This window comes from Globicephala melas, chromosome 20 (genome assembly GCF_963455315.2).
Source record: "Globicephala melas chromosome 20, mGloMel1.2, whole genome shotgun sequence".
In the NCBI taxonomy this organism is placed as follows: Eukaryota; Metazoa; Chordata; class Mammalia; order Artiodactyla; family Delphinidae; genus Globicephala; species Globicephala melas.
In genome coordinates this window covers 6,226,678-6,370,856 of record NC_083333.1, presented here as the reverse complement: position 1 = coordinate 6,370,856, position 144,179 = coordinate 6,226,678, and the positions used below count along the sequence as shown (strand labels likewise).

At 38.4% G+C, this 144,179-nt stretch overlaps 2 protein-coding genes across 5 annotated transcripts; both read right to left on the bottom strand.

The window, feature by feature from the left end:
- Positions 1–21,461: 21,461 nt before the first annotated feature.
- GOSR1 (golgi SNAP receptor complex member 1) lies at positions 21,462–69,663 on the bottom strand. Of its 4 annotated transcripts, none has more exons than XM_060290690.1 (9): positions 69,568–69,663; positions 67,109–67,229; positions 61,355–61,442; positions 60,885–60,992; positions 56,851–56,942; positions 53,508–53,582; positions 34,333–34,362; positions 26,797–26,879; positions 21,462–23,931 (listed from the first exon to the last, which is right to left on the bottom strand). In XM_060290690.1, exons 1-9 carry the CDS (start codon positions 69,596–69,598, stop codon positions 23,903–23,905), a joined length of 657 nt encoding a protein of 218 aa, XP_060146673.1. In that variant the 5' UTR covers positions 69,599–69,663; the 3' UTR covers positions 21,462–23,902. The 4 variants fall into 4 exon arrangements, with proteins under 4 accessions (XP_060146673.1, XP_030717770.1, XP_030717771.1 ...); XM_030861910.2 differs by having other exon boundaries at positions 21,462–23,920; XM_030861911.2 differs by having other exon boundaries at positions 21,462–23,920; positions 67,115–67,229.
- A 6,222-nt stretch (positions 69,664–75,885) lies between these two features.
- Positions 75,886–143,498, bottom strand: CPD (carboxypeptidase D). Its single transcript, XM_030861912.2, has 21 exons — positions 142,697–143,498; positions 136,866–137,113; positions 117,603–117,745; positions 116,757–116,926; positions 114,947–115,296; positions 114,268–114,459; positions 112,036–112,203; positions 106,857–106,966; positions 97,172–97,274; positions 96,542–96,684; positions 95,254–95,423; positions 93,579–93,902; positions 91,388–91,583; positions 88,986–89,121; positions 87,930–88,061; positions 87,035–87,130; positions 86,866–86,930; positions 82,800–82,931; positions 82,068–82,253; positions 81,668–81,767; positions 75,886–80,019 (listed from the first exon to the last, which is right to left on the bottom strand). The coding sequence occupies exons 1-21, from the start codon at positions 143,428–143,430 to the stop codon at positions 79,793–79,795; spliced, it is 4,125 nt and encodes a 1,374-aa protein (XP_030717772.1). The 5' UTR covers positions 143,431–143,498; the 3' UTR covers positions 75,886–79,792.
- Positions 143,499–144,179: the final 681 nt, after the last annotated feature.

The window sequence follows — 144,179 nt, the reverse complement described above, 5'->3', positions numbered from 1 at the left end:
TGGAAGCCGCTCATTGAAGACAGCAGAGATGCTGTCACCCTGGGTCCCTGGATGACTACATGGAACAGAGCCCCCCTCCTCAATCCCAAGCTACTCATTGGACTTATACATGTTATGCCACCTAAGATTTCAGGGTTTATCTGTACCTAATTCAATTTCCTTCCTTTTTTCTACCCATTTTACAGATGGGAAAGTAAGGCAAGCTAATTTAAGACGTGAAATATCAAGGTATTGGCTAAGTAATTTAAGTAAAGTAATGTCAAGTTATAGTTCATTCGCTGAACAAGTATTTGTTGGCCTACTATGTGCCAGACACTGTGCTGAGTGTTGGGTATACTATGCTGAACAAAACCCAACTGGGTGCCTACGCTCAAGGATTTTATGGCCTAGTGTCTGGAGAGATTAAACAAATGAATACATAATCACAATCTGTGATGGGTGGTAGAAAGTGTCTATGAAAGTACGTGATGGAGGGAACTAACACAGATGATGGAATCGGGGAAGCACTCCCTAATGAAATGACATTTACACCGAGTCCCGAAGGAGTTGCCCAGGTGTGGAAGTGGGGAGGGCATTGAGACAGAGCCAGGCCAACGGCTGGCATGGGCCAAGGTCCAGGTGGGAAAGTGCTGGGCTTATCACATGGCAATATTAGGAAGCCCAGTTAGTGCACCTGCCTCCTGGCCCATCGGTGATTAATCCCTTATTGTAGGTAGATTAATGACAGTGCTGGGGCTGACTGATTGTTCATTTCCCACGATAAACACCATTTAAAGAGGAACAAACGAAAAGTCAGATCATCAGTATCTAAACTGGAAGCAAACATGGACTGTAATTCAGTCCAATCCAAAAGCTCTTACTGCAAACTCCCAAGTGCCAGGCCATGGGTGGGAATCAGGGGCAGGGAGAGGAGATAGGAAATACAGTTCCCATGTCCAGGAGATCTGGGGGCCTCCGAGGAGGTGTGGGAAACCCACCAGGTGCCGGAGACACAGTGACCACCCAACAGGGAGACAGGGAGGCTGAGGGCAACATGCCTCGGCCCTGTGGTCGAGAAGGGGTCTCCACAGATAAGGGATCTGTCGTCAAATAGATCCGGAAAACACTGAGTTAAATAAAGTTAAATACAGTTGCTTGACTGTGACACTCCTCAGAGCCTTGAACACATCGACGTGCAACATGAATCTGTGAGAGAGGCTAGGGACATGGTATTTCCTAAATTTAATGCACCTCCAAGCCCTTTCTTGAGGTGCATTTTCTTGCGAACCTACTGTAGATTTGCTAAGCCAAGCATTTCCCTATGTTATTAAAGACTCTTTGTAAACATCTTTTTTTAGTGGCTGTATAATAGGTATAAACCATCACTCATGTATTTACCTATCTTTTCTCCCATTGCGGGGCATGTAGGTATTCAGTTTTTCTCTCTCCATTTTTTTTTCCTGCCTATAATTTAAAAACAGGGCTTAAGCACTAGGGGAGGAAATTCTGAAAGCGCTCCAGGAGCATCTCTTGCTACTCGGGCCTCACTGGGTTCTGTTGCTCTCAGGAACCAGGGAGAAGAGCAAGGCCTGGGGGCTGACTCGTCGCCATGGCAACCACAGAGTCAGGAAGAGGGAAGATGCTGGCAGGTGGGACTACACAAGGAAGCTCCCAGGGTCTGGTGGCTGGGACCCTGAGCCCTGAGGCTGACCAGGTCTGACTGTTGGGGGACCCCCCTGGGAATGATGGATGGGCCTCTAAACTGCTTTTACTTTCTTCATGGCTACTGGCAGTGCCAGGCTACCAGCCAGAAGCCTCCTTCTCCACAGGAATTTGCCTGCTGGGGCAAAGTGGGAGGCAGGGGTCAGGAGCTGGGAAAGAAGGGTGGCTGGGAGTAGATGAGCCCACATTCCTGCCTTCTCACTGGATGAAGAATTTTCCCGTACACATTTCTTAACCGGGTTTGAATTCTAGGATCCTCAAGGAAGTTTTAACAAGGATCCCCTTGTGCACAGTTGCCTGTCAGGGGAAGAGGTTTCTGGGTGAGAGGAGACTTGGTCTCCTTGGGACTGTCCCAGTAATGCAGTGGGCAGGAGGGCAGTGGTGCAAGCACCAGTGTCCCAGACACCTCTGTCTGCTGCTGCAATGCTCGCCTGACTCTCAGGCCCCTCAGACGTGGTCAACAACCCTCCTCCATGAGAACTTTCTGTGCTCCCAGGCCCATGCAATATGCATTCTTTAAACTTTTTTTTAAACATAAAAACTATACAAGTAATAGACACCACACTGATATCAGCAGTCACACATGGGGTGGGGGAGTGGCACTGGGGCAGTGATCAAGTTTTTATTCCATATACCTCGTATCCATGGAATCTTACAGCAAGCATTTATATCTGTATTACTTGGACAATTTATAATTTAATTTAAAAAATCTTCCCCATAATCCATTAGTTGAAGCAATCAATGTGAATATCTGAGTATATTTCTTTTAGGCTTTTAAAAAGGAATTTGTTTTTAATATGCAGCGAGTTGCCTTATAATAAAAGGGCTCATCTAAGTGCTCTTAGCATTGTAGCTGGACTTTGCAGCACTTTTAATTAACAGGCCCCTTACATTCCCTCAAGCCCGCCTCCTTACATGTGCCAGTCTCAGCACTACAACACGGGCGCCACAGGGGCAGGATGGAGTGGGTGCTGTCAGAGGGGCTGGAAGCCCCCAGAAGCTCTTCCCCTCCTTGGACTGACCGACTGGCCAGATGGGTCTCCAGAAAAGCTCTGTCCATCATCCGTCAGCATGGCCTCCAGGACCTCCCCAGGGCTCACTTCTGACCTTTGCTTTGGAGTCAGTGCTTGCCCTTGGTCCCTGCCCTAGAACTGGATGCTTCTGTCTGGCTCTTGTCTGGAGTTTCCTCTCAGCCCCAGCCCCAGGCCTCCTGGCTGGAACCCTGCCCTCCCATGACCCCAGCTGGAGGCAGATGCCCCTGGTACCTCCTTCCCCTCCTGAAGTCGGAGCTCCTTTCTCTTTGCTCACCTTTCTGAGGGGCTGTAGTTGTAGCACTCCGTCCATTTAAGGGACAACTCGGATGCTGGGAAGTCTACTGTAGTGGGATTAAACCTGGATGGATTTTTCTCTTTTACCCCTCAAACCAGACCCCACAGGCCTCCCCAAACCCATCCGTCTGTTGGGAAGCTGAGGGAGGTCCCAGGTCTGGCGTCCTCTGGCTGGTTGGCCGGGAGAGACGCTCTGGAGCCTCAGGACATTCCCCAGAGAGGGGGACCCACAGTTCCAGGCAGGGCCAGGCTGCCCTCCCAGGGGAACCAAGCGCGGTGAACTCATGTTTTGATCGCGGCCCGTGGGAGCTGCTCTGGCGCTGGTTGAACAGGCAGGAGGAAAACAGGCACCGAGGAGACCGGCGCCTGCTCCCTGTGCAGCGGGTCGCATTGCAAATGCAACATAACGACGACAGGGTAGAAAGTGGGGGACACAGAGGGAAAATCTCTCACCAGCCACCTCCCCCCACTTTTCCACTGTCTGGTGTGTACACTCTCCCTCCTGGGTGACTTCCACCAGAGTGTGGAGTGGTTTTTTCCTTCCTTAATTTCATTCTGATTACAAAATTAATACAACTTCATTGTGGCAAACTTGGAAAATGCAAAAAGCGTAACAAACAAAACAAAAATGTCTCCAGATTGTGTCCGTCAGCTCCTCTCACACTAAGCAGCCTTATTTTTAGCATCTCACTTGCCACCATCACCTGAATTCATCTTATTGACTTCTTTGTTTGTTTGTTTACTATTTCTCCCACCACAACCTTAATTTTATCCTTTTTTTTTTTTTTTTTTTTTTGGCCACACCATGCAGCTTGCGGGATCTTAGCTCCCCAACCAGGGATTGAACCCAGGTCCTTGGCAGTGAAAGCGCCGAGTCCTAACCACTGGACCACCAGGGAATCCCCGGTGCCTTTTTTTTTTTTTTTAATAAACTTACTTTATTTAGTTTTATTTTTGGCTGTGTTGGGTCTTCATTGCTGTGTGCGGGCTTTCTCTAGTTGCGGCGAGCAGGGGCTACTCTTTGTTGCGGGGCACGGGGTTCTCATCGCGGTGGCTTCTCTTGTTGTGGAGCATGGGCTCTAGGTGCGCGGGCTTCAGTAGTTGTGGCACACGGGCTGTAGAGCTCAGGCTCAGTAGTTGTGGCGCACGGGCTTAGTCGCTCTGTGGCATGTGGGATCTTCCCTGACCAGGGCTCGAGCCCGTGTCCCCTGCATTGGTAGGCGGATTCTTAACCACTGCGCCACCAGGGAAGCCCCCCCACTTTTTTTTAAGTGTCTGCTGTTGGGTTTTCTCTTGGTTGGTTGCGTGTACACAGTGTATACAAGTTGAGTTATACAGAAGCACAAGAAAGAGTCTGTCTTAAGTCTGCCTTGTACACAGCTAATGCCCAAGAAAGGGCCAGGCACATAGTAGGTACTTTGTTGCATGTTTGATGAATGAATGAATTCAGAGTGATGTGTATGTTTTCACTCAGTTGTGATGACCCAGTTCATGCTATTTTGTATACTGATCTCTTCATGTTCTTCATGCCAGTTGGGGTGGCATTGGGGAGGGAGGGCTGGTGGCTCTGGGCCCAGGCTTAGGCACAGGCAGGACAGGGAAAGGCACAGAGAAGGTGGTCTAATGACGCTGATGTCAGAGTCCCACGTCTGCCCCGTGTGGGGACTATATCTCATAACTCTTTGGGGTTGTTTGTTCAGAAATCTGAGAACTTAACTGAACTTGCTCAAGGCTTCAGAGCTGGTCGGCAGTGGAGTTAGACTTGGAACTCCAGATACAATAATAAAAGCTTCATCTTTTAGAAAAAAAAAATCAAATCAGAAATATGGGTTACATATAAAAGTGGCTTTTAATTAAAAGGAAGCTCTGAAGCCCATCTCAGGGACCCAGATGCCCTTTTCATCTGGACACTGTTATATCAAAAACCTTAGTCTCTGCTGATAAGAAAATGTGTTTCACAAGATTAAATTCAACAAAGAGGTTTGATTAGCTGATTAATTAACCGAGGCAAAGTTCTCACAGGAATTTAAATTGGGCGACCCTGGTCTTGTTCAACACAGGAAGATAAAGATTCTCTTGCTGTCAGATTGGTTTAATGTATGAGTTTGCCTTTATCCATCTGAAATGTAAAGCTCTATGTTTGTAAAATATATTTTAGATAATTGTGAAAAAATTGTGGTTCAGTCAGGAGATGGTAATAGTTCAACTGTTATATATTCATATATATTTACAGTTGAATATATACCAACTGTATATACTCACCACTTCAAATGAAATACATCAATTGCACTTGCTAATTAAAAATAAATCGGGGGGACTTCCCTGGTGGTACAGTGGTTAAGAATCCGCCTGCCTATGCAGGGGACATGGGTTTGATCCCTGCTCTGGGAAGATCCCACATGCCACAGAGCAAGTAAGCCCATGAGTCACAATTACTGAAGCCCATGCACTCTAGGGCCTGCCTGCTGCAACTACTGAGACCGTGTGCTGCAAGTACTGAAGCCCATGCGCCTAGAGCTCGTGCTCCGCAACAAGAGAAGCCACTGCAATGAGAGGTCCGTATACCCCAACGAAGAGTAGCCCCCGCTCGCCGCAACTAGAGAAAGCCCGCACACAACGAAGACCCAACACAACCAAAAAAAAAAAAAAAAAAAAAAAAATCACCCCACTTTTCTGGGTCTTTGTTCTTTCAAAATCAAAAAGTATCTCAGAGAGGCTTTTGAGAAGACTGTTGCAATCTGCTGTCTCCCACCAGCAACAGATTACAAGTGTGATCCAACAAAAGAGCTTCTGACAGTTTCTAGTTTAAAATCAAGCACAGGTCTATCTGTCCCCCAAATCCAGTCCCTTTCCCAGCTGCCTCCTCCGATGCTGTCAGTCTTCTTTCTGGTCACCTCCAGCCATCAACACTTACCCAGCCAGAACTATATCTGGTATGGATTGAACTTCATAGACCAAATCATTTTAACAAGAGGTCTTCGGGTTCTCATCTCTGGATAACCACTCATGTCTCTGGGAAGTCTGTTCCTGAAATTTTCCTGCAACTCAGTCCCGGCCCCAACAGTAGCCCTGCAGGGTCCAACCACACCAAAGGCAAAGTCCTGCCTGCCCAAGGAGCCTCCTTGAGAAACCCACGGCCCAGCAGGCTGGAGTCCCCAGAGAGCCCTGTGCCCCAGGACACCTCCCTAGCTCAGAGGCGTCTCCCCAGGGCAGATCGGGGTGCGGGGAGGTGCGGGATTTGCTGGTGGGGGGCTGAGCCCTGGAGGCTCATTCTCAGGAGGACACTGGGTCCTGCAGAGAAGGAAAACCACCTCCCTTAAGACTTCTCCCTGCTTAAGGAGGGATTCACTGATGCAGAAATTAAGAAAATCTTCCCTCTGGGGACAAGGGCATGTGACTGGAGAGCAAAGAGACATGAAAAAGTCACCCCTTTTAGAGATGGCTAATAGTGGGCAGCTAGATGGAGCGCAGGTGAATTAAATCCATAGTAAATTGCAGATTTTCATTTTCACCAAAAACTTCAGTCTCATTCTTAAGGCTAATTACCTGGGGAAAAATCATGAGATACTCCATTCCACTCTCAGAAGCTCTATTTTAGACTAACAAATTCACATTCAACTAACATTTATTAAACATCTACTATGTGCCACTTACTTTCACATACACTATCTCATTAGATCCTCATGACAACCTATTTTAAACGGGGATTAGTCTTCCTATTTTTTTTTTTTTTTTTTTCCTGCGGTACGCAGGCCTCTCACTGTTGTGGCCTCTCCCGTTGCAGAGTACAGGCTCCAGACGCGCAGGCTCAGCGGCCATGGCTCACAGGCCCAGCCGCTCCGCGGCATGTGGGATCTTCCCGGATCGGGGCACGAACCCATGTCCCCTGCATCGGCAGGCGGACTCTCAACCACTGCGCCACCAGGGAGGCCCTAGTCTTCCTATTTTACAGATGAGAAAACAAAGGTTTATAAATATTTTAGTTATTATGCAAGGACACGCAGTCAACTGGAGAACAAAAATTAACATCTTTGCCTTCTACCCTTGACAGCGAAGAATCTCTCCTAAATCAGTTTTAAGCCCACAATTTCTTTTCTTTGTTTTTTTTTTTTTTTTTTTTGCGGTACGCGGGCCTCTCACTGCTGTGGCCTCTCCCGTTGCGGAGCACAGGCTCCGGACGCGCAGGCTCAGGGGTCATGGCTCACAGGCCCAGCCGCTCCGCAGCATGTGGGATCTTCCCGGACCGGGGCACGAACCCGTGTCCCCTGCATCGGCAGGTGGACTCTCAACCACTGCGGCACCAGGGAAGCCCCATCTTACTCATTTTTAAGCGTATGATTCAGTAATGTCAAGTGCATTCATATTGTTATGTAACCATCACCACCATCCATCTGCAGAACTCTTTTCGTCTTGCAAACCTCAAACTTTATACCCATTAGACACTAACTTCCTATTTCCTCTTTCCCCGTGTCCCTGGCTACCACCATTCTACTTTGTCTCTAAGAGTCTGACTGTTCTAGGTATCTCACGTAAGTTGAATTATACAGTATTTGTCTTTTTGTGACTGGCTTCTTTCACTTAACATAATGTCCTCAAGGTTCATCCATGTAGTAGCGTATGTCAGAATTTCCTTACTTTAGGGCCGAATAATGTTCCATTGTACATACATACCACATTTTGTTGATCCATTCATCCATCAATAGATACCTGGGTTGCTTCCACCTTTCAGCTATTGTGAATGCTGCTGCAATAAACCTGGGTGTACAAATATATCTTAGACACTCTGATTTCAATTCTTTTGGGTATATACCCAGAAATGGACTTGCTGGATCATATGATAATTCTATTTTTAATTTTTTGAGGAACTGCCATTCTGTTTTCCATAGCAGCTCCACCATTTTACATTCCTACTAACAGTGCACAAGGGATCCAGTTTCTCCAAATCCTCACTGATACTTTTCTTTTTCTTTTCTTTTTTTTTGGTAGTAACCATCCTAATGGGTGTGAGAGGTAAGCCCACAGTTTTATATCCTGCACATCGTCCCTAATAACAGGGAAGATATAAAATGAAAAGGGCTCTGTTCATAGGGACAGTGATCAGAGAGACATCAGAATCTGCCAGTAAAAGGCACTGAAATAGGGCTTTCCTGGTGGTGCAGTGGTTGAGAGTCCGCCTGCCGATGCAGGGGACGCGGGTTCGTGCCCCGGTCTGGGAAGGATTCCACATGCCGCAGAGCGGCTGGGCCCGTAAGCCATGGCCGCTGAGCCTGCACGTCCGGAGCCTGTGCTCTGCAACAGGAGAGGCCACAACAGTGAGAGGCCCATGTACAGCAAAAAAAAAAGGCACTGAAATATTAAAAAGGCCTAAATAAATGGAGGAAAACACCATGTGCTTGGATAGGAAGTTTCAGTATTATAAAGATGTTAATTCTCTTCCAACTGATCTATGTATTCAGTGTAATCTCAAAGTCCAGCAGACATTTTGTGGAAGCTGACAACGTGATTCTGAAATTTATATAAATTACAAAGGACCAAGAATAGCCAAAATGATCTTGAGGAAAAGAACAAGTCTGCAGGATTTTTACTATCAGACATAACATCGAGTGGTTGGTATTGACTCAGGATAGAAAAACAGGCCAGTGGAAAAGAATGAAGGATCCACACATACACGGTTTCTTGATTTATGACAAAGCTGACAAACAAGTGCAGTGAGGAAAGGATGGCCTTTTCCAATTAATGATGCTGGATCAACCGCATATCTGCAAGGAAAAATGAATCTTGACCTCTACCTCATATTGCACACAGAAATCAACTGCAGAATAATTATTACATTAAATACAAAAAGTAAAACAACACAGCTTCAAGAAGGAAGTACTGGAGAATGTATTCCTGGCCTTCGGAGTAGGTAAAGATTTCTCAACAGGATATAAAAAATACCAGCCATAAATGAAAAAAAATGATAAATTGAGTTATATTAAAATGAAGAACTTCTATTCATCAAAACCATCATTAAGAAAGTGAAAAGAGGGTTTCCCTGGTGGCACAGTGGTTAAGAATCTGCCTGCTAAGACAGGGTACATGGTTCGAGCCCTGGTCCGGGAAGATCCTACATGCTGTGGAGCAACTAAGCCCGTGCGCCACAACTACTGAGCCTGCGCTCTAGATCCCACGAGCCACAACTACTGAGCCCACGTGCCACAACTACTGAGCCCACGTGCCACAACTACTGAAGCCCACGTGCCTAGAGCCCATGCTCTACACAAGAGAAGCCACTGCAATGAGAAGCCCGCGCACCACAACGAAGAGTAGCCCCCACTCGCCACAACTAGAGAAAAGCCCGTGCACAGCAACGAAGACCCAACACAGCCAAAAATAAATAAATAAAATAAATTTATATTAAAAAAAAGTGAAAAGACAAGCCACAGAATGGGAGGGTATGTTTGCAATATATTTATCCAATGGCAAATTTAATTGGAAAAAGATAATTCAATGAATACATGTGCAAAAACTTGACGGACACTATACAAAGGATATCTCCTCAATAGTGACAGCATATAAAAATGTTCAACCTCATCAGGCATCAGGGAATGCAAGTTCAGACTGGCAGCACCAAGGTGAGGATGTGGAGGAACTGGAATATTCATACGTTGCTGGTGGGAATGGAAACTGGCACATTCACCTTGGAACACTGTATGATGGTGTATCATAAAACTGAGTGTATGCACAACCTGGAATCCAACAATACTACTCCTAGGGATATAGAAACAACAGAAAAGTGCACATGTGTGTCCCCAAACCCACATTCAAGAATGTTCAGAGCAGCACAATTTGTGACAGTTCCAAACTTAAAATAAAAATTATCCACCTACAATAGAACAGCTAAATAGAATGTAGATATTCATACAATGGAATACTCTAGAGCAGTGGTAGACATTTGTGTGCATCAGAATCACCCGGAGGGCTTGTTAAACTACTGGTTGCTGGGCTCCACCTGCCCGTCCTCTGGCACCACAGAGAACACAGCTCACATTTCTTCTTTCCCTTAGCTGTCCTTATCAGAGTTGAAGATGGCTCCCAGCCCCACCTTGAATGTTCTCTCCTTCCCTGTATCTGCAAAACAGGGGACTCAGGAGGCATAAGTGGCCTGGTTTCTGACCATTGGTGCATACACAAAAATCTCTCTTCTGTCAGGTCAGCTCTGAACCCCTGCCTTTGTTGATATACTTATGAGCATTTCCTCACGTAATCCTCACAACATACTTAGAGCATAATTTTGACATAATTATGGCAGCCATCTTTATCTCCATTTTATAGAGAAGGAATTGATCATTAGCTGGATTAACTGCAAGGTCATGCTGCTAGGCAAAAGTAGAGATGAGATTCAAACCCGTATCCTCTGACTCTGGATTAATGCTCCCTCCTCCATAGCTGGCTGCATCCCCAGAATCCCAGGCACGTTTCTCCCTCTTCTCCATCCATCTGGGTACCATCACGTTCCAGGTCTAAGGCGAGGCCCTCTTTCTCCAGGAAACAAGTACTGTGACTCAAAGCAAGATGTTTTTGCCTGATATGAATATAGTATTGTTTAGCTACATAATGTGCTTCTGGGCATTAAAAGTTCATCCCCGAAAGAGCTCGTTTAGGCAGTGTCTGCTGAGTCTGTGGCTAATTGGCTGTCTGGGGAGGTGGATGCAGCTGCAGCGAAATGCTGATCTTCCAGCCTAATCGCTTGGAGTGAGCTGGGAGACCATTTCCTCCATGCATCAGCATTTTTCAAACAGCTGCTTATGACTTTGGCAGAGCCCAATGGGAAGTAGGAACTCCTCAAGAGCAGCCTGCGACCTGAAGAGATTCAGCACCCAGGCCAGTGATTCCAGCCCCACTGGAAGACAAGAAGCCATAAAGCAGAGGTTCTCGGCCCTGGCTGCAAGTTGAAATCACCTAGAGAGCTTATAAAAAATTCCGATGTCTGGGCTCCACCCAGTGCAATTGGATTGAAACTTCTTGGGGGTAGAACTGGAATATATATATATTTAAACCGCTCTTTCCCAGGTGATTCTAATATGCAGCAAGGATTGAGAATGATCATAGTAATGAATCAACAAATAGGAGGTGGAGTGTTCCAAAGCATGGACCATGAGACAGGGTTTTAAAAGGAAACTTTCAGGGATTTCCCTGGCTGCCCAGTGATTAAGACTTCGCCTTCCAATGCAGAGGGTGCAGGTTCGACCCCTGGTTGGGGAGATAAGATCCCACATGCCTCGTGGCCAAAAGAACAAAACATAAAACAGAAGCAATATTGCAACAAATTCAATAAAGACTTTAAAAACGGTCCACATCAAAAAAAAAAAAATCTAAAAAAAAAAAGGAACCTTTCAGGGGAGGTCATTTAGTACCCCTCCCTCACTAACCCTGCTTCCATAAAACCATTCCTGGTCCACTCTAAGTGGATGAGTGCTACTCTCTCTACCCTGGCACTATCCTCCTTGGACTCCCTTCTTCTTATATCGACAATAGCCTAGAGCTTTCTTCACGGCAAACTGGAGAGCTCAACTGGGTCCAATTTAAAAAAAAAAAAAAAAAAAAAAAAAGCAAGCGGGCTTCCCTGGTGGTGCAGTGGTCTGCCTGCCGATGCAGGGCACACGGGTTCATGCCCCAGTCTGGGAGGATCCCACATGCCGTGGAGCAGCTGGGCCCGTGAGCCATGGCCGCTGAGCCTGCGCGTCCGGAGCCTGTGCTCCGCAACGGGAGAGGCCACAACAGTGAGGGGCCCGCGTACTGCCAAAAAAAAAAAAAAAAAAAGCAAACAAATACATACATACACACACCCAGAAGGAAACGAGGCTGCAGACATAACAGTAGTCTGGGAGTTGGCAGAATGTATCCTGCTTGTAAGATTTTTAAAAAGAAAAACCAAGTGTTGCTCAGTTATTTACAATGGGATAAAAATGGGAAACCACTTTATAGTTAAAAAAAATAGTGTTATAGCCATACAATGAAACAATCAGAAGTTGGGCATCTGCATAATGAAATTCAGTGCAGCCATTGCAAAGAATGCTGCATATGAAAATTTAATGACACGGGAGGCTGTGTATGCTGTATTACATGAAAAAAACCTGTTCGCAAGATAATATATACCAGAGGATCCCAATTTAAAAATATACGCATGTTTAAGTGTTTAGATATTTGAAAAATGAAAAACATTCCAAGGGTTAACAGCCATTATCACAGAATGTTGGGGAAATAGGTAGTTTTTATTTCTATTTTTCTATTTGATCCTTATTTCTATAATAAACACATCAATTTTGTCAGAAAAAAAGTAATAAAAAAGCTTAGATGCTGAGCCAGTGAATTGATCCATAAAATTCTGCTGTCTTCAACAGAGGGATGCACAGAGTTTTAGGCTGAAACAGAGTTTCACAGCATAATCAATGACATTCAAATAATGACAACAATATAGATCCTTCCCTGGAATAAAGAACTTTACGGCAAATGTCCACATTTCCTTGGAGTCAAATGTTAATCTGATAGAACGCAGCCCCGACTAGGAGATAGAATTTAATTTATGTGAAATTTTTATGAACTAATTAGTGGGTTGGATCAAAGAGCAGGACCAGTATAGTCACAAAGAGGTCTTAGAACACAAAGCATTTCTTGTCAATTCACTACTGCTTTCTTAAAAGGACATGAACTTGGATGAGGCACTTACTTACCCAGGGTCTGCAAAACAACACCTACAAGCCTAAGTCACGTCCCAAGGTGGGAAGCAGGGCTGGAAGCAGAAAGCAGGCTGTGAAAAGGAAAACTTTACCAAATCATTTACCACAGACAGGCTGGGAAAGCCACTCTTGGCTTCTCTTTTCACAGGTCACCTTTTGCAGGGAAGGGGGAGGAAATTAAAAAGCTGGAACAGTATTCACTTAAATATAAATACTAAGTCGGCTTGATGGGGTCTTAGAGGAGCCATAGCCCAGACATCACCACCGTAAATGATTAAATACAAAACACTGTAAAATGCTCAATGTCTCATTAATAGTTCAGAGCTCCAGTTTCCTACCAGTGTGGAGTTTCTGAAGTGCTCGTGGCTAAACAGAACAGTCTCCATCCATCCATTAAAAAACATGCTTTCAATACTGCCCTTTTTCAGAGCAACCTACTTCTCTTTTTAAAATATAATTTAGGGACTTCCCTGGTGGCGCAGTGGTTAAGAATCCACGTGCCAATGCAGGGGACACAGATTCGATCCCTGGTCCGGGAAGATCCCACAGGCCGCAGAGCAACTAAGCCCGTGCACCACAACTACTGAGCCTGCGCTCTAGAGCCCGCGAGCCACAACTACTGAGCCTGAGCCACAACTACTGAAGCCCACACGCCTAGAGCCTGTGCTCTGCAACAGGAGAAGCCACTGCAATGAGAAGCCCATGCACCGCAATGAAGAGTAGTCCCTGCTCGCCACAACTAGAGAAAGCCTGTGCACAGCAATGAAGACGCAACACAGCCAAACAAACAAATAAATAAAATATAATTTAAACAAAAAATGCGGTATATGCAGGGTGAGACATTGAGTCCTTCTCATCTGTGCCTTCCAGTCTGCTCATTCTGTTTCCCAGGGGCAACTGCTCATACCATCTTCTTGAATATCTTCCCTCAAATTCTGCACATAAAATAAACAACCCATAAAAACAGGGAAAAATTTGAACAGACATTTCACCAAAAAAGATACACAGGTGACAGATAAAGACCTGAAAGATGCTCAACATCATTAGTTATTAGGGAAATGCAAGTTAAAACCACAATGAGACATCACTACACACCTATGAGAACGGCTAAAACATAAAGGCGTTGTACCAAGTGTTGGTGAAGATGTGGATGAACTGGAACTCTCAGACTGAATTGTAAAATGGTATACTTTGGAAAACCATTTGACAGTTACTTAAAAAAAGAATGATCTATTGGTACACTCACCAACATGGATAAATCTCAAAATAATTATGGTAAGTGAAAGACGCCAGACCCATACCAGAAGGGTACATATTGTATGATGCCACTTACATAAAACTTTAGAAAGTGCAAACTAATTGATAGTGACAGAAAGCAGAGCAGTGGTTGCTTGGGGAACCCCCCAGGGAAGGGGTTGGAGGAAGGGATTTACAAAGGGGCACAGGAAACTATTGGGGATGATGGATACATTCATTGTCTTGATTAGGGTGATCAAATTGTTTAAACATATGGAGTTTATTATATGCCAGTTATACCCAATAAATCTGTTTAAAAAAAACCCATATGTATGTGTCTTTGACACATGCATATCATTTCCCCACTTAACATATCCTGGAGATCATTCCATGTCAGTACATAGCAAGTTACCTTTTCTCTTTAACAGCTGAAGAGTATTCCGTGGTATAGATTTACAGAATTTAATTAGCCATCCTTCTTCTGATGGACATTAGGTTACTTACTATGTTTCTTTTACAGTCAACGCTGCCATGAACATCTTTATATATACATCTTTTTGCCCCTGTAGGATAAATTCTTAGAAGTGGACTTTCTTATTAGTCAAAGGTTTAATGTACGATTTTGAAAGACAGTATGAAATGGCCCCATTTCTCTCACAGGCTCAAGTCCTGCCTTGTTCTGAAATGGAAGGGATGGTCCTCACACGGATTAAAGAAACTGCCATGCAGCTTTCTGAGATCCACAAAGTGGGATTTCCTTGGCAATTACGCTCCTGTGAGCTGATAGTGCAGTCCTGATTTGCAGTCACTCTTTGATTCCAAGCTTTCTTTGGCAACAGGATTGTCTTGGAACAGTTGTGGGAAATCAGGTGCCCCGTACCAAGGTGCCTAATTTATCTGACTGAACCCAGGGAAAGGAACCTGAAGGGCTGGGCTGCTGTAAAGCAGTGAGGCGGCAGTTAGTGGGGAAGCCACAGCATCTCATGACATTCATTTCCAGCGTTACAGCCACTACTTTAATGCAGGGCAACCAGATCCTTCCATTTATCTTTCTTTCTCTCTTTCTCTTTCTCAATAATTACTGAGCACCTACTATGTTGATCGATAGGGACTGTGGGATCACAGAGGAAAACAGGAGGCACAGAGGAGGGGAAGGTCAGAAAGTCTTCCCAGAGGAAAGACCATTTAAGTGGAAAATCGAGGTGAAATTCACACAACATAAAATTAATCATTTTAAAGTGTACAGTTCAGTGGCATTTAGTACATTCACATCATTGTGCAGACATTACCTCTGTGTAGTTTCCATTTTGTCCCCCCAAAAGGAAACGCCATACCCATTAAGCAGTTACTCCCCATAAACAGGGTTTAGAAACAAGGAGGAAGCATTGCACAGGCAGGCTTGGAAAGGAGGCCATTCCAAGAGAGGAACTTTACAAAGGCCTTGGGACATCAAGTCACTTGGGATGGTGCAAATGTGTGTGTTGCGGGGGTGAAGAAGTGATGAGATGAGGCAGGAAGGAAAGGCTAGAGGGTCAGGGAAGATCACACTTGCCACCTTTGTCCCGGAAGCAGCTCACAGGAGGAATCGGTGGTTCCGGAACCCATTTGAGTAATCTTCATGCCTGGGGGGGATACTGTCAACTTTAATACGAATTCAGTTTCAGCCAGGGTTTCTCAACTTTGGCACCACTGACGTTTTGGGGCCTGATAATTCTTTGCTGTCCTTTGCACTGTAAATTTTTTTAGCAGCACCTCTGGCCTCTATCCACTACCAGTAGCATCTGCCCTACTCCACCCCAGCCCAGTTAAGACAACCAAAGACGTCTCCAGACATTGCTAAATGCCCCCTGGGGGGGCATTATCATTTCCCCACTTAACATATCCTGGATATCATTCCGTATCAGTACATAGCAAGTTACCTTTCTTTTTAACAGCTAATAAGTATTCCAGGGTATAGATTTACACAATTTATTTAGCCATCCTTCTTCTGATGGACATTTAGGTTACTTACCATCTTTCTTTTACAGTCAATGCTGCCATGAACATCTTTATATATACATCTCCCGAATATATATACGTATTTATATATAAAGAAAAAATGTTTTTTCTTTATGTGTAAATCTCTCCAAGTTGAGACCACTGGAAGAACTCTGACCCCATACTTCACCATTCTAGGAGCGGGCAAACCACATGGTGCTGTGAGAGGCACCCCTTCCAGCTGTATGGAGAGCAGGACACAACACAGAGCAGGACCATCTCTGGGAACTGGTCAAACACAAGCAAATCAGCGTTAAAACTTTGTGGCATTTTAAAAATTCCTTCCTTCATTTATTCAACAACTTAATGCCTACTATGTGCCAGGGAGGCTGAACCTCCTGGCCCAGGAGCTCCTTGGCAAAGATCCCTGTGTTCAAGGGTGACACAGAAGCAGAGCAGCTGGTGGCTTCAAGGAGGACTACACAGACTCAGATGGCAAGCGTTATCAGCAGGGTCCGGTGCGGATTAGAGTACCTGCCCCAAGTGTTCCGGACTGTGAAAGACTCTTGGGAGCTTTGCATAGCCCAAGAGGCAAAGGGAAGGAGATTCAATTATGAGCAGGATTATTATTTTTTTTTGCTAAGCCCAGTAGGATGGGAGCTCTGAGTCAGATTTAATTGAACTTAGTTCTGTGACAGTTTCTGCATAAGGTTCATAAACATGACATTAAGATGAACAGACCACTGCCCTGGCTCTCCAGGGATTTGCAGCCTCATGGAAAACTCTCTGCCTCCACATTAGTTCTTGAGAACATTCTGAGGAATTTTGTCCCACTGTTATCCTTGATCTCTACAACTGCATCAAGTTACTGGAGTCCATTCTGCAGATAAGAAAACTGAACTTAGAGTGGTTTAGTGACTTGCCCTTGGCCTAAAAGGATCAGACCCAGTGCCAGGATATAGTCAGAAACTCCAAGCCTCGTTCTTTCGATCGCACCAGGCGGCTCTGCTCATTCACGAGAGATGAGGAAACTCTGGTTAGGCAAAGGGCAGCAGATAGCTATCAGGAGTACTCTGATCACTTGGGCTTGTTTCTTTATCTGTAAAAGGAGAATACTGCCTCACTAAGTGAACAGCATTTTTTATGTGTGATGTATGTAGGCACGCAGGTATGTACGTACAAAGCAAAGTGCTGCTATAACACACTGGCAGAGATAGAAGGAAGCTGCCAAATATTCTTTTTTCTTTTAATTAATTAATTAGGCTGTGTTGTGTTGTAGTTGCAGCACGAGGGATCTTTGTGGCGGCATGCGGGTTCTTTTTGTTGCAGCGTACGGCTGTTCATTGCGGTGCGCGGGCTCCTCTCTGGTTGTGGTGCACGGGCTCCAGGGCGCACGGGCTCCAGAGTGCGCGGGCTCACTAGTTGCGGCATGTGGGCTTAGTTGCCCTGCTGCATGTGGGATCTTAGTTCCCAACCAGGGATCGAACCTCCGTCCCCTGCACTGGAAGGTGGATTCTTTACCACCAGGGAAGGCCATGCCAAATATTCTTGAACAGAGTGATGACAGATTAGAAGTTGTTTAGGAACATAAACTAGGCAGCTAAGTGCAGAGCGGGTAGAGGGGTTAGATGGGAGACAGCGCAGTCAGCCCAGAGGGCTGTTTGCCACAGGGAGAACTGATTGAGAACTGATTCCAGGGCGAAAATCCCCCAAATGCCATATTCTCGGCATGTTATCCTTAATGAGAGGGAGAACTGTAAAAAAAAAAAGCAAATGCCACATTCGTTTAGGGATAACTTGTCACTTTGGGGGAAATAATTATGGTTAAACCATACTTTTTTGGCACTGAGTTAAAAGTAGTTACCAACCATATTTGCCTGCTCTCTCAAGCTGTAAGCAATTTCATCAGTAAAAGACTAATTGAATGTTTGAGAGTATCTAAAAGAAATGTACCAATTAAGACAAAGTGACTGTTTCCTAAGAGCTTTATACCTCAAAGGAGAGAAAATGAATACCACAGATCGGGATAACAAATTAGAAGGCAATTTTACAAGGGTGAGGAGAACATTGTCAATGATCTCTGGGATTCCTCTAAGCAAAAAGTTACAACAGACTTTCAGCTTCCTATCTTCTTAGCTTTTAAGTGTCTTCCGAGAGTTAGTAATAAAGAGCTTTGCAAGCTGATCATCTCTGCCAAGGTGAGAAATCTTAGTTGAGTGGAGCTGAAGGCATCAGGCTGAAGTGCATTCCTCTTTGGTCCAACTCGGCCGGCAAATCTTTATCTTAGGAAGGAGGAATACACTTGTTTTTCTCATGGCTCTTGCTTTATAGAAACAAGAGAAAATGTCCTAATAGAAAACACCTTCAGTGAGATTCCCCAGCCGCCTTTGTTTTTTTTTTGTTTTTTTTACTTTTAGGCGCCTCTGGCAGCAGACAAGGCATGTTGGGGCAGAGCCTCGGATCCTAAGGAAAGGCCAGGTTAGGTAGGAGCTGGCAGCCCTTCAAAGCCATGCCACCTGAAGGGAAATGTACCACGACACGGTCGGGGTGGCACTGACTGAGGATCTGTGCTGAGGTGCTTTGTCAGGCTTGGCCTCAGCCATCTCTAGGAAGACCTCCAAGGTTCTAAACTAGAAGAAATGGGCAGGAAGTTTGGTCCAAATTAAACCCATTAAAAAAAAAATTTCCTACAACTTCAATGCATTATTTCTTGTAAAGAAATAGTGATTTACAAATGAGAACTCTTTATTAAGCCCTTGGCTAGTAGCTAGCATTCCTTGAAAATAATCAAGCCACAGGGCTTTAAATATTCTAAATGTATTGCCTCTAAAATCAGGCGAAATTGGTGGTTCTTCTATAGCTTCTTTCCTAATCATGCAGCATGAGTTACAATATATTTTGTGGAACTAGGACAAGGTTTGGCACCAAAGAGCCCTCAAGATTCAAATCTTTAAACTGTTCACTCTGATTTTGAGCAAATTAGTCCTCTGCACTAGTTTGTTAATCTGTAAAAAGGTCAAGATCCCGAGGAATAGGTGGCTTTAGAAGCCATGTGAGTGGATGGGCGGGAAAAGCTGGGGGTGGCCCACAAAGGAAGAACAGCATGGTCAGATAAAAAGGATGAACAGGGGGTGGGGAATCATTACCAATGGGGACAGGGTTTCCTTTTGGGATGACAAAAATGTTCTAAAGTTAGACAGTGGTGCTGGTTGCACAACTAACATACTAAAATCCATCGGTACACTTTGAAAGGGTGAATTTTGTGAATTGAATTGTATCTCAATTATACTGTTATTTTAAAAAATACTTACTATTAATTATTTACTTCGGTTGCACCAGGTCTTAGTTGCGGAACGTGGAATCTTCGTTGCGGCATGTTTAATTGCAGCATGCGGACTCAGTTGTGGCATGCATGTGCGATCTAGTTCCCCGACTGCATTGGGAGTGTGGAGTCTTACCCACTTGACAACCAGGGCAAGTCCCTATGCTGTTATTTTTTAAAAAGGATGCAGAATACATGAATGAGAACATTTGGAGAGGTAATGGGAAGTGAGGGATTTTCAAACTCTTTTGCAGGGTGGGGGTCCTCAGATCTATACAATTAAATGTCATTATTTAGGGAGGGCAAGAACTTGTTTTTATTGCTAAATTCTACTATTTTACATTTCCATCATACTTCCTGAAGTTTCATTTTGCTAAGAGATTCTCCTTCACTTCTTGGGCTAAATTATTAGTGGAATATTCCTATGATGTTTTTGAATGATAGGTGATAGCTTTTCAGTGCCTGTACTGTTTCACCCTGGGTTTTAGGACACCATGAAAAATACTTATTAATACCAAAGATTTCATAACACTACCCCAAACTGCCTTGATGGCACTATTCCAATACAAACAACAGACACACCATTCATATTTCTAATTTATTATTAAATTACATAACAAAGCTTCTTCTATACAGTCAGAAAATGCACATTTAGATGAGAACAAAAAATTAAGTACAAATACAATAAACCTGGTTCCAAGAAGCCATTTTAAAAGCAAAAAATTAGAAAGTGCATTTGGAATAGATTTTTTAAAACCTGTATTGGCATTTTTCATGAGGAAACATCTTCCATCATGGTAAAGTGTGATTGGAATTGATTTCCCTCCCTAAGAGCTAAATAGGATAGGAATAGATGCAAATACTTTGATACTAAAGTAATACTTCTGATACTTTGTACTAGGCACAAAGAAAATGAGAAAGATCCCTTAGGACATGGCTCAGCTGTCTCAGCTTCTTATCCAATAAACATCCTCAAGAGTCACTTGTTCCTCATTTTCTTTTGCCCTATAAAACTTACGGGTGTGCAGATTTATAAAGGAATAACAAGATTAGTTTGTAAAGATCATGATGAAAAGCTCTGTATCTTTTTGGAGACCAGGCTAAACAACCCCTACCCCAAAAGGAGAATAGAACACAATCATTTTAATTCCCAGCAGAATCCATTTACTCTTTACATTTGCCACAAAATTCAGTGTAACACTAGACATGGCCATTTATCCTCAATAGCTTAATATTGCAAGTTAGAAAATGCAATCAATTTCCAAGAAATCATATCTGGCTAGTGATCAAACATGAGGTATTAGAAAACCAAAAAGGCTAGTCCAGTTCTTTAAAGTCCTCTTCCTCAGGTTGAGATCATTAACAATGAAATAGAAAATTAATGGTGGGAATGCAAGTCCAAGGTGCCTCAATTCCATAGAGGCCAAAAGTCATTGCATCAAAAAGCTCCGTAAGTACATTTTTGTATTCAGCGTCCAACAGGAAAGAACTAAAATCAATATTAATTGGTTCCAGATACAAAAAGTGCCCTCATGATGACTCCTCTCACTGCTCATCTCCACTCTCAGGATTGTACTCCCATGTCTGATCTGAGTACTCGGCAGTATGGAAAAAGGCATTCTCTATAAAAGTGAATTTTGGTAAGCAGGAGAAATGAATAATGGAGAAGAAAAGCCCATATTTTTCTAACATTAGAAAAATATGGGTATGCAATGCTGCAAATTACAGGGACTCCTTCAGCATCGTTATTAATAACAGTAAGAAGAATATAGAAATAGCCAGGAGAGATCAACTGAAGCACTTGAATATCTGGGCTTGAACTTGAGTAATAGATTCATTAAGCATTTTAAACTAAAGTTATCAGCGCACAGTAAAACAAACTCTCAGAAGTATACCTTTTGGAATTTTCTGCCCTTTTTGTTGTCATGGTTTTTCATACTTTTAAGTGAAACGGAAAGTTTTGAGTGGTTATTAAGAAGATCCCAAAAGGAAAGATCCATCATATAAGACAATAGCTGAGAGAGAATAACTTCCTGTAAGAGGTAACCTTTGGGACAAGGAATAGAAAATTCCTTGGACCTGGCTCTGATTGGCTCTCATAAGCAATTTACTGTTGGCCCCTGAGCCTAGTAACTGGTTTGTAAGGACAGCAAAAAAGTTAAGAAAACCAAGCTGCTGAAAAAAAAAAAAAAAAAGCTAAATGGCACGAAACTGAAAGAGTTCAAATCAGCTATCACGGGATCCAAAATAAGCCTCTACTTGTAAATGGCACACTTCTATCCTCGCTCTAGGGCCTCCTTCTGCAAAAGAAGGAACCATAAAGGACAGAGGAGCACAGCCCTAGCGCTCTACGTTTGGCCCTGGGTTACCTCACTATGGGCTACAGCACTGGGAGGTTAGTCAGACCTACCTGACACCAACATCTACACCACGCTTTTTCAACTTCCTCAGAAGAACTAGTTTCTTTATTTTCATAAAGAAAATAATCAACATAATTCTATTACTTCATTTAAGCACAACCCTAATGGAAAGGCTTCCCAACCATCAAAAGTGTTTGTTTGCTCAGCTGCAGCAAAAGCTAGATTAGCTTGGGTCCTAGTTTTAGTCTCACACCACCACCCATTAATGAACACACCAAACACACCAGTAAAAAAGACTGGTAGTATAATTAAATAAATAACTTTATTTATACTTCAGATTTTCTAAATGCCGACTATACAGCAACCAAAGTCCCATAAATTCTAGCTGAGGCACAACCACTGATCAAGACCCTTTGAAAAATCAAAGATAATAAAGTGTCAGGGGAGAGAAGTTTTGTTCTCCCAACAGAGAATTAAATAAATGAACTTATTTCTCTGATCTTTTAAGGTTCACACTGGGAAAACTTAAACTTTCTTTTAAGGGCATCCCCAATCAACTGACTGATCAATCAACCCATATTTAGAAAAATAAACCCCATAGTTAAAAAAAAGTATCAAACACTCTTCCTACCCAGAACATAGTAAAACTTTGACACCAGCATGAAAAAACCTCTCCGTTTCTGCACCAGACCAGAGGTTAGTCTACCCATCAGCCTGTAATCAAATTCATCTGAATATCACCATCAACACTCTGTGATGTAGTTAAGAACTACATACTAATATCCTTTTATTCCCCATGGCATGGTCTTAAGCCAGTACTATAAATACCATAGTACATTCCAAAGGTGAAGAGTAGCCTTCTTTCTTGGTGAGGAATACAGCTGTTGGAAGTCTTCGGCCTATTTGTGGTAGTTCAGTTAGAGAAGTAATAGATTTACAGAAACTGAGAAATGGTTAAACTTGAAAAGATTTCTGGTGGGTGGTTTAAAATTTTGTCACTGTCCAGGGTGGTAATAGAAAACAGGTGCAGACAGAGATAGATTCTGTTATATGCACCTTCAATAATAAAGCCATTCTCTGGATGTTTGAAAAAGCTTAAGAGATTTGGAATGAATAGGTTTTCACAGAACACAGAATTCCTGGTACATCAGACAGTGGTTCTTAAACTTTTGCTCATAAATGTGGAACACTTACAAATGGAATTATCTGATGGTGACCCCTCACTCAGTGTCTTTTTACATGTGGCCTGTTAAAGAGATCTCACTGAAAACCAAGCGTTCCCCTCACTCAGTTGCCGGTGTTAATCCTGACATGATGAAGAATAGTTGCAATGACAGACACTGGCTTTTTGTCATGGTAGAACTGAGATTTCATTTTCTTACAGTAGTAAATATTAACCCAATGGAAGAGATTAACAAAAAACAGTGACTGACCAAAAAAAAGCCTGTCATTCTTGATGATTTTCCAGGAATACAGTTAACCCCAGAGTGTGCACTATTAAAAAATAAAATAAAGAAAAAAGCTTTTTTGCAGTACTTGTCTTCTATTTCAGACAACCTCAACTGTGTTGAAGTTGGTCTGTGAGCATCTCAAAGATTCTTTGAAAAATGTAATTTTTCTTGAATACCGAAAGAGTTGGGGACAAAGTAGAAATTTATAGCACAGATTATCAAGAAATGACTTGTGATTTACACTCATGATGAGTGTAAAATAAAAGGACAAAAACTATTTTTATTCACAACCCCATCTGGTGGCTGAAAGGAAAGCAGTCTTTGGATATAGAGAAACCTGGTTTTCTGAAGAATCCAGCTGTAAGACCGGGCTTGTCATCAGCCTTCAACACTTTCACCGAGGCACGGAAACTCTGTTTCTGATGGGTTTACTTACCTCTTCGGGAGACAAAAGCAACTGAAAACATTTATTATTTTTTTAAAACTAAAAACAGAAGGAAACGTGTGTTAGAAAAGATAGCACAGAAAACCTGTGACTTCAGCTCAACCTGACCACGTCACAGAGTCCGTCACTATCAGTCTTGAATTAATCCTGCCGGTCAAGCTAATTATCAGGTCAGTCAACTTCTCCTTCCTACTTTTTCTTATTCCGGATCAGGGTGTAAAAGTGGTGGCTGTCAAGAGTCCCTGGAGATGTCTCATCAATGGAAAGCATACAGCAGCAATAGGATGGTACAGACACCAATAACACCGCCCAGGATGAGTGAGTCTCGCCGCTTCCTAAGGTTGATCCTCTGGATAAGGCTGTTCACAGCAGGAAAACGATCTTTGGGAAATCTTTATTAAGGTCATATTTGGAAGAAGCCTCTTTAGTGAAAACTCACAGGAATCACAAAAACAGAGATCAGTGGAGTCCAGAAACGATAAATGATGAGAAGAAATAGAGGGGGAAAAAGTCACACTGAGGGAGCTACAGCAAACACAAATGCCCTACTGCTCAAGGGCAATTTCAAGTCTCCTAGTAAACTGCAGTACACAAGAACCATGAAAAGAAAAAAATTAACAGCGAGAGAAGGAACAATGATGACTGCTACCATGTACCAAGGGATTGCTATCAGGGTGGGAGCCCGTGTGGTCGGGAGAGAGGAACCCTGCAGGGCACGGAGGTACAGGTGCAGCCAGCTACCACCACCATTATCCTGAGGTTCCTGTCTTTCCTTTTTTTCCTTCTCTTTCTCTCTCCCTCTCTTTCTTAAACCCCTTTTCTCAGGAGACTGGGAAGTTTTGCCAGAAAGGTTTTGGGGAATATGTGATCTTCTCCCCAAGGTGATAAGCCTCCTTGGATTCAGGTAATTGGTGGGAACAAACTCTTAAGTGTCTCTATAATCAAGTACTGGTTAATTATTTAAAATTTTAAATTTACTTTACAGCAGTAGGCAGGATACCGTAAGAAAGTGGGTTAAACTGCTCTGGCTGTCCTATTTGGGGAACATAAAGAAAGGAAAGAAAATTTTCAATTTTAGGAGTTTTATAGCAGTCACAACTGCATTTTACTTAGTACTGTAAAATATCTTCATATCTTACTTGTTGGTATGTTGCAATCAAAGCACACGCTTCTGCATCCTACATTGTTTTGCATTTCTAGCACTGGTTTCTGACTACACACCTGCAGGTGCATCCTCTTTGTTAATAGAGGTATTGTATCAAGGTCAAGAAAAGCAACAACAAAATCACCTAGGTTACTAGAGACTGGAATAATCCCTACTCCCGGTGAATCCTCACTGCATTTTCCTGTAAATAAATGACTCTCAGCAGGGACTGTATTGTGTATTTATATACTCTACATATTGTATGTAGAGGTTATGTTTTTTTCTAATCTTGAATTTTCCTGTGCCTAATGAAGAGAACTTTACACATTGTAGGCATTAATGTGTTTTTCAAATTAATCAACAAAAAAAGGGGACAATTTGCAGAAACAACTTTTAAAATGCAGAACAGAAAGCATGAAGTAATGTGCAAAAACTTATACAGTGTAAGGTACAAATCTCTTTTAAAGCAAATGCTTAATCTTTTCTTGCTTGGTAAAAGAAGGGTCAACAACCCCGTGAGAGAAAGTAAGAAAACTTTTGACATTAGGAAACCCTGTCTATAGTGGACATATTTCTATCTAGTTTATTACCTTAGGGGAACCACCCCCCTCCTTCTATAATAATCCAGTTCAGTTCATGTAACAGGGTGGGGCTGACCTTGTCCTCTGACATCAGGTGTACATACGCACTCAGGATTGGCCAGAGAGAATACTCACTCCCCTTGGCCAATGGCTGGGTTAGGAATAGCTTGAGGTAACTCAAGCTAGGGCAACCACAGTCCTCTTGGGACATGTGCCAGAGCTGTCAGAAAAGACGCCCTTTTTCCATGAGAATTTTTGAACTGGTAGGAGGTGACTCTTGTAGCCATCTCTATCGGCACGAGGAGGAATCTGCCTGAGAATGAGGCCAACACACAAGAAAATAGAAATAAGAGATGGAGTAGGGGAACAGAGAGGAAAGGCAGATTCTTGATAATAAAATCTGAGCCCCTGCTTCCAGCTACACCTTAAGCCAAATTCTACCCCTGAATTTTACAGATATATGAACAAATTAATTCCCTCCTTTTCCTCCTTAAGTCAGTATGAATTACGTTTCTATTACTATCTCTCTATGGAGTCCTGACTCACACCCATTTTATTTGATTTTTTTAAACATAATTTTGGGAATGATTCTAATTTATGGTACTGGTAAAATGAGATAATGTATATAACAGTACTCTGTTAACTGTAGAGCCCTATATAAAATATAAATGATTTTGGAGGTGTGGTTTTATACTTAGGGTGACAAAGCAAGAACAAAATTCACCAAAAACTGGAAAATACCAACAGGCTTCAGGATATTCCTTTCCTTAGGCAAATAAGGTATGAAACTAAAAGTGACCTTTAATTATCTAGGACCAGAAGATACTCAACTTTTGAAAATTAAAGGTCCTTTCCCCCTTAGTAATTGGGGGAGGAAACTTTTTTCTCTAAGAAGGCTTGACTTCTCAGAGTAAACAAAATGTTTTAGCTTAGCAGGCTTATCAGTTTCCCTGCTGGGTTTCTCAGAAGTAGCAGTAATCCTACTTTAAATTGGGAAACTGAAGAATTAAAAAGGTAGAGGTCACAATAAACAAGCAGCAAATCTATCCTAGAGTTTAGCTTGTGCAAAATGAAACTACGCCACCAGCAGTGACAACTCATTTACATGTATGGCTGTCTACCTCCCTCTCTTTCTAAGCATGTGCCACTGACTTATTCTCCAAACTGAATAAAGAAAGAAGAAAAAGCACATAATTTATGATGTTTAGGTAAAAACTATGTACACTGTGGAGTTCTAAAAGTTTAAAAGTTCAAGAGCTTTTAAAATGTAAAATAATTCTATGAATTTGAAAATTCACATAATTATTTTCTAGATCTACTAGTATTAACCCTCTGGTGTGCAATCTTTTACATATGGCATTAAACAGTATGATCTTTCAGGAGTGCAGGGCATATCATAATACAGAATTACTGATGGCCTCTACTGTTATTGATGATGGCAACCTGTCCAGAAGAGGGGGAGAGTGGTGAAGCACATACACAGATTTTTTTCCCCCCAAAACCCCCAGATTTCAAGCTTTCAAAAAGGATACTGGCCAAAGTGTTCATTTTGCTCTGAATTGACTTCAACATTCCTCTCTGTGAAGTCATATTTTCTTTTGTTGCCATAGCAATGCTGCAAGGGAGGAAAAGAGAAGCTCAATAAACTGATGTTTCAAGATGATCCTGCATGCATCCATCATACTCTTAAAAGTAAACAGAAAACTAAGGTGAGCACATCACCTTTGAAAAGCACTGGGCAGGAACATGGAAGAAAAAAAAAAATCACCTCCCAAGTCATCTTCCCATTGTCCTTTTTCTGAATGACCACTTCATCCCCAATGCTATTCTCTGATATTCTTTTGGACAAAGCAGTGGACTGTTTCTTGTGGGTTGCTTTTTTTTTCCCAAAGTAACAAATGAAATAAGACAACTGACAAATCACCCATTACAAAAGCTTCTTAAAATGGTTTTAAAAGGGGCCAGGTACTAAAATATCCTTAATCAGGAAAAACCCTTGAGAGGGAAGTAGGGAATTACAATTATAAAAATAGAACCAAAGGTGCAACATATCACAAAATATTTATATACAACCAGCCCTTAACTTATGGAAAGATCACGTTCCAGGGGCTTCCCTGGTGGTGCAGTGGTTGAGAATCTGCCTGCCAATGCAGAGGACATGGGTTTGATCCCTGGTCTGGGAACATCCCACATGCCGCGGAGCAACTAAGCCCGTGAGCCACAACTACTGAGCCTGCGCTCTAGAGCCCGTGAGCCACAACTACTGAGTTTGCGTGCTGCAACTACTGAAACCCGTGCGCCTAGAGCCCGTGATTCGCAACAAGAGAAGCCACCGCAATGAGAAGCCCACACAGCACAACGAAGAGCAGCCCCCGCTCACCGACCGCAACTAGAGAAAGCCCACGCACAGCAACGAAGACCCAACTCAGCCAAAAAAAAAAAAAAAAAAAGAAAGAAAGAAATTTATTTAAAAAAAGAAATTATGTTCCAAAACTCTATTTGAGACCCAATCAAGTAGATTTTAGGACACACATGCAACATTAAGCTAGTTTCCAAGCCAGGTGACAAAGGTCACAGATTCATTAAGCAAATGAGAAAGAAGGGAAGTCACTTTTTCACTCTTTGTAGAGTACAGTTTCTTTCATGTAACTACTTTGATGTGCTTTTTAAAGAAATTTCAGTTAATATCTTTTTGCTATCGCTGCCAGGATTATTAACTTTCAATAGTCTTTTCTTCTTGGACATTAGTATCCTAGAAGGCAGGGTCAGTATACACTTTCATACGTAACACACAGGGAGCGTTTTAGATACTGATATTATAAAAAGCAGTAGGAAATAGGAAGTTCTTCAGTAATTCTGAAAATATGTGAAACATTAAAAAAACCGAAAAGCAACAGAAATGAAGATATTCTGGAAGATGGTAGAGCACAAATTCTTGACCTTATCTCTGGCCCAGTTTCCTCTATGGAAGAACACAAGACAAAGGCAGACATGCCGGGGAGGGTCCATCTGAGGTCCCAAGTTCTCTTGAGATCTCGAGGGAAGAAAGCCAGGGAGGGCTACACTCTCTCAAGCAAGGGAAGAACCAAAGAACTGATGGCAGGGAAGACTATATTTTTCTTCAAGCCTGGGGCAAAGAGTAGGTTTCACTGCATCTTGAGAAGCCCAGACAGTGGAAGGTAAGGGTCTGCATGCACAGGGGCTGCAGTGATGTACTGAACTGCTCAGTCCCTACAGCTGTGAAAGGCCTGCTACACACAGCCAGAGAGACCTATAAGCAGACAGCTGACATCTACAAGCTGGTGTGACAACGAGCCCCTAAGAGGGAAAACTGCTGGGCCATCTACTGCCACCTGTATGTACCTGCTTTAGGGTCTCTAACAGCCTGACCTACCAGAGGGCTAACTGAACACATTTTTGGACAGGCCAAGACCAGGTATACTTCTGGAGGAAAATGCTAGAGGGAGTACTTGGAGCAAATGACAAATGAGTCAACTGAAATTTCAAGATCTGAGAAGGCAAAGAAGAAACAAAAGTGTGTAGGGAGATCTATAAAAGGATAAGCATTGTTTGGAATAGTGAAAGACAAATGAAAAAATACTCCCCACCATCACCCCCTCCCCACAAAACCTGGTAACAACATTGGAATGGTTTAGTAGATTATGGTATACCTATACTATGAAATAATATTTTCTTATTAAAAGAATGAGTCAGAATTATTTCCATTAACCTGGAGGGATGTTTATGATATACTGAATGATTTAAGTGAGCCACAGAATGTGTATAGTATTAGTCCTTTTTTATTTTAAGAAACACTCAAAACATCTTTGTGTATGTTTGTATGACAGTGAGAAAGCTATCAGAAAGATACATAACTGTCAGCTAATACAAGTTACTTCGGGGGGTAGGAATGGCGGGGCACCACCAGGAGACAAACTTTTTCTTTATACATTTTAGAATTTTCTAAATTGTTATAGTAAGAACATTGTACTTTTATAATACATAAACATCTAATAAAGAAAATCAAAAAGAAAATTAGAGGAATTCCACCTGAGTGATTAAGAAATGTTAATAACATTACTAGCACCAAATCCCCTACTGTTATTCACCTCAGTACCATTATGAGTCAAGTAATGATTTATAAAGGTTTCCCCAGATCCTAGAAAATCTAAAGAATTGAAGGAATCAGGTATATCAGAAGACAGAATGAACATTTGTGGAAATTTGTAAAAGGAGTTGTCAGACCCCTAAATTACCTGCTCCAAACCATGCAGGCAGGTGACTGCCCTCAGTTCAGCAGAAAATCTAACCAAGAAGAGACCTACAGATACTGACATTTTAAAGCCCCCAATGAAACAGACAGGCCCCTTCCTGATCACCCATGGTGAAGCCTCCCACTCAACAAATCCTACCACCCACGCACACAGAATGAGCATCCAATCACTAGATTTGGAGCCTCACCCTTAAATATGAACAAAGAGCCAAGGTTCACCAGACATTTGAGGAGAGCCTCTAACATAAAACGCAGAGATCCAAACAAACCAACCAGCAAACAGAAGAGTGATTCTGAGGAAACAGAGGCAAAAAAGGAGGCTCATGAAACTCTAAAATGTAATTATATTTAATGCCCTCCGAGATAAAGTATCACATCCATGAAACATACAAACATAAACGTGTGTGTGTGTCTATCCCTTTAGAGAGCTCGTGTAAATTACAAAAAGGAGAGTGGAAATAAAAACATAACAGAAGCGTTAGAAGGAAAAATTGAGTAAACTTCCCAGAAAGTAGGAAAAAAAAAAAAAAAAAGCAAGACAGAGAAAAGGTAAGAAAGGATCAAGAAAAGGTAGGGAAGTAAGAGGTACAAACTATTAGGTATAAAATAAGCTACAAGGATATATTGCCCAACACAGGGAATATAGCCAATATTTTATAATAACTAATAAATGGAGTAAAAACCTTTAAAAATTGTGAATCACTATATTGTACATGCATATCTTATAGAGTATTGTATAGCAACTATACTTCAATTAAAAAATAAGAAAAAAGGGGGGGACACTTCCCTGGCAGTCCAGTGGTTAAGACTCCGCGCTGCCACTGCAGGAGGTGCAGGTTCGGTCCCTTGTCAGGGAGCTAAGATCCCACATGCCACATGGCGCGGCCTTACAAAAATAAAAAGGAACTAGGAAAAATGCATGTTGTGGTTCCACCATTCAGGGGTTGGTTACAGTAGGGCAGCTCCCTAGACCATCATGGACTTCCACTGCCCAAGATTATCCTTGGTCAAGAATAGGAACCCCATTTCCAGTGTCCATAACCAGTGTTCTACAAGCAACCACCCTTCCCTTTACAGGGATTAACACTTACCCATATGGCCCTCTCACAACTTACTGATTTAAGTCATGGACAAGTTAGGTGATGGCACATACTAACCTGCTATGGTTAATATCATTCCACTTTTTCTAAATGCCCAATTACACATGTGTCTGCCTATATGAATATGTTCATATTTTTATTATTTTTACACAGATACAAAGAGAGACATAGAGAAAAATATGGAAGAATACATACCAAATTAACCAATCTAGTGGCTGTGTTTTAGGTGAATTCTTTTTTTCCCATTTTATTTAGATATATTTGACAAATATAGAGTGTATATTAAAAAGAAAAAAGGATCAAGAAGAACGAGGGAAGAAAATGGTAAACATAAGAAAATTTCTCAGATCTGAAGATAAGTTTCCAGACTGTAAGAGCCCACCAAATGCCTAATTCAATGGACTAAAAAAGATGCATGTCAAGCTCATATGGTGAGATTAAAAACAAACAAAAACATAAGGGAAAAGGGATGATCTTAAAAGCTTCCAGAGGAAAAAAAAATGCTTAACAAATATAAAGGACCAGAAATTTTAATTGGCATTGGACTTAAAAAGCAGCACTGGAAACAATGCTTTCAAAAATTTCAAAATTATTTTCAATCTAGAATTCTATATCTTAGCTAAACAATGAATCAAGAATATGGGTAGAAAAAAAAAAAAAAGAATATGGGTAGAATAAAGACTTTTTTTGATGTGTAAAGTCCAAAAATTTTACCTCCTATTCTTTCTGAGGAAGCTACTAAAGAACACGGTCCAACATAATGAGGGAATAAACTAAGACAGTTGAAGACTTTTATTTTTTAGAAATAAGTGATCCAATAGAGGAGGTCATTGTAGGATAATGGTGAAATGACATCCCAGGACCAGCACAGTGAATGCACCAGGTCTAGAGCAAAACCAGTCAAGATTAGAGCAGAAAGAGGCGGGCAATGTCAACTTTATAGCACACTGAATTTTAGATCCAAAAAGTAAAAAGATCACAAGAATAAGAGTCAAACTAACAACATCCTTTGCACCATTAGTTCTTATTCATAATTTTTCAGGTTAAGTGTATATATATCTATGATAGAATACGATACATTTAAAATTGGTTGTTTTATAATAAATTTACTTTACCAGGTATTTTTAAACAGGTATTATGGCCTTGTAAAAAGTTACAATTCAAACCTGGGCTGAGATATCTGAGGCCAATCTCTGAATCATATATGCCTCTGTTTTCTTAAACTGGGACTATCACCATCTCCTATGCACTCTGACTCAGAAGCAGATAGGGAAAATTAAAAAATAATTTCCGCAAAGCACTTTGTGTTCCTTGGAGAACGGATATTATCATCATACATTATGTTATTATCTTGTTGAATATGCATGATTTCCAGTACCACACCAAGTATATCTAGATATACTTTGCCATCTTATTCCATCATCTGGAGTCAAGCTGAGTGAATCTAGGCTGTTGTTATTTCAAGGGTCAAATATGCAGAGGCAAAACATAAGCTCCAAATAATATATAATGCTTTTAAAATGATAAATTATTGATGTGTTTACTGGAACTTCAACTTTCTCACACGTTCTGTGAACTAAACTCAGACACTTATTTTTTCAACAACAGACAATACTAGTTATACATTTAAAGCTTAAGAATACATTTACAAATATTAAAAATATTCGTTCTTTTCAATAAACTGGTGTCCGCTTATATTCATTTGTGTACATATTCTAAAAATACAGCTCTAAAAGGAAAAGGTAAAATTTTACATGTAAATATGTAAAAATAATTATTTGACACTTTAATTTTATATTATCCATAAGTAATCATAACTAGCTTTATATTCAATAAAATTTCACTTGTGATACCTATCATATTTTGAAACAAAGTGAAATAGTGAAATAAAAGGTCTTCTAATTACATGTTTTTTTGCTTCTTAACTAGCAAAATAATAATATCAGTGACTTGATAGTTCTCAAATGTTCCTATCCTATGAGGTACTCCAAATTTTTATACTCATATCACCTGCCCTTAAAAAGGCCAGCTTGGAATCGAAAAGCTTAAGGCAGCCTGGTGCTAGAAGATAAGGTATAAAGGAAGAAATAAAAGGATGAAAAAAAGGAAAAGGGTTATAAGGAAACCTTAAGTAAAGAATCCTTTGCAAAATGTGACCCAACTTTATGTGCTGATGAAAGGTAAGGAGTCACAAGGGAGATATTTCAGTTGATAATTAGACAATTTTGTGAAAACGTTGGTCAGATGGAAGACCCAGTGCATGCAATTCAAACAAAATTCCAAGATGTGATAACTGCGTATTATTATAAAAGATAATTTATTAAGATTATTAAATAATGATAGGATCCATTTAATAAAATAAGAATCCATGAGGCCATTTCAACATAAATATTTAGGATATGAACGCTGAAATATTTAGAGGTTAAGAGGCAACAGGTCTGCAACTTATTTTCAAGTAGTTCAGAAAAAAAATTGCAAAAAAGCAAATGTGGCAAAATGATAACATTTGGGGCATCTCGGTAAAAGGTATAAGGGAATTCTTTGTACCATTGGAACTTTTCTGAAATCCGAAATGAAATCAAAATAAAAAGTTAAAAAAAAAAGTATAAATAATACAGCTTCCATTTTCAAATTACCTAGTATCAGCCAGGCATTGTATTAGGCATTTTACTCATATTATCTTTAATTTTCAAAACAATCTTCTAGAGTAGGTATTATCATCAATCCCATGTTTTTAAACACATAAGAAAATGAAGAAACTTATCCAAGACACAGATCTAATTAAGTAGCACAGCCAGGTTTCAAACCAAATAACACTCCAAAGCTTGTCCTCTTTCTGTAAGGTAGTAAATATAGTAGTGGTTTAGATAGAGCTCTTATTCTACAGTTAGAGGCTCAGATTTGAGGATTTGAATCCTCAATACTATTTGTTAGTCATGTGACCATGGGCAAATTACTTACCTTAACTTCTTTTTTGTTTTGGAGATAGTATCTAGTGATCAGTGCCTATCTCATGAGTTATTGAGGAGATTAAATAACATACAGCATGTAAAACACTTGAACACAATACCAAAGCCTATGGTAAGAATACAAATGTTTGTTGTTTTTCCCACGTACTTCGTTCTACCTTTCCTGAAAAACAGTGCTGTAGACATTGCTGAATTTTAAAGAACGGAGACCGTTCCTAGTTAACTTACTTTTTTACTGTCTTAAAATAGGTACTTAAAAATTCACCAAACCTAGAGACTTAAGCAGTTCAAACCAACATATTTCCCTTACCTTAAGCAAGAAACTACTTTAATGTTATTACAGATAATAGTAATTACTACAGGTTTTCTATAGCTGCTGTAACAGAAACCAAGTCTACATAAATGGTATACATAAGACATTTAACAAATCACATGTTCAAGACTGTTTTCATTAAAAAATAAGAATAAAAAGACAGAGGCTGAAAAACTGAGTATGAATTAATCAGAAAAATTAACCTAGGTAAAACAGCTCAATTCTACTAATTCTGGAAACAAATGTTTTAGGCTTCAAATGTATTTTACAAGGGAAAGTCACAGTAAAAATACATTACCATGTAATGAAATTCTCATCTTTAAGGAAGATGAACTGACTTTAACTCTAGTTATAGAATTAACTTTATCTGTTCATTTATATGCAAACAAACAAAAACAAAACATTTTTCCTACCTTATTGTCTCTTCTATTAGACGATCTGAGCTGCAAATAAAAAGAAAATTCAAATTCTGGAATTATTAAACGCACATTTAAAACTTGCACTTAATTTTTCTACATTTTACAGATAGATTACATTTCCAACCATTTATGTAAAAAGAGCACCCAGACTTTTGAAAGCGTCTGGAGAAAATTCTGGACTCTGAAATTAATTAATCCACATATACAGTTTTCATCTTACTTCTATTTGTTGGCTTAAATCTATTTCTTCCACAGAGATACTTGAATATTAAAGTCAGAACAGTTTTAATGACAGCACAAATAAATAGAACTACTTCTTTAGTTTAGATAGCTCCAAGTTGTCACCATTGTCTATTCAAAACTTAAGAATTACAACCAACTTGTTGAGACAGGATAGGCAAATATAGTTCTAATGCCTATAAGTAGTAATTATTCATATCTTAAAGTTCCTTCCTTTTTTGAAACACAAAATCAAATCTCAGCTTGCCATACTTTAGAATTCAAGAATCTGAATAGGGACTTCCCTGTGGCGCACTGGTTAAGAATCCGCCTGCCAATGCAGGGGACACGGGTTTGATCCCTGGTCCAGAAAGATCTCACATGCCGCGGAGCAACTAAGCCCGTGCGCCACAACTACTGAGCCCGTGTTCCACAACTACTGAAGCCAGCGCGCCTAGAGCCCGTGCTCCGCAACAAGAGAAGCCACCACAAAGAGAAGCCTGCGCACCACAATGAAGAGTAGCCCCCACTTGCCGCAACTAGAGAAAGCCCGTGCACGGCAACAATGACCCAATGCAGCCAAAAATAAATAAATAAATAAATAAAGGACCCTTCACTTGTTTAAAAAAAAGGAACCTGAATAAAGACACCAATGCACCTTTGATCCGTAAAATATTTGCCTTTATGCATCACACACTGGAAACAAAGAAACCCACCAAAAATCCATTTTAGGGAGGAATTTACAGGTAGCTAAATTGGGTAAAGGGGCAGCTTTATAGCAGAAAGTAGGAAAACAAACTCCCAGACATCTGTATCCATTTGGTACAGTGCATGGAACACAGCAGGGACTCAAATACTTGTATGTTTTTTCCAACTACCTCTTTCCAAAAGGATTTCTAAGTTCATTGTATAAATTAATAAACTGAGGTTTTATTATAAGGTAGTGGACCAGGAAATCTAAGTTACTGTATGAATTAGGGAACAAAGATGAACTTTAAAAATGTCATAAATATCTTATATAAATGCTATATTAAGAATTTCAAAAATTACAAAGACGATGGAGGGATTAAGATCCAGACTATGTGGCTTTCTGAATGGTAACTGTATCACCTATTAGCTGAATAAACTCCATTCATTAAAAGCATCCTGGATAGTGTGGATACAATTCAGCAACAAAGTGGCTCCATAAAGACAGCATAATCTAGTTAAAATTGAATTTAAAATTATATATAATATATAATCAAGTGGAATTATCCTTCTTAAACAAGTACTTCATAATAGCCCAGAGGCATTCCAAAGAGTCATCTAGAGTCTATATTAAGCAACAAGTTTCTGTTTCTTTCAAGACTGATTTAAACTAGCTGAAAACAATGAACTAAATTTCATCACCGATTACTGTACCAAGGAATCACTAAAGCCACACTTAGATAATAATTCTGTTTAAAAAATAACTCATTTCCCTAAATACACAAACTGCAAATGACACAAATTTCAAGCACATATTTTAAAGTAGTTTTAACCAACAAAATGTAAGAACTTGGGAAAACCACTTAGGTAACATTAATTAGAATCTTCTTTTAAAAGAGTAGGTGAATAAGTAATAAACAAGAAAATAAATAATAAACAAGTAAGCAAGTAAAAAAACAAACAATCAAGTGCATAACGAATAAAATTTTAAAACTGATCCCTTTGTAAACTGCAAAAAAATCTGATGAGGTTGTCACCAACCAATGAGATAATTTACATCAAGCACTGTGGTGATGCAGTGTTTCACTTACAGTTAACCAGAGACCTGTGTCTTATTTATTTCTATATAATATCTTCTAAGACATGTTAACAATACAGTTAAGCTGCAGTAGGATACAAAAAGCTGTTTAAGCGCTAACAAAGTGTTATTTTACAGATAACATTTGGAAAATACCGAAAAACAAAGATGAACGTAGAAATCATTTGTAACCACTCTTCCATTAACACTGATATTGTGGCATATTTGTTTCTTGTCTGGGTAGACCAAGGAGTATCTCTACTTGCTTTTTTCATGGTTTATTTAGCAGAGAAATTTTGTTTTATAATCCCATAAAGTTACCTAGAAACAAAAAAGTTAAGCACCTGACAGACTCTGCCCGTTTCAGTCGGGGAGAGAAAAAAGAGAAAGATAAAAGCTAAATTATTAGCAGTGAAATCAGAGAGCCACATTTTCTATTTTTAAAAAATCAGTAGACTTTTTAGAACAGTTTTAGGTTTGCAGAAATATTCAGCAAGAAGTACAGGGAGCACATATACCCATTCTCCCCCACCTATTATTAACATCTTTAGTGTGGTACATGTGTTACAACTGATGAACCAATATTGATACATTATTAACCAAAGTTCATAGTTTATATTAGGGTTTACTCTTTGCAGTTGTACAGGTCTATGGGTTTTACAAATGCATAATGTCATATATCCACCATTACAGTATCATACAGAATAGTTTCACAGCCCTAAATATCCCCTATTCTCCACTTATTCATTCTTCCTCCTCTTCCCACCCTGAACCCCTGACAACAGCTGATCTTTCTATTGTCTATAGTTTTGACCTTTCCTGAATGTCATGTAGCTGGAATTATACAGTATGAAGTCTTTCTAGACTGGCTTCTTTTATACATTTAAGGTTCCTCCATATCTTTTGGGGGCTTGATAGCTTGTTTCTTGTATCACTGAATAATATTCCATTGAATGGATGTACCTACAGGTTGCTTATCCATTCACTTATTGAAGGACATCTTGGTTGCTTCCAACTTCTGGCAATTATGAGTAAAGGTGCTATAAACATTCATGTGCAGTTTTTATTTAGACATATTTTCAATTCGTTTAGGTAAATACCTAGGAATGTGACTGCTAGATCATATGGTAAGATTATTTAGCTTTTTAAGAAAAACTGCCAAACTGGCTTCCAAAGTGGCTGTATCACGTTATATTCCCACCAGCAATGAGAATTCCTGTTGCTCCACATCCTTGCTAGCATTTGGTGGTGTCAATCCTTTGGATTTTAGCCATTCTAATAGGTACATGGTGGTATCCAGTTGTTTTAATTTGCAATTCCCTAATGACATATGATGTTGAGCACTTTTAATATGGTTCTTTGCCAGCTGCATACCTTCTCAGATGAAGTGTCTGTCAGACCTTTTGCCCACTTTTTAACTGTTGAGTTTTAAGAGTTCTTTGTATATTTTGGATAACAGTCCTTTATCAGATATGTGTTTTGCAAATTTTTTTTTCCAGTCTGTAGCTGTCTTACATTCCCTTGATAGTATCTTTGGAAGAGCAGAGGTTTTTCATTTTAATGAAGTAGATCTTACCAACTTTTTCTTTCATGGATGGTGTTTTTGGCATTGTATCTAAAAACTCATTGCCAAGCCCAATGTTACCTAGATTTTCTCCTATGTTATAAAACTTCTATAAGTTCTGTATTTTACATTTAGGTCTATGATCTGTTTTGAGTTATTTTGGGGAAAGGTATAAGGTCAGTGTCTATATTCATTTTTTTGCATGTGGATGCCCAGTTGTTCTAACACCACTTATTCAAAAGACTATCCTTTCTCCACAGACTTGCCATTGCTCTTCTGTCAAAGATCATTTGACTATATTTGTGTGTCTATTTCTGGGCTTTCTATTCTGTTCCACTGATCTATCTGTCTGTTCTTTCACCAATACCACACTGTTTTGATTACAAACAATATACAATAGGAAGTCAAGTTTAAATAGGGAGAGTTTTTGTTTCTCTTTTTCTCCCTCAAAGTATTTTAATAAACATTTTTGTGCAAAAAAAATATTTTTTAATGTCAACAAACTTGTTTAACTATAGCAGAAACAAAAAGCCTAAGAGAAAATGTGAGGAATCACAGTTTCCACTTGTTGTTCTTTAGATAAATGGTATACAAGGATTGAAATCCTAAAAACCTACCTGAATTATAAAGAGTATGAAATATTAAGGAAGCATTTTCTAATTTGTTTCTGAGACCTCTAAAAATTTAACTTGTATATCAATATAAACTAATCTGCTTATGTAAATAAAAATGGAAATATACTTTTCATTGTATGTATATGTTTTTCTCTCTCACATACTTATAACTCAGAAAACAGTTCTTTCATAAATATAATCATAGAAATTCAATAGCATCAGCAATCATGACATTCATGAAACTATAAAGAATAAAATGGCTAGTTGCTTTCTCTTACACCCTAGAACCTGAGTTTTATTAGTCAAGGCTCAAGCACTTGACTATATGAACTCAGCTCATGGAGTTGTCATAAGGCTCAAAAGCAATAGTGTAAACAAAAGTACTGTGTAAACTGTATAAGCCTACAGATACATGGCTCATGTAGATCAAGGAACTTTCATGCCTCATAGTCTCTCTCTTGTTCTGCAACCCCTTTCCTGATTTTCAACATAAATTGCTTACATTTCAAAGTCCAGTTCAGAAGTCATATCCTTTGGGAAGCCTTTCCCATTCTATCTATACATCAGGCAAAACTAATACTTCTTTATACTATAATGTGTTTTCATAGCTCCTTGCTCTTCATCAATTCCTTTAAGATTATAACAAGCATTTAAGATATATCAGACATCATACTATGCACTGGAGGAAAAATATTTTAAATGTGTAAAGCTTAGGAAGTTTTTCACATGTTATCTCATATATTTTAAAAAATATAATATTTTGGGGACTTCCCTGGTGGTCCAGTGGTTAAGACTTCACCTTCCAATGCAGGGGCTGTGGGTTCGATCCCTGGTCAGGGAGCTAAGATCTCACAGGCCTCGTGGCCAAAAAACCAAAACATAAAACAGAAGCAATATTGTAACAAATTCAATAAAGACTTTAAAAATGGTCCACATCAAAAAAAATCTTTAAAGAAAAATAATAATATTTTTAAGAGTATATGAGGGCTTCCCTGGTGGCACAGTGGTTGAGAGTCCACCTGTCGACGCAGGGGACACGAGTTCGTGCCCCGGTCCGGGAAGATCCCATATGCCGCAGAGCGGCTGGGCCCGTGAGCCATGGCCGCTGAGCCTGCGCGTCTGGAGCCTGTGCTCCGCAATGGGAGAGGCCACAATAGTGAGAGGCCCAAGTACCGCAAAAAAAAAAAAGAAAGCTAATGTTAATCTTGAATGCCAAGAGTCTACTACATTGTTCCATTCACAGATGTTATAATCTGACCACTATTTAACTGACTTGTATGGTATTTATTAAATAATATATATAAACTATGTATACCAAAAACTTTTGGGAGAAAACCACTCCATCAAAAGGTCACTAAATTACGGTGATCATATATCTCATATTTTTCAAATATGGTCATGGTCTGTTAATACATTAGAAATGCATTTCATCAAGACTATTCTGGCATCAAAAGTATTTCAAATTTTATTTAAGAAAGGTAAATTGACAGTGCATATAAAAGGTTTCCTCCTTCAGTATTTTCTTTTCTTACTCTTATAATCCCCGTTATGTTCTGCCTTATACAGAAATGCCTCACAGTTTACAAAGCCTTTTTACATGCATTAGCTCAGCAACTCTGTGAAGTAGATACCGTAAGAATCATCTTGGAGAGGTAGTGCAGTATAGCAGAAACAACACAATCAGAGGACGTAGGTTTAAATCTCAGCTTTTACTAGGCATGTGACCTCAGGGAAATTTAACTAAAATCATGAAACAAACAAAAAGTGAAAAAAGGCTGGTGAATTTAAAAATTCAAAAATTCAAGTCTAAACATAGCCTAAGACATAAGAAAAGTTGTCAGCAGATAAAACTAAGCCTCCACCTGAGAATTTTCTTTACTCATTCATGGACATATTTATACTGAAGTGTACAATTATAATACAAATATGTGTGCCATCTCAGATAACTCAATCATATCTGCTAAATAGTTAATGGATTGAAAACAAAACAAATTCTCAACTAAATAATGTAACTGATCCTGTTTAAGTGTAATTTGCTTTGTACAACAGTCCCATATTTGAAAAGTTATATGAAACAAATTCTTTAGATTTTTAGAGTGCTTTTAATTTTGTAAAATGCCTTAAATCTTAAGTCATTCTTCCTCAAAATCATCTAACATAAGGGAACAGCTACTATCCCATTTTAAAGATGGAAAAAACAGAGAAAGGCCAGGTCACTTGCTTTTCAGAGAAGTGAAAAGTCACTGGTCTTTCAATTCTCATTAGCATTACACCATGCTGGCTCCCTACTACAAGAAAAAATAAAGATTTAAAGAAGTAAATCACAGAGAAGGCAGTGTGATGTGGGACAAATATGGAAATAGGTTAGGAAATGTGGGTTTAGTAAGAGCTATACTATTAAATAGTTATGAGACCTTGTCCTCTCTGAATCTTGTTTCCTCATCTGTAAATAAGAGAGATGCTTGCCAGACTTTTATTATATACCATGTAAAAATTTGATTTTTAAAAGGTATTTCATGGAGAATTCATTTTGCAAAGCACAAAAAATCACATCAATAATATCCCCTTCAGTTCTCAAAATCAGATTTCATATATACATAGCATTGGAACCAATACCTTGTACACAGTATGTATTCAATAAATATTTGAGGAATAAGTATATGAATGAAACAGATTTTCTACATTGGGGCACACATGTATATACACATATGTATATGAAACCAAAATTAATACATCATCTACTTATATCCAGTTATTCAAACAAGTAAATATTAAGTGTTCATGATATAACAGGAACTGGGGACCCAACACACTGCCAAGAACTAGATGAACTAGGCCCTACCCTCAGGAAGCCTAAGAAAAGTCAGATAATTAAAAAAATAAACAAAAAGAACAAATTATTACAGATTCTCATAAATGCTATGAAGGAAACAAAAAAAAGTACTTTGTTAAATAACAATAAGGGAGAGTCTATTTCAGACAAGATAGTTAGAAAAGGCCTCTTTGAAGAGGTGACAAGTGAGCTTAGACCATAAAGATGTCAAGGAATAAGGTATATGAAAAGCTAAGAGAAGAGTATTTTAAGCAGATAAACTAAAATATAAGAACAAAGAAGCAAGAAAGGAAAAGCCTTGATATCTTTGGGAAAGGAATGAATAAAAACCAGTCAGGCTGGTACCTAATAAGTAGAGGGAGAGAGTGATACAGATGAAGGGATGGAAAGAGATAAAACAGGTAGTATGTTGGTCATGTAGGGCGTTATAGACCCATAAAAAGTTCATAATTCATTGGTAGGGGATGGAGGGAGGCATGAAATATTAAAGTAAAAGTCCACTTCAATAACTATCACTAGAAAAAAGGATTTTGCTTAACTATACTATTTCTACGTCTATGGCTTAGAGTATAGAAGAGAGTGTAGTAAACTCAAACTGAAGTGACTAAGTTGGCTGATAACTTCCCTGGAGCCCTGTATATGCCGCATTCTCTTTCTTCTGATAACAAACTTTCCAGTCCATTGGCCACAAGGATGGATGTGTGACAGGCTGGGCCAATCACAATCACCTATCACCCTCTGGCCCAGGAATAAATGAAACAGAGCCATAGTCTTACATCTACAAAAGAAACCAAATTTGTAATTTAAGTATCTTGCCACAAAGAAAACTCTAGGCTAAGATGAATTCAATAGTAAATTCTATCAAATATTTAAGGAAGAAACAACACCAAGCCTGCACAAACTCTTTCAGCAAACAGAAAGAACTCATTTTAATGGTGCCAGTCTTACCCTTCCACTAAAACCAGGCAAAAACACGTCAAAGAAAAGGAATCTAAAGATATTCTTCATAAGCATAATGTAAAGATCCGATCAGTTCAACAGATTAAAATACATGAAAAAATTCAACCCCATTCAAGATAAAAACTTTTAGCAAGAGAGAGCCTAGAAGGAATGACACTTCGATAGCAATAAGCATATCTAGCACCCAGATCTTAGTTTCTGAACCACTCTCCAATAAGAGGAACCAAGGCTGCTTGGAGAAGTGGTTGGTTCTAGAGCCAAGGCAGGGAAAGTACAAGATGAGCCACAAACACTGTCGTGCCAGATAGTACAGGAAGTGCTCAAAAAAAGGATGGGGCATGTCAAATGACAGAAGCTAATCTGCAGGAGCTCCCAATGGCCAAAGGTGAAACTGTTTGAAGAACAAAATAATGATAGTGCTGGATTATAACCCAGAGTATAAAATAAGACTGAGTCTACCTGGTAATAAACAGTACCGTAAAGTACACAAAAGCACCACCACTTGTAGAGGATGCACGCACGTGACAATGTACATCAGACACGTGAACTAACTTACGTGACTGGACATGCGAACGCAGGTTCGCGTCTTTGAAAGTTCACAACTTGAAGGTTCGTATGTAGGGGACTTACTTATTGTTTCAGCACCATTTGTTGGAAATATTCTCCTTTCCCCCATTGAATTATGCTGGCACCTTTTGTTGGGAATTAATTGACCACATGTTAGTTGGTTTATTTCTGAACCCTGTTCTGTTCCATTAACCTATATAGGTCCATGTTATGCCAGTAGCTTACTGTTTTGATTATTATAGCTTTATAGTAAGTCTTGAGTTGAGATGTGCAAGTACTCTACCTTTGTTTGTATTTTCTAAATTTTTTGGCTCTTCCAGATCTTTTGCATTTCCATATAAATTTTACAGTCAGATTGTAAAAAAATATGCTGGGAATTTAAATAAGATTACATTGAATCTATAGAACAATTTGGGGAGAACTGCCATCTTAACAGTAGGAAATCTTCCAATCCAGAAACATGGTATGTTTTCCACTTATTTAGGTCTCCTTTAATTTCTCTTAGCATTTTATGGTTTTCAGCATAAAGGTCTTGCACAAATTATATTCAGTTTACTTTAAAATATTTCCTATTTGGGGACGTATTATAAATGGAATTAAAAAATTTTAATTTTCTAATTGTTTTTGCTAGTATAGCAACAGAATTTATAATTATATATAACCTTTCATCCTGTGACCTTGCTAAATTTACTTACTAATTTAATAGCTTCTAGGTAAATCCTTTGGGATTTTTCTATTTATGTAATCTTGTTATCTGACAAAAATAGTTTTATTTCTTCCTTTCCAATCTGTATTCCTTTATCCCTTTCCTCCCTTATTGCACTTGCTACGACCTCCAATACAATGCTGTAAAATGTGGTTAGTGCAAACATTCTTGCCTTGTTTTATATTTTAGAGAGAAAGCATTCATCCTTAAGTCTGATATTAACAGTTTTTGTACATGCCTTTAATCAGATTGAGGAAGAACCTTTTCCTTCCTATTTTGCTTATGGTTGTTTTTCTGTTGGTTGGTTTTTTTAGCTTTTTAGTTTGAAATAATTTTAGACTTACAGAAAAATTGCAAAAAATAGTACAGAGGATTCTCGTATACACTTCACTCTGCTTTCCTAATGTTAATGTCTTACATAACCCTAGTACAGTTATCAAAATCAGTGAATTTAACATTAGTACAAGAATATTAACTAAACTACAGACTTTATTCACCAATTTTTCTACTAACGTCCTTTTTAACATCTTTATTGGAGTATAATTGCTTTACAATGGTGTGTTAGTTTCTGCTTTATAACAAAGTGAATCAGCTATACATATACATATATCCCCATATCTCTTCCCTCTTGCGTCTCCCTTCCTCCCACCCTCCCTATCCCACCCCTCTAGGTGGTCACAAAGCACCAAGCTGATCTCCCTGTGCTATGCGGCTGCTTCCCACTAGCTATCTATTTTACGTTTGGTAGTGTATATATATGTCCATGCCACTCTCTTACTTTATCCCAGCTTACCCTTCCCCCTCCCCGTATCCTCAGGTCCAATCTCTAGTAGGTCTGCATCTTTATTCCTGTCTTGCCCCTAGGTTCTTCTGACCATTTTTTTTCTTTCGTTTTTTTTTTTTTTACTTTTTAGATTCCATATATATGTGTCAGCATAACGTCCCTTTTTATGATCCAATTCAAGATCCTATATTGCATTTAGTTGTCATGTCTCCTAAGTCTCCTTCAGTCTGTGACAAAATGGCCTAACCTTAATTTGTCATGAGAAATATCAGACAAACCCAAGTTGAGGGACATTCTACAAAAATAACTGACTAGTATTTTAAAGTGTTATGGTCATGACCTTACGCAGTTTTAGCAAGAATACCATACAGTGATGTCAGGCCCTTGAAGCATCATATCAGGCTGTATATCATGTCAATATGTCTTATTACTGATGTTAACCTAGACTGCTTAGTTAAGGTGGTGTCTGCCAGGTTTCTCCACTGTAAAATTACTATATTTCCTATTGTAATTAATTAACGTAGGGGAAGATGCTTTGAGAATATGCAGGTACCCTGTTTCTCCTCAAAATTCCCACTAATTTTAGCATCCATTTAGTGAATCTTTCTTTCCCATTATTACTGTGCTGTTCACCTACTGATTTTCTATTTCTATCAGTCCTTGTACATTTATTAATTGGAATTCTATAAGAAAGAATATTAGGAGCTTTAATATTCATATTCATAGCAGCTTTATTTGTAACAGCCCCAAATTGAAAACAACCCAAATATCCATCAATGGGTTAATGGATAAACAAATTGTGGTATAGTATCATAAAATGGAAAGTACTCAGTTATAGAAAGGAACTGACTACTGATATAAAAAACATATAGGGGCTTCCCTGGTGGCACAGTGGTTGAGAGTCCGCCTGCCGATGCAGGGGACACAGGTTCATGCCCCGGTCCGGGAAGATCCCACATGCCGCAGAGCGGCTGGGCCCGTGAGCCATGGCCGCTGGGCCTGCACATCCGGAGCCTGTGCTCCGCAATGGGAGAGGTCACAACAGTGAGAGCCCACGTACCACAAAAACAAAACAAAACAAAACATATAGATGAATCTCAGAAACACTACGGCCTCTCAGTTCATCCCTCCACTGTTTTCTCTTGATCCCCATGAGGCTGCCCTTTCAGGGGCATGAGTAAGGCCTGTTATCTGGGAGAGGGTTTGTAGACAGGCAATAAATGAATGATATTTCTAATATATCTACACTGATCATTTATCAGGAATGATACAGATTTTTTTTTAAAAAAAGATATGATCATAAGGTTCAAGTTTCATCTTTTCCCAAAACCTTTTCTTATGTCGACTTTAGTGAATACCTACTCATCCTTCAAGACTCAAATCAAATGCTTTATTTCTACAAAGCCCTTTCAGAAGCTTTAGAGTTAATCATTCCCTTTAATGTGATACTATAGTGGTATGCACAAACGTCTCCATACATTAAACTTAATTACAATGCACGGTAATTACCTGTTAACATTTCTCTTCTGCCCCCCGACTCCCATCCTAGGGGAGCTCATTAAAAACAGGGCAGAACGTCACTAGGCTTTATCTCTTCTCTATCTCCAACACGCAGTACAATGCTTTCCACATTGTAGATGCTCAACAAATGCTTGGTAAAACAATGAAAACTGAATATATATATACCACATCTTCTTCAACCATTCATCTATTGATGGGCACTTAGGTTGTTTCCGTATCTGAGTTATTGTAAATAATACTGCAATAAACAGAGGGGTGCATCTATCTTTTTAAATTAGTGTTTTCATATTCTTTGGATAAATACCCAGAAATGGAATAGCAGGATCATATGGTAGTTCTGTTCTTAATTTTTTGAGTAATCTCCATTCTGTTTTCCATAGAGGCTGTACCAATTTACATTCCCACCAACAGTGTATGAGGGTTCCCTCTTCTACATACTCTTACCAACATTTGTTATTTCTTGCCTTTTTTATAATAGCGATTCTAATAGGTATGAGGTGATATCTCAATGGATAGAGAAGATGTGGTAAATATATATACAATGGAATACTATTCAGACATATAAAAGATTAAATATTGCCATTTGTGACAACATGGGTGGACTTTGAGGGTAGTATGCTAAGTGAAATAAGTCAGATGGAGAAAGACAAATACCATAAGATTTCACTCATATGTGGAATATAAAAAATGCAAACAACAACAAGAAACCAAAATAAATGAACAAACCAAACAAAACCAAATACATAGATACAGAGAACAGAGTAGAGGTTACCATAAGGGAAGGGAAGGGGAAGGTAAAATGGGTAAAGGGGATCAACTGTGTGGTGGCAAATGCGAACTAAATTTTTGGTGGTAAGCAAGCTGTAGCATATACAGAAGTAGAAATACAATGCTGCACACACCAAACTTCATTATATAATGTTATAGACCAATGTTACCTCAATAAACAACAGTAACAACAAAACTGATACAAAAAATTATATGTGCATTCAGATAAATGCAAAGAAACAGATGGAATGCAACTGGAATTTGAAAACTCCTATCTAGAAATGAAGCTTAGGAATAAATAAACCACTTATTATACTAATGAAAATCCAATGAGCAATAAATGAAGGGAATGATTTAAAAACACACTCTGAGCTTTAATAGATAATCAGGGTTAGCTGATAGTTATTTATTCCTACATACCATTTTGGCATTGAAGGGCCCCAGAGGGCTGGAGTCTCTGTCACCTAGCTCTAGGTACACAATTCTAGTTACTAGTCTACTTTTCTGTTCTAATACTGCTACGAGCAAGAATGGCTCAATGTAATTTGAGAACTGGTCTACTACATGTCAGGCACTGTACTAGGCAAAACCTTTACACATTATCTCTAATTTTAAGTGTTTTAACACTGTGCAAAGTAAGAATTCAATTTTCCCCATTTAAGACAGTAGAGAGTCAGAGGGTTTAAGGCCCTTGCCCCCAAATTTACAGTTCACACCAGGATTTAAACTCAGATCTGTTTGGCTTCAAAACCCATTCCCTATCTATTATACCAATTTAAGGAATAAATCCATTAAGGTATCTTAGTCAAGATAAAAGTGGCAAGTTAATAAGAGGAAAAACTAAAATGCCTATTTATATGTTCTTATGATGTGATCCAACTAAATGAAATGATAATTTAGAAACCGACATATTATGTAATATTTTAAATATTTTGACTACTTTGAAATACTGCCAAAGGTCTGTTTAAAATGTCAAGAATTTTTAAGGTGATGTGCTTAATATAACCAGTCTGCAATTCCAGTTGTAATCATGCCATTCCCACAAATCAGAGTACTTCCATGAAAACAAACAGAGCCTCTAAGTATGGATGAAATTCCTCAGCTTACCTTCTTAGCTGGGTCTATATAACTTCAGAATTTGTTCCTCTTTCTTCAACTCTCTCATTAATTTTATTATTCTTGGCAATATAAAAATCTCACCAGTTGGGCTTCCCTGGTGGTGCAGTGGTTGAGAGTTCACCTGCCGATGCAGGGGACATGGGTTCGTGCCCCGGTCCAGGAGGATCCCACATGCCGCGGAGTGGCTGGGCCCGTGAGCCATGGCCACTGAGCCTGCGCGTCCGGAGCCTGTGCTCCGCAACAGGAGAGGCCACAACAGTGAGAGCCCCGCGTACCGCAAAAAAAAAAAAAAAAAAAAAATCTCACCAGTTGCTTTTCCTATAAATTTTTGAATGAAAATTTCAATTTCTTTCAATTTCTCTTTACTAGGTCTTCTTTATAGCTGCCATCTCTGGGGAGGAGGAATTGTTGTTATGATGCATGTCAACGACAAATAACTGGGCTAATGTGAGAGGGTAGATGACAAATAAGTTTCACTTGGTGGATTAGCTCTAATTAATTTCTGCCTGGAGAACACTATGTAAAGGATTCTGAGGCTACATCAGAAGGCAGCCAGGAAGGAAACAAAGAGTAGTAAGAAAGGCAAGTGGAGAACCAGTAAATTTCAGTGTTACAGTGGCCTAGGTTTTCAAGGAGGGAAGAGATTAAGAGTATCACCTGAGGCAGAGCAGGCAAACAATATTAGATTTGCCCTTCAGGAGCTCATTGATGTCCCCAGTGACAACATGCTCAGTAGACTGTGAGGGAAGTAGTCAATAGGCTAAGGAGGAAATGAGTACTGACACAGAGACAGCAAGTGTATTCATAAACTAGAGAGACAGAGCCAGTATAGAAGATGACTGAAGAGTAAAATAGCTGAGGTAGCAGGTAAGGACAGAGATAGAAGCCAGACGGATGTATTAGCCTTCCCAGGAAAAAAAAACTAGTCCTTTAAAAACTACAGGAAAGGGGTAAAGAAGGGTATTCCTGTACGTGAATTTGTACTAAGGAGAAAGAACCTTAAAAATTCAATGAAGTAGGAGCTAAGGACCTCTCTTTTGGCCGCGCTGTGGCATGTGGGATCTTAGTTCTCTGACCAGGGATCGAACCCGCGCCCCCTGCATTGGAAGTGCAGAGTCCTAACCACTGGACCACCAGGGAAGTCCTGGTAAATTTCTTGAAAAGAATGAGAGAGACAAGTAAACTGGGTCAAGCAAGCAAAAGGTACTGGGCAATGCTGAATACTCAGACGAGGTTGGAAATAATGAATCTAAAACAAAGTTAATCTGTATATTGGGTGCTTTCTCTTTAACCCTTAAATAGAGGAGTAGAACAGTAGACTGTGGATCGGGTTGGCATTTTACTAGGGTACAGAAAAAGACAGGCGCACAGAAAAGGCCAAATGTTGGGAATATTTCAGTTGATCAACTATGAGATCCAAGCTAGCGAGGGTAGGAGAGGTTAAAGGTAAGAAGAAAAATATAAAAGAGAAGCTAGTGATGCTGCAGATAGTCTTGGAAGAATAAACTGTGTTGGTCAGAGTGAAATGTTAGAGTTGAAGATTTTTGAAGTGATAGAATCACAGATGAGAAGATGGAGGCAACAGCCTTGGTAAAAGGTGGCTAATTTTCACGTGGAGGTGATGATCACTGGCAGTAAAGAAGTCCAGCAAGAGGCTAGGCTCGTTCTATTTGTGTATACTTATGTCCTAATCCAAGTTTCTCACCACTACTCTGAAATCTGTCAACTTCATTAAGGTAAATGTGGAAGACATGTTTTATTCAAAATGACAAAATTCTTCTAAAGAAAAAGCTGTAAAAACAGCAATAATACAATCAGCCCCACACCCTTTAAACTAACTCAGATACTCCTTTCAAAAAGGAAAATATAAGGGAGCAACGAAAGAGAACAAACATATAAAGGAAATTAATCTAAACAGCAACCAAAGAGCTCACAGGAATGCATCCACAGTACAGCAAAACACAAACAGCTACAAGCTTGACACTCATTCAAAGCCAGCATTTTCTTCTGACATACTGAGACTCAGGGAAAGGCAAGTTAAAAAAAAAAAAGTTAGGGACTTCCCTGGTGGTGCAGTGGATAAGAATTCGCCTGCCAATGCAGGGGACACGGGTTAGATCCCTGGTCAGGGAAGATCCCACCTGCCGCGGAGCAACTAAACCCGTGTGCCACAACTACTGAGCCTGCGCTCTAGAGCCCACGAGCAAGAACTACTGAGCCCGTGAGCCACAACTACTGAGCCCGCATTCCACAACTACTGAAGCCTGAGCACGTAGAGCCCGTGCTCTCCAACAAAAGAAGCCACTGCAATGAGAAGCCAGCGCACCGCAATGAAGAGTAGTCCCCACTCACTGCCAACTAGAGAAAGCCCACGTGCAGCAACACAGACCCAATGCAGCCAAGAATAAATAAAATTAAATCTTAAAAAAAACAATGAAAGCTAGCTTATCCACCAAATAGGAAGAGAAATGACTATCTTCTGTAAGATAAACTGCTACAAGATAACAACATTTATTTTTAGACAAAAAGAATATTAAGAAGAGCTTTAAAAGCAATTCATTACCAAGTCAGTTTTTTTTAATAAAGTTTACCATTCATTTATAAAAACTGCTTTACTCTTTTTCAAGACAAAAACATGGATTTTTTTTTGTGTGTGTGTGTTACGTGGGCCTCTCACTGTTGTGATCTCTCCCGTTGTGGAGCACAGGCTCCGGATGTGCAGGCTCAGCAGCCATGGCTCACGGGCCTAGCCGCTCCGTGGCATGTGGGATCCTCCCGGACTGGGGCACGAACCCGCGTCCCCTGCATCGGCAGGCGGACTCTCAACCACTGCGCCACCAGGGAAGCCCAAAAATATGGACTTTTGAAGCAAGTTGTAGAAATTTACATTAACATGAAAAAATATTTTATGAAGAATCAAATAAAAATGTAAATATGCTCTTTGCCATAAAAAGTATGACCCTACTGCGCAAAATCAAATGAGTTACCTGAGTTACTGAGTAGTTTTTAAAAAAAAACACCTTTATTCATGAAAGATCAAACTAAAAAGTACCCTAACAGCAAATCTGGCCTCTTCATTACAAATGGTCTTGCTGCAATACATAATCTCTTGCTGTCCATTTCACTTTTAGGTTAATTTAACTATTACTTCTTCTTCTTCTTTTTTTTTAAAATTTTTTTTGCCACTCCATGTGGCTTGTGGGATCTTAGTTCCTGGACCAGGGATCAAACCTGGGCCCACGGCAGTGAAAGCTCACGTCTTAACCACTGGACCACCTATGCTTCTTGTGCTTGGCTGTTTGACCTATGTTTTCTCTAATGAAAATATATTTCTTATTTTAAAAAAAAATCTATTGCCTGAGAATTTTCGCCTATCTTCGTGGCATGAGTTAGAAAAAAATCAAGTAACTGTTCCTGAGAGCACTGGCAGAATATGCTACTAATGGGACTCTAAAGTAGCAAAACTTTAGAGGGAATTTTGACAATACTAAATCAAAAGCTTTAAAAATGAATGTATTTTTTAATCCTACAATGCCAATTCTAGGAATTTATCATAAGGAAATAATTATGGATACATGCAAAGACTTCAGTATGTACAATAATAAAAACTAGAAATAATCCAAAAGGTCAACACTCATTAGGTTACATGAATTATGGTTTATCTGTATTATAGGATATGTAGACTATTAAAAGTTAAAAGAATTATTCAAAAACAAAAAAAATTGTCAAATAACATGGGAGAAGGCTCACAACCTACTGATGAGTAAAAAATGGTATCGCATCTGTACTGATAAGTGTTTCAAACTGTCTTTTCTGTGTTGCTGAATTATTATTCATACTTTCTAAAATGAGTACTATAAAAAGTACATATAGCTTTTACGTTAAAAAGTTATTCTAAAAAAATTCTTCCTCAAAGCACTTAGCAAATGAAAGAGAGACAACATTGAAAAAGAGAAACTTTTTCATATCATTATTACTTTGTATATATGTTAGTCCATAATTTTTTATTATTTTATTACTTAACAAGTATTTGTAATTTACACAAAATATTGATTTTTCTAAAACATATTTGGAAGCTCTGTGCTTTAATACTGAAAGCAATGACTAAACTCTTGTTATTGAGATTAAGCCTTAGTGTTAACAATTCCCCTCATTTATCAGCTCATGTTTCACTCAACTTCATCCTGCCTCAGTTTCTCTCTGTATGGAGTAAGCACATACTAACTTCTCACAAGAATGCTGAAAGGAATATATGTAAAGTATATCATACATAAAATCACCTGGGAAACAAAATGGTAAATACCTTTTGATTGCCAATTTTCTTACCATTTTTATAACCCTAAACAAATTACTTAAGCTGTGTGCCCCTGAACTATTATATTTATTTTCCTGTAAAATGGACAATATTAAACTCCTGAAGGGTTTTCTCTGAATTACTAAAATGAATGCAAAACTAAAATTTTTCATATAAAATTTATAATAAACAATATGTTCTGAAATAATGAAATAAAGAATATCAATTTATATAATAACTCTGGTATACTCTTTTCAGCATCAAAACATCCTTAAAGTAATTAAACTATTGCATTTCTGTTTAACTTCTTTTGGGGTTGATAAATATAAAAATGTTAATGCAAGCTAATATTTATTTTTATGCTACTTGAGTATCTTATTCCTTAAATTACTCTGTACCCCAAGAATATATTAATATAGTTTTGGATATAATGCAAAATTCTTTTTATCGTGGTCTCTATCAAATACAAAAAGAACTACCAAAGCTATAAATAACTATAAACTAAACATACTCTAGGAAAGGCTGCCCCCTTGTGCCAATCAATAATATTTAACATTTTAAGAAATAACAACTTTCTGACACTAGAAGCACTCAGACTTCTACTAAAAAGGTCTTGATCTTTCCATGTTCTGATTTCAACAGCTCATATTTAAAGTGGTAATCTTTAAAGAAAAACAAATTGAACAGCACATTAAGCTCATATGGACATGACTAATTTATGACATTCAGCAGCAAATATCAACATAATTCATATCATTTAACTATCACGGATATTAGCTGCTCAAGTGCTTAGAGGCTGAGCTCAGAGAGAGAAGTAATTTTCTGATCCTTAAGTTCTATAACAAAATACAAAGAAAGTAATTAAAGAAACCAGTGTATTTCAGAAGGAAAATAGATAAAGCAGGGATAGAGTATGGTGGCTTGTTTTTTTATGTGTGTGTGTGTGTGTGTGTGTGTGTGTGTGTGTGTGTGTGTATCTCGTTCATCCAAGTTTTTAGGTATTTTCTTCTGAGTTCTTGGGAAATAAGATATTTTCTTTGAATTTGATGTATGGCCAATTACCCTTTGTAAAGCTTCTTGACATATGTAAGTGGTATCAAGCCATTCAAACATAAGTCAGTATCAATATTACTATTATTATTACCAATAATCTATAGTAGTGGACAAAGTATTACAGCAATAGACTCACTAAAGAAAACAAACATTAAGGCAATAAAAGACATAGTACAGGTAACAAGTAATGAATGCATATTTTGTATATCTGATAGCATCATATTGTTCCTAATTATGGTCAGAACAGTTGCAATTCTATTTCTACCCAATAGGATCATTAGAAGAATTAAATGAATTAGCATTGATAAAGCACTTACTATAATAAACACCATAAAATGTTTGCTATATATGTGAATAAATAAGTAGGTACTATATAGTATGCATTTTTTCAATAATACCTACTTTCGAAGGTGGTCATGTTCTTTCAAAAATAGTTCAGTTCTTCTGTTGTTTACTCCAGACCCACTTTTATATGACCTAGAATAAAAATAAAGAAAACTTAAGAACATTTTTGGTACATGTTATAAAAAAGGATTAAATGATTGACTCAAGTAATATCCAAAGTGGAAAAATTGAGCCTCTCCATAGTTTTGAATAAACAATAAAAATGTATAATCCTTTTCATTTCCTTCTAAAAATAGCATCTATCATAAATAGATAAATATGAATGGCTCTCTAACTTAGGCCTAAGACTTTATTATTTTTCACCAAAGTAATCCAACATTCTTAAACAAAAATCTTACTTTTTCCTTTTTTTGATTTTATATACATTTATTAATAACTCTTCTAAAAGTGTATATTTTGTATCAGTTGCCAAAAATTCCAACTCACTAAAAGTACATGAAAAGAGAATATACATTCATTCGTTTATTCATTAACTCAGCAAATATTTATTCAACATTTGTGAGGTACCAGACATTATAATAGTAAAACATGCTACCTAGCCACAAGTTGGTCATAGAGAGTTTAGAGAGATACATAAATTATATAATTGTAATTCAGTGTAATAGGAACTATTATGATAATAGTTATATACAAAAGAAGAGAGTAGTCATTTCTATAGGGCAGGAGGTAGATTAGAGAGACTATGAGAAATACAGAAACATTCTTAAAGAGAGAAAATCCTTAAAGGGTACCCTGTAGAACGAGTGATAATTTAGTTATAAAAAGTGGAAGATTATTCCAGGAAGGAAGGAGAGCGTGTGCAGCATCATGAGGTGTGGAAGAACAGAGTGTATTAAGAAAACTTTGCATTGTCCATCTTGAAGAGTAAGGTTTGGGAGGATACTGTAAAAGATGAGGAAAGCAGAGGCCTTTAAAGCCATTACTTTTCCTTTCTTTGTCTATTATCTCCTATAACTTTATTTTCCCCAAGTGGGAATAATACTTTGTTGGGGTTTTTTTTTTGGTTTGTTTTATTTTTGGACGCATTGGGTCTTCGTTGCTGCGCACGGGCTTTCTCTAGCTGCAGTGAGCGGAGGCTACTCTTCGTTGCGGTGCTCGGGCTCTAGATGCACGGGCTTCAGTAGTTGTGGCTCTTGGGCTTGGCTGTTCCGCTGCATGTGGGATCTTCCCGGACCAGGGCTCGAACCCGTGTCCCCTGCATTGGCAGGCAGATTCTTAACCACTGCGCCACCAGGGAAGTCCGGGAATACTACTTTGGATTGATTACTACACAGCACATGGGGTGGGGAAGCTACTGAAATGGAATGTTTCCCTTCACAACGATACACGCAGTCCATCAACTGAAGTCTAAGGAACACAAAAAGGAAGCTAAAGATCTGCCAGTTGTGGCATACTTAAGGATTTCTATCCTGGTCTTCAGTTCATTACAATTTACTAGAAAACGCTTTGTATCATTACTATCAACACTTACACGTTTCAGTTCCTTACTTACAAAGTATCAAGAACAAAATTAAAAATTTAAGTAACTGCACATACACCGCAGTAAGACAAAAGAGGGTCGTGCTGCTAAAACTGAATCACTAGCTGAGAGTAGGGCTGATGTGCAAAGTGCAGTGGGAAAGAAAATACCAGGAAAAGCAGCATGATATAACCAAGAACACACTGGACTTGGAAGACTGATGACTAGCCAGTTAACCTTAGATAACTCTTAATACCTAGTTTTATAAAATGGGACTAATAATTTATATCTATACTCAAAGATTATATGAGGCCAAAAAAGAGAGAATATATGAAAAAGCAGTGTGTAACTGCAGAAAAAATTCTTAAATGTCAGTTATTACTACTATATCTCATTTCACTAATCATATTCTGCCATGTATTATATTAATTTGAGTATGTGCCTTACTCCCCTCTAGCATCTAGAGGGCCATGTTGATCTTTTCATTTCTACCTTCTACTGTGACTGACATATTATCTTACTCATGGCTGGTAATCAGGAAATAGTTTAGTAAATGGATGAACATGTTTCTTTTATGATCATCTTTTAGAAAACAAGTTATTACATTGGAATGTAGTCTAACAATTCCCACAAATTGCATGGTAGTTAAAAGCCTACACATCAAAGGCTGTCCGCTACACTGATTCTCAACGCATTCTTTAAAATACCTATGTAAATAGACTATATAGAAAACAGACACAAGACTTATATATGTGCCAGAGAACTAAAAATATTCCAAAATTCCCAATATGGCAAAAATGTTTCATTTTTTCACTCCTATATGTTATACAAAGTACATATGACTAAATATAACAAACATAGATAAAACACAGACAAACAATAAAAATTAATTTTCCAAGATAATTTCTGGAGATAGAAACACAACTGGTGACTGGATAATCCTGGTTTAGAGTTTTGGACAAAAATTTTGCATGGGATGAATATTAAATGATCTCTCCTGCAAAACTGTCTTACTGTTACAACAAAATAAAGGAACTCTAAGAAAATGTTTATCAGAGTACACATGATATATATCAGTTCATGAGATGGTAGTACACATCATAGTTCATGAAACATAAGTATCATACTTATGAAACTTAAGCTTATCACAAGTGAGACAATGATAGGCATCAACAGATGGTCCAAAACTGGAAAGTCTGCAGCTTTAATTAGATGCCCAATGGATTTAACCCTGTCAGTCATGTACAGCTGTGAAAAACATTTTGAAAATGTGTATAAAATGCTAGAATATATTATTAAACGTGAGGTAAAGGAATGGAAGAAAAGAATACATTTTTAAAATCATGGCTTAAGAGCAGCATAAAAATGTTGGGAGTCTTTAAATAATTTGACTAAAGTTATGAATCTGTATAAAATCTGGAAAAAACAGATTTCAGATTCCAGGGAAGTAAAGGCTACTTTGATAGCTACCTAAGTATTGATATGTAATTGTTGGGGCAAGGGAGAGTGTAGGGGGATAGATGGTAATCAGGAAGGGAAACACGGACAGCTTCATTTATTGGCAATGTTATAATGCTTAAGGTGGGTGGTAGGAGATCAGAGAAGAACTCACGAAGACATCATCTAAACTGGACTTTGAATTAAGACAGGAAAGTCAAGGTTGGCAGGAGCCAATGATAAAACTAGGGGAAACTGGAGATAAGACAGCAAAGTAGATTAGGACTATACTGGAGCAGCAATGTTTAAAGAACAGTGAAATGGGAATTAGAAACCTTGAAATCTAAACCATGGTTCTGCCACTCAATTTGCTGTTAATCATGGATATACTCTAAATCTGATTCTGAATAAACATCCTACAAAAAAATATAAAAGGTAACTTACTCAATATCCTTTCGTACTGATCCCATGAGATTCTCCCTTTCCCGTATTGCCACAAAGTTTGCTTTGGTTTTATGGAATTCATGTGTATAATCCTGCAATCAATCAACATCTAGAATCAACACTAGCTAACTATAAATTTTCATCTTACTGAGCCAGTTATGTATTGTTATATTACAAATTTCTGCCCAGAAAACTGCTATTTAAGAAATCAAATTGCCAAGAGGTAAAAATAACATTATAATCACTTTCCTGAAGAGTGACCAACTTCTTTCAAATGAAAACAATTTGGAGGTAGGGTAACAGTGTCACTAAATCACTATCCTTTGTATCCCCTAGTACCTTGTCTTATGGGGCAGAATTGTAAAGAAAAAATAATTCTCAGATAACATGACTTCAAATAGCCTAGGATAAAACTTAAGAGGCTCCTTCTACTCATCAGTGTACCCAATGGGGCTTATTTTCAAATTTCACCTTTTTGGAACTCCTGCAGAAATTTAATTCCTAAACTAATCAAAAGAAGAACAGAAGAGAGCTGTAAAGAATAAAATAATTTTAAATATTTTCCTTTCTTTTTCTACCATATTTTTAAGTTGCTAAGGAGTATTCATTATTTTAAAAAATTCAGATCAGTATATAAAAAAGATAAAAAACATAATGCCACCTCCCAGAGAGCCCTTTAAAAACAAAAATAATACATGAACATGGGGTACCATGAACTAAAAGAGCACCAAAAAGAACAGAAGTAAAAACCATCTTGCTCCACAGTTCTTAATATTATGATCACTTTCTTTCAGGAAGTATGTTTTTGCATATATGAGTTTATTATTTCTTTCATTTATGATAAAGAAATCATACTATATTCTGCTGCAACCTTATTTTTTGTAGTTCATGAAGTATGAAGTAATCCTTCCATATCAGCAGATTGAAATCTATGTTCTTTTTAATATTTAATAGTTAATTTTTAAATTATGACTATAGTAATTTAATAAGTTCTCTACTGGTAAACATTTTAGTTGCCTTTTTTTTTGCTGTTAAAAAAATGCTTCAATAAACACTCTTGGGTATATATTTTACTGAACTAAATGTATTTAAAGGGTAAATGCCTAGCAGAATAACTGGGTCAAAGAATCTTACATGAATTTGATAGTGTTAAAATGCCTTCTAGAAAGACTACACCAACTTACATGCCCAGCAAATGGATGAGTGCCCATTTTTCTACACTCTTGCCAACATTTGGGTTACAAATGCTTCAATATTTGCTAACTTGACAGGTGAAAAATCATATCTCATTTTTTTTTCCATATCTCATTTTGATTTGTATATTTTCATTTGGGAATGTGGCTGACCATATTTTTATGATTTTGGCCACTCATTTTCTATAAACAAGTTCATATCCTTTGCCCATTTTTCTACTGGGTTGCTTTTTTCTTATTTGTATTATCTCTGTATATTAAGCAAACTAGTCATTTATTATAGTTTCTGGTATCAGGTCTTGCTTAGGGAAGTCCTTTACTACCCCAAAATGTACAATTTCACCCATGCTTTACTCTGAAATTTTATTGTTTCTTTTTCTACATATAAATCTTTGATCCATTTGGAATTTACTCTGGATAGGAGGAATGAGATAGAAATTGAGGGGTTTTTCCCCTCAAATAGTTAGCAAATTGTTACAGCTTTATTTATTTTATAATCCCTCTTTTTTCCGTTGATTCAAAATAGCAACTTTATCAGAAAGTAAATTTTCATGCATGTCTGCGTCTATATATGAACTCTACTCTATTCGTCTACTTTTTCTCCAGAATCAAACTGTTTTAATTATTCTAGCTTCTTAACAGGTCTTAACAGGTGGCAGAATTAGGCATCCTTTACTACTTATCTTCATTTTCACATGGGTTTTTTTCTTGGTTATTCTTATATGACTATAATTCCAAATAAACTTTGGTGTCATTTTGCTGTTTTTTAAAAAATGAAACAAACAAAAACCCCTGTTATTTCCACTGGGATAAGATTCAATATATAGGCTGATTTAGAGAGAAATCATCCCATCCAAAAGCAGAGTAAGGGCTTCCCTGGTGGCACAGTGGTTCACAGTCTGCCTGCCGAAGCAGGGGACATGGGTTCGTGCCCCGGTCTGGGAAGATCCCACACGCCATGGAGCAGCTAGGCCCGTGAGCCATGGCCACTGAGCCTGCGCGTCCGGAGCCTGTGCTCCACAACAGGAGAGGCCACAACAGTGAGAGGCCTGCATACCGCAAAAAAAATAAATAAATAAATAAATAAAAAAGCAGAGTAAACCTTCTTTTATGTTCCTCAGTAGAGTTTTATACATATAAATCCTATACATTCTTATTAAATTATACATAAAATTTTAATAGTTTCTTCCATTGTACTTTCTAACAGATTACTGTTTGTGTGTAGGAAAACTACTTGCTCTTATATATTAATTTTATAAGTCATCAACTTACTGAATGTTTCCAATTTTTTTTTTTAGTTAGTTTTCTTGGTTTGTATTAGCTATATAATCTTATCATTACCACAGAATACAGATTTTGTCTCCCTTTTCAGTATTTATATCTTGTTCTTTTTATTGTGTAACTGAACAAACCAAGAACTTCTAAACAATGTTAAACATCTATGGGGATTGTGGGTATTCCTGTCTTGTTTTTTTTTTTTCCAAATATATTTATTTATTTACTTTTGGCTGTGTTGGGTCTTTGTCGCTGCACATGGGCTTTCTCCAGTTGCCGCGAGCAGGGGCTACTCTTCGTTGCAGTGTGCAGGCTTCTCATTGCGGTGGCTTCTCTTGTTGCAGAGCACGGGCTCTAGGCGCACGGGCTTCAGTAGCTGTGGCATGCAGGCTTAGTAGTTGTGGCTCGCGGACTCTAGAGCACAGGCTCAATAGTTGTGGCACATGGGCTTAGCTGCTCCACAGCATGCAGATCTTCTTGGACCAGGGATTGAACCCATGTCCCCTGCATTGGCACACGGATCCTTAACCACTGAGGCACCAGGGAAGTCCCTCCTTGTCTTGTTTTCTTTTTTCCAGTGGGAAAGCTTTTAGTGCTTTATTATTAAGCATTATGACAGATTTTAATCTGATGTACACATTTTTGCATTAGGTAAATAAAGTATCCTTCTAGTCCTATTTTTAACAAGTTTTAAAAATTAGAAATGGTTGAATTTTTTCAATATTAAAAAATTTGGGGACTTCCCTGTTGGCGCAGTGGTTAAGAATCCACCTGCCAATGCAGGGGACACAGGTTTGAGCCCTGGTCCAGGAAAATCCCACATGCCGCGGAGCAACTAAGCCCGTGCACCACAGCTACTGAGGCTGCACTGTAGAGCCCGCGAGCCACAACTACTGAGCCTATGTGCCACAACTACTGAAGCCCGTGTGCCTAGAGCCTGTGTTCCGCAACAAGAGAAGCCACTGCAGTGAGAAGCCCACGCACTGCAACGAAGAGTAGCCCCTGCTCGCCGCAACTAGAGAAAGCCCGTGCGCAGCAACGAAGACCCAACGCAGCCAAAAAAAAAAATTTGCCTTCCTATTTGTACCACTATATTTTTAACACCTCCCATGTAAATCTTTAAAAGTTTTTTCATTTTATTGGTATACTTTTAATATTTTTCTCAAACAATACACTAAATATAGCAAATTACTTCTCTTCCATGTTATCTTCAAAGCTTGATGAAAGTATACTCTAAACCACCATATGACTGCTTATGCGTGACCACTGGCTATTTCACTGTTTCAGCTAGCTAGCAAGATCTTCCACAGTAGAAGTATACTTACCTACTGATGAATATTATTCAATTTTACCAGGCAAAAGCAAGAGCTGCTAACCATTTTCAGAATTTTATAATATCAAGAAAAAAAAGTAAAACAGGACAAACTTCTATAGCATGGCATTTATCCTCTTACAAGATTTTTCCCTTTGTTCCCCTACATACACGTGAACACATTCTATTCATAGAGTAAAAAAACCCCTAAAACTTCCTATAATAACATAAAAATCTCAAGCCCAATGTACTACCTGCAATATGTCTCTATGTCGCTGTAATGTATGCATCAATGCTGCATTCAAGGAGGGGACACCGGCACTGTTGGTATATTCTGCCATTTTATCATTTACTCCTGTAAGCTAAAACAGAAAATAAAAAAGAAAGAAAAAGAAAACCAATAAAAATATTTTAGAAAGCACTGTAAAGAGATAAAAGTAAATTATATGCCTATATGCCTTTCTGGCTAACAGCAAAAAACAAAAACAAAACCAAGAAGACAGCAGGCAAGGATTCAGTATTTCCCCAAAATAATCCATAAAGGCTAAAATAACATTCATAGGACCTGGGAATGGCTGTCATCAAAATTAAAGTGGCCTGGGGAGGCATACACCTTGAATGAAAGGGTGATTTCAATAAATATGTCTGCATTAATATAATCTAGTACCATATCTAACAGGTACACAGTTATTAGCAAAACAGCCACTTAACAGAAGGTACTTACCCTTGCCAAAAGCTGTTCAATCTCAATCGCCATAGTTTCAAACATTCTGTCTTGGCTTGATCCATTTAAAAGGGGTGTTGTGTCAGAGCTGAAGAGAAGTTCAAATAAAGAGTATCCATTACTTAAACCTAATCCTTTAAAATATGCTTAAAATAATAAGGTAATTATTCTTAAAGAGGTCAAGTAGAACCCCGGAGACATTCTTTTTGTTTCATAAGAAGTTATAATTTTATAGAAGTTTTTCTATAAAGATCACACATCCTAAATATTAAATTCAGTATAAAATATAATTGAATGTAAGACTGTCCCAAGCTTTAATACATCCAATCTTAATAATGCAAAGAAATTCTAAATGCTTGTTTACTGTTTCCCAAATGAAAGTAACTTAAACTATGGCAGTGCCCAATTAAATGCTGTATCTAAAGGAACAAATTATGTGAAATAAAATTGCAGACCTATGTAGTACAGCATCTAAGAAGAGCCATAAAATGTATTACAAATTATGTTAGCTCTGTGAGGAATAACCTTTAAAATTTTTACCTCAATTATGTTCCTGAGACCTTAATTTAAGTTCTCTTTTCCTTCTATGACTCTTTCCAAGAAGAAATAAAATTGAGATTTAAACAATCCACAGATTGGATAAATAGTTATTAAATAATCAGGAACTGGCTTTAAGTCTAATACAGATAGCCACATCCAGCAGGGAAGTTTTAGTACCAATCCTTTACATTTCCACTTATATTACATAATTGTTTCTGTTTTGCTTTGCAAAATGTATTTAACTGTCTTCTGAAATCTTAATAGTCAATCCTAACTTTTTACAAGTGAAACTATGTTTGACAAATTCAAATATTAAAACCACATGTCTTGAAAGTTTCACTTGTCTCTTCTGAAAAACCATTAACCTTCATTAGGTCCCAAGTGGTATATACTATCATGAGCAGCTGCAGCTCAACACTGATCTTAGTTATACTGAACACAGATAAATATACCAGGAAATGACTATGCTCTCCAACCTTACTGAAGACTTTTTCTTGCCCTGTGACAGTTGCTTGGGTGCAGTAAATGAAAAGATTAAATAACCAGTTTAATGGTAAATTTACCTTAGCTCTTTCCCTTTTCCACATACACATCTACAGCAATAGTAACAAGCAGTGAAATAGCCAATGAGGATTTTTATTTTAGGATGTTTAACTAGGTCCAAATTTTTATTTCTTTAAAAATTTTAATTTATTTGCCTTAAAATATCTCATTCTTGATCATGTGTCAGAGCCAACCCAAGGTTCTCTGCTTATCTCAGAACATGCCCATGTGAAATGCTCTATATACTACTAATACAGATCCTCCCCTACCAGAAATAAGAAAAAGAACAATGGGCCAATAACATAAGCTCCGTCAGGAGGAAAACTGCCTATGTCTTGCTCACAGATATATGCCTATCACTGAGAATAGTGCTTGGCACACAGTAGATGCTCTTTAGATACTTGTTGAATGGATGAGGAGGCAATCTCTACACTCACCATTCTCAGGGAGGTATGAGTCCGGGGAAAAGGTCAAAAACATACTCTCCACAATACTAAGATTCAGTTAAATTTAATTCATTTTATAAGTACATGGTGATTCATAAGACCATAAAGTTCTCAAAATACAAAAAGTAAAAAATTACTCCTGAAAGAAACTTCTGGTTGTCACTGAGTTTATTCATTATGATGTGCTTTCAACCTGGGCAACAAACAAAACTTTAGAATGCACATTGGATCTTGGTCCTCACGGCTCTAGGTTTCTCATTAAAAGAGACAGTGAGGCTGAAGTAATTCCACAAACTCATTTCCAATTTGTTGTAGAATTTCTGAGGGAATGTTCTTGAATAGTTTCCCCTTTAAAGGAGTCATAAAAGTACAGGCATACCTTAGAGATATTGTGGGTTTAGTTCCAGACCACCACAATAAAGCAAGTATCTCAATAAAGTGAGTGACACTAATTTTTTGGCTTCCCAGTGCATATAAAAGTTACGTTTACAATTTACTGTAATCTATTAAGTCTGCAATAGTATTATTCTAAAAAACCAATGTACCTATCTTAATTTAAAAATACTTTATAGCTAAAAAATGCTAACCATCATCTGAGCCTTCAGTGAGTAATCTTTTTGCTGGTGGAGAGTCCTGCCCTGATGTTGATGGCTGCTGACTGATCCGGGTCCTAAAGGCTGGGGCGGCTGGGGCAATTTTAAAAAACAAGACAATACTGAAGTTGCTGAATTGATGGACTCTTCCTTTTGTGAACGATTTCTCTGCGGCAGGCAATGCTACTTGATAGCATTTTACCCACAGTAGAACTTCTTTCAAAATTGGAGTCAATCCTCTCAAACCCTGCTGCTGCTTTATCAACTAAGTCAATGTAACATTCTAAATCCTTTGCTGTCATTTCAACGATCTTCATAGCATCTTCACCGGAAGTAGATTCCATCTCAAGAAACTATTCACCTTTAAGAAATTTATATATCTACAGGAAACAACTCCTCATCTGTGCAAGTTTTATCATGAGACTGCAGCAATTCAGTAACATCTTCAGGCTTCACTTCTAATTCTAGTTCTCTTGCTATTTCCACCACATTTGTAGTTATTTCCTCCACTTAAGTCTTGAACCCCTCAAAGTCACCCATGACGTTTGGAATCAACTTCTTCCAAATTCCTGTTAATGTAGTTATTTTGACCTCGTCCCATGAATCAAGAATGTTCTTAACGGCATCTAGAATGGTGAATCCTTTCCAGAAGGTTTTCAACTGACTTTGCCCAGATCCATCAGAAGAATCACTATCTACGGAAGCCACAGAAATGTATTTCTGAAATAATAAGCCTTGAAAGTTGAAATTACTCCTTGATCCATGGGCTACAGAATGGACATTGTGTTCGCAGTCATGAAAATAACATTAATCTCATTGTACATCTCCATCAGAGCTCTTGGGTGCATTGTCAGTGTGCAGTCATACTTTGAAAGGAATCTTTTTTCCTGAGAGTAGGTCTCATCAATGGGCTGAAAATATTCAGTAAACCATGTTGTAAACAGATGTGCTGACATCCAGGCTTTGTTGGTCCATTTATAGAACACAGGCAGAGTAGATTTAGCATAATTCTTAAGGGCCCTAGGATTTTTGGAATGGTAAATGAGCACTGGCTTCAACTTAAAGTCACCAGCTGCATTAGCCCCTAACAAGAGAGTCAGCCTGTCCTTTGAAGCTTTGAGGCATCAACTTCTAACTATGAAAGTCCTACGTGGCATCTTCTTCCAATAAAAGGCTGTTCTGTCTACACTGAAAATGTGCTATTTGGTGTAGCCACCTTCATTAATCACCTTAGCTGCATCTCCTGGATTACTTGCTGCAGCTTCTGCATCAGCACTTGCTGCTTCACCTTGCTCATTTATGTTATGGAGACAGCTTCTTTCCATAAATCTCTTGGATCAACCTCAACTAGCTTCACACTTTTCTTCTGCAGCTTCCTCACCTCTCTCAGCCTTCACAGAATTGAAGAGTTAGGTCCTTGCTCTGGATTAGGCCCTGGCTTAAGGGAATGTTGTGGCTGGTTTGACCTTTTATTCAGACCACTCAAACTTTCTCCATATCAGCAATAAGGCTTTTCACTCTCTTATCATTCGTGTGTTCACTGGAGTAGCACTTTTTAATTTATTTCAAGAACTTTTCCTTTGCATTCAGAACTCGGTTGTTTAGCGCAACAGGCCTAGCTTTCAACTGATCTCGACTTTCAATATGCCTTTCTTACCAAGCTTAATCATTTCCAGCTTTTAATTTAAAGTGAGAGACGTGCAACTCTTCCTTTCACTTGAACACTTAGAGGTCACTGTAGTTATTAATTGGTCTAATTTCAATACTGTTGCGTCCCAGGGAATAGGGAGGCCTGAGGAGAGGGAAAGAGATGGGGGAAGGACCTGTCCACGGAGGAATCAGAACACACATAACATTTATCAATTAACTTTGTCATCTTATAGGGGTGCAGTTTGTTGTGCCCCAAAACAATTACAAAGTAACATCAAAGGTCACTGATCACAGATCACCACAAGAAATATATCCTAATAATGAAAAAGTTTGAAACGTTGCGAGAATTACCAAATGTGACACAGATACACGAAGTGAGCAAATGCTGTTGGAAAAATGGCACCAACAGACTTCTAAACACAGGGCTGAAACCTTCAATTTGTAAAAAAAATGCAATATCTGTGAAGCACACAGAACAAAGCGCAATAAAACAAGGTGTGTCTGAATTAAGATCGTGATACACAGAGAACACAGGAAAAGCATCATGTAATCGAATCTCTTAACAGTTTGGAGTTTTAAAATTGTATACTCACTGGCATAGTCAAATGGGAGACTTAAATTCAGGAAAAATGCTTTCTAGTGATAAAATAAGTTTATTCATAGAAAAGAATATTCCTCATTCTCTTTACCTGCTAAATATAAAGGCAAGCCGAAAGCAATGCATTGCAATCAAAGCTATGTGACATGACAATAGCTTAGTTTTAGCTCCTAAAGTCAATATGTTGGCCCTGCTATCTTTAATTCTTTAATCATGTGACCTTGTAAAAAGAAGCAACACTGGCTATAGTACTGAAATAAGACTTTTGTTGGAATGTACACAGAAAGGTTTGGAGCATGGGCTCAGGATATAGAAAGATCTGTTTTCAAATCCAAGCTCAGTTTTTATTATTACTAGCTGAAAAAATATCCCACCTACCACCAATCCTCAAGAAGGTATGTAAAATAAGTAAAAATGCTCCCAGCAGCCTTTATATAAAGCTCTTAAAAACAGGACCTGAGGCATGATGAACACTCTTGTGTTTAAAATTATTAAAATAAGCAAAAATTAGAAACAACACTCATCTACAGAATAAACTGATACAAGCACACGATGTAATACTATATGCAGCAAATGAATATACTAGAGTTAAATGTATCCATAGCTTAATCTCAAAAATAATGTTACACAAAAAAGCAAGTTGCAAAATAACTATTATGAATTGTTCAGGAACACAAATATATATGTAGTAAAAATATATGGAGATTACCCGGAGGGAGAAAATGGGATGCCATCAGGGGCCTCAACTGAATTGGTAATGATTATTTCTTAAAGTGGGAGATAGGCACATGGGGATCCATTATATTATTCTCTATATCTTCCTAAGTGTCTTAAATATTTCCTAATATTTTTCAAAACAAAGTGGATGGTCTAAAGTGAGTTTCAAAGATAAGAATACATTTAAATATGTTCAAAATAGTAGTATACCAGTTTCTCAAAAAAGAACCAAAATTTAAAAGAGCTTCGATCATTAACAGTGAGGATACACACTGCATTAGATTAACTCTAAAACACCAGAATAGCAGTAGGTATACTGTGCATTTGAGTAGTCTCTCAGATCCATTTAGCAATCAGAAAATATAAGAAATACAATGTGGGCAAAGCAACATTTCCTTATACTGGCTTATTTCTGATGCAAACTCACTCTTAAGCCTTAGCATTTTCCTCCTGACAACAACAGTCTTTGCCTAAGGATCCCAAATAAATGTTCGTCTCAAGACTTAAGAATTTTTATAAGTCACTAAAAAACAAGGCAAAAACAAAAAATAAAATACCAAAAATTTACCAATAGACCAAGTTACAGAGTTATATATTTTACTTTATTTTTTTAATGCTTCAAAAACATTATATAGTTTAAGGCATAATAGAGAGAATCTGGTAGTACCTATACCTGTCGCGTCTTCCATCTCGGGCACTGCTGTGACTGTAACTTGTACATAGTTTACTGAAGGAAACTAGTTTCAGGTCAAGCTCATTTTCCAGCTGTCGAGCCTGTTTCCTGAGATCTTTAACAAAATTACAAAAGCAAATAATTAGACACAAAAAATCCATCAGTAGATATAAAAATCACAAAACTTTTCTGAAGAAAACAAACTATGAAAATGATCAAATATCTAGAGTCTCCCTTAAAGAAAAGTATTAAAAGAAGCAAACCAAACACCTACCCAGGAAAGCAAATTGTCACTTATTTAAACTTCAGATGAGGCAAAAAGGGGAGAAACAGTGGGAAATGCAAATTTTCAGCTTTATCCCAAAGACACCTAGACAACAAATGCTGTTCTAACATCCCTGAAATTACTTATATAGCAATAGCTAAAATTTTTAATTTTAATTCAGGGGAAAACAGAAGAGAATACAAATCACAAAGGAACTGAGTATGGTTTATGACAAGCATTATATCAATTTACCAGCTAACTTTATAAGAAAGAAACCATCACTGTTTTTGACAAGGATTTTCCTATCTCTTTATGTTCCAAAGCTTTATTAAGCTTATGAAATTCTTAACAGTACAGTGAGTAAGTGCTTGAGTGTAAAGAAAAAAATCACTGACAAAGATTTAAAAAACTGTCTTTCAATAAGCTTACTGAAAGATATTTGGAGAGGATGAGTTTGACAGTAAACGATGTGCTACCGACAAGGTCAAATATAAGTAAAACAGAAATAAGAGTGTAAGTTTTTAAAGAACAGAAGCAAACAAGCATGCAGAGAAATTGGTATAATGGTTTGGCATCTAAGGTGGTTGAGTGAGAGGAAGCCCATATCTAGATGTGAATACTCTCATTAATGGTGAAGTAGAGGTCAAAATAAAAGGGCTGAAATACAGAAGGCATAGTATAAAGATCTCATCTTTCAGGAATAAGAGTATGAAACATTATTTCAATATACTTATCAGCAACCAGAAGTAGGAAGCAGCATGCAGGTGATACAGGGGAGCACATTTTCTCAGAGACCAAACCTCAGTTAGAATCTCAGCTCAGCCTAAAGTTCTGAAGTTCTGAGAACTGGCTCTGATTTATTCACAATCTACTTAACCTATGAATCTCTGCTTTTTGTTTTTTAAACCCCTAGCTTCAGGGTTTTCCTATGCATTACTAATCATGTGTTTAAGGCACCTGGCACAGAGTAGGCTGTCAATAATAAGCTGCTATAATTATTAGAGCATAACGCTTCAAGAAAGTATAGCCTAATGACTAATGTTCAAGATACCAATAGGCACTTCTACATAATTTTAAAATATTTTCTAGCTAGCACACACATTTCAAATAACCGTTTTAATACATGTTTTAAACTATAAGCATGCTTCTCTGTAATTAGTAACTGTCTTCTATAGTAGAAAACATCAAGTAAAAGCATTTTGAAAGTATAACAAGCAAGTATGGATGACCTCAGAATTAACTATTTTAGACCAAGTGGCTGATAGTGACAATACTGCTATTTGTGGTGGGTTCCAGAGGCTTCGGTGGGTAGCAAGAGGAAATAGGTTAAAAGGGAAAAGGGATTCGGAGAGTAGTTTCTATTTTGCAGTAAAGCAAAGAGACAACTGAAAGAAAAAGGTCAGCCTTCTCTGATCTCTGCTTATCATCATGGTCCAGGAATGAGTTTTACATGAGCCCATTTTATCAAACAATATTTTCAGATTAAATAAACTTGCTTGTCAAGTCACAAGATTTTTTTTGGTAGAAGAGGTAAAGCAAATGCAATAATTACAACTCACACTGGTTCTCTCAACTTTCTCTTTTTAAGAAAACCGATTTCCAGAGCAGAGGGTAAAGTTATTTCCTCTGCCTTCAAACGCGACTCCACACCCAATCCTCGAAGTCCCAGCCTGAAGGTGCCAAGCGGACCCAACAGGAGGGAGACATTCCGCTCACACAACTTCCCTCGATGGACCGGAGTGACAAGTTTCTCCTTCCTCTTTTCCTACTCAACTGCCCAACAGTTACCTCAACTCTAAGGCGCTGATACCTCCAGTCTCCTGGACTCGGCATATTCTCGCTCAACACTCGTTTCCTCCCAGAGTTCACACCCAACCCCCTTCGTCCGAGTTCCGCTCCCCCCTCAACCCAGCTCTCCTCCGGCGACTCAAACCCTCTTCCTCTCGGTCCCGACTCAGCCCTCTCTGCCCAACCCCTGCCCCAGGTCCCGCTGTCGCTCAGGTCAGTCCCCTCCCCAGACCGCACGGTCTCTACAGCCCCCAGGCCCGGCGGCTCGCACTAGCCCGGCCCTGCCCGTCAACTCGGCCGCTCCGGAAGACAGGCTCTTCCCCCTGCTGCCTCCGCCAAGACCCGTCCTCGCTCAGCTCTTCTGCCCCTCGGCGAGACGCACACGGAAGTCTCCCCTTACCTTCCCAGTAATTGCTGGTTCCTGCCGCCATCTTTGTTGTCCAACGTCAGTCGGGATAGGAGAGTAGAGGCGATGCAGGCCAGAGAGTCATTTCCACGCCTTCTTCCGCTTGGCGCCAGGGCCGATGGGATACGTGAGCTTCCACAGACACCGCCACCTGGCGGTCAATTCATCATTTTACACCTTTTGAGCAGCGAGACTGACAACTTCAGGTTTAGCACCTGACACTCCCTGAACATCTGCCTTTCTGGTGTTGGTATCCGCTCTCCGCGCTCTAAACCTACATCATCGCCCTCAGCTGGGCTTATCCCCTCTCCAACAGGGACCTCCCAGGCTGAGAAGAAAGTTATCCTTAGACACAACTACCTGTTTCCTTCACCTTCTCTCAAATGTGCATCTTCAGCCAGCCTCTCTCTTCTCCAAGCCAGAGGCTCTTTTCTTCCCAAGACCAACCTCTTCATGCTACCTCTGCCTGTGTTCCATTATCCCACATATCTGATATATGTGCTCTCCTCCACTGGCCGCCTTTTCCTCTGTCTACGGTAGAATCCCAGCCCTCTTTCCTTCCCAGCCGCCAAATCTAAAAAGTGTGTGCTAACTGCTTCCATGTGCCTCATCCTGACCCCTCAACCTGTTAAAATTAGCTGTCCAAACTCACTCTTTATAGATACACAAACTATCACAGTTTGCTCGTGTCCACATTTTACCAGTTCTTGTGAAATGCAGAAATCTTACGTCTTGTAAAGGTTTTAAAATCACACCTGGGTCTTCCCTGGTGGCGCAGTGGTTAAGAATCTGCCTACCAATGCAGGGGAAACGGGTTCGAGCCCCGGCCTGGGAAGATCCTATGTGCCGCGGAGCAACTAAGCCCGTGTGCCACTTCTGGGTTGCCAGCTTCTCCAGCATCCATTATGGGATACATGAGGCAACATCTATTATGGGATATATGAGGCAAAAAGAAAACCAAGGAACTCATCACAGTGTCGTTCCTTGGATGCTGGAGGTCCCTTGGAGGTTCCTTGGAGGTTCCTAGCTGGTCTGCCTTCTTCTCTCCACCTTTCTGAGTCTTCTTTGTTTTATATATAACACATGAGGTTTTTTGCTGTGCTTAGTGGGAGGAATAGAAGAGAAATACATCTAGTCCATTTTGTCGAGAAATGAAAGCCTCCGTTTAATTTTTAATAGATTTTAATTATCTGCTAAAATTCTTCATCTTGGGGGCTTCCCTGGTGGCGCAGTGGTTGAGAGTCCGCCTGCCGATGCAGGGGACGCAGGTTGGTGCCCCGGTCCGGAAGGATCCCACATGTCGCGGAGCGGCTGGGCCCGTGAGCCATGGCCGCTGAGCCTGCGCGTCCGGAGCCTGTGCTCCGCAACGCGAGAGGCCACAACAGTGAGAGGCCCACGTACCGCAAAAAAAAAAAAAAAAAAAAAATTCTTCATTGTCTTATACTTTTTTGAATTTATTCCTTGCCATTGTTTTAAAGTTTCTGATTGATAACTGAAAAATCTGTAACTCCCGTGGGACTGTTTCTATTTTTTTCTTGATCTTTCATCATTTGAGATGTGACAATAAAAGTAACTTTTAACTGGATGCTATATGTTATGGATTAAAATTTGCAGTAATCATTTGAGGCTTTAGATGGTATCTTGCTCCAGACACAGTTTGCTGCTTCTTGCAGGCAGTTCAAGTAGGGGCAGATCAGCTTACTCCAGTATGGGATGGGACTAATACCAAGTGGGATTCTACATAAAAATTGGTCTTTTTCTGACTAGCCCTTACTTCTAATGTGTGGCCATTCAAGTGTCCTAACTTAAAGTTGACTGGTGCCCACTGCCTTGATAGGTGCTGAATTCATATTTCCTGCCACACAGTGGTACTGCCTAAAGCTTCTGCATGGTTCTCTGCCTCTTGCCTGGCCTCTCTGCTACCAGGCATCTCTAAACTCTTAGTCACCACTTATGAATCAACCAATAACTTAAGGTAAAAACTTCATTATTTTCATCCCTGAATTCCCTTTGCTAGGATCTTGACCCCTAAGTCTTTGTTACTTTAGTAGCTCTCCAATCCTTCAACAGGTTTTTTGGTGGTTGTTTTAAAATCCAAGCTTTTCTAATTATTCTTGATGGGAAGGTCTTTCTGTTTTAATGCACCCGTAACTGGAAGTAAAGCTAAGTTATGTTATTATCTCTAACTTATCTGTAGATTTTTTGTATTTTTCACATGCACAATCATATCTACAAATAATGACAAATTTGTTTCTTCCTTATCAATATTCATATCTGTTACTGATATTTCCATGCTTCATGGCTGAGATCTCTTCAGTCCATACAGCAAAGTTCACATGCTTTAGTGGGGTTTTTGTTGGTTTGTTTTGGTGATAGGGAGGGGTCATAAGTGTTCCAATTTTGCAGTTTTCATTTATCTTGCAGGACTGTAAATTTTCCTTTTTCTTTTCTCTCTCATCACCTAATTGTCAAAAGGTCCATCTCCTTTTTCACTTTTTTTCTGTATTTCAGAGACTGCCCGCTTAGATTACACCAGCCTCTTTAAATTGTGCTCACTTTGAAGCCCCTTCTCTATGGTTTGTGCTCTGATCTGCTTGCACATATTTTTTAGAGCATTCAGACTTATGGTGCACTTAGTCTTTTTGGCAGTAGTTTTACACTAACTTTAGGCCCATTTGCTGGCATCCTTCGTCTCTCTTTCTTGAAGTTCATCTCCCTCTGCCTTCTCTCCGCAAAGCCTTGCTCTGAGGTGGGACTGGGGCAGGCATGTGAAAGTATATGCAGAGATTTGGTGATTTTTCTCATTTTATTGTTAGTTTGAAGTTTCAAAATTGTCTGGCTTCAAGTTACACTGAGGTTTTTGTACAGATTTACTTTTTCCTTCTTGTTTTTTGCCTTATTTTACAACGAAATATTGGGAGATGGGGAGCTTAGGTTGCCACCAATGTTTTCAGCTACCTGGACGTTTACCTTCATTCTTTTTTAAATTTTTTGGCCGCACCATGCGGCACGTGGGATCTTAGTTCCCCGACCAGGGATCGAACCCATGCCCCCGGCAGTGGAAGCCTGGAGCCCTAACCACTGGACTGCTAGGGAAGGCCCTCACCTTCATTCTTGAAAGATGTGTTCAATAGAGAATTCTATGTTGGAAGTTAATGTCTTCCCTGGCACTTCCAAAGTTTAATTTCACTGTGCTGGTTTCCTTTGTGGGGAGTGATTCTAATCTCAGTCTAATTGCTAATTCTTTGAAGTTAATTTCTTTTCTTTCTGCTTTACATTTTTTTCTCTTTGTCTTTGATGCTCAGCAGTCTCACCAATGTGTCTAAGTGTGGATGTTTACTTTGTCTGTCTTGGATGGAGTTTCATCTACAGATACCATTTATCAATTTTGGAAAATTCTCCATCGTTGTCTCTTAGTTTCCTATGCTTCATTCTTTCTCCTTTTTCTCTCTAGAACAAATGATCAAACATGCATTCGTCATATTTTTACCCTCTCGTTCCTATTTTCTACCATTTTGTCTCTATATAGATCTGCCTTCTAGTTTCTGCTTCTGTGTGTCCAAACTGCCATTGCCAACTATCCATTTTAGTTTCTGTACTTTCATTTTTAGAAGTTCTATTATTTTACCTGTGATAGTCTCAGGTTTATCTTTTATTTCTTTGAAAACAGTAAGTTTATTTGCTTTACAGTGTTTGATAATGTCGTCATCTGAAGCTGGTGGGCTTTTTCTGCTTTTTTTACTGGTGGTGTCTTATTTCTCTACATGCTTAGTTATCTTTTTCCATGTTTGGTCATCGCTCTTGAAAAATAGTGAGATCTCCAAATCTAGGAGGGAGATACCTTCCGCTAGAGAAGATCTAAGTTGAACTAGAAGTAGTCCCACGTGGCTTGACACCTGGACTACCCAGGCTCTACATACCTGACTAGGTTCTAGACATCGTGTTCCCTCCTATGCCCACTCCTTTTCAAATGTGTTCAAGTCCCACTGAATAGCAAACTGTACAATCCTTTCTCTTCTGCCCTCCCAACACCCACACCCTCCAAATAAAAGTCCAGCAGCCAATTCTATATTATCTTCGCAACTTTTTGGGAAATCTAAATCTTCTAAATTATTTTTAAAATCTAGCAGTCATCCAATTCAGCTATTACCATAATATACCCATTCCCCATCTATCCCATTCCCTAACTATCTTTAGGATCAATTTTTCTGGGCACCTGCCATCTTTCAAACACCAAATCAGAAGTCGTTTGATCTTGAGAAATTCTAATAGGAATCATACAAAAATAAGTGATGATAATACTTATAAGTATTGCAATAACTGCAAATACTCGAAATTACTAGTGGTTCAGATCTAATAATCTAGACCTTCCCTGTGATTCTTTCACTTTGGCTCAACCTCAATGACAATCACAGAATATAATCCATGTTAAAACAATTTCTATTTAATCCATAATCTCTTTCTACATGTTCTATCTTAAATTTCTCCTCCTACTACTTTTATTTTCCACCTACAGCTCTGACTATATCAAAATCTCTTCATACGGCTTCTGATTGAATCAATAAACTGTCTTAGCTGAATTTGAGGCATCCATCTCTATATACTCCCACTTCCAATTATCACATTTTTCAATCTAATCAAGCTTCTCACCCTTCTGCTTTCAAGCTTTTTCCAGGCTGGCCTCTAAACTTGAATGACTTTCTACTCTAATTCTTGCTTGCCTCGTTGACATTTGTTTACACAGGGATAGAGAATAGGATTCCAGGCACAATGCCAAATAACATGCTTACTTTTAACATTCTACTGATTAATGTAGGTGGAAATTGTGATACTAAAGTTAAAATTTGCCTTTATAGGCTGATTTCATTGGTTTTGAATTGGGAGTTAACGGTGTATTTATCTGAGGCTGTAAACAGCATAGCATCAGTTGGCATTCTAACTGCAAGTGAGAGTAAGAGGTGAAGACCTACATGATAGCATTTATTCGTAACTGAGTAGTGCATTAGCATTGAGCATTCATGTTTACTTTGCTGAGAACAATCAGCTTCTAGAAATCTGAAAAACTGAATATAATTGGTAGGTTACTATTTATAACACAAAACCAAAAGTTTCTTGATTGAGTTATGAGAAAACTCCAGACACAAATTCAGGAAAATATTTCAAACGTTGGGGGAAAAAGAGCCATCTTTATGGTTCATATTTCTCGCAGCACTTAAGTAAGGCTGTTTTCACTGAATAAGCATAAATATAATCTAATTTTATTTAAAAACAAATATGAAGCATTTGGCACAATTTAAAACTTTACTGCCATGCTATAGACAATTTATGGAACCACATAATGGAAACGTTTATTTCATTTTTAGTATTCATGTCTAGGGATTTCTTCTACATTTAAAAGGCCACCTGTAAACAGATCTTTGTTCATATATTTGATAAAATAACTTTCTTTCACAGGGATCAGAAAACAGCAAATGATGCTGGTTACCATGGTAATTCAATTCTGAGTCAAATATTATGTTGGGCTCTTTGCTAACATTATTTCGCTTAATTCCTGCTCCAATCCTTTCAGGTATTATTCCTTAACCAGTAGAGAAACTAAGACTCAGAGAATGTTAAGAAGCTTATACAAAACTAAGTCACACAGGAAGCAAGAGCAGAGCCAAGAGTCAGTCTGAGATTGGTTCAACTCCAAAGTCCATGCTCAGATCTCTATGCTGTACTTCCTCTATAGCAGACTTTCTTTTCAGAGGAACCCGTCACTATAGAAGTACAGCTTATTTCCATTTCTATTTTTCTGGTCTGGAGTATGAATTCCTTGTCAGCAGAGCCCATGATTTTTATATAACTTTGTTTTCCCAATTCCTATTAGAGCAGCAGTATCAACAAGTTATTGCTAAATGAAAAGGGGATATTAAATTCATTGCCACTGTGCCTAAAAGTGCCAGGACACATTACTCTAACTCGGCTCATCTGTAAAAAGAACCAAATTTTAAACAAACAACCTTGAAATGGGTACATAAACCTTTCAATGGCCACTTTTATTATGTTCATTGTGGAATGACTGGACACATATCAATCTAGCTGAGCTGTGGCTACTATGTAATTATTCCAGAAACATAGTTTTATTTTAAGGCAATTCATGAAGACAGAAACACTCTGCAGCTAACAACCTGTATTCCTTGCCTGGGACTATTTTTCCCCTCATATAGGTAGAAAAACTAAATCCATAACTTTCGAATTGGAACAGTAACTTTTTCTGGTCTATTGCTTTTGAAAAAAGATTATGAGACAAAACACAAAGAAAGACAAACATCATAAAATAACTTTTATACAGGATTAGTAGATCTGTTTACATATAAAAAACAGAAAGGCCCTCATTACATTTAGATTTCACATAAATTACACAGATTGACTTTTTAAAACTACTATTCAACTTTGTTTAAAGTCCCTTTTAAAAATTTCATTTTGAAGGCACAGTGCATGAAAATGAACCAAAGACTGAAGCACTTGAGATGAATGAGTTCTGGGCACCTCATATAAATAGCTATAGATTGTTCTGGAGCTGGGGAATGTCACTCTGAAAAAATGGGGAGGTGAAAAGTTGATTTTTAATCTGTGTGTAAAAAAATACCATTATGGCATACCTCCAGAAAGTCTGCAGCATGGCCAGCATAGAAGGTAGCTAGTATACTCATGTTATGCCATTTGTAAAAGCCATAATCATACATATTTATATAATTTATATCCAAATGCCTCAAAATGGTAGCCTATTTTCAAGTTTCACAATAGATTCTGCCAAATGGAAATCAACTAGGATAATATTCTGAAAGTCAAGTGGAATATTAATGAATTATTGCTAAAAATAGGAGGATTGGATGTTGGGAAACATTTCTTCGTGAACTGGAAATCCAAGTTCAGCTGACATTAATCAAGGGCTCTAATCACCCCCCCAAAATCTGCTTTAATTAAAGCAAATCAGAAACCAAATACTTATCAAAAATTTGCTATATAGAAGATCACTGAACATCAACCATAGTGGACTTTTTTGTAGTAACATTAAAGTTGCTACTGTTAAAAACAATTCCACCAGAGAACCATAACATAGGGCACTATTACAGCATTCATAGCCAAGAAGCTTTTAATACAGCAAGGACAGAACCTGGCACAAGTGCACTTCAGGCCACAAGAAAATAAAATGATTTACTGCTGAAAATAAATGGAAATAGAAGAACAGGTCCTGGTTACTGAGTAACCTGGTGTTAGCTCAGAAACACAATAAGCTCAGGCATAAGCACTACCTTTTATTTATTTGTCAACTCATAATTAGTTTTAAGTTCAATATTCATTAATTCAGCAAATCCCATTCAGGTGAAAGTTACCAAAGATTAACCAATCAATCACACTGGGCCAAATATACATTACGTTTCCTTTCTGGAGGATGACAAAGTCCCAAAGCACATTCCCTCCAAAGAGAATTGCAAGCATTCCTCAACTGGATGGGATCCCGACTACTACTCAAATGTTCAGCGAAATACATCAAAACTAAAGGGTCTTTCCTTCTGAAATTAACTTGAGTTCATCTTATTGAACTGCATAATCAGTACAAGTGCATTTACATAGGCAGACACTTTGAACATTACCTACTCAATCACTTTGCTTTTATTAAGGAGCTGGGAGGGAAGAAGGCTTACAAACTGATCACCAGGACAAAAAAACAAAAGCCTTGTGAGTAAAGAAAGGCACAACTCAGGCTTGGGCAAATTTCTTAATACTGTGATACTTACTTGCCTCCATGACTCCAAGGAAATGGAAAGTCTCTAGGAGAAATACTGAAGAAATGCATTCCCCATGCCATATGGCTTCAACGCCTTAAGCAGTTGATGTGGTCTCATATTAGATTAGATCCACAAATAAAAGACAAAGCAGGGCAGAGAACACAGTCTTAGTAGTCATTACCCTGTACATTCATGTTAACAGGTAACATAGGCTGAGAAGGCCTTGTTTTCCAGAGCAATGCAATTATTTAGAAATTCATTAGAGATTCAAGATTCATAGCAGAATTTGGTTTTCCTTTCAGGAAAAATTATTAAAAGAACTACCTGTATGTTCATCTCTAAAAATAGTTTACACATGCTTAAAAGGCAATGGACTCCAGCCACTGTGATGTACAGTGAAAGACATGTTTAATTTAAGACAGAGATGAATTTAAAAGGCATCCTCTAGTGAAGACCAATGCTAATAAAGTAAAGGTTGTCATGTCAACTTTGTTTCATTTCTACCTGCAATGTCCCAAGCAGAGCCAGCCACTCATAGGCCCTTTGTTGGTTTTCTGACTTTGCACTCAAAAATAAAGCTGCAAAAAGCGATACCACCACATCATCCCCTTAAGGAAAATGTAGAGCATTATTAGAAGAAATTAAATCATGTATATTTCATTAAGTATTAGCACCCCACAAACTCTGTCCTGTGTACGTGGTGGGCTAAGAGTGGGGTGGCAAGGGCTCAAAATTTCGAGTTGTTAATAACAGGATTAATACCAGAATGGCTTAACCCGGAACCACCCAAATTAGATCACAGATACTCATTAATAAATGTCATGACTTCATTATTCCTGCTAAAGCAAATCTCTGTTTATGAAGCCACTTTGGGTACATTTCTCACAATACTCGGTTGAATGACCTAGATGGGTGGTAAACCACCTCCACATGAAGGCTTTGGGATGATAGATACATTAATGGATATAGAATACAACTTGAAAAGATGAGAGCAAGTTTTTTGATCCCCTGAATTAGTACAAGTTCAGCAGCAACTTGGCCATTAAAACATTCAAAGGTATTAAACCATTAGATCATTGGTAAGACTCATACTTACAAAAAGCATCATTTCCATTGAATAGCATGATATGACAGACACAATAAAACGCAAATCTTTTAGGCCTTTGCAGTAACCCCACTGGCACTGAAGATAACACTTTCTCACTACAGTGTTACTTTTTTTTTTAATGGAGGGAGCCATATTTAAGTGCTTTCAACTGAACTTTTAACAAAATTGGTTGATCAAGAAGAGACCGTCAAATGAAACATTAGGACAAAGAACCCAATCACACGCAGAGGCCTTTACGAATAAGGTTGGCCAAGCTATTTCAATAACAGGATGCTATGATAGGGCGCTGGCTTGGGCTAACAAGGAGCGTAGATATTCTGCGTTCAAAGGTAGGTTAAGAATGTGCAAGTAGGTCTCTTCCACGCTTCCAGGTATTTTCAGTAGAATTCAGATCTTGTCGATTGCCAGGTCATCTGAAAACCCTAAGTGTACAACATAGAAAAAGGTTCAAATTTAGGAAATAGTAAAGAATTAGGCATTCCTAGAATAAACTAGTGCTTCACAGATAAAAGCAACAGCACCTGTGGGTTTTTACCAAGTTAAAAGATAGGCAACACGAGTTTTAGCTTTTGCTAGATCTCCCTCTCAGCTCTACGCAAATGGACACTGAGATCTTTCACAACAGTCAACAAGTTCTCCCTTAAAATGGGGATGTTTACAGCTTTGCTAAACCTTACACAAGAGGTAGTGAAATCCTGCTTAGAGCACAGCCCACCAGTTCTGATCTAGCCCTGGAACAGGTAGAAAGCCAAATACGGAAGCCCGTTTAATCATTTCCTAATGTTACATAAGTTTCAAAATCAATTCAGCCTCCATTAAACCTGAATAATAAGAGAAACTCCAGCTATTTAATAACTAGAGAAAAGTACTCCTCAATAGGTTGAAAAAACCTCGAGTTTTTAAAGCTTTATGTCAGATTCTGACTGCTGTCCCTGCCTTAATGTTTCTGGATTCTTTTGGCCATTTAAAATAAAGAGAAAAAGCTAAAGCCACTAGTAAACACCTGGTGTGCAAAATACAACATCCACTAGTTGGCTTTCTTCAGTTATAGCATAAGCTCCAAACAGCTCATCTTAAATTAAGAAGAAAAACAAAGTGGCTGTCCCATCTCTGCATAAATAGAAAGCAGATTTTTTTTTCTTTTTAAGGTAAGAGTACTTTAAGGAGGGGAAGTTCAAAACTGCCAGCCAAATTCACAGAGAATACAGATTTAGCAAGTTAACTTCCCAAAGCTCTTTGAAGAAGCAAAATAGTCTCTCTTCTTAATGCAGTGTCTCCCAAAAGGAACTGTAACTTTGCTTGGTACTTATGCTGGGAGAGATGCAAGGTGTGTGTTTCAATGTTTGCTGGAATATAATGTTTCCTCTTCAGTGTCTGTTTCATCCTGGAACTCGTGGCTTAAGAGAGACTTCTTGGAGCCGGTTGACATCATGCGAATTTCATCTTCATATTCATCATGATGCTGCCTGAGCCGATGAAAGCCATCCTTGTGTCTGTTAGACTTGATTGAGCAGATGCACCAAATAATGCAGGCTGTTAGGATCAATGCTGACATGGTGGCACCTGTCAACCAAAACCATCACGTGAGTGGTGTTCTAGTTGAAGAATACATATAAGCAGCTGCTTACAATAGCACTTTTTATATTATGCCCTTCATTTATTTTATTTTATTTTCATTCACTTAAAAACAACCTTTTTTATTACAGAAGTGGTACATGTATCATGTGCAAAATTAGAAAAATACAGACAAGCAAAATACTAAAAATCCATACCCCAAACTCCACTTCACATCTCTATTACCCCGAGGTCATTTTTAACAACCCTAGGGCATATTTTTTCTGGATTTTCCTTCACGTGTGTGTATGTACACATATATTTTTTCTTTTACCACAATGAAATCAAACTGTGTCTACTGTTGTGTAACCTGCTTTTCATCAATCAATGACTTCCACTTTTCCTTTCTGGTAAATTTTCATCTCATCCCAAATCCCTCATTTATTTAAAATATTTTTACATAAGGTTATCAGAGTAACAGTCTAAGTAACAGAAAATAATACCAATAAAATCATAATAAAAATTAAGTTCATGGGACTTCCCTGGTGGTCCAGTAGTTAAGACTCCAGGCTCCCAGTGCAGGGGGCCTAGGTTCGATCCCTGGTCAGGGAACTAGATCCTGCATGCATGCCACAACTAAAGATCCCACATGCCGCAACTAAAGATCCCACACACGACAGTGAAGACTCTGGGTGCCGCAACTAAGACCCAGCGCAGCCAAATATTAAAAAAAAAATTAGGTTCACAACAGCAAATGGGTGGCAGAGCCAGATTTAAACTGAATCCCAGCTCCTATGTTTCTAAGCACTTAGTGATTTATGCTTTATCCGATTCAAGTTAAGAACTCTACCATAAACACCCCACAACAGGCTCTATGATTTGACCATGTTTCCAATATACCACTCTCTCTCAACTAAGGATCTCTCCCCAACACACCCTGTAATAAAACTTGGTTATTTTGCATCAGGTCCAAGTTGTACTTAGAAATGAACCAAGGTTCTTTGTGTCAAAAGATACAATACAGCAGAGTATTTATTATTTTACCACATTTTTTCTTTCTAAACTTTCAGTGATTCAAGCAATGGCACATATTAAGCCTGGAGAAAACAAATATTCCCTCCTTCCAGGATCATGGAAAAAATAGAACTAATATAAGTCAAAGTCCAAGGGACTTATGATCTTAGTATGAAGCAAATCATTCATTCAATCAACAACTCTTCATTAAGACCCACTACATGCCAACCCATGGTTCTAGGCACTGGGAGGCAGATGAAATCCCTGTCCTCTCAGAGTTTATGTTTTAGTGGGAGAGATCGAATACAGACAAATAGATGACTAATACATAATGTAACGGCAGGTAGTGATAAGTGCTTTAACAGAAACAAGCGGTGGTGAGATAGTGACAGGGGTACTATTTTAGCTAGGGTGATCAGGGAAGGCCTCTCTGTGGAGGTGACATTTGAGTACAGACCTGAAAATGTGATGGGGCAAGCCATGAGAACATATGAGAAAATAGTGTTCCAGGAAAATCATGTTCAGATAGGAGACGTTAGAAGAAAAGTGATTATTTTCGGGTGATTGTGGAGGTGATCCACTCTCAAATTGAAATGTCAGGATTGGTTTTAACTTCAACTACTGAAAATTTAAATTTTTTTACCTGATACAGTTACCACAAGCTCCCTTGGCAAACCAAATATCCGGTTATCTGTGTCAAAGACTATTACCACAGAACTGGCTGCATCATGATGCACAAAGACCTAGGAAGATAAAGTGCAAGAATTAGGAAAAAGTTTACCTAAGGTATATTGTATCCCTGCTATATTCCTAGGGCCTTTATAGCAAACCAAGGAGATGGTTCATTGTCATCTAAAGTATACAAAATGCTACAACAATTTCCCTTTTGTTGCTAAAGGATAGAAAGATAACAAATACCATAATCAAGAGGCGGTCACATTTTTCTTTATTCCCCACAAGCTTTCGAACAAGAGTTTCAAATTAAATATAAGTATTATTAATAATAAAAATTTACATGAGACCACTCAAGTTGAGTTTCTTACCTGGGAGTGTTGTTGCTGATACCCATCGGCAATGGCATTGATGTTATGGACACCTGGGGCTAACAGTACATGGAAATAACCTCCCTCTTTTGTGTGTACTTTTATTCCTTCATTGAGCACAATGACTGCTTTAGAGATTGGTTTTCCAGTCTTATCTTTAACAAATCCACGAACTCCCTTGTGAACCTTAAAAAAATACATGTTTAAGATATAAATTTATGTTTTCATAATGCCAGATATTCTAGAGGCCATAACTTGAGGCCTGACAAAAACAAACAAAACAACAAAACCCTCTGTAAGTCTAGCTTATTTGTCCCTCCCCACGGACTCTGACCTTGTTTGCTACTCATTCACTGCTTCAGAGGCACGGAGATGGAAATAAGGGGAGAGAGGCCTCTGATAGAGTCAAAGCCTAAAATGTTTGAACCCAAGTCTTCCGACGTCTTGAATGCTTTACTTCCCACCACAGGACACTGTCTCGAGTAACTCCGTGTGATATTCAAATGGAAGAACCTGCAGTATCTCACAGGGTTAAATTACCTCAATATACATCAGATATGCGAACTCATGGCACCTGTTTAGGCAATAAAAAATGAACAAAACTCTCCTTTCTACATACATTTAAAATAAACAATACAAAATTTTGGTAAAAGATTAAGAAAATATTTTGGTAAACGTTTTCAATGACCATATTCCTGGGAGTTTGCTTCTAGTTAAAAGGGAAAGACTCACCTCCACCAACATGCTAAGAAGAGATTTTTTATTTTCTGCCCACAACGAAGGGAGTTGTGCTGCACTAGGAAAGTAGCAGCAGCTTGTGTATACTGTGATTTCTGGACAGTGGCCATAGGTAACACTATAATCCTGGAATATAAGATTCAAAAACAAATGTAGGAAAATTAATAAGTAAAAGTAAGAATGAGGCTAGGTAATATGACAAATGGAATGAATGGAATAAAAAGAAAAGCTGGGTGATGTAAACAAAGAATCTGTAAAGCATTTTACAGCAAATACAAATAAACCACTTGGTATTATAACCAGTCACAAACATGGCCACCCCTAAGAGAGTTCTTAAGATCAGGGACTATGCCTAATTCATTTTTATATCTCCAGTGCTTCCTACAGTGACTGGCAGTAGAGGGGTTCTTATTAGGGTTTGTTGAATAAATGAATAAGTACATGCAGAGGGTCAGCTTCCCTCTAAACCCTGGAACTTCACTGCTGTTACTGCTGTTTTTTTTTTTTTTTTTTTTTTTGCGGTACGCGGACCTCTCACTGCTGTGGTCTCTCCCGTTGCGGAGCACAGGCTCCGGATACACAGGCTCAGCAGCCATGGCTCACGGGCCCAGCCGCTCTGCGGCATGTGGGATCTTCCAGGACCGGGGCACAAACCCGCGTCCCCTGCATCAGCAGGCGGACTCCAACCACTGCGCCACCAGGGAAGCCCCTTACTGCTGTTTTTGAGTTCTTAGAGGTAAAAGCACAAGTATTTGCTCTCTGATACCCTCAATCTGCAGGCTCGAACCTACCATACAGCAATATAGCAATTATTTAGGTAGGAACTACTTGTGTGGACAGGTTCCAAAATCTAACTTACCACTTTTTCACCCCAAACCTGTTCTTCTTCCTAATTCAATTAATGACAGTAACTCATTTTCTCACACAGGTATGAAATCTTTTGTCTTTGACTTCAATTTCTTGCTGTCATCCAGAATTTGCCAAATCCTGTGAATTCCACTTCTACAATATCTCTGGAACTTCATCCCTTGATTCCATTCCCATTGCTACTACTCTAATCTAGGCCCTCAGTAGTTCTCGTCTAGGCTCTTCTAAACCAGTCTCCCTGTGCCACAGTCTCTCCTTCCTCCAAACCATCTTAACCCACTGTTAAAAGATTTCCATAGAATAGCTCAGATCATGTCACTATATCCCTGCTCAAAACCTTTCATGGCTTCCCATTCCTTATTAAAAAAACAAAGCATTCAAAGCTTCAAACTCTCTTTCTATTCTTGTCTTCTGCTGCTCTCCATTACATCCCATATTCTAACTAATGTAGACTGATTCTTTAAAAAAAAACATTTATTTTGTATTGGAGTATAGCCGATTAACAACATTGTGTTAGTTTCAGGTGTCCAGCAGAGTGATTCTGTTATATGTAGACACGTATCTATTCTTTTTCAAATTCTTTTCCCATTTAGGTTATTACAGAGTATTGAGCAGAGTTCCCTATGCTATACAGTAGGTCCTTGTTGGTATAGCAGTGTGTACATATTAGACTGCTTCTTGACCTCTGCCCTTACTGCTTCCTCTTTATGGATGTCTCGGTTCACCATCTCTGCATCCCTAATGCCATCTCATCTATGAAAAGAAGGCTACATCTCTGACTAGGTGTAACCTTTTCTGTCTTTAATTTCTCATGGCACATTGAGATCTCTTCTAGATCATAGTGATTAATTCTGTAACATAGTTATTTGTTTAATGGGCTACAGAATATTCTCTATCTTTCATATAGAAAAGTGCCTCACGCATAGCAAGTTCTTAATAAATAAAGGAGGGAAGGCAGGCAGAGAAAGGAATGAAGTCAATTTTCTGGTTGCACGTGTGAACGGAATGATGAGCTAACCATCCATCTGCTAACAACTCCTGACTAATTTGAAATGGATGGACAACAAATGAAAATGCTCTCAGAAAGAAATTAAAGACGACATTAAATGGAAAGACATGTTGTATTCTTGGATAGCAAGACAATACTGTCGAGATGTCAAAACAACCCAAAGTGATTTATAGATTCAACACAACCCCTAACAAAATCCCAACAGCCTTTTTGCAGAAAAAGAGAGGCCAATTCCAAAATTCAAGTGAGACTGGAAGGACCCTTGAGTAGCCAAAACAATCTTGGAAAATAACAAAGTTGGAGAACTCACAGTTCCCAATTCAAAACTTAGTACAAAGCTACAGTGTTCAAAACAGTGGTCCTAGAATAAGAATAGACATATAGGGGCTTCCCTGGTGGCACAGTGGTTGAGCATCTGCCTGCCAACGCAGGGGACACAGGTTCGAGCCCTGGTCCGGGAGGATCCCACATGCCACGGAGCAACTAAGCCCACGTGTCACAACTACTGAAGCCCACGTGCCTAGAGCCCTTGCTCTGCAACAAGAGAAGCCACCGTGATGAGAAGCCTACCCGCTTATGAGAAAGCCCGCGGGCAGCAAGGAAGACCCAACGAAGCCAAAAATAATAAAAATAAAATAAAAAAAAAAAGAATAGAGATATAGACCAATAGTATAGAATTGAGAATCCAGAAATAAATCCATACATCTACGGTCAATTGACTTTGACAAGGATGGCAAGACTATTCAATGGAAGAAAGAATAGTCTTTTCAACAAATGGTTCCGGGACAACTGGACTTCCATATGCAAACAAATGAAGCTGAACTCCTACTTCATATCATATACAAAAATCAACTCTGAATATATCAATGACCTAAATATGAGAGCTAAGTCCATAAAATTCTTAGACGAAAACACAGGGGTAAATCTTTATGACCTAGCATTTGGCAATGAATTCTTAGATATGACAATAAAGCATGAGCAACGAAAGAAAAAAACAAATTTGGCTTCATCTAAATTAAAACTTTTGTGTATCAGAAGTTTTCTTGACATTATCAAGAAAGTGAAAAGACAACTTACAGAACAGGAGAAACTATTGACAACAGAATAGGAGAAACTATTGACAAATCAAACATCTGGTAAGGGTTTAGTATTCAAAATATATAAAGAATTCTTATAACTCAACAACAAAAAGAGAAAAACCCCAACTTTAAAATGGGCAATGGATTTGAATAGACATTTTTCCAAAGAAAACATACAAATGGCCAATGGGCAAATGAAAAGATGCTCAACATCATTAGTCATCAGGGAAATGTAAATCAAAACTAAAGTGAGATACCACTTCACACCTACTATGATGGCTATAATTTAAAAAATGGAAAATAAATGTTGGTGAGGATGTGGAGAAACTGGAACCTTTATACATTGCTAATAAGAATGTAAAATGGTTCAGCTGCTGTGGAAGTTTGGTGGTTCCTCAAAAGTTAAACAGAGAATTACAACATGACAAGCAAATCCACTTCTAGGTATATACTCAAAAGAATTGAAAACTGGGGCTTAAACAGATACTTGTACACGAATGTTCACTGCAGCATTATTTTCAAGAGCCAAAAGGTGGAAACATCTGTCCATCAAAAGATGAACTGATAAACAAAATGTGATCTACACGTACAATGGAATATTATTTAGCCATAAAAAGGAATGGAGTAGGTGATGTATGCTTCAGAATGGATGAACCCAGAAGGCATTATGCTAAGTGAAAAAAGCTGGACAGAAAAGAAAAAATATTGTACAATTCCACTTATATGAAATATCCAGAATAGGCAAATACACAGAGACAGAGAGTAGATTAGAAGTTACCAGGGGCTGGGAGAAGAGGAGAATGGGGAGTTATTGCTTTGGGGCACAGAGTTTCTGCTTGGGGTAATGAAAGTTTTGAAAATAGATATGGTGATAGTTGCATGACACTGTTAATGTAATTAAAATATCACTGAAATTATAATTAAAAATGGCTAAATTGGCAAAAAAAATTGCTGTCAGGGGTTAGTTAGTTTAAGGGCTATCATGTCAAGGAAGCCACAAAGTAGATGCCATTCACTTTACTATATCAGAAAAGTCACCTATTCTTTCACTCAATGTCCAATATGTATTTATAATTCCATTCTCACCATATTCTATAAAGCATACCTTCATGCTGCCCAGGTGACTGTGCCATTCTGCTCCACGCATTACTCCTCCTGGAATATTCTCATCTATAGAAGCATTGAGAGATGTAGGATCAACAAGATCATAAGGCAAGTCCTCATCCTCTCCCAAAACAGCAACAACAATAACAAAGGGTAGGGAAAATACCTACCTGATTTGTTTGGGCAACTGGGCTGACCCATATGCATCGATGGATGATTATTTGCATAAAGAGATGCCAAATGCTTTAGAGTCTCTTTGTTTTCCACTACAAAAAGAAAAATACAGAAGTTAGTGGAGAAATTGAAAAGATTTGTCTCCAAGTTCAACTTCATGGACACAAAAGTCATATTCCTTTCCTTCTAGTAAATCTTGTACCTCACTGAAGTTTATTGAGGAGTTATTATAATTAAGCACATGGTTCTGTTCACTCCAAGATAATCTGACCAAGAAGATAAGCATCTTCCTTATATTAAAAGGCACTAACGGCGAGTTTAACAAGTTATCACACTAAAATACAAACCTATTCTGGTATGTTTTACTACATTTGGGGGCAACTGTGGCCTAATTACAATATTCCTTGTAAGCTGCATTGCAAGCAACACAAATTATCTCCATATACAATGCCTCAGAGAGATTCAACAGGCAACTGTTTAACTCACCACAAGGTGCAACCAGTCAGTCAAGGTTTAAAGCAGGAGAGGGCAATTCTGTATTGTTAATGTTTGGTTACATAATATGGATTTCTTGGGGTGGGCATTCTGTCTTATTCCCTTTTGTATTTCCAATGTCCAGAGATATAATAATTGTTCCATAAATGTTTATGGAGTAAAAATTGAGCAGATGTGACAAGATGGCTACACTGAATAAAGCTAGGCCATCATTAGATCTGACCTCCCTGTTCCAAGTAACTGAACTGTTGATGTATGTACAGACTTCTTAGGCTGTTTATTCATGCAGTGTGCTCAAATGCTCACCATTTAAAAAATTTTTAGAAGGGATGTTACCTAATTGAAATTTCCTATTTAAGCTTAAATAGTATATATGTAAAGTGACACTCTACATACCTGTTTGTACTGGCTTGTCATATGGGTATGTGACCAGCACTGAACCACCATCTAAAGCAACAGAAAGACTGAAGTCCTGTTTCTGAATCAAATTTTCAATGATGGCTTTAGTTTCAGGTTGGGAGGCATTATCTAAAAATATAGAAATGTCAAACATAAAATACCAAGTTTTAAAATTTTAGTATGAGCAGCTAAGAAAATATTCCCTACTTGAGCACAGTCAAAAGGCTAACTTACAAAATCTGTAGATAAATACTTTATTACTCCATAAGCCACTACCTCACGCAAGAAAGATACTTCCTAGGAGGCAGGTTATTTTGAGTTTTACACCCTTTAGGATAATGTTGAAAGGTTAATGACTCTAACCAAGTTTAAGAAAATTCTTACTGGAAACAAAAAGGGATGGACATATCCTCTTTTAAAAAATAATAACCTGTCCTTGAAAGAAAATAAGATTTTCAGAAATCAGGGTATTTCTGAAGCATTGTTTGCAAAAGCAAAAAATTAAAAAGAAACTAAATGTACATCAGTAGGGAAATTGTTGAATAAACTAGAGTACCACCATATATTAATAGCATAATAAGATGCCATTAATAAGAATGTTAGAGATCTATGAGTACTGAAATAGTTAGATGTCAATGATATATCCAATAAAAATGTTGCAGAACAATATGTATAGCTGATGATCCTATTTAAGTAAATAAGAAACAGGCCCCTTCAAATCAATACACACATACATTGTGTGTGTGTATACGTGTGTGTACACTCATATATAAGAGAGTAGAGAGGAAGAATATACATCTCTGTATGACTATGATGAAAACCTCTCCCCCAATATTATTGATTGAATTTCTAAGAAAAAAACTTGAATTACTTTTGCAAATGAATAACAAGAAGAATTTGAAAAGTTTTCTAGATGTCTCTATTCATTTATATTGTACATCCTAAACAAGAAAGCACCCCTTACTCATCTATAAAATAGGATCAACCAATCTCCTAGCAAAGAGAAATAAAATTATCTACAAAGTACTTTAATGACCTAAATATTGGTCTTACTTGTGAAGTCTGTATCCAGGTCTTTGCCACGAGCATTTGTCTGTCCTATCTTTGAAGTACAGTCTTTCTCTTGTGCTCTCTCTCGCCCATCTGGATTTAGAGAAGGGACAATCACAATTCTAGTCCTGTCGACCAACTAAAACGGAAACAGAAATCAATGAGTTTATTAGCTCTATGTAGAATCAAAAGGTACCCTCCCATGCTTCAAACAGAAAGTCTTTATTGTTTGTTTTAAACACAGATTTAAAAGGCAGAACTGAAAAATAAATAAAATTTCTCTCTTGCTCCAAAAAACTTAAAAAAGAAACAAAAAACTTCACAGCTGCTGTTCCCGGAGACCTCCCAATATCTTACAACAGGGTCAGAAACCACTGTCTGTAGGCTAAACCCAGCCTGCTGCTTGCTATTGTAAATAAAGTTTTATTGGCACACAGCCTTGCCCATTCATATGACTTTTTTTGTTCTGCAATGGCAGAGTTGAGTAGTTGCAACACACAACATCTGACCCACAAAGTCCAAAATATATACTATATGGCCCTTTATAGAAAAAGTTTGCTGACCACTGGCTTAGATCAATCATAACTGACCAATAAATAAAAATAATACAAATACAATAAACACAATAATATTGTATTTATAATAATATTGTACTTCCAGATTAAAAACTGGAACATATAATGTGACAAATATCAATGTATGTCTGGAAACAATGAGACAGAAGAGTTGAAATCAGCATATCAAGAAAAAATGAGGTGGGATATTTGTCTTACTCATAATTTCTCCCTCAAATGAGCCATATCCAGAGGTGTTAATACCTACATTTATGGCATGAATTTCTGATATAATTCATCCTACATATTTCTAATAATAAATCAGAATAAGTGATCCCTGGTTTATTTATTCTAGTAAAATTGTCAATAGCTTGAAAATATATTTGCAATCCTTTAATTCATTTATGCTGGAATCTCTGAGGGAGATTTTTTTCCTATATGCTTGGGCTTAACCATATGTCTCTGGGTATATGTATATTTTCTTGAACTCTCCAGACAATTCTGGCACTTAGCTCAAAACAAATGGCAATCTAAAGTGATCTAAGCCTAATTAGACCAGTGAGGCAAATTCTCATAAACTAGGAGTTCTGAAATTCCTGGTAGATGTTTTACCTGGGATAAATAGTCTCTTATAACCTTAAGATCAGTAGGTAGTAACTCTGGCTAAATGTTAGAATAACCTAAGGAGCTTTTAAAGAAATATTGATGCTTCTGGGGATGGAGCCCAGGCACTGGTATTTGTAAAAGCTTCCCAGATGTTTTCAATGTATAGCCAGGGTAGAGAACCACTGTCCTAGGTAATCTCCCTTTTAAAAAAGAACAACAACAAAAATCTTTGAAATACTCCTGCAACTCACATGAAGAAGTCAATGGGATCTGCTTTGCTGAAAATGGTAAAATAATTTTTGATCAAGTCTGATTTAAGTTCATCTCACCTAATCCCACATCATGGGATCCTAATCATGACATCAATTCTTTCCAAATTTCTTTCAGGGAGGCAGTAGAGTAAAACAGAACAGCACAGGCTTTAGAGTGAGACATGCTTGGGTTTAAATCCCTGCTTTACCACTTAGTAGCTGTGTGACCTCCTGTAAGTTATCAAATATCTCTGCCTCAGTTTTCACATCTATAAAACGAAGCTAACATAATTGCAGGGTTGAGGATTAAATTATGATGTATGTAAAGTACCTAGCACATAGTAGGTATTAAATACTAGTACTTTTTCCCTTTCCTAAATTCTATACAGACAGCGCCAATTAGCGAGTGTTCTAGACAGATGCACACTCTTTCCTTCCTTTCCCTAAGACAACACAGAAACTAGGTTGCTTAATCATACATAACCAGCTTCTGGATCAACGTTCTATTCTATAGTCACGAGCGACTAAAGTAGGCACTGCCATATCACTTTTTCTAAAATCTCTTAGCATCCAAGGTGTCCAATAATTTCATCTTTATTACATGAAAAAAAACCCGATTTCTCTTCTACCTCGTTTTTCAATATACTATCCTAGTTATAAATAATTGGCAATGGAAGTCCCTCTAATTAGAATATACATCACTGTGAGTAAAGATTGGAAGGGTAACATAAAGGAATAGAGGACTGAATGCAAATCTTTATTATTTTTTTCCTCTATGGCTCTTAATACATACAAAGAAATATAATAGAAAGACACTATTAACAATGACTATATACCAAGGTCCATTTTTAAAGAGTAAAGTGTATAATGACCTTAAATGTACCTCTGTATAAAATATAACAGGAAGTTAAATTTTTAAAAAATGGTGCCTTGGTATCAGTGTATCACTGAGCTTTTTCCTTTTAAAGCATGTCAAAACAGGCTATTTTCTTACTTGGGTAACAGCTGGGTTCTTTTTGTAGTTTAAGCAGAGAAATTCTGCCAGAGCCAAAAGAAGTTCAGTTCCAACTGGAGCATTTCCATGGATGCCAGCAACAAAACGAATCTTTGGTTCTTCAGGCTCAGATACATTGGGCTTATTGGAGATTTCAAGGGACCAAATGTGACGATATTCAGCACTCTGTCCCAAACTTTCAAAAACCAGAAATAAAAAGTCAGCAAGTAATCAAGTATTATGTTAATGCTGCCTTACAGATTTTAAAAAAACAAATGAGAACAAAATTTGAAAAGTCTTAAAAAGTCTTTAAAGAGTAAATCTTTATGTCAGACTACTTTAAGAAAATTAGGTTCCCTTAATCAAAGAAAGTCAAATAGATGTGAGATACTATCAGATTTAGGAAAGATCATGATTTAGTTCAGCATTCCTCCAAATTGTCATTCTCCTATCATCTTCATGATATTTACCCAATCTTCTATAATCTATACTACTCTTTAGTTAATATATGTCTTTTTTTTTTTTTTTGGCTGTGCCGCCTAGCATGTGGGATCCTAGTCCCCTGACCAGGGATTGAACCCGCGGCCCCTGCAAGGGAAGCATGGAGTCTTCCAGTGAAGTCCCAGGGAAGTCTCTAGTTAACATATGTCTTTTAAGTTAACTCACTTAAAATTTTATTATGGAAATATTTAAATATACACAAATGCAGAGCACCTTACTTTTAAAATCTAAATTAATTTACACAAATAAGACATTTTATACTTTAAATGCAGTACCAAAATTACAGCAAAACTAATTGAAAAGGCCTGCCTTCTTTGATATAAAGAGAGATTTACAAGAGTTAGATAGAAAAAAAATATTGGCATTAAATTGAGGATTAATAGAATAGACAAAGTACCACTATCTCACAATGGTATTTAATGATACTTAGCAACCGTTGGAGAACCACCTAAAACTGCCTTGTGTCCCACCACTGGCAGGTGTTGCATATTTGCTGGGGAACTATTTAACTAAGAAGTCCATGTTTAATTGAAAGGTTAAAACAAAACAAATGAACTAAGTAAATGGATAGCAAAATAATGTCCAATTTTTTGTTTTAAAATAAGAAAGTCTGTAATATCTATATGGCACTAACATGGACAGTATTAAAACCTGACCTGGGCAGAAATGTTCAAGAGTCAGTTGCGGAAGAGAGGTAATTGGTATTGCCAAAGTAAATATCAGTCTTTGCAATTACAGACATTATAAACCAGTATTTGAGAAAGTAAATTTACTGGTAAAATTAAAAGAACCAATGAAGGAAAAAAAGTGAAAAAGTGAAAGTCTAGTTAATGTTCATTAGGTTTGTAGTAGAGAACTGTAAGTTCAGGGCAAAAAGTAAAGGCCCTAAAATAGGCAAATAATAGGAATCAACAAATCAAGGAAATAGTTTTGAGACAGTGAAAGTGAAGCAGAGAAGCCTAAGAAGTGAAGGTAAAAGTTGTCTCAGCCATCAGTTTTACATAAGCCGGTACTGCATGTTTTCCCAGAACCCTCAATCACATATGTCCCTAAGGCTTCAGGGAACCATGACTGTGAGTAGAGACTGAAGCACAGAAAATGACAGCCAACCAGGCTTCATTATTTAATTTGAAGAAAAGGTTAAACATGATCCCTGACAAGTGAGCTCATAGTTCCAAATTTGTCCCTGCCCCCAGCAAAATGAAACAAACTAAATAATATTTAGTCAGAACGTGAATCTGCAACTGAGAAGTAGAAAGGGTTTTGAAATCAAAGTAATCATTAGAAAGAATGATTTTACATTTTCTGGAGGCACAAGCCACACACTGCTAAACTAACAAGTAATTCTGCTCCAATGTTTCTCATAAAAGTTTCCAAGATTCATTGTTAGAAAGATCTCCAAGCAAACATCTGTTTCAAAATAAGTGAAATCCAACTCTCTATACATTCAGCTCCCAAATATCTCTAAATAAATTACAAGAACCATTTAATGTGGCTTATGCTAAATGTAACCTCTTTAAAATGAAGAAATAAGGAAGGAAGGAAGGAAGGGAGGGAGGGAGGGAGGAAGGGAGGGAGGGAGGGAGGGAGGAAGGGAGGGAGGGAGGGAGGGAGGAAGGAAGAAAGAGAGAGGGAAGGAGAAAGAGAGAAAGAAAGAGGAAAAAAAGGTAGCAAGAAGGGTGACACTTACTTGGTAAGATTTGTAATATGTGGGTAGTTCATCACAAGTCCTCTCAGAAACTCTGATAAGTCCTTGTATGAATGGTATCGATAAAGAGCCAGATTTGAGGAGGAGCGTAACATGAAGCCTTCCAAACCATTCTCAGCTGAAAGGTCTTTAATTAAAGTTTCAAACTCTTTAGTAGTCGGATCGCTGGCACCCTCATTGTTGGTGCTGTCCCCCTTGCCTTTCTTTGATTCATTGTTTGAATCTGTTGAAGATCGAACAAGTGTGAAGTTGACCTGAACAGCACCTTCACTGTTTACCGTCACATTCTTGGTAACTGGATTATACCTGTAATAAAGGAGACAGATCAGAGCCACGCTTCTGCAGCTGGAGTACCCAAACCCTGGGAAAACAGAGGTGTGCAGAGGATATGTGAATCCTAGAGATAAATGTGGTGCATCTCCCTAAAGGGTCAAATTGTTAACTTTGTGAGAATTTAAGATTTGTTTTAAACATTAACGAAGACCATACAAGGGTAGACTATAAAACATAAATGAGTTTTTAAGATTAAATATATGACTTCAAAAGAAAGCTCATGCTTGCAGTGTATACGCCCATATTTCCTGGAATCTGAGTTCACTTGTCTGTCATCAGGGAATATGGTGGAAAAAGTTTGAGAAGTACTAACTTAGGACATTCTCTGCCAAACGCATCATTCTTGCCCCATTTTTCAGACACCTTGATGCTTTGGTTTTTCCAATACTATGCCAAAACTGAAAAAAACCAGAATAAACTTCTTTACTCGTTAAAGTTCTAACCCATTCATTTACAGACCACTTGATATTTGAAAACCATTTTTTAAAAAAAGGTAACAATAACTTTAAATGTTTCCATGTATTTACCCTTACTTCAATGAGTGTTCAAACTAACTCTTCAGAAATAAGAGAGCTAGTAGGGGGAGGGGAAAATATTCTGTGGGAACACCTACATGTATCAAATATAAAAAAGAAAACTACAAGAGGATAAAAATTATAAGTTTCGACTAAAAAGTAAGGTGGCTCCAGTTCTAAGGTATTTGTAAAGGAGGAGGAACATAAGGAATATTAAGTTTTTTCCAAGGGAAAAGGTCATAAGTTAATTTTTTCTTTTCAAGTAAATATATCTTTGTGGTGAGAAAAACTGTAAAAAATATGAAAATGGCTTTTCTCAGAGAATTAGCAGTAAGTAAGAAAATCTCACTTGATGCGAGAAGGCAAAGGTACAATAATAAAAAATAAGTGTCTGTGAAAGAGTTTTAAAAGGGTACAAATGTAAAGTGGTGGTATTTTGGGGACAACATGACTAGAAGTATGCAGAACAGAAGTCTTTTTTTCCCTACTAACATGTACTTCCCAGAACTGTTACCCATAGTGAAGGAAATCAGTCACTTTACATCTGGACAGGGGAAGGTGACCTGAGAGGATGAAGGTAAAAGAGGCTACTGTTCAAAGTGAATAATTTCACAGATTCCTTACATTTGACGGTTCATGTACTCACTGTGCCATCAGAGAAGAGTCAAATGTGTAACCAGCTCTAGACTTCTCAGCGTTAAACTCAAGGTTGCTTAGTCTCTACAGGGCTTTCTGGCAATAATCTTTTAGAATGGAACTATGCTTGTTTCATCTCCAAGCACTCAATTACAAAGCATTCAGTAACTCACCCTCGAGCAGATGCTGTGATTTTATAAGTTCCTGGAACCAACAGACGCCAGTAATCTCCAGTTTTGTAAGTAGTTACTGGGTGATTAATTTCAGCAACACTAATGGTGGCATTTAATATACCTCTGCCATCTGTGGCATCTAGGACGAATCCTTTGACACCCTGATGAACCTGGATAAAGCACAAGGACACCCAGATTTTACTGATAAAGATCATCATCTAATTATTTTGGAAGTTCACATCCAAAATAACAGATTGTTAAATAATGTAAACATGTAGAACAAATAGGAATTCAGGAGCTCAGAGTAAAGTTAAATGTAACCGCCCATTAAACAAAATATTTCAGTTTCTGAAAGGCTAGTTTTTCATAAGTTAGATTTGTCTTTATCTTCCTATCAGCTGCAGAAAGACATTTTGAGGACAAGTGGAGGAAATTTGAACATGGATTAGGTATTAGGTAGTATACGGAGTTACTGTTAATTTTCTTAGGTGAGATAATAGCAATTGGAGAAGTCAGGTAGGAGAATTAACCTTATTTTTAGAAGATGTATTCCGAAATACTTTGGGATAAATATCATAACACCTGCAATTTATACTGAAATAGTTCAATAAAAGTGTGTGTGTGTTTATATATATATAAAATACAAATGCAGCAAAGTATAAAAATTGTTAAACCTAGGTAAAGGAATAGTAGTATTTATTGTTAGTCTTATAATTTTTCCTGATGCTTAGAAATTTTCAGAATAAAATGTTCTAAAAAATTAGTATGCAAACTCACAGCCATTATGCCATTCTACTCAGCAAAGTACTGGCACAAAGTATTAGTCAGATTATCCTAATAATTTTAACCACTATTAGCATATTTCTTATAGTCTTTACCTATTGGCCACGATGCACATCTAAACAAAAGGAAATTAATCGTTTCACAGTAAACCAATGGCGAAAAAAAAAAAAAATTTACCCCATAGCCCATCTTTATCACTTGACAAATTCTTAGGCATGTACCCAATCTATAGTAGCCCTTTATAAAGACAAGGGTAAAAAGTGACCACTAACCATTAAGTGCCAAACATCATCACTATATTGTTTAATCATTTTTAACTCTTCTCTGCGCATATAAATAAACTCATTTACATTCATGAATTTTCTAGATAAATATACGAAAACACGAATAGGTCAAACTGGAATTCAAATGAGGTGTATTCTAAAATCAATGCATGAAAACCACATGTACACACAAAAATCTTCTTGCTCTTGGGAGAAATTTCATGTCACTCCAGAATCGTCACCTGTTTCAGAAACTGGATTAGAGATCTTCGATTCTGTTCCCAAAATTTGGGCAGATCTTTCTCAAATGGGTATTTCACACAACCAAGTTCAATAGTCACTTCAAAGCAGTTTGTTTGTAAATAGTTCCAGTCCTGCATACCACCTGAAGGATAAAAATTTTAAATTAGTTACTCTGAAGAAGTTCTAACTAGCTCAGATCCCAAATCGTAAGCAACATTCCTAGTAAAAAGCCAAATTCATCTTTTATCAGCATGGCTGAAAACCAATAATGCGTTCATTTGAGAGCTCTCTGATGCTTGTGGTCCAGGTAAAACATCTGTACTTTCATGTTCAGGAAGAATTCAAGTGTAGCTCACACTCTTCTTCTTAGCACATCTAAAGTTCTTTGTAATAGCCAGCAGTAAAATATAACACTTTCATGAGGTTTCAGTACATTATTTTACTCAAAGGTCAAAGTACACCAAATATTAAAAATAGTTGAAACGGTAATTTGAATGTTTTAAACTATTTATACAATATTTTTAAAAGAATGATTCTTTCTCAAAATTAAAAAATCAGTAACAAGCAGTACCATCCAGGGGGACAGAAAATCCATCAAGTTATATGGCCTTAATATAAAAAATGTTTACCTGGGACATTGTACCAACTGGCTCCATTTGTTATTCCATGAGGAAAATATTCATTAGGGTACATATTCTTGCAAGGTGTACCTTGAAACATCTGGGAATTCTCCTGGAAAAAAAAAAAGAATCTTTACTTGTATTTGTTTGTATCTGCATCAAAAAACATGGGAAGGATAAAGAAAGATAGGAAGAGTGTTTAACAATAGGGTATATGTGGGGGTGGATGGAGTCATGGGAAGCAGTGACTTTCTACCTATTTTTTAAAATCAAAGCTAAACAGTTTATGCTCTGTAAAAAAAAAAAGTGAAGACTTCATTTATTACTTGTAATTACAAGTAATATAAAAATCCAACCCAACCCCTCTCAAAAACAAAAACAACACTGTTCATATTCGTACTTTCATTTCATGATCTCAAGAAGCTTGAAGTCCAAAAGAGGTAATTCACACACAATGGAAAGTAAGCATCTTTCTCTGACTTCTTGGGGACTAAGGTAGCCCCGCTGTGCTTTGACTGCACTCTGTACAATTATTTTATCCTGTTAAAACTGGTTGCACCTCTTTTCCCCCTAAAGACAATACACTACTCCTTGAAATAGTTTGTGTCTTTGTGTCCTCGGCATCCAGCAGTGTCTGCATAGCACGTGTGCAATTGCTTGTTCAATGGAGAGTAAGAAAAACTGCCACAGAGGCACAAATAAACACTACTGGGAGCTAGAGGAGAGAAAGATTATTTCTGACTAGAGTGGCAGGGGAATTTTCCTGAAGAAATTAAGCTTTGAAAGGTGGTCAAAACTTCATTTCTCTCTTTTGTAAACAGAAAAAGAAAAAAAGTACAGAAAAGTGTAAAGAGAAAAGTAATTTCTCACTTTCCCATCACTGAGAATTAACCATTTAACTTTAAAAGATACAAAACAACCCCCTTTCGTAAACTTGACATACCAATTACAGGCTTATGATCCCACCAATGTTATCAAATGAAAGCTATTGTTTTAGGTTACTGGAATATTTGTGTACATGCTCTTTTGCTCTCTGGTTTTTCCACTAAACACTTGCACACATCTTCTATGTCTCTATATCCCCATCTCCATTTCCATCAATATCTATCCATTTGATTATAAATTATATAGATGTACTACTGTACTAATTAATATAGTATGTATATTACAAACCTGCATTAAAAAAACATTTTAAAAACAGAACGTCTAATATAGTCTCCCTACATCTTAACGGATCATCTAGTATAAAACCCACTCTAGACACCACAGTTCTAGGCAATTGCTGTCAACATTTTGACTTTATTCTCAGAGCAATAAGGAACTTGTGAAGACTTCTGATGGAAGGGTGATAGATGATATATTCATGGCTCTAGGAAGTTTATTCCAATAATAATGTGAAAAAATGGACCAAAGCCAGGGAGACTCATCAGAGTACTACTGAAATAATCCAACTGAGAGATAATGAGCATCTGAAACGTTGTGACAGATAGGTTTTACCATGTGTATTTTACCATCTTCTTTAATTCTCACTACTCTACTTTGATAATCTTTTTTGAAAAAACTAATTAAAAATTTTAAAGCAGTTTGACAACTTAAAGAAGATAGGGGGTGAGGATGTAGGTGTCCAATCTCAGTCCATATATAAAGAGTCTAAAATATATACCAAGACAGTAAATGATTCTCTTCTTTTTGCTTGGCTATAGTCTCTAATCTTTTTATAATAACTTTCATTATATGAAACAACTTTTTAAAGAGGCATTTACATAGTGGTGACAGCTAAAGCAACTGGATGCAATTGCCAAGACAGTAAAAATGGCTAAGGACAGAATATGGAGGCGGGAAAAAAAGTAAAAGAGAGAGGTTGAGCCACTGAAAGAGAAAAAAGGAAGCAAAGCTCTCTGCTATATAATGTAACAGATCAAGGGGAGAAGACAAGAGCGTTAGACTTCAGAGGTCAAGAACATTTTAAAAAAATAGACTTCTGGTAACCTTTGAGGGGGCACTTCCAGGTAAAACAATGTAGGCAGAAGACAGATGACAAGAAACTGAGGCATGAGAGAACAATAATGAAGTGGAGATAAGCAGAGACTATTCACTTTTCTTATTCTTTTCTTTTGACTTCTTTTGAACTAATTTTAGAGTTGCAGAAAAATTGCAAAAATAGTACAGAGTTTTATATGCCTTTGATCCAGCTTTCCCTGATGTTAGCATCTTATATAACCATAGCACAATGATCAAAACAAGGAAATTAACACTGGCATGATACTATTAACTAAAAAAACCTATATTTTATTCAAATATCACCAGTCTTCCACTAATGCCTCCTTGAAATTTTCTCTTCACTTATGTCACACTGTATAGCTCCATTTTCTCACTTTCACTTAATTGAATTCATTGAATTTCATTATACTTAAAATATAATAAAAGTTATTGTAGAAAGATTAGAAAATTGAGGCAAGCCAAAAGAAAAAAATATAAACCTAGAGATCACCAATCATTTAATATTTTGGCATATAACTTTTGACGTTTTTTTAGCCTACATATGAACTGAGCATGGATACCCCACCCCTGAGTCTTCTCTAGGTTCTCAAAATCTGCTTTATTGAAATATAATTCACATCCCACACAACTCACGCATTTGAAGTATACAACTCAATGGTCCTTGGTATATTCACTCAGTTGTGTGAGCATCGCCACAGTAAATTTTCGGACATTTTCATGACCCCAAAATAAACCTGTACCCATCAGCACTCCCCATTTCCTCCCAACCTCTTCCCTGCCCCTCCCTACATCCCAAGCCCAAGGCAATTACCAGTCTATTTTCTGTCTCTATGGATTTGCCTATTCTGGACATTTCATATAAACGGAATCACACAATATGTAGTCTCTTGTGACTGGCTGCTTTCACCTAGCATGTTTTCAAGGGTCATCTAAGTTGTAGTTTGTCTCAGTACTTTATTTTTTTTTATGACTGGATAGTATTCCATTGCATGGATATATCACATTTTGTTTATCCACTTATCACTTGATGGACATGTGGGTTGTGTCCATTTTGGCTATTATGGATAATGCTGCTATGAACATTTGTGTACAAGTTTTGTGTGGGCTATGTTTTCATTTCTCTTGGACATATACTTAGGAGTGGGATTGTCAGGCCATATGATAATTCTATATTTAACATTTTGAGGAACTGCAATTGTTTTCCAAAGCAGTTGTACCATTTTACATTCCCACCAGCAATGCACAAGGGTTCCAATTTCTCCACATCCTTACCAACCCTTGTTCTTTTCTTTTTTTTTTTTTAAACTATCATCCTAGTGGGTAAAAAGTAGTATCTCGTTGTTTTGATTTGCATTTCCCTTTTTGTGAGCTTGTCGGTCATTTGTATATTTCTTTGGAGAAATGTGTATTCAGATTCTTTGCCCATTTTTCAATTGGATTGTCTTTTTATTATTTAGTTGTAAGAGTTCATTATATATTTTAGATATAAGATCCTTATCAGATATATGGTATTCTCCTATGCTGTGGGTTGTCTTTTTACTTCCTTGATTATTATCTGTTACATGTTGAATTATGTCTCCTCCAAAAGATATGTTGAAGTCCTAACCCCCAAAACCTCATAATGTGACTGTATTTAATTACAGAGGTAATCAAGTTAAAATGAGGTAATTACAGTGGGCCCTAATCCAATATGACTGGTATCTTTATTAAAAGGGAAAATTTGGATACAGACAACAGGGAGGATGCCATGTGAAGACAGAGGACTGGGATAATCCATCTAGAAACCAATCAATGGCAAAGACTGCCAGAAAAACACCAGAAGCTAGGAAGAGGCAAGGAAGGATTCCCTTCCAGGTTTCAAGGGACCATGTCCCTGCCAACATCTTGATTTTGGACTTCTAGACTCTAGAACTGTGAGACGGAAAATTGTTACCGCAGTTCTAGGAAACTAGAACAAAATGTATTAAAGTTTGCAACAAAAAAATTTTTTGCAACAAAAATGTATTAAAGTTTGATGATGTCCAGTATGTCTTTTTTCTGTCACTTGTGCTTTTGATGTCACATCTAGGAAACCATTGTCTAACCCAAGGTCACAAAAATTTATTTCTATATTTTTTCCTAAAAATCTCACAGTTTACATTTAGGTCTATGATCCGTTTTGAGATTATTTTGGGGTATGATATGAGGAAGAGGTTCAAATTTATTCTTTTGTATGTGAATATCCAGTTTTCCATAACCATTTAGTGAAAAGATTTTTCTATCCTCATTGAATTGTCTTGGTGCTCTTATTGAAAAATCAACTGACCATAAATGTAAGAGTTTATTTCTGGACTATCAATTCTATTTCTTTGATGTGTATATGTCCATCTTTTTTTTTTAACATCTTTATTGGAGTATAATTGATTGCTCTACAATGGTGTGTTAATTTCTGCTTTATAACAAAATGAATCACCATTACATATACATATATCCCCATATCTCCTCCCTCCCACCCTCCCTATCCCAACCCTCTAGGTGGTCACAAAGCACCGAGCTGATCTCCCTGTGCTATGCAGCTGCTTCCCACTAGCTATCGATTTTACATTTGGTAGCGTATATATGTCAATGCTACCCCCTCACTTCATCCCAGCTTACCCTTCCCCCCTCCCGCATCCTCAAGTCCATTCTCTGTCTGTGTCTTTATTCCTGTCCTGCCCCTAGGTTCTTCAGAACCATTTTTTTTTTTTAAGATTCCACATATTTGTGTTAGCATACGGTATTTGTTTTTCTCTGACTTACTTCACTCTGTATGACAGACTCTAGGTCCATCCACCTCACTACAAATAACTCAATTTCGTTTCTTTTTATGGCTGAGTAATATTCCATTGTATATATGTGCCATGTATATGTCCATCTTTATTCCCGTATCACAGTGTCTTAATTACCACAGTCTTGAAGTAAGTTTGAAATTGGGAGATGTGAGGTCATTAGCCCTTACAATTTATTCTTCACTTTAGAGATAATTTTCTTTTTCTTCCATTACTTTCCTGAATTCTATCAACTCTCTTTCATTTCTTCCTGTTTCTTTTTTCGTTCCTGTTTTAATTTTTTGAATATCTGAGCCTATGTGGTTTTTCATATTCTCAGTGTGTGTTTGGGTATAGTCAATCTGCCTGGAGTGTAAACTTATAGTTTTCTTCTGCTTCTTGATTGTTTTTTGGTAGTGGTAAGGTTTCCTCAGGTGATATGTGTGAAATTCCATTTCCTGATTTTTTCTGCAATGGTTCCTCATGGGTTTTTTTTACCTCTTGTTCATTTTTTTTTTTTGCGGTATGTGGGCCTCTCCCGTTGCGGAGCACAGGCTCTGGACGCGCAGGCTCAGCGGCCATGGCTCATGGGCCCAGCTGCTCCGCGGCATGTGGGATCTTCCTGGACCGGGGCACGAACCCGTGTCCCCTGCATCGGCAGGCGGACTCTCAACCACTGCACCACCAGGGAAGCCCCCTCTTGTTCATTTTTATTATACTGAGCTGTTTCACATGATTCCTAGTTAATGGTGCCCTTTTTCTGTCAGTCTAGAAGTCAAGGTATTTTAATGTGATTTTTGTTTGTTTGTTTGCTTATTTGCCTTGGTATACGGGTGGAGCTCTGAGTCCACTGATTTTATGGTTCTCTTCTGTCTTGGACAACGCTACATTTCCCCCCTTTTCTCTTTCCCCTTCACTATCTAATTGTCAAAGGCCACTTCTTCATTTCTTTTTGCTTTTCTTCTCTCCCAGAAGTTGGGAGATTGAAAGATTCTCCTTTAAATCCAGTTTTCCTTTTAAATTGTGCCTATTCCTTTAAGTCCACCAGGTCCTTTAATTTGCATGTACTTTGAAACCTCTTCCCTATATTCCAGTGCTTTCATCTGCCCAGTTACTATCTTAGTATTTTCAGATTTAGGTTTCAGATGTAGCGTGTTTTCAATGTTTGGTGGTCCTTCCGAATCACCTTTATGCCTGCTGTTCCTTAAAGCCCCCTCTTTTGTCTTCACCGATTTTCTTGGTCTGCTTTTCCTTACCATGAAGCCTTGTGGCAGGGAGAAGGTGGCTGGGTGCACAACAGATCATGATAGATCACAGTCAAGAGAAAGGAGGCTGGAGTAATGATTGAGGAATTTAATTGTCACCTTCCCATTTACAACAGAAGAAACAAAGACAAAGAGGAGGCAGGGTGCTGTGGGATCAAGAAATGAAGAAGCGTGATCAGCCAAGATGGTGGAGTAGAAAGACCCTGAGCTCACCTCCTCTCACGAGCACACCAAACTCACAACTATTTGCAGAACCACCATCAGTGAAAAAGACCGAAACCTATCAGAAAAGATCTTCTACAACTAAAGACATAAAGAAGGAATCACAACAAGATGGGTTGTGGACCATCTCAGACTCGTGATATAGTCAAGTCCCATACCCATGGGTGGGCGGCCCACAGAGTGGAGAATAATTATATTGCAGAGGTTTTCCCACAGGAGTGAGAGTTCTGAATCCCCATCCCGCTCCCCAGCCCGGGGTCCTGCATAGGGAAGATGAGCCTCTAGAGCATCTGGCTCTAAAGGTCAGTGAGGCTTAATTTCAAGAGTCCCACAGGACTGGGGGAAACAGAAACTTCACTCTTAAAGGGCGCACACAAAATCTCACACACTCTGGGAGCCAGGACGAAAGCAGTAATTTGATAGGAGCCTCGGTCAGACCTACCTGCTGATCTTGGAAAGTGTCTGGGGAGGCGGAGGGCAGCTGCAGCTCACCCTAGGGACATAGACACTGGTGGCAGCCATTTCGGGGACCTCCTTCTACTGCATGGACACTGGTGCTGGCAGGCACCCCTGTGGAATCCTCCCTCTGGCTCATTAATGCTGATACCTGGCCCCGACCCAACAACCAACCTGTAGGTGCCAGTGCTGGGATGCCTCAGGCCAAGTAACTAACCTGGCAGAGACACAGCCCCACCCATCAGCAGACAGGCTGCCAGAAGATCTCCTGAACCCACAGTTGCCTCTGGAAATAGCCCTGCCCACCAGAGGGCCCAGGACCCAGCTCCACTCACCAGTGAGAAGGCACCAGTCCCAGACTCCCCTGGGCCCTGACCCTGCCCTCCAGGAAGCCCACTGTAGCCTGTGGACCAGCTTCACCCACCAGGGGGCAGACACCAGACATGAGAAAACTGCAATCATCAATAGATGAATGGATAAATAAGCTGTGATACATACACACATACACACACACACACACACACACACACACACACACACACAGCAGAGTACTACTCAGCCATAAAAAAGAATGAAATTTTGCCACTTGCAACAACATGGTTAGACTTGGAGGGCATTATGCTAAGTGAAATAAGTCATACAGAGAAAGACAAATACTGTATGATATCACTTATATGTGGAATCTAAAAAACACAACAAATTAGTGAATATACCAAAAAAGAAACAGACTCACAGATATAGAGAACAAACTAGTGATTACCAGTGGGGAGAGGGAAGGGGGGAGGGGCAATGTAGGAGTAGGGGATTAAGAGGTACAAACTATTATGTATAAAATAAGGTACAAGGATATATTGTATAACACAGGGAATATAGCCAATATTTTATAACTACAAATGGAGTATAAGCCTTAAAATTGTGAATCACTATATTATATACCTGTAATTTATATAATATTATACATCAAATATACTTTAATTTAAAAGAATTAGGAGGAAAAAAAGAAATGCGGAATATGGGTAAAACACAAATAAACAATAATTGAGAAGACAGAATCAGAATGAACACACATCAGATTACTCACAGTTCCACTTTAGTTCAAGGCAAAGTGATCTACTGAGACTAAGACAAAGCTAGGATTAGAAGGCTCAGGAAGAGGATGAAGGCTCAGAATCACCATAGTGGGAAATGAGCCACGGAGTCACGTAGCAAAATGTGAAATATTGCCAGGTAGAACTGAGGGCTCAGCTGAGGTTAGAGAGCACTATATATACATAGTGTAGTCAATTGCCATGACTGTGTGACTTTTCTGGGATGTAGAAGAGAGATGATTGTAATTACTAAGGGTTGGACATTGGCAAGGCAGGTATGTCAAAAGGGTATAAAAGATCCTAAGGTGTAGGTGAGTGCATCACTGAAAGGTATGTCCATAGGTGTAGGCTGGGTAGAAAGGAAATCAAATCAAAAGGGTCAAAGGTCAAAGAAATATGAAAAGAGGCTAAGGAATGAGAAGTTACAAAGAGGATGAAAAGTAGAACTATAATAATGGACAGAATGTGATGGGGATATGTGTATAATCTGATCACTTAGTTTTTATTTTGATGATTGGAGGGTATCTCATTTTTGTTTTATTATTTCATGTACATCCCTCTAAAACGGCATGCCCAAACAGAAGACAACTACACTTTAAGGTGAAATAATAGATGTACTCCCCTATTAGAAACTCTGCACAATCTCACAAGATCCACTTGCAGAGAATGAGGGAGTGGGAAAAATGGAATGACAGAAAGGTGTGATTACAGAGCATAGAGCTGCAGTAATAATCTTCATTTATCTATGACCAATAAAGTCACAGACTGAGTCAGTAGTAAGACCAAAAACTGAAACTAACAAGCCTAGTTCCCAAGCCTCAACTTTTAACATGCTTTCTAAGAACAACTTTTAAACTAAAATTTCACACATACATACACACACAAATATAACATTTCTGATTATGAAAGTAATGTGTGTTCATTATAGGAAGTTTAGAAAATACAGAAATTTCTACTTGCTCCTTTGCAATGTTACTACTAGGCTCTTAAATACCTTAGGGGTATTTAAGGGGTCCCCAACCCACAGGCTGCGGACTGGTACCAGTCCCTGGTCTGTTAGGAACCGGGCCACACAGCAGGAGGTGAGCGGCCACCAAGTGAGCAAAGCTTCATCTGCCGCTCCCCATCACTCGCATTACTGCCTAAACCACCCCCCACTCCCCACCCCTGTCCGTGGAACAACTGTCTTCCCCGAAACTGGTCCCTGGTGCCACAAAGGTTGGAGACCACTTCCTTAGACTATAGGTTGGCAATTTTTTTCTGTAAAGGGTCAGATAGTAAAAACTTTTGGCTTTACAGGCTCTAAGGTGTCTGTTGCAATGACTCAACCCTGCCCTCTGCATCTATTGAGATGATTACAGCGTTTTTCTTCTTTAGTCTGTTAATATGGTGAATTACACTGACTTATTTTCAAATGTTAAACAAGGAAGCAGCAATGGACAATATTTTAAAGAATGGATGTGCTGTATGTCAATAAAACTGTATTTACAAGAACAGGTGGTAGGCTGGATTTAGTCCCAGAGCTGTAACTTGTCAACCCCACCTTAGACTACTTTACAAGGTTTATATTTAAGTACTTCTCAAATGAAATAAACTAGCAGTTTGTTTAATTTATTATGTTCCAGGTACTGTGCTAAAAGCTGTAGATGAAAAGACATTACCTGAACTTCATGGCTAATGGGGAAACACATGCAGTATGTTTAAAAGTGAGGTGGGAAACAGAGGAGAAAAAGAGGTAAGGTTGTCTGAAAGGAATCATGGAAGGCTCAACAGAGAAGAAAGCACTTGACCTGAGTCTTGTAGGACTTCGTTTTAACGCATTTTTTTAAATGAAAAATGAATTTTTATAGCATTTTATGTTTAAGCACAAGCCTACCTTGGAATAAGAAAGTGCTATTTGTTGAAATACAGCATCATCTGGTGATTTACTATATGTGGCAAGCCCTTGTTCATCATCATCAAAAGGGTAGTTAACCACCAAAGAACCTATGAGGGAAATGAGCAAAATGTATTGTGTTATTTTTTTCAAGATGGAGCATTAACATAAAGTAAGCTTTTCACAGTACTGCCAGAGACAGGAAACCAATACAAATTTCCGAGGTTAATTTCCTCAATAGAAATGAAAAAGTTGCTAATTTCCTCAATAGAAAATCAAAGTGGATAAATAAAATATTAAATAGCTATGCATGACACTTAAAGACTGCCTTAACTGGAAAGGTCTTGGGAGTTTGCCTGAACTTACAGGCATACTTTACACGTCAGAACTGAAACCAGAAGTATACTGCCTTAATTTAAACAATTTTACTTTTATAATATTTAGGATCAGAAAAATTGAGCAAAATTTGGTACTTTTTCACTAAAATTCAGACATTTATAAGGTCATGTCATGGAATTTTAAACTAAGAAAGGACCCTTGAAGTCCGATTAACCCACCCTCTTCATTTTGCAGATGTGGAGTCTAAAATGGAGAGGCTAAACAACAAATGTATGGATAGTAGAGCCAGTCCTGACCTTCATTCAAAAAAAAAATGCTAAAAATTTCTCTTATGCTCATATTATAAATTAGTCAACTGGAGTTATATCATATGATTTTTCATGACCTAAAATACAGAGAGTGATGTTTTAAAACATATATAAAGGATATCAACTCCCTTCATGCTCCCCCTAGGACATAAAGCAATTAGGGTGCTTCTCAGGCAGGAGCCCTGAGCCCACCTCCCCCATCATAGGATCAAATCCCTTATTTTCCTATTAGTCACATCATTTTCATTTGTTCATGTGCCCATTTATTCTGCCTTGATTAGGCCATTCATCTTTGCCTTTTTTGTCATGCCACTTCCTGGGCATGGAAGTGAAGGAACAAATTCAACTTGAATCCAGATGAAGTAATCCTGTGATAATAAATACCAGCAAACATTCATATATTTAAAAAAATTTTTCTTTAAGAAACAAGTATGAAGAGATATGCTCATTTTATTCCCCAAAATAGTTCTAACAAGATAAGTGTACTTCAACACCTGTTCTTAGACAAATTACTCCAAAAAAATTTAATTTCACCCTGGATCTATGACTCATGCCTAAAAGTTACAACAGAAAAAAGTCAACTTCTACTTAATATTGTCTTTCAAATGGCTAATTTTATAAGGGAAAAGAAAAAGTCATAAAAGACTTACAATACTCCTACAAAAGTTTATTTAAAAAATAAATAGTATTGGGACTTCCCTGGTGACGCGGTGGTTGGGAATCCACCTGCCAATGCAGGGGACACGGGTTCAAGGCCTGGTCTGGGACCGCGGAGCAACTGGGCCCGTGCGCCACAACTGCTGAGCCTGCGCTCTGGAGCCCACGCGCCTAGAGCCCGGCTCAGCAACAGGAGAGGCCACCGCAATGACAGCACCACGCACCACAACAAGGGCTTGCCCCCACTCCCCGCAACTAGAGAGGGCCCGCGCGCAGCAATGAAGACCCAACGCAGCCAAGAATGAATGAATGAATAAATAAATAAATAAAAATTAGTATCAACACAAAGAGCATTAGCTATTTTAAAAAAGATAAATCTGACTTCATCAATATTAAAAATTTTGTGCATCAAAGGACATTATTAAGAAAGTTAAAGTAAACCTATAGAATGGGAGAACATATTTGCAAATCAGCAATTTGATAAGGGTCTAGAATCCAGACTATATAAAGAAGTCCTGCAACTCAACAAAAAGATGAAAAACCCAATTAACAATGGGCAAAAGACTTGAACAGATATTTCTCCAAATAAGATATACAAACGGCCAAAACAAGCACACAAAAAGATGCTCAGCATCATTAGCCATCAGGGAAATGCAAATCTAAATTTCAGTGAGCTATCACCTTTCACCCACTAAAACGGCTATAATCAAAAAAAAAAATTAACAAGGTAAGGATGTGCAAAAACTAGAACCCTCATACATTGCTGGTGGGAATATAAAATGGTTCTGCTACTGTGGAAGTTTGGCAGTTCATCAAAAAGCTAAACACGGAATTCCCATATGATGGTATTTCCATCAAAAAGCCAAACGTAGGATAACCCAAAAGAATTGAAAACAGGGACTCAGATACTGTCTGCCAATGTTCATAGTAGTATTATTCATAATAGTAAAAAGTAAAAACAACCCAAATGTCTATCAACAGATAAATAGATAAACAAATTGTGGTATATACATACAATGGAAAATTATTCAGTCATAAAAAGAAATAAAGTACTAACATATGCTACAATATGAATGAACCTTGAAAACACTATGCTAAGTGAAAGAAGACAGACACAAAAGGTCATATATTATATGATTTCATTTCTATGAAATATCCAAAACAGGTAAATCCATAGAGACAGAACACAGATTGGTGGTTACCAGGGCTTGAGGGGCATGGGGAATGGAAAGCAACTGCTTAATGGGTAAGGGGTTTCCTTTTGGGGAGGTGAAAATGTTTTGGAACGAGATAGAGATGGTGGTTGCACAGCATTGTGAATGCACTAAATGTCACTGAATTATTTACCTTAACATGGTTAGTGTTATATGAATTTCACCTAAATAAAAAATTAATATCAAAAATTACAAAAAGAAATATTACTTTTCTCTATATTCTTTCAAAATCCTTCTAAATTGTTAAGTTGGCAGCAAAGAATTCCTCTGTTAAATTTCTTTGCCAAGATTTCAAAACTCATTTAAAGATTTTAAGATGAAAATGCAAAATACGTCATGGAAAGAAACATATCTACGTGATTGAAGAAGTATCCCCCACCATGCCAAGGTCTTGATACCACATGTAAACATCTGTCAATTATTTTCACTGGAATGTAACTAGTATTAAGTTTTCAGCTTTAGCCAACATGACGTGATGTATTTTTTACAGATTTTTTTTTTTTTTTGCAGTACGTGGGCCTCTCACTGTTGTGGCCTCTCCCGTTGCGGAGCACAGGCTCCGGACGTGCAGGCTCAGCGGCCATGGCTCATGGGCCCAGCTGCTCCGCGGCATGTGGGATCTTCCCGGACTGGGGCATGAACCTGTGTCCCCTGCATCGGCAGACGGACTCTCAATCACTGCGCAACCAGGGAAGCACTACAGAATATTTTTTAAAGCTCAAAGTAAAACATATTTTCTGTCAAACATGGTATACAATTAATAAAGTAAGAAAAAAGCCAAAAAATTATTTTGCTAACCAGGCTGCAACTTCATAATTCCTATTTGGGTCTTTGAGAATCGTCCATGATTACCAATTATAGAAGTATTTTCTCCTACTATTAGCAAGCTTTCAAAGTCATTTTTGGAGAATCTCAATTTACTTCTTAAATACAAATATCCATAAGTGTGTACTGTCATTTCTAAAATGGCAGGTTAATCTATATGCCATCAAATCTCGACTGTGATACTTCCTTGGATAATCCAACAAATGTGGACACTAAATTTCTTACCTATTGCCCCTGGTGTTAATACCTTCACTCTTTTTTAATTTATTGAGATATAATTCACATACCATACAATCCATCCACTTAAAGTATATAATTCACTGTTGTTTGGTATATTCACAGGGTTGAATATACAACCATCACTACTATCTAATTACAGAACATTTCATTACTGAAAAAATAAACAAACCCATACCCATTAGCAGTCACTCCCCATCCTCTCCACCACTATCCTCTACAGCTTGAGGCAACTGCTAACCTATTTTCTATCTCTATGGATTTGCCTATTTCTGCACATTTCATAAAAAATGTAATCATACAATATATGGTTTCTTATGACTGGCTTCTATCACCTACCATGCTTTCAAGACTCATCTATGCTGTAGCATGCATCAGTCCTTCATTCCTTTTCACAGCCAGTTAACATTCAATTGTATACCACATTTTATTTATCTGATCGTTAGTCCGTGGACATTTGGGTTATTTATACTTCCTGGTTATTATGAATAGTGCTACTATGAACGTCCACATACCAGTTTACATGTAGACATGTGTTTTCAGGTCTCTAGGGTTTTGACACTTATTCACACAACCCTAGTTGGACATCGTGATGATTGTTTGTTGTTGTTGTTGATTTATTTATTTTTGGCTGCGTTGGGTCCTTGTTGCAGCACACGGGCTTTCTCTAGCTGTGGCATGCAGGGGGGCCTACTCTTTGTTGCAGTGCCCGGGCTACTTGTTGTGGTGGCTTCTCTTGTTGCAGAGCACGGGCTCTTGGCACGTGGGCTTCAGTAGTTGTGGCACCTGGGCTCAGCAGTTGTGGCTCACGGGCTCTAGAGCACAGGCTTGGTAGTTGTGGTGCACGGGTTTAGCTGCTCCGTGGCAGGTGGGCCCTTCCCGGGCCAGGGCTCGAACCTGTGTCCCCTGCATTGGCAGGTGGATTCTTAACCACTGAGACGCCAGGGAAGCCTCATTGTGATGATTTTTAATCTTGACCTCTCATCCTATTCAACTAAGTTCCTGCTGAATTATATGGAGGTGTATAAGCTCAGATACTACATGAGAGTGAGGTCATTGTGCTACAGTTAAATACACAGCAGATAAAAGATAAGAGAATGTCAAAATCTAAACCTACATAAAAGGGCATATTAAACTTTAGGGAGAAATAGGACTAAACATTTGGATCTGTTAGTGTTTAATTTTTATAAATGACAAAGAACATGTTACCAAATTCCCAGTGAGAGGGATAAATATAAAACATTTCTGAGGGATAAATATAAAACACTTGAAGAACTAAGTGAGAAAGAAATGCAGGGAGGGAGAAGGAGGAAAAGGGAAGGAGAGGTGGAGGGTGAGAGACAGAGAAAGAGAGGGAGGCAGGGCAGATGGAAGGAGGGAGAATGGAAGAGTACTGGGAGAGGGGAGGGGTGGGGGAGGAATGGGGAAAACAGCCAGGAAACTGGCTTAAAAAGTAATGAGAAAAGACCTTTATTGTTGTCTGCCATAAAAGCAAGAACAGGCTTAAGATAGCCTAAGACTATAAACAGATAAACTTCCACTGGGATTTTCAAATGCTCTCAACAAGAATTAATTAGTGGAATATCAAGTTGCTATTACCTCCATGCAGGTTTGCTGACAGCACAAATGGATAGGCCTTCATCCAGCTCATTACAGCAATAGTTTCTGGTTGGGTAGGATCTGTGATCTGAATGAACTGATCTGGGAAATTTCGGTTCAGGTCAAAGTTGTTGCTGTTATTTCTGCCGACTACACTTACTGAATCTCCTGTATGATAAAAGATTCAAATTTAAGCCATGTTTCATTTATATTTTAATCCAATACATACTACTTCAGCTATCTTAACTCAAAGGTAAGTGTGAACACATCGGGCTTCACTATGATCAAACACACTATGACTGAAACCGAGTAGGACCCTGTGGGGCCTTCCCAGGTTAAAAAAGCCCCTCTGTATCCCATATTTCTTGTTTGTAGAAAAAAGGCTTTAGTCTCCTAGGCCTTCCCTGAGTTCCAAAGAGCAGGTATAAGCAGTTACTAATTAGGGAAGTGAGGAAATTCAGAAGTAAACGAAAAGCAGTTAAGCAAGAAAAGTAATGACAACGATTCCCGATTAAAAACAAGAGTCCTAGTTCTTACTCAAGGGATATACATAACAATCTAACATGTATCCTTGAGTTGTTCTGCAGGATGTAAGACCCCGACCCAGTAGGGGGAGGTGACTATGTGCTGAGCACAAGCATGTAGACCCCAGACTGGTTGGAACCAGAAGGCTGATGATTAAGATTCCCGAAACATCACCCTGCTACCTCCACACCACCAATCAATCAGAAGAAAGCCATGCACCCTGTACCCTCACCCCAAACGTTGCCTTTAAAAATCCTTCCCTGAAAGCCATTGAGAAGTTCAGGTCTTTTGAGCATGAGCTGCCCATTCTCCTTGTTTAGTGCCTGCAGATAAATCCTGTACTTTCCTTCACCACAACCTCATATCAGTAAATTGGCTTTGCTCTGCAGCAGGTGAGAGGATCCAAGTTCAGTTGGGTAACGTGATTAAAACACACATCGTTTTTACATTGTACATTAAAAAAAATGTATCTCTTCTAGATCTTCTGAATAGAAATGTAAAACCATTATCCTTTCATTTCTGCCTCTGGTCATACTTTGAGGGGAAAAACTCCAACCATACGAATTATATTAACATATTGCTCATCTGTCAATAATCCACATACAGTGACGTGATCACAATGTTGAGTGGGCATGACTGGCATGAGGGGGGACTCTATTGTACTGGCATACGGGTCACTAAAACAATGTAAATAAACAGACCAAATGAAAAGAAAAAAGTTGCAGTATGCTCACATTAAAGTGATAACAAAAAGGTAAAGTTAGTCAAGAACATAGTTGGAAGGGAGGAGGAGAAAGGGTTCAACTTAAGCTTATTCCATTTTACTATGGGATGAGAGCCCTATTATTGTCATTATAATGAGAAAATGAATGCAAGTGAATGAAGAAAACCTACCAGAGGACTCACTAGTAGTAAGTAGTTCCATCTTTCAGAAAGGTCTCAAGGGAGGAATGTGGAAGGAATTTGTGAGGCTGACAGAGAATAAGGTCCTTAGCGAAAGAATCTAAATGATATATATAAGGATTAACCTGGTCATTTACTAATCGATTCTCTCAGTGTTCAGTCAGTGAGAGTAATAAACCACGTGGCTGCATATTCATATTGTGGTATCTTTTCTACTCACTGGTATCACTGCCTGGAAGGAATCACAGGCTGGGAAAAGATGGATTCTCACTCTCCTAGTGTTCTGCATAATGTGGCCCATGTAAGAAAGTTGCTCTCCCTGCCCTTACTATAATGCCCTAGGAAAGATGGGCTAGCCCAGAGGAGGCAGAGGAATGGGAAGTCAATAACTTAGCAGGTTTAGATTATACATGCATGGGGAGTAGAAATGGGAGTCAAAACAGAGTCACTGGCTTAAAAAATATTTGGTTTGAGATTTCACTTATGAGATAAAGTTCCCAATACAATAATTTAACAAAAATTACTGTTAAAGTGGAACAATTTGTAAAAATCTTACATTATTTTAGTAAATAAGAGCCATTACCAAAGTGGAGAACGTCATTAAATATAAACTTGATGACATAATTGTTGAATGAACTAGCCTATCTTACAAGAATACAAAAGCTAGAACCAATGATAAATTATAAGTATAAAAATAGGAAGAAATTTCAGGGAAACAACCAGTTCAAATTCTTTTCTATCCCCAAATAATTATGCCATATAATAATTAAAAAGGTTAAGCATTAGTAGACAGCTATTCTTTACCTTCCTGGGCCTTTTCATACCCATCAGGATTCATGGATGGCATCAGGTGAATTCTAGTGTTAAGAACCAAATCTGTTACATCGGGATCTGTTCCAAAGTTCTTACAAAGGTATTCGATGAGGTTCAGTAACAGTTCTCTTCCAACCACTTCATTTCCATGCATATTTCCAATGTACTTAAATTCTGGTTCACCTGAAAATAAAGTAATTACATGGAAGATGTTTTTTCCTCTTCATTAATCCTAGACTCTCTCTACTTTTTCCCCAACACATACAAAGACCCTAAACCAAAGATTTAAGATGTATTTTGGCAAAAGAAACAGGAAAAAGCATCTTATAAAGCAGTCCTTACTAATATATACGTCTGAGCAAGCTCAAAGCATATATACGTATGTGTGTATATATATATAGATATATAGATATATATACATACGTATATATGCCATATAATATGAAAATAAAAGTACTATTAGCAGAAAGAATCTAATTATGCAGTATGTTAAACTTTGTGCATAATATGGATTATCAAATGGATTTTCTTCTTTTCTAGGAAAAAATTGGTTACGTTTTCTTTGATCCAGTTATACATACAATAGGTGACCTTTCTAGATGAAGCAAAGCAATATAGCACATAGCTCTGAGAAGCAATCTGAAATTATGTGTGAAACTACACCAATTACCTGGTTCATGGACACCTGGATTATCAGATATCTCCATTACATAAAGTTCTCTTGACTCTACCGATTTTCCCAATGAATAAAGCCGGGTGATGTTAGGATATTCATTGGCAAACCTTCTCAAGAAGATTTCCATATCAGGGAAATGGTGGTGGTGAAAGTCCTGTGGCTGAACTGGCTGGTGGGAGGACTGTGTTCCAAGAGGACTATTAGGTATAGCAACCGTGCTAGCAGTTACTACAACCTCAGTTGTGTCAGGGACTACTGAAGCCACAGTTGGCCGAAGGGGAAAATTCACCTTTGTGGCTGGTCCTTCTTTCACTATTATGTTATTAACAGTCAGTGGCATATACCTGAAGAGAAAAATTTGAAAAAGTAGATGGCTTGGAGTTAAATTGAAACAGACAATGCATTAACATTATAAAAGTACAATAGCCTTTTCATACTCTTGCGCTTAGTCTATCGAAAATCAAATCAAATAAAGATAAATGTGTAAATTCAAGACTTTTAGAGTATTATCTCACAAAGAATCCCAGATTAAGTATTTAAAGAACTATTTCTCTTACCATCCTTTCAGGTTCCACACATTAGAATGCTTATAAAAAATTACATTCAGGGGCTTCCCTGGTGGCGCAGTGGTTAAGAATCCGCCTGCCAATGCAGGGGACACGGGTGCGAGCCCTGTCCAAGGAAAATCCCACATGCCAGGGAGCAACAAAGCCCGTGCACCACAACTGCTGAGCCTGTGCTCTAGAGGCAGAGAGGCACAACTACTGAGCCCACGTGCCACAGCTACTGAATGAAGCCTGCGCACCTAGAGCTCGTGCTCCGCAACAAGAGAAGCCACTGCAATGAGAAGCCCGCGGACTGCAACAAAGATTAGCCCCTGCTCGCTGCAACTAGTGAAAGCCCGTGCACAGCAACGAAGACCCAACGCAGCCAAAAACAAATAAATTTATTAAATAAATAATAAAAAAATTACATTCAAAGGAGAGAATATTATGAAAAATGAAGGTCATTAATCCATTGTAACCATTGCTACAATACTCAAAGTAGGGATAAATGATCCAATTCTTTGTAGTGCCTTATCTGACTGACATTCCAACTACTTTACCAAATGGGAAAGTTCAAAATTAAAGGTAATTTATTTCCTAAAGGTAAATCCTTAGCAAAATGAGCTTCCAGAAATGCTCCCAGAGGAGGTGGGGAACCACTCATGTCATGTATTAGAAAGCTGATGGTGAGACAGCTCTTCAAAATGTCTTTCATAGAGCCCTGAGTTTCTTCTACCTTGGTATTCAATTAGCCTTGCAGCAATGCTTTACACAGCTGACCACCAAGCTTTTTTTTGTTTTTTTGCGGTACGTGTGCCTCTCACTGTTGTGGCCTCTCCCGTTGCGGAGCACAGGCTCCGGACGCGCAGGCTCAGTGGCCATGGCTCACGGGCCCAGCCGCTCCGCGGCATGTGGGATCCTCCTGGACTGGGGCACGAACCTGTGTCCCCTGCATCGGCAGGCGGACTCTCAACCACTGCGCCACCAGGGAAGCCCCATCAAGCTTTTAAAACTGTCCTTCCAAAAAAAAAAAAAAAAACTGTCCTTCCTCCCAATTTTACAACGATGCTTCGTATCCAGTTGTATTGTTAATGTGACAGAAGATCCACCATAGTATTTTCTCGTTATAAAGGGGGAAAAAATCAGAAAACAAGGAAAAACAAAAGCCAGATACAGTAAATAAGATCTCCAAGAGTATATTTCTCTTCTTAGATATAAACGGAAACTTGACATTTTAAGAGTCTAGTTTAAATTCTTACCCAGTTAAAACTGCTGTAATGTTATAAGTTCCAGGAACAAGTAATCGGTGGAAATCACCAAATCTTCCTGTTGTGATATTATGATTAATACCAGCCACTGAGATGGTTGCATTCTCTAAGCCAGCTCCTGTTACTGAATCTTTAACAAATCCTTTAACTCCAATGTGGACCTAAAAAAAACAAGAATCAAAGTAGACTGCTCACAATCAGTTTGGAAGGCAAGAGAAAATAACCTCTCTGCATTGATGCTAGAATTTTTTAAAAATAAGCTTATTCCTCTAGCTCCCTGAAATAGTTTTCAATCTCTCCAAGTTGAAATAAAATATAGACCAAAAAAATTAAATCCTTAAACTTAAGTCATCTGAAATCTAGACTGTAAAATGCTTTTGAAATTCCTTCTCCTCAAAGCCAGACTTCTGCTTTTATCAGCAAGATGTAAGTAATCATTTCCGATTTATCCAGTAGTATATTAGCCTGCCTGATATTTAAATTAAACTTATGTCCATGGTTCATATAATGGTAAAGGTTCTCTAGCAAACATGATCGAATGGCATTGTAAGAATCTGGTACTACAAATTTTGCTAATTATTTCAGGTGGTAAAAGTGTTGTAAGACAGTCAAAAGAAGCCCTCCAGAGGAAAAGAGCTGGGGGGAAGGATAACAGAGGCATGGCCAGAATATGTTCTAACAGATTCTAATATAATAATTTCTAAATATAATCTACAATCTTAAATAATAAAAACAGAAAAATAAAGGGTATCTAGAATAAACTGTTGTTCATATACACAAATTTCTCCCTTATTTAATCAATTATTACCATACGCCAACCTTCCATTCAGCTTTTACCTTTTCAATCAATGTGATCAAAGACTCACGATTGTTCTCCCATTCTTGTTGAAGCTGCGAAGCTGGTGGGTACTTGCAACAAGACAGTTCTAATGTGATTTCAAAACAGTTGGCCCATAGATAATTGTAATCTTGCATGCCACCTGAAACATGAAGGAAAAAATAAGTTTATTCTCAGAATTCTACTCTTAAAAAGACCATAGAAATTAAATCAGTCATCTCTGCATGTATAAATTCTCTTTTAATTAAATTGTTTGAAGTTGGAGAAGGCTCTTGAATTATAGAGGACACTAACAAGGAAGGCGAAAGGAATACACCTTGGAAAGGAATATACATAAAGGAAATATATTTGATTGATAGGATAAAGTTATAAAGAGCATGAATATAATTGTTAATAACAATAGCAATAATGATAACCACTCTACATTTGAGTGTTTACTATATGCCAGCTCTGTTCTAGGACCTTTATGTGTATTAACATTTAATCTTTACAAAAACTTTTTGAGGTAGGTATTGCTATTTCACCCATTTTACAGATGTGAGAAGTAAGGCACAGAGAGGTGAAGATTTTTGACAGAATGAACATGAAGAATACTCAAGATCTTAAAGTTATAAAGGATATTCACACCAAAGCATTATTAAGGGCTTACTATTCTAACTGTACTCCCTGTATCACAAAGGTGACAAGAAGGGTCTGGATCAAAATGGTAGAATAGAAAGATCCTGAGCTCAACTCCTCACATAGGCACACTAAAATTACAACTACTTACAGAACAACTACCTCTGAGAACAACCTGAAGAATAACAGAAAAGATTTTCCACAGCTAAAGACATAAGGAAGGAGACACAACAAAATGGGATGGGTGGGTGGAGACGCAGTCTAGTCAGGGCCCACACCCCTGATGCAACGATGCACAAGCAGGAGGAATATCACAACTGTGACAGTCATCCCTGAGGAGCAAGGAGTCCAAGACCAACACTGAGCTCCCTAGACCAGGGTCCTGAATTAGGAAGACAAGCTTCCAAAATGTCTGGCTTAAAAGCCAGTGGGGCTTATGTTCAGGAGTACCAGAGAGCTATAGGAAACCAAGACTCTGCTCATAAGGGTACATGCAAAAATACACTTGCTCCAAGTCCCAGCACAGAGGCAACAGTTTGAAAGGCACCTGAATCAGACACACTTGCTGATATTGGATAGCCTCCGGGAGAGGCAGGAGGCAGCTGGGACTCCCCCTGGGGACTGAGATGCTGGCAGCAGCCCATTTTTGTGATCTCATTCTATTATGCTGACACCAGCATTGACAGGCACCATTTTGGAATCCTCTTTCGAGCCTATTAGAGCCAGGGGCCTGCCTCACCCATCAGCATGCCCACAGTGGTCAAACAATGCTGAGCATCACACTCAATCATGCCCGGGCCTGCCCTGACCATCAACGTGCCCAAGCAGTTGGCCCTGCCACAACAGAAAGGCACAAGCAGCCCTCATAGGGAACACCCCTGAAGTGTCTGCCTAGAGGGGAGCAAGCTGCTGGGCCCATAGGACATCTCCAACATAAAGTCACTTCTCCAAGATCGGAAGACATAACAGACCTATTTAATACAAAGAAAATCAACACAGAAAATTAGGCAAAATGAAGAGACAGAGGAATGTGTTCCAAATGAAACAATAAGACAAAACCTCAGAAAAAGACCTAAATGAAATGGAGATAAGCAATCTGCCTGATAAAGAGTTAAAGGTAATGATCATAAAGATGCTCACTGAACACAGGAGCAGAATGGATGAACACACTGAAAACTTCAACAGAGTTAGAAAATATAAAAAAGACCAATTAGGGCTAAAGAATACAATAACTAAAATGAAAAACAGGACTTCCCTGGTGTCACAGTGGTTAAGAATCTGCCTGCCAATGCAAGGGACATGGGTTCGATCCCTGGTCTGGGAAGATCTCAGATGCCGAGAAGCAACTAAGCCTGTGCTCCACAACTACTGAGCCTGAGCTCTAGAGCTCGCATGCTGCAACTACTGAGCTGTGTGCTGCAACTACTGAAGCCTGCACACCTAGAGCCTGTGCTCTGCAACAAGAGAAGCCACCGCAATGAGAAGCCTGTGCACCGCAACGAAGAGTAGTCCCCGCTCGCCACAACTAGAGGAAGCCCGCGTGCAGCAACAAAGACCCAATGCAGCCAAAAATAAATAAAATTTAAAATAAATAAATAAATAAATGAATAGAAAGGGACACATGAACTTTTTTAAAAAAATAAAAATAAAATAAAAGATACACTAGAGGGAATCAACAGTAGATTTGATGATACAGAATAATGGATCAGTGATCTGGAAGACAGAGTAGTAAAAATTACCCAAGCTGAACAGGAAAAAAAAAATGAGGATAGTTTAAGTGACTTCTGGGACAACATCAAGCATATTAACATTTGCGTTATAGGGCCCCAGAAGGAGAAGAAAGATAAAAAAACAAGAGAACTTATACGAAGAAATAGTAGCTGAAAACTTCCCTAACCTGGGGAAGGAAACAGACATCCAGTTCCAGGAAACACAGAGAGTCCCAAACAAGATGAACACAAAGAGGTACACACCAAGACACATATTTAAAATGTCAAAAATTAAATATAAAGAGACTCATAAAAGTATCAAGAGGAAAAACAACTAGTTACATATAAGGAAACTCCCATAAGACTATCAGCTAACTTTTCAGCAGAAGCTTAGCAGGCCACAAGGGAATGGCATGATATACTCAAAGTGCTGAAAACAAAAAATACAACCAAGAATACTCTACGCAGCAAGGTTATCATTCAGAATTGAAGGAGAGATAAAGAGTTTGACAGACAAACAAAAGCTAAAGGAGTTCACCACCAATAAACCAGCCCTTCAAGAAATGTTAAAGGGACTTCTCCAAGCAGAAAAGGCCACAACTAGAAGTAAGAAAATGAATAAAGAAAAAAATCTCAATGGCAAAGACAAACATATAGTAAAAGGTAGTGGATCAACCACTTATAACTCTAGTAGAAAGGTTAAAAGACAAAAGTAGTAAAATCATCTATATCTACAATAAATAGTTATGGGATACACAAAATAAAAAGATATAAAATATGCATCAAAACATAAAACGTGGTGTAGGGGTGGGGGAAGTAAAAATGTAGGGCTTTTAGAATCCCTTCAAACTTAAGAGATCATCATAAAATAGACAGCTATATACAAAGGTCATTATACATGAACCTCAAGGTAACCACAAACCAAAAACTGGTAAGAGATACACAAAAAATAAAGAGAAAGGAATCCAAACATAACACTAAAAATAGTCATCAAATCACAAGGGAAGAGAGACAAGAGAAGGAAGGAACAAAGAACAACTAAAAAAACCCAGAGAAACAATTAACAAAATGGCAATAAGTATATACCTATCAATTATTACTTTAAATGTAAATGGACTAAATGCTCCAATCAAAAGACACAGGATGGCTGAATGGATAAAAAAATAAGACCCATATAAGAGACTCACTTCAAATCTAAAGACACACACAGACTGAAAGTAAAGAGATGGAAAAAGATATTCCACTCAAATGGAAATGAAAAGAAAGCTGAGGGAGGAATACTTATATCAGACAAAATAAACTTTACAACAAAGACTGTAACAAGAGACGGAAAAGGGAATGTCGTAATGATAAAGGGATCAAGCCAACAAGAGCACATGACACTTGTACATATCTGTGTGTCCGACACAGAAGAACTTAAATACATATAGAGAGCAAATATTAACAGACATACAAAGAGAAAGACAGAACACAATAGTAGTAGGGAACTTTAACACATTTTCATAAATAGATAGATCATCCAAACAGAAAAATCAATAAGGAAATACTGGCCTTAAACAACACATTAGACCAGCTTGACTTAATAAATATATACAGAATAGTCCATCCCAAAACAGCAGAATATACATTCTTTTCAAATGCACATAGAACATTCTCCAAAATAGATGACATGCTAGGCCACAAAACAAGTCTCAATAAATTTAAGAAAACTGAAATCATATTAAGCATTCTTTTCTGATCACAATAATTAGAAATCAATTACAATAAGAAAAATGGGAAAAACACAACCATGTGGAGGCTAAACAACATGCAACTAAACAACCAATGGGTCAATGAAGAAATCAAAGGGGAAATAAATAAATACCTTGACACAAATAAAAAAGAGACGGCCCAAATAAATAAAATCAGAAATGAAAGAGAAGTTACAACTGACACCACAGAAATACAAAGGATCATAAGAGATTACCATGAAATATTCTATGCCAACAAATTGGACAACCTAGCAGAAATGGATAAATTCCTAGAAACATACAATCTTCCAAGAATGAATCAGGAAGAAATGGAAAATATGAACAGACTGATTACCAATAATAAAATTGAATCAGTAATCAAAAAACTCCCAACAAACAAAAGTCCAGGGCCAGACAGCTTCACAGCTGAATTCTACCAAACATTTAAAAAAGAGTTAATACTTATCCTCCTCACACTATTCCAAAAAGTTGAAGAGGAAGAATCACTACCAAATTTGTTCTACAAGGCCAGCATTACCCTGGTACCAAAACCAGACAAAGACACTACAGAAAAAGAATATATCCCTGATGTACACAGATGCAAAAATCTTCATTTGTTACAACTGGTGAACCTACATCAATACATCATTACCACCCAAAGTCCATAGTTTACATTAGGGTTCATTCTCGGTGTTGTATATGCTATGAGTTTTGACAAATGTATAATGACATGTTTCCCCATTATAGTATCATACACAGTGGTTTCACTGCCCTAAAAATCCTCTATGCTCCGCCTATTCATCCCAACCTCCTCCCTAACCCCTGGCAACCACTGATCTTTTTACTATCTCCATATCGTTTTGCCTTTTCCAGAGTGTCATATAGTTGGAATCATATAGTATGTAGCCTTTCCAGATTGGTTTCTTTCATTTAGTAATAGGTATTCAAGGTTGCGCTGCGTCTTTTTTTTTTTTTTTTTTTTTTGGGCTGCGCAGCTTGTGGGATCTTAGCTCCCTAACCAGGGATAGAAACTGGGCCCCCTGCAGTGGAAGTGCAGAGTCCTAACCACTGGACTGCCAGGGAATTCCCTCCTCCATGTCTTTTCATGGCTTGATAGCTCATTTCCTCTTAGTGCTGAATAATAGGCCTTTGTCTGATGTACCACAGTTTATTTTACCCATTCACCTACTGAAGGACATCTTGGTTGCTTCCAAGTTTTGACAATTATGAATAAAGTTTACTATAAACATCTATGTGCAGGTTTTTGTGAGAACGTAAGTTTTCAACTCCTTTGGTTAAATACCAAGGAGCAAAATTGCTGGGTTGTATGATTAGAGTATGTTTAGTTTTGTAAGAAACCACCAGACTATCTTCCAAAATGGCTGTACCATTTTGCATTCCCACCAATAATGAATGAGAGTTCCTGTTGTTCTACATCTTCACAAGCATTTGCTGTTGTCAGGGTTCTGGATTTTAGCCTTTCTGATAGGTGTGTAGTGGTAACTTGTTTTAATTTGCATTTCCCTGATGACATATGACGTGGAGCATATTTTCATGTTCATTTGCCATCTGTCTAACTTTGTTGGTGAGATGTCTGTTAAGGTCTTTGGCCCATTTTTTAATGCAGTTGTTGTTTTCTTTTTTTTTTTTTTTTTGTGATACGCGCGCCTCCCACTCTTGTGGCCTCTCCCGTTGCGGAGCACAGGCTCCGGACGCGCAGGCTCAGCGGCCATGGCTCACGGGTCCAGCCGCTCCGTGGCATGTGGGATCTTCCCGGACCGGGGCACGAACCCGTGTCCCCTGCATCGGCAGGCGGACTCTCAACCACTGCGCCACCAGGGAAGCCCCAGTTGTTGTTTTCTTAGTATTGAGTCTTAAGAGTTTTTTATATATTTTGGATAACAGTCCTTTATCAGATGTGACTGCCTTCTTTTTTAGGCTGAATAATATTCCTTTGTATGTATATACCAAATTTTCTTTATCCATTCATCTGTCAATGAATATTTAGGTTGCTTCTTGGCAATTGTGACTAACACTGCAATGAACATGGGTGTACAATATCTTTTCAAGATCTTGTTTTCAATTCTGTTGTATTTACACCCGGAAGTGAGATTATTGAATCATATGGTAATTCTATTCTTAACTTTTTGAGGAAGCTCCATACTGTTTTCCATAGCAACTGCACTATTTTATATTCCTACCAACTGTGCAAAGTTGTGCAACTGCACTATTTTATATTCCTACCAACTGTGCAAACTCCACATCCCCATCAACACCTGCTATTTTGGTATTTTTGATAGTGGTCATCCTCAGAGGTATAAGGTGATATCTCATTGTGGTTTTGATTTGTTTTTCCTTGATCATTAATGATATTAAGCATCTTTTCATATGTCTGTTGGCCATTTATATGTTTTTTGAAGAAATGTCTATTCAAGTCCTTTGCCCGTTTATTAATCAGATTACTTGTTGAGTTGTAGGAGTTCTTTATATATTCTGAATATTAACCCCTTATCTGATATATGGTTTGCAAATATTCTCAGTAGGCTGCCTTTTCACTCTGTTGATTGTCTCCCTTGCTGCACAGAACACTGAAGGGTTTTGAGCAGAGGTGTGATATAATCTGAACAGCCTTTTTTTTTTTTTTTTTTTGCGGTACACGGGCCTCTCACTGTTGTGGCCTCTCCCGTTGTGGAGCACAGGCTCCGGACGCGCAGGCTCAGTGGCCATGGCTCACGGGCCCAGCCGCTCCACGGCATGTGGGATCTTCCTGGACCGGGGCACGAACCCGCGTCCCCTGCATCGGCAGGCAGACTCCCAACCACTGCGCCACCAGGGAAGCCCTGAACAGCCTTTTTTAAAGATCATTCTGACTGCTGAGTGAAAAATGACTATAGGGAAACGAAAAGGAAAGCAGGAAGATGAATTAGAAGAGAATGATGGATTTGACTAGGTTGCTGGTAATGGAGATAAAGCAGAGAGATTTGGATGCAGAAAGGACTTGTTTAAAAGGAATCAAGGATGATGTCTAGATTTTTGGCTTGAGAAACTAGGGAGACAGTGTTATTAGTGTCATTTACTGAGAGGATGAAGGAGAACAAAGGAAACAGATATGGCATGCCTAAGGCTCTGTCTTTGATCCTCTTCTCTTTCTTCACTTATGCCCTTGGTGTCTCATGCAGCCCCATGGGGTTTAAATATTATCTACCGGCTGACAACTCTCAAATTTCTATGTCCAGCCTACACCTCATTCCCAGAATCCAGACTTGTCCATCCAATTGCCTATTTAATATCTCTACTTGGATATCACAAATCTAACATATTCTCATATTCCCTAAACCAGTCTCTCCCATGATGGTCAATGGCACTAGAAGAATTTAGTTGCTCAGGCCCAAAGCTCTGGAGTCACATCCCACATCTAAAGCATCAGGAAATCGTGCTAGTTCTAACTTCAAAATATATCCAGAATCCCAAGATTTCTCCTCACCTCTACTGCTGCTGCCCTGATACAAGCCACAATTGTTTCTCCACCTGGATTTCTGCAATCACTCTTAATAGGTCTCCCTGTCCCTGCCCTAACCGTTCTATGTTCTTTCCTCAACAGAGATGCCAGAGAAATTCTGCTAAAATATAAGTCGGATGTTATTCCCCTATACGATGACTCTCTATTTCACTCAGACTAAGAGCCAAAGCCTAAGCCTCTGCATGATTTGTCCACCACCACTCCCCTTCCCTCTCTAACCTCCTTTAATACTCTCCCCATCACTGGCTGTGCACCAGCCACACTGGCCTCCCCGCCGTTCACCGGATACACTAGGTACCTCCTGACTTTGGGTCTTTGTTCTAGCTGTTTCCTTTGCCTGGTATGCTCTTCCCCCACATATCTCTACTTCACTAACGCCTTCCCCTCACCTTCAGCTCTTTGCTCCAATTTCAACTTGACAATTAGGCTCACCTTGATCTCCCCACTTAAAAGTTGCTACTTACTTCTCCCCATCGCTGTCCCCAAGCCCACCTCACCAGCACTCTCACCCTTTTCTACTTTTTTCTTTTTTTTCTATGGTACCTAACAATTTACCTATTATGTTTCTTATTTACTGCCTGTTCCTCCTTGCTAGATTATAAGCAACACAAGGGCAGAATATTTGTTATGCTCATTGATGGATATTCCAAGCACAAGAACAGTACCAGGCACATCGTATTCCTTCAGTAAATATTTGTTGAAGGAATGAAAGTAAGTAGGCTGGATCAGTGGGAAGTTAAGACTTCTGTTTTGAATGCATTAAATTTGAGATTCCCATTGACCATCCATGTGGAGATGTCAAATAGACTTTGTCTTCGTAAAATATATGTGCAGGTTTACCACTACCACAAGCCCAGTAACTTTGTCTTAACCTTTTTTCTTAGAAGGCAAGCTATCCATCTTTTGGTTTTCTCTTATCTTCCAGCATCTTGGCACTTACTTTGGGTCTGGAAGAAAAATGGTGAGATGCTGATTTTCACATCCCTACCAGTCATATTTCGTCATTAAGTGACGTAAGTCACCTTCAGTCATTGTTGACCTCTGATCATCTTTGGTAACTCTGACTCACATGTACACATGTGAACATACATATGTTATTCATTGTATATCATATTTATTAATCACCAATATTTACTACTGTATTGGTCACAGTACAATGGTCATTGTAAATCATTAAACTAAGATTATAGGGATTTATAAATAGGAGACATATTTCCATTCAGAGTTTAGAGTCTTGGTGAGGAAAAGAAACACAGAACACATACAAATAATTTCAGAGCAATACAAATGTGAACTAATCTATTTTTCTGCATATATAAAAGTTAATAGAAAAAAAATCTTCCCATTTACGGAAAAAAAAACTTAACAGCTGAATTAAATTGCAAACACAGTCAACTCACGCTTTAATTATGTCAGAATGCAGTGAAGTAGACTACTTATAAGACTATAATCACCAGGCTTGAGTCCTAGCATTCTTTTGTCTACCCCTTAATTGTCTTACTTCAGCAATAATTTAAGAAATACTAGCTAACAGCAACAAGAAGACAAAGCTTACAGTCATATTTTAGAGTGTTATCTAATCATCTTTTTAGATGTAACTTTAATAGGACTGTAACTAGCCAGCTCCAATCAATAACACATACAAACATATGCCCAGGGTAAGGGGCGGGGAGGAAGGACAGAAGTCTTTTAAAAATATGACCTAATTCTCAGAGAAGAAACTACATTCAGTGGCCTCTGGTCCTACAGATCACATTTTATATAAATAATGATTTTGTAGCATATAACTTACGAACAATCTAAAACTAAAGGTCTGGGCTTCCTGGTGGCGCAGTGGTTGAGAGTCTGCCTGCCGATGCAGGGGACACGGGTTCATGCCCCGATCCGGGAGGATCCCACATGCCGCGGAGCGGCTGGGCCCGTGAGCCATGGCCGCTGAGCCTGCGCGTCCGGAGCCTGTGCTCCGCAACGGCAGAGGCCACAACAGTGAGAGGCCCGCGTACCGCAAAAAAAAAAAAAAAAAAAAAACTTTTCAAAATCATCTAAAAAACTGGAAACAAATGGGATATTAACTGACTTATGAATAATTTAAGATTTTTTTTCAAGATGCCACAAATAGGCATTATTTGCCATCTATATTAAACTTCACATTATTTTTCCAATACTAAATGTCAAAGACTGTATAAGTAATCTTAGCTAAGTAGCTGGTCCAGATCCGTTGTCTTGATTTTTTCCTTAACAGAAAACCTACTTATGCAAAGCTAGAGCTAGAGTTCACTGTCACAGAGAACACTGATCTGCAGATAGGCCTGACATTTCTGACAGCTGCAGCTACTACCAGATTCAGTTTATTTTTTTAAGCTGGCATGTTATGTGGCTCAACATAGACTAAAGGATAAAATGTCTGATTTCAGAACATTATCCAGTCAAAGAAAATTTTAATTTTGGGAATGAAACATTCACCATAGGCATATCTCAAAGCAATATAGCACTTTATTAACAGTATAAAGGATCTGCTATTTATCCTACTCATTAACAATCATAAATAATCAAGCCTCTAAAATCCATTAGTCTCTTACTGGGCTATCTAAACCAATGACCTTCAAACTTTTTTATTCATAGGAAAATAATCTTGAAAAATTATGCAACATTTCACACATTCTAAAGTTGGTACCTAAAAGTTTTGATTTTAAATTTAAATAGTAACAATGTAATTTCTTGCATAATGTAAATTTTTATTTTTTAAATAAAGCCTTTACATTGTTATTTTAGATGGATTCAAATAAATAAAAATACTACAGAGATTTGATTCCTAGAATCATCTTTTAAAACTTGCATGAACACTCTTCTTCAACAGGAGGAATTTTATAGCTTTCTTTTGTAAAAGAAACTTGAACTTTTATTTCCATTCCACTTGCTCCACAGATTGTTATTCAAATGGGACATACTTTTTTTTTTAATAGATCTTTATTGGAGTATAATTGCTTTGCAATGCTGTGTTAGTTTCTGTAGCACAACAATGCGAATCAGCCATATGAATACACGTGTCCCCATATCCCCTCCCTCTTAAGCCTCCCTCCCATCCTCCCTATCCCACCCCTCTAGGTCATTGCAAAGCACCAAGCCGATCTCCTTGTGCTATGCTGCTGCTTCAAATGGGATATACTTTTATGCTTGAAAGTCCTTCATTGATCATCCTATAATACTTCAATCTATAATATGTATGTATGCATATTTAAATTTCTCTTAATTTCCAATGACATTAATGCCCTATTAAATTTTTGTCTTCTAGATTGAATTACTGGGACTTCCCTGGCAGTCCAGTGGTTAAGACTTCGCCTTCCAGTGCAGGGGGTATACCTGGTCGGGGAGTTAACTAAGATCTCACATGCCCCGAGGCCAAAAAACCAAAACATAAAACAGAATCAATACTGTAACAAGTTCAATACAGACTTTAAAAATGGTCCACATCAAAAAAAACTTTATAGATTGAAGTATGACAATAACTACTGGTATACAATTTATCAATAAAGGCATAGTTTTATTATCAATTTCAATAAATAATAAACCTAACAGGTTTATAATTACTGAAAATATATCTTTTCATGAGACGTTTCAGTGATGCTTTTATGATACCATTAAAGTAATCACCAAATTGTCCCTTTTGTTTTTGGTGCACTTTGTAAAACCCTGAGTTAACATATCATAGTGTGATTCAGATGGATAGAAAAAAATAGGCCTATCTTCAGTCAAGTGGAAGAAGAGGATATGAGATTGAACCTCAGCAGCCAGTATCTTTCTCAGGCATGGAAGATCTGGAAATTTATTTCCTTAAAGTTATCCAAACTAACTGGTCTCTTCCTCCTCCCCATACACACCCAGCTTGAAAACCACTGATTTAGACTATTTCCTCTACTCCCAAGGGAAACTGGCAAAGAAAGACGAAAGGTATATATTTTGGTTTTAAGCCTACCTACCAATCTAATTTTTCTATACTCAGAAAATATTGAATGCAATGTATTGTGAAAGCTATGATGTTTTCATTCCTTTACCAATATTAAAGAATAAGACTAAAAGTGTAATCACTAGGAATCTGTCCAGCACAACAAACTGTGATCAATACTAATTGTTATGGGTGGCTAAATCTTCTGATCAAAGAATCTATTCATACCCATTCAACTCCTTCAATCCATGTGTCTCACAACTAATCTTCGTATGCCTGAAGATACTCAATTCATCTTTATCATGGAACCAATCCCTATTACTGTTTTCACTAGAGAGATCTAGCTTTAAGGAAGTGGAGGGTATTTAAATAAATTCAACCATTCATTCAAAGATGGTGCACTAACAACTCACTCTTATGCCTCATGCAGAAAGCCAATGGAAAAAAAATATAACCAATGCTACAATGTTAAGACTTGAACAGAGCAAGTGTTTTTTTTAACTTGCCTCAGTAGGCCAACTATAAAGTATCAAACTGTATGACACAAGAACCCCATAAACCTTTTACAGAAAAAAAAAAATGCAATGTATTTTTTTCATTAGGAAAAGCATTTTAGCATGCAGGAATATAGATAGGCAAATTCTATTCTATATTTAAATTTGGAGCTTACTGTTATTTCTTTAATAAAACTACTTCAAGCTGGGATGAAGTGAGAGAGTGGCATGGACATATATATACTACCAAATGTAAAATAGATAGCTAGTGAGAAGCAGCTGCATAGCACAGGGAGATCAGCTCGGTGCTCTGTGACCACCTAGAGGGGTGGGATAGGGAGGGTGGGAAGGAGACGCAAGAGGGAGGAGATATGGGGATATATGTATATGTATAGCTGATTCACTTTATCATACAGCAGAAACTAACACACCATTGTAAAGCAATTATACTCCAATAAAGATGTTAAAAAAAAAAGAATGTGGTGGAATAAAATTTAAAAAAAAAAAAAACTACTTCAAGGGATAGTGAAAAGTTCTCACAACTTTGACTTCTGTGAACAATTTATTTATAAATAAGTGGGTTATTAAATGATAATTTTGCACTCCTTGAGATATTTTTAAAAGCTAAGGAGTATGATGGTCATAAAAAATTTTAAGTGGAAGATCTGCATTAAATGAATGGAAAAAACAGAGATTGCCCTTGAAAGAATTTTTCCCATATTCCTGGTCTTTAAATTCAAGTTTGCTTTCACCAAATCTTAACTGAACTTGGTCTTCATATTCTGAACAACTTATCTTATGAAAATCTATTTCCTTCACCACTCCCACTGAATATACATTTGCTAATGATATGATTCTACAAAGTTAAACTACATTACACAGTCCTGTATCTGTTTTCAGTTTTGTCTAACTTGGTCAACACTCTCTCTCAGGCAGGTCTTTGAACTGTATTTTCCTTTGGTTTTTTTGTTGTTGCTGTTGTTTTTAAGTACTTTCCTATTTTCTACCACCTGTATTTAAAAAAAAAAAAAAAAAGCACATCTAATTTTTAGACTTTGGATCTGAAGATTTAGGGGCCATATCCTAAAACAGTGTTTGGTTCTCAACCTTGATGAAAGTATACTATTACATTACAAAATATACAAGCACACTGCTCCTAAAGGTTAGATTTTTATATGAGGCTATACTTCAGTTTACTAAAACAAACAAACTTATGACTCAAGCCGAAGAAAAAATTCCGTTTGAGTATCATTTTAAGTTTTTGCTTTCCTTTTAAATGAGGTGGCACTCAGATAAAAGAGAGAAAGAGAGAAAGGAAGAAAGATTCAAGTAGCTCCTTAATGTACAAGATCAGATAAAACCAAAAGCCCTTTATTAATGCACATTTGATTATCAATAGTATTCTTAAAATATCAACAGGCTGAGAATATCTAAACTGTTGGCATTCCTTAAAGAAAACATCCCAGTACAAAATGTCAGAAGTACATTCACTTTGGAGATGAAAAAGCACCCATCTGTTCATATATATATATATTTTTCCCCCTAGTTGAATTTCTTGCTCCAAGCAATTAAATGATGCTAGGAAACAATATCAATTCAATTTTCAAAATCAGGCACACTGCCATATGCTTTCCACATATCTCATAATGCCTAAATCTCTTTATAACCTTGACCTCTTTCCCAAGTTCCAGAGCCTATCTCACAACTGTACATCAAGTATTTATAACTAGTACATCCAGTACCACCTCACCTCCAATTTTCACTCCTCTCACATCTAAAGAGAAAACACACACACACAAACACACCCCTTCCAATTAGTTTTTTCCCATTTCCATTATCATTCTTACTTATCCAGGCTCAAAATCTCCAAGTTATATCTTTAATTAAGTCTTTCTTTGCCTTGACACTCTGTTTTACTATCTAACTGATGGTCAGTTCTGCAACTTTTCTTGCACAATTTCTTATATATCTCATACTCCCTTTTCATTCCCATGGCATCCCTCTAGATAAATCCCATATCTCCAAAAAAAGACCTTACTCCAAATAACCGTAAAAACCTCCCTAGTCTCACTTCCTGTAGGACCCTTTCCCTGCCAATACATTTTGTATAAAGATAACTACAAAATGCATAGCACCACACTGTCCTTATCAAAGAATTCACACTCTGGCAGGAGACACAAAAAACTAACGACATAAGTAGATAAGCATTACACTGATGTTAAACAAAATGTTCTAGGAAGGTAAGAGTGACAGTTACTACAGGGGAAGTTTTCAGAGAAGGTTACAGCTGAACTGGAGAAAAGCATTTCAGACAGAGAATAGCCTAGTATGTGAAGGTTCACATTTTGCAGGAAGGACAAGTCATTCAGTGGTAGGTGAAAAGAAGGAGAGAAGACTAGAAATGTAGGCTTGAGTCAGACTGTGAAAAGTTTAGACTTGCTCCAATTAAAATGTGAAACAAGCAAAGATATAAGAATGCTTTAAGTTTTAGTGTGTTTGCTAGTTTGCTTTTAATATGTAATTTTTAAAACAAAAATTAACACAAGCACTAATAGAACTAGACACATCTACCTTAAGTGTGACCAATGGTAAATCACTTATCATATACACTTTGGATTAGTAAACAGACTCTGCAGGAAAATTAGATATGAGGACAGTATTTTGTACATGTTCATTAGGTCAGATTGGTTTATGTTATTTAAATCCTCTGTGTCCTTACTGATATTTTTGTCTTCATGATCTAACAATTACTGAGAAAGGCATGTTTAAAATCTCCTACTGTATTTATGGATTTGTCTATTTCTTAATACCAGATATTATATTTCTTCAGTTCTGTACCATCCATTTGATTTTTTTTTATTTTATATAGATTCCAATTTCCTGGTGTCATAAGAATTACAACATAATGCCCTATTTAATGACACAGAAAATGCTGCACAAGAATAAGCTTTTCAGTCCATTTTTGGACCAAATCTAACTAACCTTTTATGTTGTTCAAAACAGTTTGGTAATTATTTTCCCCAGGCTCTTTCCTTTCTGTCAGCAATCTACTTAAAGCCAAACATACCTCAGTATTTAAGAGCACATCAGTGCTACTCAGTCTGACCTCCACTTTACGCAGAGAAGGGCTGCCCACATGATCAAAGGAGTTTAAAGTCGCACCAAAAATCCTGAATTAGTTAGATATGTTATCTGGTCACATTTCATAGCTCTCTTCTCTTTCTAGGTGGTTACTTGCCCTTTTAAAAATTTCTGTAAGTTGAAAGAGGGCAATTCTTAAAAGTTGACTGAAACTATAATTCAGTTTCATTAGGTTTGCTTTGGAATAAACATATTAAACCATCAGATGATTTTTATAATGTCTTCAAAACCATGAAGAAAGAAGATAATAAAGAATGGTAAACAAAAGGCATACAAATCAGCACACTGTGGTTAAAAAAAAAAAAAAAAAAATAGAAGAAGGCCTGCCCCGTGAATAAGTTCAGCTTAGGCTCTCACAGTAACAGGCTTTAGCAGAGGAGCACGACTGTTCACAGGCCTTATTAGGATAGTCATTCCCCAGATGGATCCTGAGGTTTGAGAGACATGTTGAGAGAAGCAAGGCCACCCACGTAGGCAGCTAGATATGCTGAATCAACCCTGGCAATGAAGGTGAAGGTGGTGGGGGCAAAATTACCTCACATCCCCCATTACTAATACACTATCTGATCCCCGAGAGCAGGAATTGTTTCTGTTTTGCTCACACTGTACCCCATCACTTAATATAGTGTATGGGATGTGGCAAGTGCTCAGTAAATATTTGCTAGGTTAATAAATGATTCCGCACCAGTTATTCCTTCTCTAAGGCCTCGATTTCCTATAAAGCAGAAGGGTTGGACTAGATCAATATATTCATTTTCAGCTCTAAACTTCTTTGAGTTAGAATTTTTAAATACATCACATAAATGTCAGTCAAGTTATTCCAGGACATCCGGGTCTGAATATACGCCTACTCACAAGGTTTCACAACATCTTATCGCAGTCCAGTATAAGACAAACAATGAATTTACCCTGTTGAAACTACTGAAACTTAATACTTATGTTTCATGGGTGCACATATACGTTGAAACTTATGAAATTGTACACTTTAAATGTGTCCAGTTTATTGTATGTCCATTATACCTTGCTAAAGCTATTAAAACACACACACAAAAGAAACTACCGAAACTGCTCAATATTGCTAAGGCAGTAAAAGATATAAGCTACCTATTGTAGAAATAAAATATGCCTGACCATCCAGCTGAAACAGGAGAGAAGTAGATGCTCATAAAAACAATAATAATGGCAACGGCAAAATTTAGCTCCTTTAGATGTCTGAAGACTCAGAAAAACCCGTTGCCTGGCTTAACCAAGTAATCTTACTATGAAGGAAGCACACTTACTTTTTAAATAGTATAACATATATTTACCTTCCTTAATTATTTGTCAATTAGAAACTACTTTCTAACCTTTTACAACTTTCTCCAAAAATGAAAGTTTAATTATTTTTTAGTCCATTATTTTAAATAGTATCTCAAATAATGAAGCAACTTGACTACATCACAAAACCACTAGTTCATGAAATCAGGTTTTATTATATATACTTGCTAAAGGGAATTCCCTGGTGATCCAGTGGCTAAAACTCTGTGCTTTCACTGCGGACGGCGTGAGTTCAATCCCTGGTCGGGGAACTAAGATCCCACAAAAAAAAAAAAAAAAAAAGAAAGAAAGAAAGAAAGAAAAAATAGAAATATATTTGCTAAAGATTGAAATGAGATTAAACATTAAAGTACGTCCTTTATCTTTAAAATTTTTTAATGGTTTTCAAACCACTTCTAATTGTTCCGGGCAGAAAGTCTGGCTTCTAAATATTTCAAAGCCCTTTCTAAATAGTTCAGATCACTAGTTATATATAAGAAACACTGGTAGAAACTATACGGGAATAAGAAGACTCTAGAAAGTATCAAGTCCTCAAACTTAGCACCCAATTTGTGTACACTTGGCTTGACATAAGAAGTCAAAGAGTTATTCAAATATTTATATGAAGGCACATGAAGAGAAACGTCGTAACATACTTTATAATGTGACTAACTGCCAACAACAAGGTAAGGGGAAATCTAAGGCATTCACCGTGGGCAGATTCTAAGAAGAGAAAAAAGTTTATACTGATGACTTTTCCATAGAGTGACTTGTTCCTTCTGATTACTCTTAATTAAATTGTCTAAGCCTGGGCATAAAAATGAAAAAGTCATTATTCAAAGGATACCAAAAGTTTAAAAAGAACAATAGCTGTTTTTGTAACATTTAAAAGAAAAGGTAAACAATTCAAGCTTACTTTAACATAAACATACCATTTCATGAGAAATTGCTGGTGGATATGTAAAGTAGTACAGCCACTGTGTAAAAAGCTAAATACAGAATTACCATATGACCCAGCAATTCCACTCCTGAGTATTTAAAAAGATTTGAAAACAAGGACTCAAGTAGATACTTGTACACCAACATTCATAGCAGCATTATTCATAGTAGCTAAAAGGTGGAAACAACGGATGACTGGATAAATGAAATGTAGTATATACATACAATGGAATACTTCTCAGCCATAAAAAGAAATGAAGTTCTGATACATGCTGCAAAATGGATGGACCCTGAAAACGTTATGCTAAGTGAAATGAGCCAGATGTAGAAGGACAAATATATTAACTCTAGTTATATGAAATATCTAGAGTAGGCAAATTCACAGAGATAAAAAGGAGATTAGAAGTTACCAGTGGCTGGGGGTGGGGTGGGGTGGGGGCGGTGGGAAATGAGTGGGGAATAGGGAGTTTTTGCTTAATGGTTACAGAGTTTCTGTCTGGTATTTTTAAAGTTTTGTAAGTAGACGGTAGTGATACAGACGTACAACATTGTGAATATAATTAATACCACCTAATTCTACATTTAAAAATGGTTAAGGGCTTCCCTGGTGGCGCAGTGGTTGAGAGTCCTCCTGCCGAAGCAGGGGACGCGGGTTCGGGTGCCCCGGTCCGGGAAGATCCCACATGCCGCGGAGCGGCTAGGCCCGTGAGCCATGGCTGCTGAGCCTGCGCGTCTGGAGCCTGTGCTCCGCAATGGGAGAGGCCACAGCAGTGAGAGGCCCGCGTACCGCAAAAAAAAAAAAAAAAAAAAAAAAAAAGGTTAAAAATGTCAAATTTTATGATATATTTTTTCAACCACAATTTTTAAAAAAACAGCATTCCACAATCATCCCACATATTAAAATACAAAGGGAAAATATGCCTTTATGTAAAATGGAGAGAAGTGGTGGTCATCACATTAACCAAGCTGCCCAACTTGGCCACTTGCAGCCTCACTTTATGTGCCTCCTGATGGGACTGATATAATGATCTTGCTGGAAATTCTGACCTGATAATCTTATCAGGAAGAAAGCAGCAAATCTAGAATATGGGACGTTCTGTAGGACAACTGGCCTGGACACTTCAGAAGTTTCACCATCATTAAGAAAAGAGACTGTTGATATGACTGTTCTAGATGGGGGAAACTAAAAAAACACAAGAGCCAAATGCAATGCTGGGACCTTGACTGCATCTGATCTGGAAGAAAAGGAGCTATAAGAGATATCTGGGGGATAATAGAGGAATTTTGAGTTATGAACAGCATGTGCGATGATAGTACTGAATTACTGTTGATTTCTCAGTTACAATAATGGTACATGGGTTATACAAGAGAATGTCCTTGTACTTAGGAAATACATACTTGGGAGGTATTTACAGGTGAAGTGTCATAAAATCTGCAACCTACTTTTGGATCATTTGGCAAAAGAGTGTGTGTGTGTGTGTGTGTGTGCGCGCATACACGTGAGAGGGGTTAGGAGGGGGAACATTTGGGGTAAGATAACACTTGGTGAATTTAAATGAAGGATATACAGGTGTTCATGTAGTTTTCTTTCAATTTTACTGTGGGCTTGAAATTTTCAAAATTAAAAAACAAAAGATTAAAAAAATCAGAATTCAGACTTCCCCAGTGGTCCAGTGGTTAAGACTCTGCGTTTCTAATGCAGGGGGCACAGGTTTGATCCCTGGTCAGGGAACTAAGATCCCACATGCTGGGCAGCATGGCCAAAAAAAAAAAAAATCAGAATTCCTCGAAATTTCCTCTTTCCACCAGAGTATACTTAGGAATGCTAAATGTACACAGGGGGAAATACAGCATATTCAGGGCTTTACATACCTTCCACATCATACCAATGCGCACCATTTGTGATCCCATCTTTGAAAGTCTCATCTTCATCTCCAGGACAATGAGGGGCACCAGTTTTCATTATGGGGTGGTTTGAAGCATAGGCTTTTGCCAAGTATTTAAATACTTCATCATCTGAGGTTTTGCTATATATTCCAGTAGCCTTATGTTCTGGAGAATCATCAAAAGGATAGCTTGCTACCACCGAGCCACCATGCAGATTTCCAGAAAGCACAAACCTTTGAAAACATAACCAAATCACATATCATTTTTTAAAGGGAACAGAAAACATGTATTTTAAAATTCTACATCTTTTATAAATGAACTTAGATATTCCTCTTGACACCTAGAAGACAACTCTATCAGCTGTTAGACTAACAACAATAAAAAAAAAAGAAAATGGAAAGAAAGTATTATTAACTCAATAAATTTCAAACAGTTTTTACAGTCCAAGTTAACTTCAAATAACTTTAAATAATTTCCCCATCACTGAAAAAAATAGCTGAATAACACAGTGTAAATTAATGTTTCAGGAGACGTCTTATTCAGGGAACTGTAAAATCATGTATTAAGTTGAACAATATGAACTTGCCACTATTCAACCATGTCTTGACCTACAAAAATTACAATTTCATAGAGTTCAATCTAATTCTTGTACTTCATATTGTGTTAATTTCATAGAAAGCATGGCTGGCATAAATAAATATTTGTTGAATATACGAGTTAGGTTAATAAGTTTCATGCTTTTTATATTACTGTCCAGAGAGAATTTTTAAGATAGGGAGTCTAATTTAAAACAGGATGTGCTTTGCCTCATTCCATTTTCACAGTACACTAAATTCACATTTTCAGGAGAGAAGCCATAGCTGAGAAAATTCAGGGGCGGGGAAAGACCTGAGCTGCTTTCAGATAAAAACAATACAGAACATTGCATCACTGTAAAAGCAGCTCTCTTTCTAGGTGCAAGGTTCCTGGTTGGACCATTAAAAAATAAACTGACATGGAGACAAGGCTGCTTCTATAAAAGAAACATTTTAAACTTTTTGCACTTTTATTGATACTTTTAAGCGAATCCATTTACAATTTGGTCAAATTTATAGATATAGAAATACTGAAGAATGCCTTTTATGGTAAAAGGTAAAGGCAAAAACATGCCAAAGTCCTATTTATACATTTTTCACTCAGGTAACAGTTCAAACCATTACTATGAGTGGAGATTAAACACTTTTCTCTTTGCACTCAAAATTAGATTTTTTGCTTCTGCCTTTTTGTGGCTGAAATAAACTGACCTACAGTAATTCTAAAGGGGGTTGATTTATAACATTTCTTTCTATATGTTTGAAAGAAAATTAAGTCTACGATATGTTTAATTTGAAAGGTTAGGTATGATCAGTACCTCCCAGAGGAGGTCAAACAATGAAAATTACTTGTAACACAGAATCTATTCATCAGAAGACAGAATTTAGCTGATAAAGACAGTGATTAAACACCAGAATAGACTATGAAAGAAGACTAGTTTTACATAATTAAAATTAGCACAGTTCTAGATACCAGAGGGGAATGCCATTTGGTATAGTGGCAATAGCACAGGCTTTAAAACCAGGCAAATATGCGTAAGAACATTTGGTTTTGCAGACATGTCACTCACTAGTAACATGATCAGGAGAAGTTGCTGCCTCTAAATCCATTGAACCCCAGTTTCTCTCTCATCTGTAAAACGGGGATTAATGCTACCTGCCTCCCAGGGTTGTTACAAGAATTAAATAAGATAATACATGTACAATTATCTTCCAGCACAATGACTGCTTTATAGCCCCTGCTCAGCAAATGTTCATTCCTTTGGAGACCTCTAGCATCCTGCTTAGGGAATCACTGCCTTACAGACTATAATTCTACTCACCAGTTCCAATTCTACAATGTTACAGAAACAAAAACTAAGCATCTATTCTAACTCCAATTTACCCATCCCTCCTCCATAGCAAGTTATTAACAATTTACTTTTTGGTTTCTATGCCTAAAATAATTTAAGTACTTCCCCACCACCACCCCACACTGACTTTGGGAAAGTTACAAGAAGGCTGGCCCAGTTCAGACAATCAACTGAGCAACAAATTTTCTTGAGTGTCAACTATAAGCCAAATGTTCTATAGGCACTAAGGAATATATTAGTGAAGAAACAAATACAAAAATGCCCTCATGGCATTCATAGTCTAGTGGGAAAAAAAAAAAAAAGGGTAACTGAATATTCTAAATAAGTGAAGCATGTTACTTTATACGTGTTCAATTAAAATTTTAAATTCCAAGATTCTCTATTAAATGCTGTTTTTCACTTTGTTTGACATTTCTTGTAACACTTCTCAGAAATACTGTTAAAATGGCCTAATCAAATACTTTTAGAACAATGAAATATTTGCAATCTACTTGAGTGATAAAATTAAATTATTAGATTTTCCTTACTCTACTCACATAGTTTTAAAAGCACCAATGCCACTCTGGTAAGGGCGATTTCAAAAGAAAGTGGTATCTATTATAGTGGTTGTAAGATTATTTCTTTTAGTCTTTGTCAAACCAACTTTGTATATCGATCCAATTTTATTTGAAGGGTATTTTATGGTTTCCAATCAAATCAATTCTCTTAAGTGTTTCTCACATTTGACTTCAATATCATATATCATTCCTTGCGTAAGATTTAAAGTAACTGGTAAATATATCATAAAAATTATAAACAAGAGTCTGTAGATATTAAAAAGTCAATCTCCAAGTTAACTTTATTATGGTCCCCAGATAACCCTGTAAATAACTTTAAAAAAATTAAGAAAATTTGATGTCTGATAAACTAAATTCTAAAGGTTTCAGGAAATTGTAGCTATACACCTACCCCAACAATATGATAATGCTTTTCACAAACATACCCAAAAAATCATTTATATGCTAATCTCCTATTAAAGTCTAAGCAGGTATATTTAATTAAAGAACTGTGCCAAAAATATGAGGGTGAAGTAAACTATAAAATCTTTATTTTAATGATGGAGTTAAAATCTTGTATATTTTCTTGAGCAGATGAGTCAATTATCAGTAGTACAAAATCATGGATTGGATGAAGTATAAAGTGAAACAAAGAAAATAAACTCCACTTTCCCAAGCAGGAGGAAATGAGTGTTAAATTGTTACATATCCAAAACAACAACAAAAATCTATTTCTAATACAGCTGGGTGAATAGGATATCAAGAAATTATTCAAATGATTTATTTCACGAAATACATTGAAAAAGGTAATTTCCCTGTACAGACGGTCTGTGGTTTTAGAATTTCCTATCCATAAAGTTGTCTCTATATATTTAGGAATCAATCTCAAATCGTGTATGTGCTTGTTGTTTTTACTTTATTCACATATCAATGTCCCTTGTTACTGATTAATCATTAAATAATGTGCATCTTGAGTTATTTATGATTGAGGATGGAAGGATGTACTTTTCACCCTATATACGCACATACTTTCCCTTCTGATTAGAGTTACATTTGCAAAGAGGGCGGATATGATTAGGGTAGTCCATAGCCACAAAACAGAGCCACTTCCTTTGTAATACCAACTGACACAGATGAGCTTTTAAAATCTTCACAAGCTTCTATCATTGAATAGCCAGCCCAGACCATAACTTTAATCATTAAATACTGGTGATATGAAAGAGTTATCCAAAGAGCACATTTTTGGTCCTAGATTTAAAATTTAAAGCTTTCAGTATAGTCTCAAGGTGACTTGCACCAAGACAAAGCTCATTTTTATTTCTGGTCACAGCAGAAGTAATACTGAATAGAAAAATCTACTCACAGAATTTACATCCCTGCAAAGGTCATGATGGGGCTTTTTAAACGTGTCCTTCAAGCAATACAAACAGTGAATTTGATATATCATCTCAGAAAGGCCCTGGCCATCACAGCTTCTGACAATAAGCTGTATGTTAAAGTCACACTTCTTATGTAAATGTCAGAGGTCCTGACACCATTATCTTTATTTTTTTATTTTTTATTTTATTTAAATTTATTTATTTATTTATCTATTTTTGGCTGCATTGGGTGTTCATTGTTACACTTGGGCTTTCTCTAGTTGCGGCGAGCTGGGACTACTCTTCGTTGCAGTGAGCGGGGCTTCTCATTGCGGTGGCTTCTCTTGTGGCAGAGCCCGGGCTCTAGGCACGTGTGCTTCAGAAGTTGTGGCACACAGGCTCAGCAGTCGTGGCTTGTGGGCTTAGTTGCTTTGCGACATGTGGGACTTCCCAGACCAGGGCTCCAACCTGTGTCCCCTGCATTTGCAGGCAGATTCTTAACCACTGCACCACCAGGGAAGTCCCGACACCACTATCTTTAAAGGAAAAATCTTCCCGGAAAGCATGTGAAATTAATACCTACAAGGGATCTCAGAAGGAGTAAAGTGAAAGGTAGGAGATAAAAAGAATCTAGAATTGTCACAATGGCCATGAATTTTTCAAGGTCTGCTATATATGCTGAACCTTGTAGAAGAGATGATTCCAAGTCCTAAAGGGAAACTTCTTTGCTCATTATTGCTTGTATCTTATCTGTCACTCAGATATCTTCTTCAAATCAGTATGGAAAGATTAATTGCTTCACAAGCCTTATGAAGACACAAAAATGGGGATATGCTGGCAAAGCCGATGCTTGACAAAAGGAAGAGGTGCATGGTCACTTCAGATATTATTCCACCTGGAATAAGTTCCTTCTTCCTTTATTCCTCTCCTCCACCATTTTGCTGAAAATCCTACCCATCTCTCAAGACTCAGTTCAAGTTCTACCTTCTCCACAGAGATGACCCATATTATTGTAGCCCACACACATTTTGCCAGTAGGAACAATTCCTGTAAGGTTTAACTGGGTACATAAACACACCATATATATATTTATAATATTTTCTTGTTATACACCAATTTCTTCAGGTCCTCGTGCTTCCTTTAAGTTTTTAAATCTCACAGAGCGGTTACTAACACTTAAGGTGTCTATTAAGTGTGACAATTAGCCATTTGGCCCTGGCCCACTAATAATGTGCACAAGTGGCAGCAGAAACCCTTCAGAGTCTAAAATGAAGCTGCTTACAGATGAAGGTTCCAGATCTGTACAAGTTCTCCAGCCAGCCATACCTATATGCTCCACAGCTGAGTCAGAGGTAAAGACTGGAAGTGAATCAGTTTCGGTTAAATAACCAAGAAGATGACCCCGGCAGTGTCATCTGTCACTTCTAGGCTACAGTCTCCCTCCATGCCCGTTAAGAGCACTGACTAAATGCGTGAGTTGAAGTCCCAGCTACAGAACAGGGATGTTAATGCTGTCTGTCTCATCAGGTTGTGGCCAACATAAACTGAGATCATGCAGTCCACAGAAAGGGCTTAGCACAGTGCCTGTAGTTATAAGATAATCGCAATCTTGTCAGTTTATGTATAAAATAAGTGAGCTGACCTAGGTCATCCTTAATGTCTCTTCCGTCGCTCATATTCTACGATCCTGTGAGAACAGGGGCCAGGATGCTAGAAGAGTCTCCCCTCCGGCCAAACAGCGCTCTCTGCATCCTTTGAATAAATGACAGCCTCTAGGCAGCGCTTCTCGGACAATTAGCCGGACAGGAGGCTAAGCGGCCTGGGCCCTGTCCCCGTTACGGGGTGTCGCTCTCCGCCCTCACTACCCCCGTCCCTTAGGCCTGAGAGCACCGTTTGAGCGCTTGCTGAGTGCCGGATCCAGCCTCTGCTCTGGAGGCTCACTTGGATGGGGAGGGGGCGGGGGGGAGGAGGCGGCGGTGGAGGGAGGACGACACTCACTTGTTCCTGCGGATCCACTCGATCAGGGCGCGCACCTCGGGCACGTCGTCCAGGGACGGGGGCTCACCGGTGCTGAACTGGTCCGGGAAGCTGCGGTTGAGGTCGCGGCCACGGCTGTTGTCGCGGCCGCTGGCCCCGGGAGGGCCGCTGTCGCTGAAGCCGCAGTCGCCCTCGTGGGCGCGCTCGAAGCCGTCGGGGTTGAGGCTGGGCAGAACGTACACGTCAGTGGTGTTGAGCAGGCGGACCAGGCGCAGGTCCCCGCGGCGGTAGCCAGCCGCCAGCTCGCGGGCCAGGTAGACGAGCACCTGGCGCGAGACGGTCTCGTCGCCGTGCATGTTGCCCACCAGCTTCACCTGCGGCCGGCCGGGCAGGAGCGGCCCCGCCGCGTCGGGCCCCGTATCGCCGTCAGAAGGCGGCGGCCCCAGGCCCGCCGTGAGGCGCAGCACCCACAGCGGCCGGCCCTCCACCGAGCTGCCGATGCTGAAGAGGCGGGCCAGGCCCGGGGGCCCCGCGGCCGCCGCCTCCCTCAGCGCCAAGCCCAGCTCCTCTTCGTGGTAGTAGCGGTCGAACTGGCCCTTGACCGCCTCGGCGCCCGCGCTCGTCGTCGTCGTCGTCGCCTCCGCCTTCTTGATGTGCGCTGCCCGGGCCGGGCTCCGCAGCAGCAACAGCAGACACAGCAGCAGCGAGACGCGCCCTGGCCGCCAGGGCGGCCGCGCGTCCCAGCCTCTCGCCATCTTCCAGCAGCGTTGCAAACCCGGACCCCGTTCCCTCGGCTCCGCGCTCCGGGAGGCCTTGGCCAGCCGGATCCCCTCCGCTCCTAGCAACCCCATCCCGCCCTCCAGGCCGCAGCCAATCGTGGCTGGCCCTGCTGCGGCGTCACGCCGAGGGGCGGGGCTGTCCTTAAAGCAGCCGATTCCCTCTGGGCGTGCCTTTCTTCTCTCGGGGAAGAGTTTGGTCACTCTCTTCATCGGTCTAGGTTCCTGTCGCTCTCTTTCCCTCCTCCCCGTTTCCCTTCTGCGTTTGCTCCGCTTCTCCTTTACTCCCTCAGTCTCTTCTTTCTGGCTTACCCCTTAAATTCTCACCCCTTTTTCTCTGAGTACTCTCACTAGCTTCCTTCCCATCTTTGTTGCAGCTTTTCCTAGCGGCGCTTTAACGCTTAGAACCGAGAATTGAAAGAATCAAAAGGTTAGAAAGACTCAAAGGACTCGAAAAAACCCAAAGGTTCTAAAGAATCTACCTTGGAAGAGCTAAAAGACGCCTCAGCCCTTTGCACCTTGCACCCCTTCCATCGGAGTCTGTCGCCCAGCGCCTCGGCAGCGGTTGAAGAGACTGGGACACTTGGAGTGGCAGAGGGCTCACTACCTCATTTCAGTTTTTAGTCTCTGTTGAAAGAAGGTGTCTCCTTTATGTACAGTGGAAATCTGCTATGTAGTAGGCTCCCTTTGTGTTAATGGATATATTTCCTTGGCGTTACCCCAGTTTA

Excerpts from the sequence above, each read along its gene's own strand:
- GOSR1 (XM_030861910.2), bottom strand. The coding sequence starts at position 69,598 with ATGGCGGCAGGAACCAGCAATTACTGGGAAG. Across the intron at positions 67,230-69,567 it reads AACCAGCAATTACTGGGAAG|ATCTCAGGAAACAGGCTCGA; the intron begins GTAAGGGGAGAC and ends ATTTTGTTAAAG. Across the intron at positions 23,921-26,796 it reads CAAAATGAACACTTTGGCCA|ATCGTTTTCCTGCTGTGAAC; the intron begins GTATCCTTTTTG and ends GATTTCCCAAAG.
- CPD (XM_030861912.2), bottom strand. The coding sequence starts at position 143,430 with ATGGCGAGAGGCTGGGACGCGCGGCCGCCCTGGCGGCCAGGGCGCGTC. Across the intron at positions 89,122-91,387 it reads AGAACCCAGCTGTTACCCAA|TTGGTCGACAGGACTAGAAT; the intron begins GTAAGAAAATAG and ends TTTCCGTTTTAG. Across the intron at positions 87,131-87,929 it reads TGACAAGCCAGTACAAACAG|TGGAAAACAAAGAGACTCTA; the intron begins GTATGTAGAGTG and ends TTCTTTTTGTAG.